The sequence below is a fragment of the Syzygium oleosum genome, unplaced genomic scaffold, assembly GCF_021117445.2.
Source record: "Syzygium oleosum isolate NSW1041296 unplaced genomic scaffold, Sole_v2.1 Sole_v2.01, whole genome shotgun sequence".
Lineage (NCBI taxonomy): Eukaryota > Viridiplantae > Streptophyta > Magnoliopsida > Myrtales > Myrtaceae > Syzygium > Syzygium oleosum.
This window is the reverse complement of record NW_026607485.1, coordinates 30,722,894-30,828,649: the sequence shown is the minus strand read 5'-3', so window position 1 is coordinate 30,828,649 and position 105,756 is coordinate 30,722,894. Positions and strand designations below refer to the sequence as shown.

The 105,756-nt window shown below is 40.8% G+C and overlaps 7 protein-coding genes across 7 annotated transcripts; 3 read left to right on the top strand and 4 right to left on the bottom strand.

The window, feature by feature from the left end:
- Positions 1 to 10,683: 10,683 nt before the first annotated feature.
- On the bottom strand, positions 10,684 to 11,161 carry LOC115692815 (uncharacterized). Its single transcript, XM_030619780.2, has one exon. It carries the CDS (start codon positions 11,074 to 11,076, stop codon positions 10,798 to 10,800), a length of 279 nt encoding a protein of 92 aa, XP_030475640.1. The 5' UTR covers positions 11,077 to 11,161; the 3' UTR covers positions 10,684 to 10,797.
- A 3,607-nt stretch (positions 11,162 to 14,768) lies between these two features.
- LOC115692830 (subtilisin-like protease SBT1.7) lies at positions 14,769 to 34,285 on the bottom strand. The gene is made up of 5 exons (XM_056308770.1): positions 34,091 to 34,285; positions 32,471 to 32,539; positions 31,930 to 32,002; positions 31,612 to 31,739; positions 14,769 to 17,141 (listed from the first exon to the last, which is right to left on the bottom strand). Exons 1-5 carry the CDS (start codon positions 34,283 to 34,285, stop codon positions 14,835 to 14,837), a joined length of 2,772 nt encoding a protein of 923 aa, XP_056164745.1. The 3' UTR covers positions 14,769 to 14,834.
- A 299-nt stretch (positions 34,286 to 34,584) lies between these two features.
- On the bottom strand, positions 34,585 to 38,051 carry LOC115692810 (protein CONSERVED IN THE GREEN LINEAGE AND DIATOMS 27, chloroplastic). The gene is made up of 7 exons (XM_030619771.2): positions 37,665 to 38,051; positions 36,857 to 37,009; positions 36,599 to 36,676; positions 36,130 to 36,225; positions 35,377 to 35,412; positions 34,978 to 35,162; positions 34,585 to 34,878 (listed from the first exon to the last, which is right to left on the bottom strand). The coding sequence occupies exons 1-7, from the start codon at positions 37,914 to 37,916 to the stop codon at positions 34,716 to 34,718; spliced, it is 963 nt and encodes a 320-aa protein (XP_030475631.1). The 5' UTR covers positions 37,917 to 38,051; the 3' UTR covers positions 34,585 to 34,715.
- Positions 38,052 to 45,119: 7,068 nt separating this feature from the next.
- LOC115692821 (uncharacterized protein At2g23090-like) lies at positions 45,120 to 47,360 on the top strand. The gene is made up of 3 exons (XM_030619789.2): positions 45,120 to 45,326; positions 45,647 to 45,687; positions 46,979 to 47,360. Exons 1-3 carry the CDS (start codon positions 45,254 to 45,256, stop codon positions 47,096 to 47,098), a joined length of 234 nt encoding a protein of 77 aa, XP_030475649.1. The 5' UTR covers positions 45,120 to 45,253; the 3' UTR covers positions 47,099 to 47,360.
- A 3,649-nt stretch (positions 47,361 to 51,009) lies between these two features.
- Positions 51,010 to 58,755, bottom strand: LOC115692831 (casein kinase II subunit alpha-2-like). The gene is made up of 10 exons (XM_030619800.2): positions 58,409 to 58,755; positions 57,242 to 57,371; positions 56,815 to 57,009; positions 55,616 to 55,773; positions 54,824 to 54,914; positions 54,631 to 54,696; positions 54,066 to 54,148; positions 51,946 to 52,009; positions 51,791 to 51,859; positions 51,010 to 51,496 (listed from the first exon to the last, which is right to left on the bottom strand). Exons 1-10 carry the CDS (start codon positions 58,708 to 58,710, stop codon positions 51,437 to 51,439), a joined length of 1,218 nt encoding a protein of 405 aa, XP_030475660.2. The 5' UTR covers positions 58,711 to 58,755; the 3' UTR covers positions 51,010 to 51,436.
- A 17,950-nt stretch (positions 58,756 to 76,705) lies between these two features.
- Positions 76,706 to 80,226, top strand: LOC130139952 (putative disease resistance RPP13-like protein 2). The gene is made up of 2 exons (XM_056317970.1): positions 76,706 to 79,766; positions 80,007 to 80,226. The coding sequence occupies exons 1-2, from the start codon at positions 76,992 to 76,994 to the stop codon at positions 80,022 to 80,024; spliced, it is 2,793 nt and encodes a 930-aa protein (XP_056173945.1). The 5' UTR covers positions 76,706 to 76,991; the 3' UTR covers positions 80,025 to 80,226.
- A 2,832-nt stretch (positions 80,227 to 83,058) lies between these two features.
- Positions 83,059 to 86,699, top strand: LOC130139953 (uncharacterized). The gene is made up of 2 exons (XM_056317978.1): positions 83,059 to 83,077; positions 84,495 to 86,699. Exons 1-2 carry the CDS (start codon positions 83,059 to 83,061, stop codon positions 86,696 to 86,698), a joined length of 2,223 nt encoding a protein of 740 aa, XP_056173953.1. The 3' UTR covers position 86,699.
- The last annotated feature ends 19,057 nt before the right edge of the window (positions 86,700 to 105,756 follow it).

The window sequence follows — 105,756 nt, the reverse complement described above, 5'->3', positions numbered from 1 at the left end:
GGAACAAGTGTACTGAGGGCTGGTCATGGCTCGATCAAAAGATTGTTCATGGATTGATCAAAGGATCGACAATGGAATGACTCCCCAATCACGCAAGCCGATTAAAGTGATCTGACCATGGATTGACCTTTCGACCATAAAGGTTGTTAGTGAGACGATCCGGGACAACCATGGATTAGTGCCATGCGGGCATGTGTCGGTCGCGGTTGATTCCACTCGGCCATGCATCGATCGCAGATGACCATGGATTGATTTCGTAGTACTCAATTCCACATGGCTACATAACAACTGAGGGTCGATCATGGATTATTGATATTCGAACATGGACCGTTGCAAATCGGACATGAATCGTTGCGTTGAGTTGGGAAGGCCATGGATGAGCCATGTGCCAAGTCAAGAGCCTCGTGGCTTGGTCGCGGACCAAGCTTTGTGCCGGTCACGCAAGCCAAGCCTTGTGCCCATTAGCTAGGCCACGAACCGACCCTATGCTCGGTCGTGTGCCCGGTCGTGTGCCAGTCTTTGTGCCCGACCCTTGTGCCAGGCTTTGTGCCCATTAGATTCGGCTCCGGCCCAGTTCCATGCTAAACAGACTTGGCCACAAGCCATGCATTATGCCCGTCCGTGAGCCACTGCATGTGTTTGGTCCCTTAACTGGTCCCTCGCTTGTGTGGCCCAGCTTTGCGTTCAGTGCACCGTTCGTGCGGTCCAGCACCATGCTCGTGCACTCGGCTTTATGGCCGTGCAGCCGGCCCGACGCCTGTATGGCCTAGCAGTATGCCCAGCCCTGTGCCCGTGTAGCCCAACCGTATACCAGTTCTCGCGCTTGATCAGACCCAACCGAATAGGCCTCGTGCCTGGTCAGTTTGCCTGATCCGGCCTTGTGCCATTCAGCCCGGTCTTTGGCTCAGTTGTGTCCAATCACACTCAGACATATTTTTACGCCAAACCTTGGTTCCAAATGGGATGGTCAATCGTTGATGGCAATTGAAACCCCTAATTACCTTTGTTTCTTATTAAGTCAAGTTTAAGTGAAAATGGGGTGTTCAAAGGAAGATGTGCCATCAGAATTAGCAAGGACCCTAATTATTCAGTGTTAATGATAGGGCCACATAATTCACGCCTATAATGCTTCTTGGGAAAAGAAGACAAGTTGATTTAATCAAGTCAATGGCTTTTTTAGAAACTTACCTTGCAAGTTGGCTGACTTACCTTGTAAGTTGGCTTGAATAACTTACTTTGCAAGTTGGCTAACTTACCTTGCAAGTTGGCTTGGATAACTTACCTTGTAAATTGGCTAACTTCTCTAGCAAGTTAGCAAGAGGCCTATAAATAGAGGAGCCCTCTCTTGCATTTTCACCTCTTTAGCTCACTATTCCACCATCACCACTCTCTCTCTCTCTCTCTCTCTCTCTCTCTCTCTCTCTCTCTCTCTCTCTCTCTCTCTCTCTCTCTCTCTCTCTTTTTCAGCCGCACCCTTGCCCGCGCCCGTGCCCGTGCCGCGTCGTGTCTTTACTGTGACCTTGCCGCTCGGCTCACCCCTAGGCCATACTTGGTCATGACCTTGGAGAGTACTAAGTAGACTTACTAAACCTTGACTAGGGTATCGTGTTACGTTGTTGGGCGAGTCATGTTGTTGTTGTGCTTGCATAGATTCTGTTGCTTGTGAAATGCTTGATATAGCTTGCCATGCATGTTTATGCATTTTGTAAGGTTTGCTCATGTATTCGGTGTCATGTGTGAAAGCATGCCCAGGGCCATGAATGAATCTCGTTTGGTTCGGATAGGTGTCGAGGCGTGTCGGAACGAGCCTTGCTTGGAGGGTTGGTATTGAGGCGTATTGATCCAAGCCTTGCTTGGTGTAGGTCGACATCATGACCGGTCAGTTCGGGCCACGAGCTTGGTTTCGTGCCTGGCATGACTTAAGACTTTAGAGGCAACATGGTATGATACACACTTCGTGTGAAGTACTCAAGTTAGTATGACGCTTGTTGGCATGGTCGCACGAGGGAAAAGAATAGTCGTCGCCCTTGATTGGGGACGTTGCCCGATGGATTTCAGATGAATAGCCGTCGCGATTAGGGGACATTGCCCAATTAAGTTCAGATGAAAAGTCGTCACCCTTGGATTAGGGGACGTTGCCCGGAGAATTTCCGGAAGAACCGTACCAACTGTTGAGATAATGAATCCCTCGTATGCATGCTTTTGGTTGATATGTTGTTACTTGAATAGAAAGGCAAGTTAAGATCATCTTATGCACAAAAACGAGTGTGTTTGAAGCATCTTTGCTATTGATCTGCTATCAATTGATGTGGCCATGACATGTGCTTAGTTCGATGGCAAGGCGTCCTCCTATCCAAAATTTAGTGAGTTTTACTTACTGGGTCCTCGACTCACTCCATTGTTTTTCAGATTTATAGGCATGGAAGTCTCACACCAGTTTTGGGAGCTTTAGTCACGCTAGAAGAGATAGGAATTTCACCCAGCCTACGCGGATACGTGTAGTGTGTTGAAAAGGGAAAAAAGCCCGTAAAAAGAGGCTTGTAAAATACACTCATGTAATATAAGAAGTAGTGTATTGCAAAGTTATTTTTCCTGACTACTTGTTGTCGTATGGGTGTTGGTTGTATGCTTCCACGTGCTCTTAATAAGAAGATAAAATAAATGGGACGTCGACTCGCCTGGAACGTCTTATTAATAATCTCGAGGTGAGGATGTGATAACTTTGGCCAAAGTAACTTCACAAAGAGTTTTTTACAAAATGTTAGTTGCATTTCCCTAAATGGCTTTAAGTTAAAAGTATTTGCATTCCCCCAATACACATTTACAAAGGTGAACCAAACGGGGCCTAAAAACTCATTTGCTATGAGAGTCACGTAGATGTGCCCGTCTCCACTAAAAGGAGTATCTTCGAAGTGAAAAAGCAAGGGATTTAATTTAGCTTGAAATTGAAAATTACATATGTATATGCACGCAATCCCTCAATTACTGGAAAATACCAAACGGTTAAAAATGTCAAATCATATCTGTATTTCACAAACGAACGTTAATTAAAAAAACTTAAAACATTTCTTTCTTGCGATATTAAAAGTAAAACAATAAATCATTTATTTGAGATTTTAGATCGCACTTCGACCGCGTCATGAAATTAGCAGGAATTTTGTGGTATCGGAGTTTACCATCCAAGACGAGCTTTCTCATCAAGGAAAAGAAAAAAAGGGCCCATCGGTCGTTATTCAATTTTGTCATCCCGATTATTACTATTTCGAACGAGTTCATTTTTCGGGTTCGTATTTCGGACAGCATCATCTGCTGCTGACTCGACTCACACCAAATAAGTACAGACAATTGAACGTTAACTTTGAGTTTTCCAATACAAATCATGGACCCATCGCTGATGGGGAAAGTTTTGTTTCCACTTGAAAATAAAAGTCAATATACGGAGTCTTGGAAGACCAAGTTGAGCGCTCTCAGCCATAGATGTTTTCAGGCAAATCGGTGTTTACTAAGTGGCTTTGGGTTCGATGCCCTCTTCTGGCTTTTGCTCGACTCGATGTTGAAAACATTCTGCCATTGCGCATTAGTATTCTTTCTTCGCGGAAAACGAGTGAGTCCATTTAAATCTCCATTTGTTTCGCGAAAAATGAATGATTTGAAACATATTTTCCTAAAAATGGCTTGTATCGCTTGATATAATTAGCCAAGAAAAAAAAATTCATTATCGACAACAATTTATATCTAAACCTGATGACAATGTTTTCCGTTCGTTCATTTTTTATAACGATACGTGCGATTATTTTTAGTAAGATGTTTTCCAAATCATTCATTTTTTGCGAAACAAATATACTTTAAGGCTTTGTTCCTTTCCCGAAAAATGTGACGTTTCTGGAAAATGCTGTCCAAGAAGCCATTTTCCAGAAAAATAACCATATTTTCTGGTGTTCTACTACAACTTGAAAATGAACAGCGGAAAATATTTTCCGCTGTTCGGTATATAAAATATTTTTCTTCATGCACTACTTTTAATAAATTTTTTATTTTGTACTTTTTCTTTTATTTTTTATTTTTAAAAAATCTAATTTTTAATTATTTTATTTTTTAATTTTTGAATGATTTTTAATATTTCTTTTCTTTCCTTTTTCCATTTCTTTCTTCCTCTACTGGTCGCCGGCCAACGACTGGTCGCGGGTGAGGCTCGACCTCGCTCGTCAAAGACCAGTGAGGCTCCAGCGAGGCCCGGCCTTGAGTGAGGCCTCGCCTTGCTAGTCTCGAGCGAGACCGAGCATCGTCGGATCTGGTGAGGTGAGACTAGGCTCGCCAAATTTGGCGAGGCAATTGGCCATGCTCGCCGTTGACTCACGAGCTCACTAGATTTGGGGAACTACTTCTCCGTGGGACAAGAGGACATGCGAGGCAGCAGCAAAGGAGGAGCGGCTCTAGAGATGAAAACCCTAGGTTGCGTGAGAACAATGGGGAAAAGGAGCAACTCTTGAGAGAGTACGGGAGGACGCGTGAGAAAGAGGGGAGATTGGAAAATGTTTTTCTTCCTTTCAGGAAAGGAAATCATTTTCCCCAGTTTTAGAAGGATATTTTCCATTGATCGGAAAATATTTTCTTTGACCACTTGTTTTCCGCCCCCTGAACATTAGAAATTATGGAAAATATTTTTCCGAAAAACATTTTTCGCGAAATAAACGGAGCCTAAGTAAGTATAGCTTTTCATACATGAATCGTACCATGGAATGGTGGCAAATGGAGAGAGATTGGCCATTTAGGAAAATTTTCATTTCACATGAAAGAGATGCATGTAACTTCAAGATAAATATACAAATTCCACAAAGGAAGTAGCTCTGAAAGATAAATCAACTTGGTACAGCATGTAGAGACTCGCTCATTCCACAACAACAATTCTGTCATAGTATCAAAGCACAACCGGCGGCAATCACTGAATCTCGCATCATCATCAGTGATAAGCACACGCCAATATGTCCTTCCCCAGTAGCTACGGCTTTACCAAAAGGCGGTGCATGCCTAGGTTTAGCATCCCCAGCACCATCACCATAAAAAGAAGACCTACAAAAAAAGATACCAGTTCATCACAAAATCACTTTTAGATAAGCCGACTGCTAAAGGTAGCAACAGATAAGTCTCGAAGACTTGCGAAGCGCTCAACTATATGGAGCAAGGGCCGGAGCCGGAGCCGGAGTGAGCAAGCATATTCTTCCTAGGCACTCATGCTTCCATCTTCTGAGCTCACAAGACAAAACTCTCCACTTCCGTGGAGGATGTCCAATAGCATTGTCAGCAAAATCAACGAAGAAGTCCTGAAAATGAGGAGATAGGGACAGGGAGAGGGAGAGGGAGAGGGAGATGGAGATGGAGGTCCCACAGGGACGTCGCTATAGAAAGAGGGCTGGGCGACGGCTGAAAGAGGAGAGGAAAACCTAAGGCAGAGAAATCCTTTGCCTTCTGTTTCCCTCTACTTCCGTGGAAAATGCTCGGCTTGGTTAGCTATGTAAGCGAAGTAAATTATTTACCGTATGCATAAAATAATTTTCCTTTGCTTGGAAAATTTGTAATTAAGGTCATTAGAAACCTTAAATTATTTAAAGGTTTGAAGTTTGGGATGGAGACTTACTTACACAAAAAGAAAAAGAAGAAAAAAATGGAAAGTGAAAATCCATAGTCAGCTTTGATACATGCCTAATCACTTTACATCCTCTATTTTTAAAATTAGAAAAACTACAGTAAGTTTTCTAGTAACACCCTCACCTACACCTTATTGTAACTTCACACACAAAATTGCACTTGTTCCCCCAAATGCCTCTTACCATTCAAAGACCCTAGTTTCTCTCTCTCTCTCTTTCAAGAAAACTCCATCCACAACCGCTACTACACCTATCGCTAAATCATGGTCACCATCGGGGTCACGGGGAAATTATCCAATTAACCCCAAATTTATTATAAGGATACCAATTCAGTCTTAAAATTTTTAATGTTGCTAATATAGTCATAAATTTTTACGCGAAGTTCTAATATAATCATTTCGGTCAATTTTCGTTGAAAATTGTTGACTCGAATTGATGATATACGAACAATAGGTCATCGGCAAACCTTGCCATGACCGGAGAGCAATAAAATTTTACGCGAAATTTTAATGTAATCATTAGGGTTACGTCCGAAAGAGATTTCTTGACTCAATTGTTACAATGATCGAAAACGAAAAAATATATATGACTCGCAAACCTAAATTGATGATACACGTACAATAGGTCATCGGCAAACCTCGCCATGACCGGAGAGCAATGAGTGAGAGAGAGATGGTGAGGGGTGCTGGTGACCGGGGGTTGGATATGATGGCACTCTCAAAATAGATTTTGACTTTTGACTGCTAATCCGTCGTGGGGAGCCAAGTTGAAATAATAGGGTTCAGAAGCGGTCTTTGTCTAGTGCATGATGCTATCTGTCAGTGTTCATGATGCAGCACTGACTTTTCTCTCGCACTTCCTTTTCCTCCTTTCTCACCACCTTCCGATGTCTTAGTCGATGATTATAACAATCCTTGACTTTATCGTCGTAATCAAAATGAGAACCAATTGAACCCCAATGGAATCGATTGACCGTATGAAAGACTTAATTTGGAATGCGAAAAGTTCAATACTTGAACAGAAAACGCGGTCGACTTCGATCTAAAAGAGAACTATTTAATCCCGACGGAATCGATCGAGTATTTCAAGGACTTAATCTGGACGCGGCAAATTCTGTATTTTGAACATAAACATTGTCAGATTCAATCGATGCAAGTGAACGGAGATACTTATAAGTAGGGGCGTGCAAAATGGATTGTCCAAATTGAGAAATGTCCGGACCGGACCGAACTGGCCGGTTTGGTCCAGTTCTTAAGAGTATCGATTTGGTTTCCGGTTCATAAAAGTTTCAGTTCTCGGTTCCAACGGAAACCAGACCAACCGGACCGGACCGCTACTTATACTTTTTTTTATTTTTTTCTTCACAAAAATAGTAAAATGTAAACTAAATCCTAGGTGAACTTCATTGCTATAAATTAATTGGCAAAAATTAGTAAAATGTGAACTAAACCCTAAGTGAAGTTCATTAACATAAATTTATTGACAAAAATTAACAAAATATGAACTAAATCCTAAGTGACCGATTCTATTACATCGGATCGGGAACCGATCACCTCCGCGCTTGCAAGCACCTGTAGAGATTTGTGGTATCGGATTATTGGACTCTCGATATTTTATTATTCACTAAGAAAAAGCACTCCCGTGACAATAATAGCCAAGTAGGAAGTATAAGGATGTGTGGTTCTAAGGTTTTTACCGTGGTCAGAAAAGTGATCTTTGGGTAACCTCAGCTAACACCAGTCCATACGGTGCACCAACATTTTGATAAATGGAGAAAAATAAAGAATTATTTCACCTAATTAAGTAATCAAAGTATTCAGCCAAGGGTCGCGTTTTTTCCACTCCTACCACAACTAAAACACTTCCTATCACGACGTTTTGACAATATTAACTTTTGTGCGTCTTACCTTGTTTTAAGGATATCTTTTGTTTAGTTGTGGTATCCCGATTGTTTTCTTCTTTATCTTTTCTTGTTGGTCCCATTTTCCTCTTTCTTTTTAGTTCTCTCCTTTCCCTCGTTGTTCTGATCATGGTTCAAGTCTTGATAACATCTGTTAAAAAAAAAAAGAAGAACATGCTTTTGTGGTCTACCTCTGTGACTTGTCATCCAGGCCACGTTGCACTCACCAATTTTTGAATCTTTAACTTGAGTTTTTGATACCCAAAACACAATAGACCTAAAAGCTTTGGCATTGAACTTAATGGCAATCAGATTACAGATATTCAAACGATTTATGGGCAATGAGGCCGCCTCATCACATAAGGGCTTGGACTTGAGGGTCAAGTTCACAATCACCTCTCCAGCCCTCTTAATTGCTAGTGATGGGAGCTCGGCAACCAAGATCAGCGTAGACGTATGAGAGGCCGCGGGAGCGAGGAGGCGAAAATCCTTCCCTGTCTTGTGGATGGGATTGTCGTTCTTGAATGTGGCATTTTTAGTTTGTGTAAACAACTTAGTGAGAGAAGGGGGAATTCGAGCCATGGATCTGGAGGTTGGTAGGTGATGGCGAATTGGCTATGACGGTGACGATTAGAACCAAGAAGACGAAGATGGAGAAGCAAACATTGCTGATGAGCTTGATGAGGATATGGGCGAGGGCTTTAGCTCTTGGATTTGAATCTTTAATGGGGTTTTTCTTGTCTTTTTTATCGATCAATCGAAAAATTTGATGCCAAATGGGATAACAAATAGCACAAAGAGCGAAAGGGATGGAATGGGGGTGAAGAGTGAAGAGACATGAGATGGGTTTTTCACTTACAATTGAGCTTTGAGTTGAAGAAATAAAGATAGAAGAGGACTAATTGGGTGAGGAGGAGGCTTTTGTAAATTTGGGCTTCAACTCCGTGAGTTGCTTGTGTCGGTGACGAACGTTTTTTTTTACTTTTTTTTTATGCCGGTGACAAACATTAAGGTGCCAAAACTTGTCTATCATTAGCATGAGAGAGAGTGTTTCAGAAAGAGAGAGAGAATAGAGAAATAAATGAGAAGAGGAAAGTGGCACAACGAGAAAAGAGAATGAAAAAAAGCAACCAACGAATGCTTAAAAAAGGTGGGACCCACAATGGTTAATATTATTAAAACATTGTGATAGGGAGTGTTTCAGTCATAAAGGGAGTGGAAAAAGTGCGGCCCTAAGCAAATCACTTTTTATTTCTAATCTTGTATTAATCAGGCCCCCAAGTATGAAATATATGGCGAAAGAAAAGGCCCCCGTTAAGCAACTTAAGAGGCCGAATGAAACGAAGCTAAGCCCGAATGCTGAAGATGAAGAGAAGGCCCACTATCGAGTAATCACTTGGAAGGCCCAAAAAGTAACATGGTATGATTCAATAGGTTTCTTATCAACTATACTTTGGATGCAATCTATAAGGAAAAAATAAAAGGATTGAGATCGTCTAAACTTATATGGAAATTTATATTTCAAAAGTTGTTCCTTCTATATAATTGACACATCACTAATGAGATAGAAACCGCACCTGGAAATACTTTGGCTTTATTTAAGTACCTTCGGACTTCTATGACGACGGAAGTAGGATGAGTTTGGAGCCGCTTTACCTTTTTCCAAATCCTCTTGTCAACTTTCTGCTATTTTTCAAGTCCATCTCGAACCTATTACAATTTTGACATCAAATCCTGAAGTTGTAACGTTGAAGTAGTTGAATGACCGTGACCCATTGTAGATTTTTTCTAGCCCATAGATATCTTGCACTAAATCCATAATAAACCTCACCTAGTAACTGGATATCTGCGTTCTGACAAAAAAAAAAGGATATCTGTGCCTAGACCCCAAATTATCAAAACTAAATATATAAGTAAACCACATCAGTTCTACAAACACAACCCATATTCATAAGAAGAAGTGTCCAAAATGTCTTAGACCTATAACACGACGGCTACATCAGTCTTAAATTTTTTAATTTGGTCAATTTAGATTTAAACATTTTGACGATTTTCCGATATAGTACTTCAGGCCAACGCCAAAAATTGCTAACTTTTTAATAAATCATGCATTGTATGGCTCTGCTTTGAAATCCCATGGAGCTGCGATACCATAATTTGATAAGAACATTACGAATTTACCCATCTAATAAGTCTTCAAAAGACCCAAACCCCAACGAGACAAGAATACTTAATGCACATACACTATATTAACTTAGTACTATTGTGGAAATAGATGTATTTTTGATAATGAACAGATATTATATTCGTGTATTGGATTTACCAACCCTAAAACCTCGTTTCCATCCCAAACCACACAGGTTTGATAATCGAAGCTCCGAAGTCCATTCACGTCTCCCCACGTCTCGTTTAGATTTCGACGGATCGCCGATCATAACTCCCGAGGTTCCTTGCCTCTGCTGTAGAAGAAAACGATCCACCAGATGCGAAAATCTCTTTCTGCTCTTCTTGTTGTAGAGAGAGAGAGAGAGAGAGAGAGAGAGAGAGAGAGAGAGAGAGATGATCCTGATGGTGAAGCTGACTGACTGGTGGCGAATCTAGCGTTGGCTAGAGGAGGAGATGCTGGTTTTGGAAATAATCATTGTGGAAATGTCTGTAGTTCAAAGGGTCGATTGAATATGTGGTTATGTTCTCCTCCAACAACGATGCACTCAAATTAGACTTCTGATGATTGGTTCGCAAACATTCCTGTCCAATGTTTGACATTTCGTTGCACCACACGCCTCGCTCTCCATCTGCCTGCGCAACAGACCCAGTAGATCTGAGCTCGTCGCCCTCTACAACCCCACATTGACCTCGATTTGGGTCATCCGCGCCGTGCGACCTCCAATCTAACCTTTTCCGAGGTCAAGCAAAGAGAGAGAGAGAGAGTGGACAAACAAGATGACTGATGGTGAGCAACAATGGCGAAGGTGGAGCCTTACGGAGATGATAAAGCAATGGCGACGGCGACGGCGGCAGGTGGTCAAACTCTAGGAGGAAGAGGAGGGCGTTGCAAGTTTCATCTGCGGGTGTAGCACTTATCAACATGCAAAAGTTTCGACAGATCCGAACATAACCCAAACTAATATAACTCTCAAGAGAAAATGGCCAATGTCGAATGTTTTATTCATATCATCAGAAGTGTCACAAAAGAAACAAAACCACCAACGCTCTCTCTTTGACAGACACGTAAAGATCACAAGTTTCACACTACTTGAAGACTCCCTGACGATGGGCGGCCTCGGCCGTGGCGACCTCGGCCTCGGACGAGACGGCGCTGCCCGGCATGGTGGGGGCGTCGGTGGAGCCGGCGCCGCGGCCGGGCTTCGGCTCCAGGTGGCCCTGAGCGCCGTAGCCCCGGAGCTTGTAGTCCTCCAGGTCCTTGTACTGCAGGTAGGGGCTGCTCTTCAGCGGGAGCCCCTCCAGGTCCGGCTTCTTCTCTTCGGCCTGGCCTCTCTTTCCCTGTGGATGCACCTCTTGCCTCTCCATTTCGGTTCTTTTGCTCGTTTCGTTTTGAGTTCCGACCCGTTCTCGCTCGCGCTCTCGCTCTGTAATGGATAGGAAATCTGATGCAAACGATGCATTTGTAACGGAGGCTCTTGCGAATGGGATGGGGTTAGCTTTTTGTCCGTTTCTCTTGCTGGGCGGCTGCCACGTGTGGGACACGTGTGAGTCAGCGGGGCGATGCGGGGGATCCACGTGTCACTCCACGATTTGATCTGCTTAGTATAACTTGTACTGTTTTCTTTTAATTTTATCCTGCTCTAAGGTAAATACTTTCCATCTTTTTCTCCTTTTTTTTTTTAATTGTATATTAGTAGGTATAGAGGAGTCCTCGGACATTTGATTAGATCCTGTCGGACGTGGCAGTTCCTGTGCCAGTATATAAGTTTGCGCTCATAGGAGGCGATTTCAAGAGAATGCACAAATATAATTACTCAAATTCAGATCTCGAGTAAAGAGTACAACCATATTTATCACTTCGAAAGAAAAAAAAGTCCCGCTATCTTATCTCACGTTATAACCGGTCTCATGCTATGACCAGCGCTTTTCACTTTCCAACTAATAATAGGTAGATGTACTATGGTATAAGATAAGATATTTCATCATTTCGTTTACTCGCGCTTGTTCGGATGCTTGTTTGGATTTTGCAAAAGAAAAGGAGTAACTCATTTACTTTTCCTGTCAAAATCTAAAACACAATTAATTATAGAAAATTATGAAAAATTATATATGAAGAGACGTGTCAACATTCATATTTCGTGAAAATACTAAATACTCAAAACTGAACGGAGTCCCGATTTTTTCCCCGGCATAATTTAGAAAAAAAAATAAGGAGCGAAACATAAAAATCACTCCCTCAGTTCGTAAGTGACCCTTTTTCCAGGTGTATCTTTTTCTTCCCCACCTGGAGGGAATACAGGAGAAGAACCTGAGTTTTCCTTTTCAGGAATTCCCAGGCCAGAGCCCCTTTAAGCCTTTTAAGGACATGGCCAGGTCCATAGCTACCCATCCCATGATGCAATTGCATTTTCCTTGATCACAAGCTACCTAGAGTCCCATCACAAGTTCAAACGCATTGAACAACCGCAGAGAAGAGGCCTAATTAAATAAAGAAATCATAACTTCACGTCCAATTTCGATTTTACTTTCGAATTTTTTTGTCTTAAAAAATTTCAATTTTAGGTTTGGTTCCAATTCTACCCCAAACATTTTTGCCTAAAAAAAAAAACCATAAACTTTAGGTCCAGTCCCAATTCTACTGTGAAATTTTTCGTCTAAAAAAAAATCAAAACTTTAACTTTAGTCCCAAACTTCAATTTTATCTCAAATCTGGTCGCGTTAGCCTTTGTCCAAAAATTGCCATTAGTTGTTTGGTGTAGCATTTCCATGTTGGTAATAAATCCACATCAATAAGGTGACGTGGAAAAATATCTTCAAAGTGAAACCGTTCTTTGATATGAAAATAGGAAAATAAGGGACGACTAACGATGATTTTTGGATGGAGGCTAACAGGAGTAGATTTGGGACTAGAGTTACAACTAGTGAATTTTTTTAGGAAAAAAACGAGCTTGGGATAGATTTGGGAGTGCATATAAAGTTGACGTTTTTTTTTTCAACCACAAAAAGTTTGGGGCAGATTTGGACTGAATCTAAATTTGGGGAGTTTCTTAGGGTGTTTCGAAGACGATACGGTCGACTTCCTTCACGGAAATGGGGAGTTTTGTTCTGTAAGCCTGGAAGTTCAAAGTGCGATCACCTCGGAAGAATCTACTCTTCCGAATTTGCTCGCTCGCTTCTGCTCCAGCTCCGGCTCCAGTGCTTGCTCCATATAGTCGAACGCTCCACGAGTCTCCAAGGCCGCTTTGCTGCTTTCCTTCGATGTCGCCTATCTCGAAAGACATTTTGTGATCGATTGGTATCTCTATTGCAAGTTTCTCTCTTGATTTAGAGCTAGATTTAGATTTATGTGCTCTTCTATTTCGAGCTAGTTATAGATCTAGGATTTACAAGGCGTTTTCAGTGCTCTTTTAACCTGTTGGTATTGTTGTTGTCCCTATATGGCGATGGTGATGAGGACATCAAACCTAGACCCAGCATCGCCTTTCGGCAAAACCATAGCTAATAGAGGGGGAAATCTCTGCATGTGTACGTCACTGATAAAGATGCGAGATTTAGTAATCATTCGCTGGTTGTGCTTTGATGCTATGACAGACCTGTCTTTGTGAAATCAGCAAGTCTTTGTAGGTTGTACCAAGTTGATTTATCTTCATATTTACTAGCTTTGTGGGGTTTGCATCTTTATTTTGAAGTTAGGTACCACCCTTTCATGTTAAATGAAAATTTTCCTTTCGATAGAAAAAAAAAGGTACAAAAACACTTCTAAATTCCTAAAAGCATAAACCATTGGGGCAAGCCCTAGTGGCCACCCTTCCTACTTGAGAAGGGGGAGATGGAGAGTTCGATTCCCCATCTTCTTGGGAGGGTTATGGATTGGGAACGTTTGGTTTCAGATGTGGGTTTTGACTCCCACGCTCTGCAAGGAGGTAGGATAAAAGTGTGATAGTGAGTTGAGAGTTAAAAGTAAGACGGACGAAAAAAAAGTTCTTAAAAGTGTCGACTTTTCTCGTTCCTTTACTAGTTGGACAACCCACCAAAAAAGATTGAACTCCTTCCGACCCACCCCATCGGTCTCGCATTATCAGATGGTCCCTTGGCCTTAGCCCTATTTATAGCATGGGCCGATGATCAATCCGACATTGATTCATTTAAGTTCTTAAAAGGGATATTAGCACAAATAGTCCATCAACCTTGGTCTAATATGCAATGTCGTTCCTGAATTTTTAATTTTGTACAATGTGATCCTTGAGTTTTGGCCCAACATGAAATATTATCCCTAAACTTTTAATTTGTACAATGTGTCCCTAAACTATTAACAATTATTCAATGTAGTCCCTTTAGGAACCGCACCGCATTGAACAAATTAAAAGTTCAAGATTGAATTTGCAAATTGAACCAAAGTTCAGGAACCGCATTGAACAATTAAAAATATCTAGGATGATATTGCACATCAAACCATAGTATAGAAATGTGTCAATTTTTTACTTCTTAAAAGCGTCAACTTTTCCCCTTCCTTTACTAGTTTGAGGACAAGCCACCAAATCGATTGGACTCCTATAGGCCCACCCCTATCGCTCTCGCAATTATCGGATGGGCCCTTGGCCTATGCCCTATTTATTGCACGGGGCCGATGATGATCGACCCGACCCCGATTCGTTCAAGCATTCCATCACTGACTGACTATCTGACTGTCATTGCTTTTGCAGATGTACCTGCTGCCCAAACGCCAAATTGCCATCATCTTCATATAAGCTTCTAGCATCGGTGTACCTATACACAGTCGCCAGCTCCAATAAATTTCAGTGCTTCAGATGTTTCCCCAGAGGGCTAAAGAACTCTCACAATCCCAATACATAATGCCGTCAAATTGACACACTATACACTGTTAAGCTTGATGAAAGAAAATGCAAAAAGAAAAAGACATCCCAATCTTTGCTAACATTTCATGTTTGGTTCCTCGGATAGGACAAGCAAAACATCAAACACCAGCTCCAGGTTTCGCATTATTTGCTGGAGAAAAGAACACAACCCCATGTCAATCCAATCTTTTCTTTCTTCGCTTTTTCCCTAGAAATCACACGCTCCTATTCGAGCGAGTGACCCAATTGAATTTCCTAAATCTCCTTCTAAGTCCAGCCGAATGCCATCGGGCTCCGGACGGTCGTCTTCCCGTCCGACCACTCCAGCCGCCCGAAGGCATTGGTGTCCGACGGCATCGTGCTCCCCGTCACGGTCACCGTGAACGACTTCTTCTCCCCGGCCTTGCTGAAGCTCAGGGTGTCCGGCTCGACCGCTATCTTCACCGCGCCGGCCGAGTCCGGCGACGCCTTGGCCTTGTACGTCCCCGCGGAGCCCACGTTGGTTAGCGTCCTCGTGTACTTGATGGTGGTGGATCCGCCGCTCATCGAGTCGAAGCTCGCCGCGAAGGACGGGTAGTTCAGGTCGTAAAGGCTGTAGCTCTTGCTGGAGTCGCATGTGTAGTTCCTCCTGGTGAGGAGATTGATCTGGTTCGACGTGTAGTTGAGCCCGCAGAGGAAGTCCAAGTAATCCTGCACCGTCAGATCGTAGACGAGACCGGGATTGAGGGCGGACACGGGGTCCACGTGTCCGGCCCCGTGGTCGTACGGCGTGGAGTCTTTGCCCGTCGCCACGTCCTGCAGCTTCCCGCCGTTCTTGGAGGTCACGTAGGCGGTGGTCATGAGCGCCGACTTGATGGCGGCGGGGCTCCAGTCGGCGTGGGCCGCCTTTAGGAGGGCGGCGAGGCCGCTCACGTGCGGGCACGACATGGACGTCCCGGAGATGATGTTGAACGCGACGCGGCGGTCGTCCACCGCGAGCCCCGTCGGGCCGACGGCCCCCGTCCAGCCGGCGAGGATGTTGACGCCCGGCGCGATCATGTCGGGCTTCAAGATCTGGGGCGTGATGACGTTTGGCCCCCTGGAGCTGAACGCCGCCACCACCGGCGACGGCTGGATCCCCACCTTGGTGCCCTCGAAGAGGATCGTGGCCGTCGGGTTGGGGTCCGAGAACAGGTAGCTCTTGATGGCGTCGCCGGACTTCTCCCCCACGCCGGTGGCGGGGAGGAGGTGGGCGTCCGCCACCAGCTCCTCGCCGTTCGCGGCGGTGTTGGCGAGGACCATCCCGGCGCCGCCGGCGAGCTTCACGACCCACCCCTTCTGGGCCCGGGCGTTCACCCCGCGGTCGCAGAGGACGATTTTGCCCTTGACCTTCTCGGGATCCAGGGTGCCCATCATGCAGAGGTTGCCGTTGGTGGCGTTGCTGACATTACCGGCGTAGACGAAGGGCAAAAGCGTCCCCTTGGAACTCCCGCTGTACAGCGACACCCCCGAGAAGTTCTTCCCGTTGCCGAGGCTGACGTAAGCGGGGAAGTCCCGATCCAGCGTGCCCGCGCCCACGGTGGCGATCCAGGGCGCCACGTTGGAGAGGCTGGACGAGCTCGGGCCGGCGTTCCCGGCGGAGCAGGAGACGAAGATGCCCTTCTCCGCCGCCGCGAACGCGCCGATCGCGACGCTGTCCCGGTAGAAGTCCGACATCCCGCCGCCGAGGGAGAGCGAGAGGACGTTCACGCCGTCGCCGACGGCGGCCTCCATCGCCGCCAGTATGTCGGAGCTGAAGCAGCCGCCGGCCCAGCACACCTTGTAGGCGGCGACCCGGGCGCGCGCGGCCATCCCGCGCGCCGTCCCGGAGGCGTAACCGAAGAGGTTGGCGCCGTCCACAGGGGACCCGGCCGCCGTCGACGCCGTGTGGGTGCCGTGCCCGTCGTCGTCCCTCGGCGACTTCGACTCCTTGGAGACATCGACCGGGCCCATCGTCGCCTCGTAGCCCTTGGAGAAGAACCGCGCACCGATGAGCTTGGAGTTGCAGTTGGACGCCGTGAAGTTGGTGCCGGACTCGCACGCGCCGCGCCAGCCGCTCGGCACCGGCCCGAGGCCCGTGTCGTCGAAGCTCTTGCTCTCGGGCCAAACCCCAGTATCGAGCACCCCGACGACGACCTCGTTGGCCGGGTCCGAATCGGGGAACGAGGGGCTGCCCTTGTCGAGCCCCAGGAACTCGGGGGTCCGGGTGGTGTGGAGCTCGTACCGGAGCTCCGGGAGGACCGAGAGGATCCCGGGTCGGGACTCGAGGGACTCGGCCTCCCGCGCCGTCAGCCGGGCGGAGAAGCCGTGGACGACGGTGTCGTAGGAGTAGATGATCTGGGCGGAGCCGGAGACGGACTTGAGGGAGGAGTCGTACCAGTGGGCGTGGTGCTGGAACGTCGCCGGCATTTGGGATTTGGCCATGTGGACGATGTAAGTCCTCCTTCCTTGCTGTCCATGTCCACTGGCATCGTCACTGAAACAGGACACAGCCAGACCAAGAACAAGAACAAGAACAAGAATCTTCATCTTGTGAAGGTGGAGAAGTGGGGGGAACTATATATATATAGATAGAACGGCGGAATGCGAGGGAGTGATGGAGTGTGAAAGCTTGAACAGATTGGAGAGAGAGAGGAGGAGGGGGAGGGGGAGGAGGGGACGGTGGGTGGTTGTCTGGATCTGTGACTGATTGCTTTCGGACAAAAAAGGGGGTGATGGTGGAAACAGCTTAGAGGAGAGAGAAAGGGGGTTCGGCTCTACTACTACTGCTACTCGAGCTACAATGGCTTCGATCACGTGTGTTCAGGCTTTAAAGATCCATGGGAGAGTCTCTCTCTCTCTCTCTCTGTGCCTCTGCTGCAGCAACCATGTTCCTTCTTTTGTGCCAGGAGGTGAGGGAGGGGGAGAGAGAGAGAGAGAGACCAGAGGAGGTGGTGAACCAGCACCAAACTCTTTTAATCAACGGCACGCCAGAAAACTCTCAAACAGTAGTCTTTTTCTCTCTCTCTCTCTGCTTGCTTACGCATGGGGCCACCTCTGCCCGCCGACCGAGGTTCAGCATTACAAAGGGCGATCGCCCGGGACGGGTTGAATAAGATTTATTATGGGTACTCGGTTTCAGACCGGATAGGTTCTGGATTTGAAACTTGGGACCCATCATGGCTTTCCGATCCGGTTCCATGATCTACTGGAAAAATCTGTTCTTTCCTCCTCCTTTTTTTTTTCCTTTTTTTGGTTTCATTTTTTACCACACGATAATATGAGTTATAAAACAGTTCAGAGTCAAAGATGAACGAGGGCGAACGAGCAAAGACGAGTCGGGAACGAGCAAGGGTGAGGTTAGGACAAGCAAGGGCGAGTTCCGAGCGAGCGAGGAGGAGGGTGAATCATGAGCAAGAGAGAGAGTCGTGAAGTGTCCGAGTGGGGTCGGACAGAACAGAGAAAGAGAGAGATAGAAAAAAAGATGTCAAGAGAAAAATTAGGTTTTTAGGCTTTATAAAACCGATTCCAAACTCGGTTCGATCATTTCGGTTTGCAAGGCAGTTCGATCCGGTTCCCGGGTAGAACCGGTCTGTTTGCACAGACCTAAGGTTTACTCTCATTTCGATTGAAATATTATCAAAGTCAATAATTATTCGATTACCACTTTCCATTTCGAATGGATTAAGGAGAAAAGGCCTAACAAGGAAATATTTACATGAGAGAGAGATTGTTAAGATGTAATGACAACGATGTCCAATGTGATGAATTGTAACGTGAAGTGGTTACTATATTTCAATTAACTCAAAAGTCATATTGAGAGATTTGACAAACAAATTTGTATTATTCTCTAAGAAACATGAGGTCTTAGATTTATGACATTAATAACTAGAGTAACTTTTGGTGTCATATCATAGAGTAAATAATTCAGCACAGATTGCCTAAATTTTTCAATATGGATGATCTTACTTAACTGGATTTTTCCGAGGTATATTTGGGCCACGAAAAATGCGAACACACGGCAAAGAACAGGACCACGATAGTACGGCGCTAATTTAGTCACGACTCATCATGAATAAGAGACATTAAAGTATTTAAATATCGAACACGCCATCATCTACCAGATTAAGCTTTCCAGTGACACTCTTAACACGGTATTAGAATTAGTTTCCGTCCCCATATTCATTTCACATGCGAGGCCCCTTGTCAGGTAAATTTCACGCGTCATTTCCAATCCGGGCTCGTACACGAAATTGATAAAAGAGAGGCCGTGGCTTAAAGATTTAAATACTCAATAATCAAATACCAAATACTTTAAAGCAAGATCTTGACTTGCACCTCTTTCTAGATCACGGGTGTCTGTCCCTAGTTATTACACCCATTATTATCCTTACACGGTTGTTGGTGATATTTCGAATTTCTAACCTCCAACCAACTTTATCTTAACATTTACAAAAAACAAAAAAAAAAAAAAACAAAAAAGCCTCCATGAAGGTCACGAGTAACATTCCTGTTCATTTAAATTAAAATTATCGTATGACAACAAATAATTTGACTTATGTCGGGTCAAGGTTTTCCTCAATTGTTTCATGCCCTACAAGCACAAGGCGGTTGCTGGAGATTATTGCAACATAATTAATGTGATTATTGGGGCCCAAGCGCTCACATGAACAATTTAGGATGAATGATTAATCATAAGCGTCGAAATTTTGAGTGTTTTAACAACAAAAGGTATCGGTCCCTATCGAATGGGACCGGAGGAGCCTAGCAACGTCGCCATCTTCAACCGTCAAGTTTCACTAAGAAGAAAACAAAATGTTTGAGGAAAAGAAAGAGATAAAAATTAGATTCTAAGGCAAGGTATTTAAAATGTCCGACAGTCTCATTATCGTAAATTCTTTATAAAAATGGATAATGACACAAATGATCTCTGAACTTTGATCCAATATATAATGCGGCTCTTAAATTTCTAATTTGTTTAATGTGGTATCTAAACTTTTAGTACAAGTTTAATTTATTCAATTTAGTTGAAGGACTAAATTGAACATATGCAAAAAGTTCAAGGACTGTATTATTTAGGGATCTCATTATACATTCGGCTAAAATTTAGGAATCACATTGAATACATTAAAATTCCGAGGGACCACATTACATATTTGATTAAAATTTAAGGATTATATGTGTCATATTTTCTTACAAAAATAGCATGCAATTTAGGACTCAATTGCCGCCACGTGTCCGAGTTAACGCGTGAATGGTGAGGATCGGTGTCAATGCAGCTAAGCAAAAGAGGGCTGATGGAGGAGTTTCCATTCTGGCTGTAAAAGGGTCGAATCTGTCAAGTTTAGTATAGGGGTCAACACTCGCGGATGCGATGCGTGTTCTCATCTTTAGCTACACACAAGAAAGGGAAAAAGCACCCACTAGCCATTAGCGTCGTCTCTCTCTCTCTCTCGATTAAATTTCCCTTTCCGGGCTAAAATCTTAGGTCGAAATTAGCACTCCAGGTTCGGACCACGCCGCGAGTACGCGCGTAACTATGTGTAGTTAGGATGTGCTTCGCGATTGTTTCGTAGCAAGTGATGCTCGCACTCGATGCGATTACACGTGTATGGTCAATTAAATTACGCTACGAGTGATTGTTGTGGCGTACCCTCACTAGTCATCATCGATAAAAAGAACAACGAATTTCTTTTGTATACACAATTTTGGAAAGAAAAAGACAAGTGTTGCTTATATGGTCTAGTTTGGATACAAGTTATGCACGGATTTAAATCGAAGTGGCGAGATTATTACCAATTCAATCATAAACCTATTCACGCATAACAATTTAGTTATCAACTTTTCAATTTTGTCGATATAATTCTAAACATTTGCGAGAAATTTTAATGTGGTATATTCAGCTAATTGCCACAGGAAAACCGCTGACGTGACGGTCCATGCAAGATGTCATTTCGAGTAAAGTCGCTTCATGTTAGTATGCCGCGTAGGGCAGCTAGCGATGACCAGATGCCACGTTAGGAATTTTTCAACGGCAATTAGCTGGAATGACTACATTTGAATTTCGCGCAAAGATTTAAAATTACATTGGCAAAATTGATAGGACTGAATTGGCATCCGTACAATAGGTTTAAGACCAATTCGGTAATGGTCCCGACAAGCATCGAGAAGCCAAGAATCTCAAATCAAAATATATATATACATCCCATGCGGATAATCCAATGGTACTATTCTTATGTTTTTTTAACTTCAGCATGAAGATAGACTCCAGCAAAGAGAAGTTTCTTGTGTGGCTGACATTTGGAATATACTCCATATGGATTATCTGGATTCAAGGCCATTTTTATAAGTTACAATGGACTATAATCACAAAATCATAATGAAAATTTTTCCTACCATAAGCTTTCTCAGCTGCTTGTCACCAGTAGGTTGGACAAACATTAAGACACTCCACTGGGTTTGTACCCGCCGCATTTTCTTTAAATGGTTGCAAATTACAATGACCATCTCCCCCGCTTTCCTGCCTGCTTCTTACCTGCTGTGATAGCTAAGGGCTTCATTATTTATTAGCACTAAGAAACTGGTTGCCAATTCATAATTTTTCTTCCCTATTTTATCATGTATAATAATATTTTTTAAAATAAAGTGAGATAGGGTTTTTAAGAAGATTCTTGGAAGGAAGTACGTTTGAGGAAAACGACCCCCCAAAAAAAATAAAATAATTTGGTCATTATTTAGGTGAGATTAATGTTGTGTGAGGTGGACAGATCTAAGGGGGATGCACTTTCTTGTCCTTCTGGGTAGTCCTTAGCAGTGAGGCAAGATGATGTATAGATTCAGACTCGTTTCTATATTTTACCAAACAAAAAAAAAAGGTTTTTTCCATTGTCCCCCAACTAGAAGAAGAAAAGTAATAATTTACAATAAAAGGTGAATTCCGATGAAGAAAATTTGAAGACCATTTTATGACGGGAAAAAAATACCAAAAAAGTCCTAAATATATTGCACTTGTGCCAATTCTGTCGTAAATCATTCAATTGTACTAATTTAGTCATAAACCTTTTGAGATTTTGTCATTGTAATCTATCCAGCCACTTTTGACCACGTTGGTCGTCCTACATGGTATGGCCAGCACTAACGCGAATAATTTTTTTATTATATTATTATTTTTTTTTTCTTTTTTTCCTTCTTCCTTTGCCGGTTGTCCGGCCTCGGCAATAACCTACGACTAGCCACAGGCGATAATCGGCGAAAGTCACCCTCGCTGGACTCGGGCAAGGCTCCAGAGGCCGGAGAGGTCAAGTCTCGCCAAAGGCCCCGTGAGGCTTAACCTCACCGAATTTGGCGAAGTGAGAATCGCCCGAGGCTGGCGAGGCTAACCTTCGCTAGACTTTGTCAAAGTGCGACCTCATCAAATTTGGCGAGGGCAAGCGTCACCCATGGTCGGCAAGGTCACCCCTCGTCGTTGGCCATCTTCAAGGCCCAGCGAATGTCTGAGAAATAATGAAAAAAAAAGAATATAAAATATATAAAAAAAATTGTTAAAATTATCCATATCAGTGTTGGTCGTGCCACATAGGATAGCCGGCGTTCCTGTCGGTGATTTCAGGTCAAAATTGACCGGGTGGACTACATTGACAAAATGTCAAAAGGTTTGGGACTCGATTGGTACAATTAAAATATTTAGAATTAAATCGGCACAAGTACAATAAATTTATGACTTTTTTGGTACTTTTCTCTTTACTAATGAGTCCCCAAAGTCGTGACAAATGTGAATCGAGGTATCAAATTTGGGGGTAGCTCAGTAGTCGAGAAACGAATTTATGCGTGAATTAAGCACATGATGCATAATTCAATTCTCTACTTCATTCAAAGCAAACAATCTCATGTAAACAAACACATGTTCCAATAGTTTGAATATTGTACACATAAATTAAGGTAAAGTCATTAATTCACGTTCTTCCTATCCTCTAATATCCTTATGGGGAAACAATTGTCCTCTCGATTTAAGGAGATAGATAGACCGATACGCTATCTAAAAAGTCGCGACACACATTACTTGAAATAACACGTGGGTGATTGAAATGACATTTATAAGTGAAAGTTCGTGATAACGATTGGCAAATTGAATCAAACAAAATATGAGTATCTCTCCGTCTTTCATTTAATTTCACTTAACAAATCCATCCCTACTTGTCTTTGTGAGCAGCCCCACATTTGTTGATATTCATTTTCAATGCTTAAACGAAAGTTTTTGCAAGTTAGGGTCCCTCCCCTCCACTGAAGATGCACACAAAGATCACAGGAAGTAGCCCAAAGAAGAGAGCAAATGACACTGACTCTAAGAGCCCCCAAAAAGGGACCAAAACAGAGAGCATTCAATGGTTTTTTGGCGATGGCCCTTGCAAGTTGAAAAGCTCGAAACTTGAAACCTGCTCTGCTTTTGGGTTGCCCTGCAGCCAGTTGCATCAGCCGCAATTGTAGAGGAATCAGGCCACCACTGCTCTGCTCTGCTCGCAATTTTGAGCATGTTCGAACTGTTTAGTTGACTGGATTGATGATCCGGTGACACGAGACCATTGGGAGACTTTCCCTGCACTGGATTCTAGACCATCAGATCTGCCATATCACTCGAATACTGTTGGATCAGAACGGAAAAAAATTTCGACCGTCGAATGATTTTAGAAGTGTCTTACGGATACTTAAAGGAAATGATTAATTATAAGATTATTGATGTTACTGTTGATTAAGGAAAATAACGACATATGAAGATGATTAATAATCGATAGGGCTCTTTCAGTTTACGATTTGTTGAAGGAATGCCACGACCATGGAGGTGAGTTACTAACATTAGGAAAAAAAAATTATGATATATTAATGTTGCTTGTAATTTATATGTGATATCATGAAGGATGCTCAATGTTAGGGGACTTTGAGGTAAACTGCATGTGAATGATGTTAACTAACTTATAATTTATAAGGACTAACCTAAAATTATCATTGTTGACGAAAATTGCTAAGATATAGGTACCATCACTTACGATAGTTTGAAGGAATTTTTACTATGCCATTGGCTAATTAGTAAATGTTAGCATTTATATGTTATGAATTCTATAGTTAATTTACCATTTATAAAGGTAAAAATATTAGTTACATGTGCAAAGGAGTGATGACCACTAGAGGTAAATTACATTACATAAGATTAAATTACTACCTATAAATGAGATCAATCTCATTATAACTTCAAGTAAAATACGACAAATTCTGGAAAATATCGACTAGAAGGGGACCCCTCCTGTTTTTTTTTTTTTTTTGGCCCGCATAACCCTAGAAGCACATCTTTTTTGGTAAATCAACGAGAATACATTGCGACTTCTAATGTGTGATTTTTTTTCTCATATAGTGTCTAGTCAATTCCTTTCGATATTAGAGCTTTCTTTATCTAGCTCTCTTGTTCATACAAATGTCTCGGAGCACTCGTCCATGCAATCCTATTTTCGAATGCTTGGTTTCAAGAGATCCAGGACCAATACAGGTCTCGCTATGTCCCCATATTGATATTTTGCCAACTACCCCATGAAGTGGATCTCTTGGTCCAAACTCTCACATGCTTCACAACTAATTTTCTTTTCTTTTCTTTTTCTAGGCTTAAAAAAAATCCGTATCATTAAATTTTTTTTTCCACTATCTATTTGCATGTGGTTAGGTGCTACTAATATATGTAGTTTGTGATACAAACCCATATGTATTGTTGAGTTGTAGGATGCAATGCATGTGCATCTAGTAGCTAGGTCAAATGCGTGCATTGAGAGTATTGAATCGTCGACATCAATTAATTAGCAGAATCAACGGCATAATCTATAGCTCGAACACTTAAGTCAAATGCTAGTAATCTAGCTTGAACACTTCGCCAAATATGACAAATTTTTTTGATAATTAGGCAAATTTAATGCTTTAATTACGTGTACTTAGGTTCCAACTAAACAAAAGCTAAGACTGTCGAAGATGTAGGACTCTCGGAAACACATGCATCTTGGGCAACCAAGCATGCATCTTGGGCATAATCATATCCCTTTGATTATATGGTGATAACCCAGAAATAACAGCAATTATTGCAATGGCGAAAAATGATATTTAAGCAATTGCAAACAATAATGAGCTCCCTTGAGTGATCTTCAAGCTATATTTGATAAGCTTAGAAAAAAGGAAAAAGGAAAAAAGAAAAGGAAAAGGAAAATTTCCATCACAAGAGCCCTTAAAATCAATTGGCCATGACCAAATTTTCTCACATAGGATACTATCACCGTGATGACTTATAAAGGTCATTGTAATAATAGAACATCGTTTTGACTTTTACCATTATGTGGCACCATGGTGATAATTGAGTACTGCCCTTTTGCTTTTGTGAAACATGCTGCAAAAAATGCCAAGATAATTCCTCGTTTGAAGGTATCATTGAAATTCATCATAATAAAGTCGGAAATGGATATGCCCACTTCTGACTAATTTCTAGTGCACAACCTTTCCAACTTTCACTCAATGTAAAAGTCTATCCAAAATGATGGGATATCCATCGCTTGTTTAGAGATTCAATGTACCATTTCTGTAAACGTGATCTCCCTCCGCTAATTAACTTAAAATTTTGAATTGTACTCCAAATTATAGTTTGGTAGTTTGGATTGGATAACAAATTATGCTATCCGGTGTTTAGCGACCTCCTCCGGACCCGGATAAATCCGGATAAAGAAATCCGGGACATGAGGCGGGATAAACCTGAATAGGATTAAAAAATTTAAAAAGTAACTTAACAAATTCGATTATCTTCCAATGATGGAGTGATGTAGTGACGCATCCTGATATTGCTTCGCCGATCACCATGCGAGGACTACCATCACAATAGCCGATTGTTGTCACTTTTGATCACCGTGCGATCATCATCATTTCCGATCATCACCAATCATCATCACTTGCCAGCCGATCATGTTTCAATGACTAAGGGTGATTTTGAGGAATCATAATGCAACCTAATCACGCATTTGGATGTCCGAACTGACGAAAGGATTCTGGCCAAGGAATGTTTCGTTCAATAATTAAAAAATGATATGATTCAACCTCAAAGCCATTTGAATGTAGCGAATAACAGCGGGATCCGAGAATTAATGTGAATTAGAATCATAGGAGCTAGTAATCGCCAATGACATCGATATCTGAACTAACAAAACATCAACGCAATGTCTTCTGGTTTGATCTTTTGCAAAGATAATGAACATGGTAATTTTGTTTTCCTATAAACCAGAAGAGTACATAGATAGGGAAATCCTTCAGTATCGGCGAACAAATCCCAAATTCCCATTGAAACTGCATTTGGAATTGACTTCTGATAATAGCCTGAATTCAACAAAAAATTGTCCGAAAAGTCCTAGATCTATTGTATGGTGGCAAATTCAATCCTAAACCTTTCAATTATGCCAATTTAGTCTTAAAACTTTTAACGATTTGCTAATATAGTCCTTTAGTAATTTCTGGCCAAAATTATCTAACGGACTATATTGGCAAATCCTTAAAAGGTTTATGACTAAATTGACAAATCGTTAAAAGGTTTAAAACTAAATTTGCACAATTGAAAGGTTTATGACTTAATTGATTGCCATATAATAGGTTTATGACTTTTTGAACAATTATCCCTCTCAATTACCGGCATCGCAAGGGACTAGAGAAGTGTGATTAGGTTGCATCATGATTCCTCAAAATCACCACAGCCCTCACGCACTGAGGTTTGCATAGACAACAGCGATCACGAGGAAGCTAATCGAGAGGGGACGACATACTCGAGGCACTGCGGGGAGTGCCGAAAGTGGCGGGTGGAGGCCAACCATTGGACACAACGGAGGATTCTCTAAGATTTTTCAATCTCATCTTAGGTTGTACCAAATATATGATGGGATTTTCTACAATTCGGAGGATATACTCTAATCCCATCATAATCCATCCTATCCCAATCCGAATTATAGACGATCGCAATCGATGTGATTAGTTTTTATATTCTCTCTAAAATAAAGTAGCTTATGGCAATATACTACGCACATGACTTGTGGTATGCGCTAGTCTATCTTTTGCAAAGTCGTGCTTTCTTTGCATGCTTACGAAAGAAAATATTTATTTAAACCCCCAACCGCAATGAAAAGGAAAAAACAAAGAACAATTCTCACTGATGCTTCAAACCGAGTCCATTTTCGAGGTAGATCGATAGTTTCTTGTGCTCATAAAATATAGGAAGTCCTTTATCTTTGGCAAGTGTCATGCCCTGCTATTTCTAATGCTTATGCATAGATGAAGTTGCCGAGCCGGTCCGAAATTGCTTTTGTAATGCATTTGAATAAAGAAGAATGAGATAGGCTCGAAAGTGATGATGCACGGCTTTTGCTCTTGCTTCCGGTTCAACTACTTCCGAAGCTTCTCTCTAGTTTCTTCACTTTTAAGTTAGGTTGACAATTAAGCGGGTATAATTAATAGCCAGACTAATCATATCGCATCAAGCAAGTTTCAATATGACCCAAAAAAAGGGGGGAAATTCAAATGTGACTCTCTATGGAAATACATGTTCGAGCACTTTGTTTCGTCTCCGTGACTGATTCCATCTTCCACGAGACCCTCGAAGCATTTGTCTAAATAATGTCTAGTGGCAATTTGCTTGAGAGAGAGCATCGTGGGGATTTTCCATTGGCCCCTCACGCATGCGGAATTGCTTCGTTGGTCGTCTTAATTCTTCGAGACTTAGCTACCCTCAAAAACATTTTCTTAAATAGAGGTTTAGTGGGGACGTCATCACGGATTGCAGAGCGAATTAAATGATACACCTCCTACTTAGATAATCGTACGCACACCAACTAAGATCTACATTTATTTGTGAGCTAAATTTGTTGTGCGAACCGAGTCTAACAACATAATGTTAAGGTCATTTCTATGACGAATCGCGCCATAGTCCGATTTCAAGAATGTGAATCTTAGGGAAGCATTTTCATTGAGCAAAATAAGTACCATGAATGGAGTTACCTTCTCTAATGGATTGCAAAGGCTAGGAGTAGCATTTTCCCCTCTTTGGCGTGCCTTGAGCTGTATACACAACACCACTTTTTCTCAAGTCCGTGAACTTAGTTTCACAGATAATTTTCCATTTTATAACTAAGGTGCTTGCATGAAAACCATTACGTTACTGTCAACCTGGTTTTTTGTTCCCGAATCGTTTTGGACGAAACCCGTTTGAGCGCAATTTCATTTTTCTATTTCCGGGACAAGTTTGCTTCCAAAAGCGATTCAAAAATCGAAATGAGAACAAAAAAAAAAAGTTGGTTTTCATTTCTAGAACAAAAGTGAGAACCATTTACGAGGAATTCATTTTCTTCAACACACATATTCATATGGAAGTTACGATCTTTGAGGTGAGAAAAAAAGCAAAATTTCAAAATTTAACGAATAGTTTAGAATCGTGCTACCTGCATTTCGTTGAAATTTAAATTTTTTAGGTACCGAAAAAAATAAAAAAATAAATATAAATATAAATAAAAAATTTCAAAATTTCACAAAACTACTTATAAAACCATATGGCCACCTTTGACCAAAATTTAATTTTTTTAGTTGCCAAAAATAATAAAAAAATTCTAAAATTTAAAAACTTCACAGAATATCTTAGATCATACCGGCCACCCATTTGAAAAATTTTTATTTTTTAAAAAAAAAAAAAAAAAAAAAAAAATAAAAAATTTCAAAACTTGACGAATGGCTTAGAATACTTGTGGCCATTCACTTTGAGTGAAATTTAAATTTTTTAGTTACAGAAAAAAATAAAAAAATACAAAATTTTAAAACTTCACAGAATAGCCTTAAAATCTGCCAGTGCACTTTGAGTGAAATTTAAATTTTTTTATATGCCAAAAAAAATAAAAATAAGCAAAAAAGTAAAAATTTCAAAACTTTACGAATGGCTTAAAATACACTGGCCACCCACTTTGAGCGAAATTTTATTTTTTTAGTTGCGAAAAAAATAAAAAAAAAATTTCAAAACTTCACAAAATGGCTTAGAATACACTGTGGCCATCCACTTTAAACGAAATTTTAATTTTTAGGTGCCGAAAAAAAAAAAAAAAAAAACTTCACATAATTGCTTAGAATACTGTGGCCATCCACTTTGAGTGAAATTTAATTTTTTTAGGTATCGAAAAAAAAATAAAAATAAGCAAAAAGAAAATTTTTCAAAACTTCACGCAGTGGCTTAGAATACACGTGGCCATCCACTTTGAGTGAAATTTAATTTTCTTTAGGAACCAAAAAAAAATAAAATAAAAATAAAAATACCATTTGGGCATCTAAAAAAATTAAATTTTACTCAAAGTGGGTGGCTAGAGGTATTGTAAGTCATTCATGTGAAGTTTTGAAATTTTGATTTTTATGTTTTTTTTTCACCTAAAAAATTTAAATTTCACTCAAAGTGGATGGCACATGTATTCTAAGTCATTACTGTGAAGTTTTGAAATTTTGATTTTTTGCTTTTTGCACCTCCAAAAATTAAAATTTCACTCAAAGTGGGTGGCCACAGATATTCTAAGCCATTATGTGAAGTTTTGAAATTTTTAATTTTTTTGGGTATCTCAAAAAAATTAAAATTTACTCAAAAAGTGGGTGGCAGTATTCTAAGCCATTTTGTGAAATTTTGAAATTTTTTTTTTATTTTTTGGGCACCTCAAAAATTTAAATTTTACTCAAAGTGGGTGGCTACAAGTATTCTAAGTAATTCTGTGAAGTTTTGAAATTTTTGATTTCTTGATTTTTTTAAAATTCAACAAATTTCCTATTTTCCCAAATCTGAAATTTTTTTTTATTTTCTTGACATTTTGATGATTTTTTCTGGAATTTTTCAATTTTTTGGGATTTTCTGATTTTTTTTGAGATTTTTATGAATTTTTCGGATTTTTTAATTATTTTTATTCCATTTCTAAAAAATGGATTTATGTTCCTGAAATAGAATTTTCTGTTGTTTATCAAACGGGTTTATGTTTCGAAATAGAAATTTTGTCTTTGTTATCAAACGGGTTTTACATTTCTAGAAATAGAAATTTTGGTCGTTATCAAGCGGGTTTTTCTCGAAACTCATCCAGGAGCCAGAAATAGAAAAATCTATTTCGGTTGAACTCATTCCGAACAGAATGGTTATCATGCACACCCTAAGTGTATCAATAATTTTATTAAAAGAATACCACCAAGATGACTGCTTAGTGAAATTGATGGCATCTTTCCACCTTTAATCAGGCGATAATGATACAAATAGTCTCTGAATTTTGGCCCAATGTGCAATATGATTAAAAAGCAAAATATATTTTAAATATACCCACGACATCATACGGGGATAATTAGTGAGAAAGGAAATTACAGCCCATTAAATAATTGATCTACTTATCGTGCTTCCATGATAGTTACATTTTCAATTATGTAAAATAAAAGGTACAAGTTGATTAGATACTATGGAGAAATCATGAATCACCACCAAGCTTTAAAAATGCACGAGCCATAGAAGGAAAACTTTTTTGGGACCAATTTTCTTTCTAACAATTTCGAATTATAATTAGGGACATGAAATAGTACATCCATATCACGAAAAATCGCGAATTTCTATCTCGTCATAGTGGATTAATGTGGTCTTGAATTTAAATAAAAACAATCGTACCGATAATTGGGAGTCATCTTTCGAATTCCCTTTCTATGTATGGTTTCTTCTTTCTAGATGTATTATTCACGATACAACCTGTAGCCCTAATCAATACTTAATTACGAAACAACATGTTTACTATCCTCATCGTGTCCAAGGCACGGCCTCAACACTAGTTATTATAATTAGTGGGATGGACAAGCATTGGTTATGTGTGGGATAATCGTTGACAGGAGCATTACCTAGTCAAATTTCTCTTTTTAAGTCAAACAACACAACAACCCAAATGTTGACTAAATCTTGGATCTATATTAATTTTATATTTAAATATTCTAATCTATAAACTTTTCTTGTAGGTCATCACGAGTCTCTTTCCTATTATTTTTTTCATCTAAATTATTTTCTTCTGGTGTGCATTTTTGAAAGTGACCTCTCCGGGTTCACGCGAGAAAGGAAAAGTGTCCTTTTGCCCAAAAGAAAAACTGTGCCTATTGCCTAACTAAAGAGGCAAAGACCAAGAGGAATCCTAACGGGGCTTGAAGTCCACCTTCGAATTTACGAAATCAAATGAATAATAAAATGAAAAATAAAAAAAAAAACAAAAAACAAATACTTACGAGGATTTTTATCCTAAGTTTCCCTTTTTCGAGGAAGGTGGTGATTTGGTGTTAATCACATGGAGTTGTCTATTTCGAATGTGTTAAAAATCACGGGGTTCACGAGGTTAACATCCGTGGAATTAATGTGAAAGATGCTCTGCTAAGAGATAAGCCAATATTATAAATGAGAAGTTGGCTACGAGACAAGTCATAAGATCCGACCCAATTCGCTCGGATCGAGCCACAAAAATAAGGGTGAGCGATTTCGGGTTTCGAGTAGGTTCGCTTGGAACCGAAACCTATCCTCAGGTACAGGTTCCTCAAAATGAGGAACCGAAACTTACTTCGTCGGAATCACGGATTCCAGGTCGGTTTTAGGTTCTAACGGGTTCTTTTTTATTTTATTTTTAGTTAATCAAAACGAAAATGAACATTCATAAAAAGAATACAAAGACAAATTATAGAAAAGTCACATTTTTTCTTAAAAGAAAGGGATAGCACAATAAATAGTAATTATTGGGATGCAATACATATGACTTTAAATTCCAAGGTAAGATGCCACATTTTTCTCAATACATATCACCTTTCTCTCCATTGAAAGAAGCCCCATCACGATGCAGTATCCTTACTCTGTTCCAATTGAAAAAATGCCAGCAAAGCACAATCGCTCGTATGACGGTTCCAATTTGAATAAACTATGGCAAAGAATCGTTTCGAGACAGTTGAATCGTTAATAGATTTTCAATACCGGGGTTTTCTTCACTTTATTACTCAATATTCTGTGAAAGCTACTTCCTTGTCCATAAACTTTGATGAACCACGACGAGTAATTTTCCTGTAAACGCAATTCCTCACTGTATTGCACCATCCCCCACCCTACAACAATGTAAAACAACATCAAATGGCTTATAGAAAATGCGGACGACGAAAAAGAATCAAGAATTGGAGTGCCATGAAGAAGCGAGCAAGAAAACCATGCGATGAGAAGAAATAACATAAGTTTGCAAAATTAACTAGCTTAAGTATGCTCTTTTAAATCATATAACATAAAGTACATTCAACAAACCTCTAAATGGACCACCCAACTCTTTGCACCGATCCAGAGCCATTGTGAATATGATAACCGGGCAATGTACCATCTAAACAGGTGAACATTGTAGAACAAGATTAAATGAGAACCTCAAACATCAATTTTTCAGCTTGAACATTCTCAAAAAAACACCCAAAAAAAAAAAAAAACCTTGTCATTCTACCGTGAGCTCAAACGAAACGAGCAAAACAACCAATGGCACGAGGATGTTAGGAACGAAGCAGTGGATCAACCAAAAGAAAATCTCCAAGAAATAAGACGCAGGCCGTCTTAGTTACGTGCACAATAATCAATATCTGGAAAACGAGAGCAAAATTCTAACCAGGGACACAAAATAACGAGCAATAAACAAGAAAGACCAAAATCTTGTAAATCCATAAGTTGCCTACGAATGAAACGAACCCGGACACTACTACATACGAGAAACACCAACCTTCTTAACTATGGATCCCGCACCACTTACGAGCGAGAAAGTCATTAAAAAAATGGGGGCTTTAAGAAAAAAGTCGAAAAGTACCAACTCCTTTGGCGGCACACCCTCAATGAGAGTGAGGCCAACCATGAGCTCACTCATGGTTGTTTCCCCCTTTAAGCGGCAAACAAAAAGAGCAAATCTCGAAGGCCCTTAAGATACGATCGCAATCGACAATTAACCAATCAGTTAACTCCCCCCCCTTCCCTCTCCTCACATTCAATCGGGGACGGATCCACCGCATTTTCCCTCTCCTCACATTCACTAAGCGATGAATCCAGATGAATGTGCACGCAAGAGCATGATTTCACGCAACTCATGCACGATCGTCGTGACTTAATTCAATCGATCGATGCAAAAGATGAACGAAGCAACGGTGGGAATTCAAAGAGAGAAGGCGTGAATGGCGGGGTTGTTCGAAGGCGTTACGTACCGGAGCGACGGAGCTTGAGAGGAGGAAGACGGCGGCGAGCACGAATAATCGCAGCGAATCCGCGTGGGGATCACGAGACTGTGGCGAAGAAGGCGGAGCGAGGCGGAAGCGGGAGAGAACCGCGAAAGCGGGAGCGAGAGCAAGGCGAAAGCAAGAAGCGGGAGCGAGGAGCGAGCGAAGCGGGAGCGAGGCGAGAAGCGGGAGCGAGGCGGAAGTGGAAGCGGAGCGACCGAGCGAGAGCAAGGCAAAGCGAAAGCGGGAGCGAGGCGGAAGTGGAAGCGGGAGGGACAAGATGGAGAGACAAGATGAATTAGGGTTTCTAAATACCAAATGTGTAGTTTATGTTTTAATTTTTAGGGATCGATTCCCAGTCCCGGTTCTTGGTTCGGTTGGTTCAGGTTCCTATAGGCAAGGAACAGGCTGAAGCAGTATCCTAAAAATGGGGGCAGAACCGGACCCTCTGTCCATGGAACTTGGAACCGAACCGGACCCACCGGGTCCGGTTCTCCGGTTCCCGGTTCTACCCTGGAACCGCGCTCACCCCTAACAAAAAGAGTACTAGACAAGTGTACCCTCAAAGTGAGAATCCATTGGGGATGGGTCGTGTGCGGATATGTCGAAATGGGTCGTTAACGTATTTCTTAATCCACATTTAATGGACTGAGTTATTATATGAATTAATTATATCCAGTAAATGGATTATAAATGGATTTAGAATGGTAAAACCCAAAATAATATAGATATTGAATAGGTTCATAACTTACTTAGATCCAATCCACTTCTATGACTCTTTTTTCACTCTCTCTCGCCGATCTCATGCCTACTTACTCCGTGCTCTAACCTTAGTTGGGTTCGAGTTTTCCTAGGTTGGGTTAAGTATGTAAATGTTTTAATAATTTGGGTCGAGTTGGGTATAGGTCACTAGATTTGTATTGCATAGGAATTGATCAAAACAGGTTAAATTAGTCAATTTGAATAGGATCATTTTCGATCAGACCCAAACTGGACCCGACGCACCCGTTTGACGGATCCAGTTGCACGTACGAATAATGACAAATTTTCTCGCTTCGGATGCAGGACTTGAGAAGTCACGCAAATAAGGCGATTGGAAGGTTGCGTGTTACCCTGTATAAAGGTTTACAAAACATTTCCCTGTTTTCCTCCGGAAACTAGCTACTCAACTTTCGTGGTGGCACTGTGGATATATTTGATTGCTTGTTGCCTTAACGTACAAGCACAGCTGCCAATCGCAAGTTGTGCATATTGCTTGAGTCCATTACTTTCTCGGCCTTCTCGGCAACAGGAAGAGCCTCTCCTTCTGATCCCTCGAGAACTCGAATGTCGAATGGAGGCGCGACATAGAAACATGGGCCCGTCCGGTTCTCCAGCCTATGTCTATATGCGAAGGAGGAGTAGAAATTCACCATACCTAATCGAATTTGCAAATCAGTAGGTGCGCGTAAAGAATTCGAGTTCGGGTTAACAGAGGCAAAATAGCTAAAACGACCAAAGACTTCATCAACCATACATGCCCGTCTTGTGCAGCCATACTGGCGTTAGCTGTTCATATGGCATGCTTGAACCAAAGCAGTTATCATATGAGAGAATATTATTTATCATGGGAGGTATTCGAGCCTATTTTTATTGCATCGCATCTGCTTTCCGATAGCGTCATTGTTCTCCCCTTTTGCAGCTTGAATTCAAATTCTTGCTTGCTTTAAGTATCTATGTAAGATGAGGAAGTCAGAATTGCTGTCACGTTTATCGTGTTTCTGCAATGCGAGTACACCGAACTTAAGAAATGAACTTGAAAAATGAAAGTACACTACAAGTGCATAACCCTTCTTTTGGGCTACTCTACTTAATTAGATCCTCCCATTTGCAGTACTGTCCACCGGCCAACGCGCGGTAAAACCGATCCCTGCAATAGACCGGCCTACCGTCAGCAGCCTCGGCCGCAGCTGCTGCTAGATCATCGTCAGCCTTCACATCCAAGGGCAATCTTAGTAATTCCTCCTTGCTGCAATAAACAATTGGGGTTGTGTGAGAACTTCAAGAGATGAAAGAGTAAGATGAGAAGAAAATGAAGAATTGATAGGAGATGACTCCTTGTGTGTACTTGATGTTGAACTTTGAATTCATCTTTGAAGCAGGAACCACAGCTGATGGGCTCTCCTTCGGTGCGAATGTGCTTTTGAAGAAGTCCTCGACCGGAGTGGCGAAGATGAATAACATCACTGATGATACTAGCAACACCCCCGTTCCGACTAATGTTTGCTTCAGCAATTTGACGACCGGTTTAACCTGGAGGAACAAAATCATTCATGAATGTATGATAAAGCGACTAATAAGAGTACCGATCGTGGTTTAACCTGGAGTTTTGACCATGTAATGATAAGAGTAGGAAGTAACATGTACAAGTAATGATCCCAGTCCTTTGAATACACCAGACTCTCTCACCATGGAAAATCAAACTATAAATGAAGAACTGTATATTAAAAATTATGGTCTGTTATACCTTGTATGATCCCAGAAGCCTGTCACGAGCCAGGACCTTTAAAAAGAAGATTACAGAAATTAGCATAGATAGCACGAGCCTGTACTACATTTTCTGCTTTAAAATTTCATATACTTGGCTGTGCTCATTCACGTAGTCATCTACAGTTCGCGAGCACAATCACGACCAAAGAATACAGCTTTAGCGCTGAAAAGCACAGGACAAGCGAATCTCATGTCGAAATTTGTATAGCTGGTGGTAACCTCTTCAAATGCTAAGACAAAAGGTGTCCCTTGATTTGTTGAAATCAAACTTACGAGTCTTGTACTTTAGTTAGGACATTTGGCTAATCAAACATCCTGACGCCAGAATTCTGTTCACAAGGGGACATGAAAGATTCACTCGCGTTCTGGGCCAATTTAATTCCTTTACTTTGGCTTTACCGTTCATTTTAGAGCTGTTAAACCTTATAACACACAACAGAAGAAGTTCATAATTTGCTTATAACTGATCTGCAAAAACGCACGGTAATTCTATTAGTCTACTCACTCAACACATCATTCTAATATCTGCAATTTGGTAAGCTTCCATCTCCTTTTCTTTAGTTATCTACCCGGCTTTCAAATTAGAGGCAGCCCCGAGGATCTATCTGTCGAGGGCTACAATCTAATCGAAGTGTTCTGAAAATTAGCTTCCGGTATCTCCCTGAGTCCACCATTTTCTTCTGCAAAATTACATCATGAGGAAATACGCATGGTAGTCGAAGGCACTAACCTCGGGCGGTTTCACCCACATTTGCCCATCGTACCATCCACTCTCTTCGTATGGTATCACTGCTGACAAAAGCCTATCGCCAACATAACTCCATCCCTGCAGCAGAAGATGGCATTAACAACTTCAAGGCCCTTTGAGTTCCTTCGATTTGCAACTACTGACTCCAATCTACAATCTCTAAAATTGTTGCCAGGTAATGCATAGAAAGCTTCATCTGCTAATATACTTCAATCGGGCCGCATGGGAATTTTGTCAAGTCTTTTTTTCTCAAATTATCAGTGTGAAAGGATAAGAAAAGGGTTCAAAAGAGAGACAAATATCCATGTATTATCATTCAAAACGCACCTAGAACATCACACAGGGATGTTTAAAATTTGCTCATCTTCTGAGCAGTTCCACTAAGTTGTTTATCAGCTAGCTGAAGCTCCAAGAATACCAAATCATAACAGAAGTAACCGGAAAAACGTACCAAATAAATTCTTAAGATAATCAACGACACAAGGAAAAGAGTTCCTGTCCCCGCTGCAAGCACGAATCGTAAAGGTTCCTGCCAGAGGTCGAGATGAATGCCTCAGTACAAAGTCCTAAATTTAGAATTTGTAAATATGTAATGCAACAACGATGCTCACTCCATCATCAGATTGACTTTCTAATGGTAAACTGGAGGCATAGAAACAAAAGACACGAAAATGGAATGAACTGCAAAGGGACTTCAGCGATATGTTACCCTCGCAGGATTGAAGCTTGCAGCTGCAATCGGCACTCCGAGAACTGTGAAAGTCACAAACCAGAGACCCCCGAGCCTGAGGAAAAGTTCTCCTGGTCCCAGGTCACCCCACGAGTACAACGGTCCATCCTTCAGCGATGAGTATTCATTCACCTGATATTCAAAATCGATGTGATGACGACCTCCTACAAATTTTCATTCCACTTCGACATAATCGAGTGACAGAAGGTGCCTTTCGTAACTTTTTTTATGCTGTAACACATCCATGCCACTGGAACAGAGAATTATGTTTCTAGTACACGAGCAACCAGTAAATAACCAAATCCGATTAATCGAACCTAGTTCTTTTATCCTGTCCAAGTTAGAAGGGTTCATGTCAAAACACTAAAATCTTGTTGATTCATGCTATTCTCGTATTCGCATCTAAGCAAGCCTTTCTCAGGGCAAACTTCTTTGAACAAGCACAGCAGATCTGCACAATCAAACCACCACCACTTCAACTAGTAAGCAAATGCCATATGTATCATATTGCTACAACAGTCTCGACTATCTTCATATCATAACGCTCTTGCTGCATAAATCGGAACAATACTTGCTAAGATTTAAAACTCTTAAGTAACAAGGCGCAAGGTTCTCTAATAGCTTGAACTTTTACAGCAAAATTGATTGCTCCCATTACTTTCACTGGTACGAGAGCTAGGAAGTCTCGTGTTTGATTTGTCATATTTCTGCTGGTTAAACACTCGGTTTAACAATATATTTCCCAGCTTTTAACAAGCTAATCAAGTATCAAATAATCTAAACTCACCGGCCTTTGCTCGAATGGGACCTCGATCTCGAGCCCAGGTTCCCAGCTCCTCCCCGGCGGAACGCTGCCTCCGCCGCTGCCACCGTTTGTCTCGTCCTTCAAGGCCTTGAGAGAGATTTCTCCAAGCAGCCTCTTGGTTCTGCTAGGCTTATTAATGACCCACCAAGAACCATAGCTTCCACTGGCGAATTGAACTTGTCTTGCACAAGAAGGGGTCAGATTGAGAGAGCAGTGCACATACAGCCTCAGCATTTAGCTCCAGAACAGAAGCTGTTCAACTTCAAATCCTCAAGAGAGAATATATTTTTTTGGTTTTGGTTTTTTCAGTTCATGAGGATCCTCTCTGGTTCAGATATTGTCGGAATGGAGAGGAACTCGAGTGTAAGAATCAAATGTATGGCTACAGAAAAGTTCCAATTTCAATGGGGCCATGCATTATTTACGTGGACGAAAACAACGCAGACAAACTGATCTTGTTGCTTCTTGGGCCCATTTGGTAGCGATGGTTAGGTAATCTAACTATCTATCTAATTTTCTTTTATTGAGAAAATGTGATGTTTTTTTTTTTTTCGAAATATAATTTCACTCATTTATCATAGTAAAATATGAGAGGAAATGTTTTTTGATCGGAAAAAGATACCTTCATTGCTAGCGTAAAGTTTGCGATAAAGACATAGAAGACTCGGAACAAAGTAAATTCCAAAGAGGTTCGGGGGGGATTGGTAAGCCAATCACGGGACAAGCATTTGATCCGTTGGAAGAAAAATACTTGAAAAATCTAAAATGTAGTCTATCAAAAAAAAGGAGGAAAATAACTATTTTTTTTCATAACGATGATCCTATTTTTTTGAACTAAACTTTGACACGATGACGTGCCTAATTTTTTTCTTTATTTTCTTTATTAGACTAATTTTTAGAATTCAATTTACTCTTCTTTGTTTTCTTAATAATAAAGTAGCCACATAAAAAAACACGAAAGTTGCACTTGATTGGGCCAAATCAATTAACCTAGGGACACTTGATCTCTGCACAGAAAGATATTGAGGACCCAATTGCAAAAATTGCACAAGTTAGGGGACTAAATTTGGACTTATCCAACTGATAAATTAAAGCATCTTATCCTAGAAAAAGTGGATGACTTAATGAAGTCCACTTTGCCACAACATCAAGATGAAGAACTCTAAAGATCAAGAGGGTGGTATTGAATCTTGTAATAATTAACGGTCAAACTCATTTTCCAAGTACCCATCGATATGATTTGTGCTTTTAATGTCATCTTGGTAGAAGAAGCATTACCTAATTTGACGTGAAACGAGGGTTCATGTAGCACAATGTTTTACATGATGAAAACTTAGGGCGAGCATGGTCTGGTTCTGAAGTTGGAAACGGGAACCTTCCTCCACTTGTTACATTTTCAGATTAAATACCCATAAAGTTTTATTAAAAATTTCTAAACCGCCAGAAAAAAAATGAAGAAATAGAGGTAATAGTAATCAATTCACGCGGATTTGAAGATTCAAAGTAAGTCATTTGGCCGGAAAAAGAAAAGAAAATACAGCCTTTACTGAAAAGCTGGAAAAAGAAAAAAGTGAAAAAGAAAATGACGTATGGGTGTGATTGGGGGCCCTTTTTTTTCATTTGGAGATGTTAACTTTATTTATTTAAACAATATTTTCTTAAAAGAGTACCTTGACATATTTAGAGTTGGTTCAAAAATTCGGCTCGATTCTTGGATAGAACCGGCAAGTTGAAGGCTCGGTCAGGGACCGAACAGAACTTGATTGTTTCTCCAGGTTTTCAACCTGTGAACCTATCCAGTTCTCTTGGGAATTGGCTTGAAACTGATCATCAAGGCAAGGCCGACTCCAGCAGTTTCCAAGTTGAAAGTTGAAACTGGACCGACGCTTATCGCTAGAGAGAGCCACCTTTTAAATATGTTTGGGACAGAGTGTTATTCGTAAGAGACACCTCTTTAACTTGCCAGAATCTGTTTTATGTATTGCTCTAGTTGTCACAAACAGTACAGGAGTAGTACATCAACTGAAAAGTACGGGGCTTGTATATCCCACCGGCCAATTACAATGGTCTTGGACCTTATGGACTGGTTCGACACAAACTATGACCTGGTGCTTCAAGTCCTACATTAATTTTGGGATAAATTGTTCAATGGTACATAAGTGCAACTCATGAGATGATTATCTTGACTACTCCTTTTGAAGGCTCGATCGACACGAGTCGACGAATCATTACGCCTTCTTAACTGTTGTAGCATTTCTATTACTTTCAAAAGCAGGGATGCCATATGCATATGCTGTCAAAGGCAATGCTAGAGACCAAAACATTAGTACCAAAATGTATTCATTGAATAATGTGATGATAACACATGCAAAGTAAATATTTAAAGCGACGGGCTTACTGGAACATGCAAAGTAAATATTTAAATTCATTTAGCGAAAACATTTAAAATATAATTTTTTATGGACCGGGAAGGTAAATATAGTCCGATACATAAAAGTTGATACATAAAATTTAGTCCGATACATTTTCCAAAATAATAGAAAATAGATATCAATAGAGGTAGCCGAAAGCATCTAACAACTATTAGCAGCGATTCTTTGTAATGGTCGGCAAGAAAAAGATGATAAAGGCTCAAATGTGAAGACATCTTTCGACACCACCTTCTCTTTTCCACCTATTTGTTCACAATAGAAGACAATAGACTATGCATCTCCTTTATTAACATAATGTTTAAACGAATGATTGTCCGCTTGATCTTTAAGTTAATATTATAGCATATTCCAATCAAATCCTAATACAACTTTCATCTTTTATTTTGATTGTTATTTTTGCAATGCAATCGTCTCTCTTGTGATAATATGCTCATGCTTTTGGAGTTGGCATTTTAGCAGAAGGTTGTACACCCATCTTATGGAAAGTTATGCAGCACGTGACTTATCTATGGGAATGCCTAATATATTAATCGCGGGATAAGAAAACGTCACATAATTACCATGAGATTATCTCGTACGGACTTTTTTGGAACACTTTGTAAAGGCGTTTGGCATACTTCACAGCACAATCACATCACAACACGGTTATAGAAACAGGACCATACCGGATCGATACTGCGAATCTACAGCTTCAATATCCTAATTCACAACAAGACATGGGTCGTTCCATTTGCATGTCTCTTATGATTATCAATTTTTTTGGGGGATATATATGCATTGAACATGGACTGACTTTCCCGTGCCGAACCAACATCACTTTTCAAATTTAGTACCGCTTTGACCATCCATGTCAAAAATAAGTGATATGCCGGACGCTTTCCTATGACTTAAGTCTCGGGAGATTACATTTAGTGAGAATAAGAACTTTCGAGTCCGCTTTCCTAAGATAATGTTTTAGAGGTTCCTAATCAACCTCCTATAAATAATCCGTGAAATGTAAAAGTTGCAAAAATGAATTTATGAAATTGATTTATAAAATGCTTTAATTGGGTGATTAGGGTTACCTTATATGAATATACTCACTCATCGAAAATATACTAAATGAATTTATGAACGAGTTAATGAAATTAATTTTTTCTAGCTCCGGGCATTCCCTTTTATTTTCGTATAAAGTCTATGAGCCATTATTAGTCAACCAATTTCGGAAATTGTGGTTGCTATTGCAGTGAGATGGGGAGCTGCAAATTGGAGGGGGAGGTCGCGCCACGTGGCGCGCGATTCCTTCCACGCTCTCCTGTGCGCAACTCTCGTGGCTCCACGTGCCAAGACGCACCTGAGCACACGTGTCCCACGTGATCACTTCAATTGTTCGTGTCCAAGTTCTATGTATATGACAATGGACGGACAGGGATCATAAAAAATGGGTGATGTGATTTAGTCCATGAATTTTTTTTTATCTTTTTTATTTGATTTTTTATGTTATCATTTTGATGGAGAGTTGGTGCGTATGTTCCTTTCTTGTTAATTTTATCTGGAAAATTACCAAAACGGTTCTAAACCTATTATAATTGTGCAAATTCAGTTCTAAATCATTTTTTTGTGCCAATTCAGTCATAAACATTTTTTTTTGTGCCAATTCAGTCATAAACCTTTTGCATTTGTGCCAATTCAGTCCATCCGGGCAACGTTGGCGTGGTAATTTTTAATATTTTTTCTTTTTTCTTTTCTTTTCTTTTTCCTTTCCTTTTCTTTTTCCCTTTCTTTTTTTTTTCTTTTTCTCATCTTCATCTTCAACCTTTGGCCGGTTGCCGGCATCGACGATCGGCCAGAGGCGAGGGCCAGCGAGGTCAGCCCCGTTGGCGAGGTTCGACCTCGCCGTTGCTAGGCGAGGCCAACCTCCCTAGTTGTCGGCAAGGACGAGCCCTTGCCAGCAACGGCAAGGCCTCGCCGGGGGCGGACGAGGCCGACCTCACCGGGGGTGAGTGAGGCCGAACCTCGCCAGTTGTCGGCGAGGATGATGGTGAGGATCGTCCTCGTCGTTGGTGGGCGAGGCTGACCTCGGCGAGGTCGAACCTCAGCAGGGGCAAGCGAGGCTGACCCCTGGTGAGGTCGAACCTCAACAGGGGCAGGCGAGGCCAACCCCTGGCAAGGTCGAACCTCGCCGTCGTCGACCTCGCCGGCACTGGCGAGGTCAAGCCTCGCCAGCGGCCGGCGGGGCCGACCTCGCCGACCAAAGGTTAAAGATGAAGATGAGAAAAAAAAAAAAGAAAGGGAAAAAGAAAAGGAAAGGAAAAAGAAAAGAAAAAATAAAAAAAATCGAAAAAAAATAATATTAAAAAAATGCCACGTTAGCGTTGGCCGGCCGGCCAAAATTGGCCGGATGAATTGAATTAGCACAAATGCAAAATGTTTAGGACTGAATTGACATAAAAAAAGTTTAGAACTGAATTGACACAATTACAATAAGTTTAGGACTGTTTTGGCAATTTTCCCTAATTTTATTCTTTTTAGGGTTTGATATCCTTGATCAATATTAATTTTGCTAATGCCTTTTGTTTTTCGTCGGTTGGAAAACTAAAATTTGGAAGTTCGATTGTGTATTCGACCATTCGACAAAAGTCTCCTTGGGGATAATATGTCTTTGAATTTCGTCACACCCGAATTATGGAACGTTTGACGACGATTTGCTTTTCAAATAAACTTGAAAATGTTAATTACTCGGTACTCTTGACTCTCGAGCCTTAGGAAATAATTATATGTCATATCTTATAATTGACTCAACTAATTATAATCTACATAAGTTTTGTCGATCAAAAGAATCTTTCGTATGAAAAACAGGTTTTGTATTTAATCTAACAAACAAGAAATTAGTGTACTTTATTTTCAGAATTTTAGAATGCAATACCCTTGACGATGCTTATGACCAGCCAAAAAAAATAATCTAATATACCAACTTTTCTAGACATTTTTCAATCTTCTTTAATGAGATATTTATCATATAAGACCATCTTTTAATAATTTAACTCATGTATATGTATGATTTGTTATTTCTATCAAACCATTGGATCCTTTTAGAAGGAAAATCTGATCAATCGGTACCAAAGGCAATGCAAGCGCTATGAGCGCATTGAAGTAGAAAATGTGGGTATTTACCAAAACTATTATGATTAGTAGATAATATTCGCCGATGATTTCCTGAAAAATTTCTGTGAAAGCTTTCATAAATGCCAAATTTCTGTCGAGTAGACCTTGATGTCGTGGAAATTCTTAATTCATGAGTTGTAGGGAGGAGGGACTTCTATAGCCACAAATAGCGACTGCAGTAAGCATTGGATTCAAAGCTGGCATTAAAGCCTATAAACCGACTTGTGATATTCCCGACTATACGAAATCAAAGGTACCGACATCTTGGCAGCTTTCCGAGTCGCTCCTCGTAAGTAAGTTTGGCGGTTCTAAATCAAGCCTTTCCAGAATGATTTCAGGGTTTGAACGGGCAAGGGAACGTACCTGGTGGTTGAGAATTCATTCAAGAACCAGTAGTTTCTTCCATGAAATGAAAGTATTAAACCTGTTGGTCAAAGCTAGAGCACCGACAAAGCGGTGGTGCTTCATGGAGGAGCCGCCTTTGGAGACTAAGAAAAGGATCTAAAATTCAAAAAGGCAGCTTTCCTGAGAAATTGAGATAAATCTTTCTCAAGCTCTCTCACTTTTGTTAATAAAGTATAAGAGACGAAATGCATCGAGAGACATGCCCTAATAGTTTAGATTTTAAGATTAAATGGTTGCACGGACCGATTTGTTTGATTAAAAATCATTTTCGGGCTTCTCAACGTTTGGATGACGGAAAGCTAGTCGATCGACATGAAGCTTTTCTCATATACTGAAAATGACGGGCTTATATTGAAGAAAACGACTTCCCGTTCCGACAAAGAGAAAACTGTTTTCCCCGATTTATTGTCGACGTGTCCAAGTGAGGTCCCATGTATGTCGATTTCCTGTCTCTCATCAACCATCTCTTGACCATATTTCACTGATGCTTATGTTCTTCTACGTTCCCAATAACCCTCCATCAGAAATAATTTCTTACAAATACGATTTCATAATTAATTTTTAATTTTTTTCGTATACATGTTATTTTTAACGATACAAACTGCTTTAAGTGGATTGACGTATTATCTCAAGTACCATAAAAACAAAAAAAAGTTTCAACTTGTTTTAAGGCAAATAAACGTAAAAGAAAATGGAAATTGAACTCTCTGAAAGTATTTTCTTTCGGAATTCCAAGTGTTTCTCTTTTTTTTTTCCCCCTAATAAATACTCGGCCCACCGGCCGGAGACTCAGCCCCGCTGTCTGACTAGGCACGCGGCGGAGGAACCTTCTAGAGGGCGGTGGGCAAGGAACCTCATTGGACCGTGACCGCACCACTGGGTGACGCTATCGTTCTCCCCTTCAATTTCCCGGAAAATCACCTCGTGCTGAAGACACTATCACACTGTACGTAACGAAAATGAATAATATAAAAAAGTTTAATACAATGAAAAACTCCAAATCGTACGCAATAATAAATTTATCCATAATTAATTTTTAAAGTCCAAACCGATACACATATGAAAAATTTATTTTAAACCACCAAAATCCTAGACACGTATATTTATGATAAATTTATTTTTCGTTAGTTTTCATTAAATTGAATTAATACTGCGAAAAACCACAAACTGATATTCTCAAATTAGTATACCCGTCAATTGCCGTGTATCATTTAATTTATCAATTTGACGGTAAGATTTAACGGAAACTAATGGATGAGTAAAATTATCATAAATATACCGATTTGGAGTTTTTGTGGTAAAAAATAATAGTGCAGGGCAAATTATTCAGATGCGTGCTGGTTTGAAGATTTTTGTCGAATTAACTCTAATAAAGAAATACGAAAAAACAAACAAGAAATAAAATAAAATTAAAAAAAAAAACAAAATCGTCTTCTTAAATCACACCTGTCTCTCTCTCTCTCCTCTCTGTCCGTCTCTCGCCCACCATCGCCGCCGTCTCTCGCAGGTCTCTCAGGCGAGCAATTTAGGGTTTCGGCCGGTTTTGGGGAGGGGGAATCACCGTCGCTCGATCGCGCCGCCGGAGCGAGGATGGGCGGCGGCAACGGCCAGAAAGCCAAGATGGCCCGCGAGAAGAACCTGGAGAAGTCCAAAGCCACCAAAGGTATGTCCAGAAACCACACCACCCGTTTGTTCTCGTCGGCGATTAGTTCGATCCCCTCTTTTCGTTGTTGTCTCCGGGGGTTGCGAGTCGCGGTCGGGACGCGATCCAGCTCCCGAGGTCGAATTTCGGCCGGCGGCTCGGCCCGTGGGGTCCGATTTTTGTCGGGCGCGCTAGGTTTGGGCAAGCGACGGCGCGCCCGAAATTTAGTTCCTTTTCGGTGTGGGGATATTTTTGTTTGGCGATTCCGGTAGTTTTGTAGATTTTGTTGGGATGTTGATTCGTGGGTTTGATCGGTGTCTGTTGCGGTGTTGTTGTCGCAGGGAGCCAACTGGAGTCTAACAAGAAAGCTATGAATATCCAGGTACTCTTGAATTTTGTTCTGGTCCTTGTTTGCTTGCTTGTTTGTTTTGTTGTTTATTGATAATTTCTCTTCTGTGAAGGTTTGTTAATGATGTCCGAGGTCTTTTCCCTCGGTGTACTTGTGATGTTGGGGAGCTTGTTCGCGGAGGGTTATAAGTGAGTTTGAGATTTGCTGAACTAGCGAAGGCTGGGTTGTGTTGGTGTTGAATTAAAGATTGATTTTTTTCTTCTTTTTTAAAGTTAAATCATTGGCTGAGAGATTTGGGGCGATGGAAATCTTGTTGCGGACCTGTCTGATGCGTTAATGCGGTAAAATGACAGTAGATGGATCGTCTAGGCATGTGAACTGACAAGCCGTGTAGTTATCGGATCAAAAGCTGTTGAGTTTTGTGAAGTCATAGCTGACACATTTAGTTGAGCGACTGCCTTCTTCTATATATTTCATGGAATGAGAGTCGTGAGACATTTCTTTGCCTACTTTGAGCTGATTAGCCGTTCAAAGCGGGTTGTTTGTGGCCAAATTGGGAGATAGTATAGCCCTTTTCCGACTGGGGTAATGTGGTCTATCATGGTCATGGTGTCCCATTATGTGATGTCTATCATTCGTTACTGCTACCGTTACTTTTGGCTCACTATTTCATTCCTTCTTATTAACGAAGGACCACATGAACCCTGGCTGCTCTGAGATTATGTGATGATTGATGATTGCTATGGCTTTCACTTTAAAGAGTGGTTCATGGTGTGTATCACATGTACTGTATGGACATAACATGGCTATATTGGTCAGGCAAGTTTTAAAGATGAATTGTTGTGATAGTTATAATCCAGTTTATAATGCGATTGAAAGGACGATCAAAATGACATGACCTGTTTATTTTGTTGGGTGTAGCATGTCAGGACACGCTATCCGTACTTTATAGCCAGAGTCTCCTCCTCCTTATATAACCCATCATATATGCAACAGATCAGCTACTGTTAGGTGTTAGGGCCAGGGTCTCTCTATATTGCCTTGGTTATGGCCGTCGATGATTCTTTGGCATGATGGAAACTAAACTGAGTTGAATATGGTCATGACCTTAGAAGCTAATACAGGACTCATGGCCGTTCACTCTGTTTCTGCTGTGTTTTCTTCAGATGAGTTGGATATATAAGATATATGCATTTATATGTTCATCGCAATAGTCGCCTGTGCATCAGTCCAAATTTGTGGAGGGATCCCTTTATGGAACCGAGCTTTCGTGCATGTCACAGATTTTACTTCGCATTGATTATTTGTATGCTGTCTATTGCAGTGTAAGGTCTGTATGCAAACATTCATGTGCACCACATCAGAGGTGAAGTGCAGGGAACATGCTGAAGCCAAGCACCCAAAGAGTGACGTTTCTGCTTGTTTTCCGCATCTTAAAAAATGACGAGTCACATGTAAGTTTAAGCAGTTGGGGAAACGTTACACCGTTTATGTAAAGTGTCTACTATTGTGTTTAGGAATCCTTTTGGGACCGAAGCTGCTTGTTGGAAGTTGTGGATGTTCGTGTCAGTCAAAGTGAGGTCAGATGGAGGGGGAGGAGAGGTCGATTTCGTCCAGTTTAAGTGTTATCATTTTGTTGACTCTTATATCAGCACCTCACATGAGTAATTGGTTCTTTGAGCTATATACTGGGTTGGTTCTTTCTACTTTCTATGTTCTCGTGTTGGATGCTGTGTGTTGCGGTTCATCATTTCACTTGTCTTGACGAACACGTTCCTAACGTACAGTTCTTTGCAATTTGTTATGCTTCTGGATTGGGCGCGTTGCTCTGGGTGTCCAGTCATTGGTATAAATGTGGGATCATAGACAGACATTGTAATTACATGAAATCTAGTTACCACTGAAATATTTAGTCTCTTCATTCTCAAATAAACGAACTTGACCATACCTGTGTCACCTGTAGGGGTGTAAAAATGAACCGACCAAATCGAAATTTTGAGTGAATGTGGGTCGGGTCGTTTTTCAGTGTTTGGTATATGAGCAAAAGCAATTGTCTTCTAGCGGTTCGATTCGATTTTGGGTCATTAATACAAACCGACCTGAAGCACATTATCTAGCAAAAAACAGATGAGGCAACTGGAAAACAATCACAAACATATGTACAACAACTCGGCTGAATCCCATCATCTTGCTTGTCCAGTCATTTACGGTGGTCGTCATTGTTACGTCGTGGTGATTCGTCTCTCATTCTCTCTTAATCGACAACCAAAGCTTGTGTGTATTTCTAACAAAATCAAACGCGAGTTCAGGGGCTTTGGTTGTTAGGGGAGAGAGAGGGATATAGAGAGATGAACCTCCCAACAGAGAATACGACGATCAAGATTGTCGAGGATCGGACGAGCGAAATAAGAGAGTTTAGAGTTCCGGTTTGGTGTTGCTGTGTCTTGTTTTTCGGTCTGTCCTTTTCGGCCTGAAATATGAGCCAGGTCTGGTTTGGTTTGGTTTCGTTTGGTTTCGATTTGGGCGATTCTTCTTGACACCCCTTTTACTCTGGATGCCTCCCTGCAAAGGGAAGCTTCAAGGACAAATTGGCTGCCAAATCCTCGAAAACCTCGCCTGCCAGTTCGTTTAGCATGCTCGTTCGTGTATACTTTCATAAACAATTATCTATTTCCTCGCCAAAATTTAGAATTGCATTTAAATTTCGAAAAAATAAAATCAAAATTATACGTGAATTTACGTATCAACATTTGTATATTGTAATAGTTTAGGATGTTTCTGGCTAAAATAAAGAGAAAAAGTGTGTTTACCGTAAGATTTAGATTAAGAAAAAAGACAAAAGTATTTTTTTTTTTGTTTTCTTACCAAAATTTAAGAAATTATCCAAAATTCAAAGTACTATGAAATAATTATGTGAATTTACATGTTAATTTATATACTCATTTATATTATAAAATGGAAACTTTAGGTATTTATGATTAAAAAAAGGTTAGCATAACTGAATATATAGTAAGTGAAAGGTAAAAAAGTAAAAGTTTATCCAGATGCAAATTTTCTCTCAAGCTTGATCAATGGCGATGGAAAATAAGGGCAAAATTGTCCAAAAAGTCCTAAATCTATTGTACTTTTGTCAATTCAGTTTTAATCCTTTTAATTTTAATTGAATCCTAAACATTTTCACGTTTTGCCAATTGAGTCCATTAGGTCAATTTTAGGGAGAAATCGCCGACATGGATGTCGGTCGTCTTATATGGCATAGCCGGTGCTAATGTGAATAATTTTTTTGCTTTTTTTCTTTTCTTCTCTTTTCTTTTTTTTTCCCTTTTCCCTCTGCCGGGCCTTGTCAATGACCTCCACCGGCCTCAAGCGAGGGCCGCCCTCTTCGGTCTCGGGCAAGGGACACTTGGGCTTGAGCTAGCGAGGGACGGCAAGGACTGCCCTCACTTGGGCGAGGGTAGCCCTTGTCGGCCTAGCGAGGCCACCCTCGCTGGCCCCAAGCGAGGGTCACCCTCACTCGCCTAGGCTCAGGCGTCCCTTGCCCGAGGCCAGCTAGGGCGGCCCTCGCCTAAGGCCAACAACCTCCATCGGCCGTCGACGAGGCTCAGCGGAGGGAAAAAGAAAAGAAGGAAAAGAGAAGAAAAGAATAAAATTTAATAAAAAAATCAAAAAATTATTAAAAATTGTCCACGTTAGTACCAACCGTATCACATATGATGTTCGGTGTCCACGTCAGTGCCGACTGTGTCACGTATGATGTCTGGTGTCCACGTCAGCGATTTTAGGCCAAAATTGGCCGAATTGACTCAATTGGCAAAACGTGAAATATTTAGAACTGAATTTGCAAAATTGAACGATTTTAGACTAAATTGGAAAAAGTATAATATATTTAGGACTTTTTGGACAGTTTTTCCTAAAAACAAACCTAGTCCTCACATGCATAATTTTGTTCGTTCCTATGGGCGCTACATTTGCACACATGCTAGAATAAAGTATCTAAGATGGCAACCAAGGAAATTCTTCACTCAAAAATTCTCTAGCTCATATTTTCATCCTTCACGATATTAGTCCCGGTAGCCAACGCTTGAATTCTCACTATAAAATTTAACGTCCAACTTTCATGAATGAATATTCGTACTTACTACATTTAATTTGACGAAGGAAGATAATCCACGGTGCAAAACAAAAGCAGATTGAGGCTCTGTTAATTTCGTGGTAAATATTTTTTGGGAAATCATTGTCCTTATTTTACAGCATTTGGATCGTTTAGAAAAATAAGTCAACGGAAAATTTATGCTTAAATTCAAGAAAATAATTTTCTCTTTAAAAAATCGATAATCATTTTCCAAATATATGATTAGAAATCGGCGCTTGGCCCAAAACTTTGCGCTTGGGTACGAGAACTCCAATGTTCGTTCTTGGGCCATTCGTAGCAGACCGGAGCCTAGAGGTCAGGGCCAGGTCCATCGGGGTCCATTGAGGCCAAGCTTAGGTCCAAAGAGGCCGAGCCCAAAACCTCGGTGCCCAGGCTTGGGTCAACAAAGGTGGGGATCAAGACACCGGCGTCCATGCCTGGGATCTTCGTGCTCATGGTCCGGTTCTTGGCACCCAAGCCCAGGTCCATAGATGCCGGGCCTATTATTTCGGTACTATTGCTCGGCTCCCTAGCCCGAGTTCGTAGAGGCCGAGCTTGAGACCCCAATGCCTTATCCTTGGTCCATGGAGGTTGGCCCGAGGACTCCAAAACCCATGCCCAGATCCCCAGAGCCCGAGCCTAAGTTTGAGTCCATTGATGCCGAGCTTGGGACACTAGTGCCCATGTCCAGATCTCCTACGCTCAAGCATGTGTCCATCGAGGCCAAGGCCTAGGACCACGGTGTTCGTGCCCGGGTCCCCGATGCCTAGGCTCGGGTCCATCAAGATTGAAACTGTGACCCTGGTGCTTGTGCCTAGGTCCCCGACACCCAAGCTCGAGACCTCAATGCTTGTGCCTAGTTCCCTCGCGTCTAAGCCCGGGTCCATTAAGAACGGGCTTGGGATCTCAATATAGATGTTTTGCCCCAAGTATACAGATATAGATGTTGGAAAGCACGTATCTCAGCCCCAGGCCCAATGCAATGTCTCCTGTATCACGTGCAAGGACCATAGACAAACAGGACTTCCCTTCGTGGTCTTCAGAGGGCAATTCAAATCAAAGGTTCAGAGCTTTTCGTCTATAGAACGGATATCATGTTTGTCGTCAGTGTAGGCAGGATTTTTCATCGAAGTGAACTGGAACATTGCCGAAAAGATAAATTTCTACCGTGACACGACCAGACGAGTCTTGAAAAGCTAAAATAAAAGCTTGAGCTACTTCGATGATGAAAAACCACCCCGCAAACATTGCGGCGATGCCACTCCGGACCAATTTATGCTTTATGTTATTTGTACATATGTTATTGTTCCTATCAAAAGAGCCAACCACACCAATCCACAGGCGCACACATCAGTCTCCTTGGCTGTGAAAATGAACATTATTGCCTACCTGATGCAAATATACCATTGTGACTCCGGGTCCTCATCTGTTCATGTCTTGAAGATGTACACAACTTCCATGCTTGACTGAGTACTAGCCTAACACACAGTTCAATCGCTATATGTGCATATAATCCGTTGCCCTAACAAGAGCAACTTATAAGCTGCTCTGCTTCCACAACAATCTGCATGCTCAATCATTGCAACAGTTGAATCACACTGAACCCCATAAATATATCAAGTCAGTCGGGCATAGATTCCGATCGAAAAGTTATTGAGTCCGCATCCAGCTAATTTCTGCAGCCCTCACTTGAGAGAAGTATGGGTGGTCCTGCACAAAGAAATTAGCAGGGCATAATCAGTTATTTCTCACTAGAATAATGAGGACAGCGCAATAAAAGCATTAAAAAGGAAAAATTATCAAACAAGAACAAGTTCAAGAAGATGAACAGAAATCTTTGTGAAAGGTGGTTTATACATACACATGGAACTTGCGTGTACTGTAAACATAAGAAAAAATTTGGCGCATGTGGATATGCACTAAAAGTGGATAAAAGACCATGAACAAATTTGCATGTGCATGTGAACGAGGAGAAAGGGAGAGTCTAGATTAGCAGATACATACCATAGCTTCTTTGGCAGTTAATCTTTCTTGATGATCATACCGAAGTAGCTTATCAAGAAAATCAATGGCCTACATAGTGAATACACTCAAAGGATCAGCATAAAGAAACAAACTGCTAAGAGCACAGATCGTTAAATATCTGTGAAGAAATTGACCTCGGGAGAAACCAGATGCTGGTTGTCCGAATTTATGAATTTGGACCAGGGCTTCCTGCTATGCCTGTATTAATGCAAAGGGTAATATGGATCAAAGCTGTTCAGTAGCTGTTGGAAGAGTGCTAATACCCTTATATTTGGTTTTCTAAAGGAGTATATATCCTCAATCTGACTTTTTTTGGGTCGGTCAATCTGACTTTGAAACAATGTACATTTGACTGTCGGAGTCCACGAGGTACATAGGGATCCAAATGCAGGCATGATGGCAACTCTAAAGTACACAAGGATACAAACTTGAGCAGGAGCATAATGCTACTTCAGTAGTTTTAAATGTTTTTGCTTCTTTATTCAGTCTATTCTCATACTATTTCAGGGTTATAAGTGGTAATGTGATGGGTCATGTGAATAATTAAATAGGTTGAATGGTTGATATAAGAAGTTACTATTTTAGACCAATAGTTAAGATTGTCTTGTCTGTCCTAGTTTAAATAAGTCTGTTAAGTCTCTTTTGACATTGGTTTCTTCTTCATTCAATAAGAATTGTTTGTTTCTTATAAACCCTAGAATTCAACTCGATTCTACCCATGTTTATGTTCTTTTTGCGAATCTTTTACTCCAACTACATGGATTTGGTATGAAAGCGAAAAAGGGCCTCAACTCGCGATTAGGGTGTTTGTTTCAATGCGACGGTTGGACATGGAAGAGGTCGTGAAAGAAGCAATCAAAAGAGATGCTAAGATGAGACATATGATGGAAGACTTGTTGCAAGCTGTTCAAGCTTTGCAGCAACAGGAATCTTTAGAAACCCATATGGAGAATCCGAAAGGCAATGGTGATCCCATAGACATACCGAAAGATGGTCTCAAGGACGAAAGGTATGATGACGAACATCGCTCTCATGATGCCGGACCAATGAATAATAAGGTAGGAGGTGGATTGGAAGAGCGATTGTGTTGTGCCTTAGATCTTAATGAAGAAATATATCCATTTTGTGAAGATTTTGAAGATGAAACAACAAGAGTTAAGTGGGAAGATGAGGAAGTCATGAATATAGTTGTTTGGGATGACTATAATGATCAAGAAAAAGAATTCGAATATTTTCACTTAAGAGGGTGATGAATTGCAATTCATTGAGTACTCTTGAAGAGTGTCTTCATGAGACATCAACAAGCGTCATAGAAGAAGATGAGCAAACATGTGGAGGAGTTGCTAACCAATTTAAGGAAGAGAGTTTTCTTCATGCCGAAGATATATTTTGTTATTCTAAAACAATTTGTGGGTTCGATTGAAAGGTACCATTGGCAAGCTTTCATGAAGCAAAAAAGCCTCGATTGTTTGGATGATGTGATTCAAATCTTAATGATGATTGGATGGAAGTTGCTATATCTCACTATTCAATACTTCAAAATGCAAGATCAATTTTTCTCAAACCTGAGAAGGAGAGATGACAAGCATAGCAAGTTTGTATTGAAACAGTTGGATAATTCGCGTATAAAAGCTACATGGGTTTTTGGAGAGGAGATGCACAAGATCGATTCAAATTTATCTGCCGGAGAAGTTAAAAGTCTTCATATTTGAGCTTGATCCTTTCCAACCCGGGGAGAATGAGCACAATCCTATTTTAGTAGTTTTGAGTGTTTTTCCTCTTTACCTAGTCTTTTCCCATATTATTTTCGGGCTATAAGTGGTCATGTGATGATCATGTGAATGTTTAATTAGGTTGAAAGGTCGAGATTAGAAGTTGTTATTAGTATAGATAGGTTTTTAAGTCTCTTTTATCATTAGTTTTTTCTTCAATCAATAAACGTTTTCATAACCCTAGAATATCATTTCCCTGTTCAATATTCAATTTAACTTGATTCTAGCCCTGTTTCTTTTTTCTTTTTCTTTTTTTCCTTTTGGTATCTTTTACTTCTCCGACTATGTCAAAACTGCTACAATATCCAATCAATGTTCATACTTGCATATGTGTCCAATTTTCTTGTATTAGCAATAACAATAAAATTAACTGAAATCATCAAGAAGCCTTTCACTTGGATGTAAAGGTCAGTAAGTTGACATCTCCCAGCTTCAAGTTGACAATATACATAAGACAATGGACAATTCTTCATAATAAATACCTCCCAACAAGTGCGTCAAGTTGAGGATCAAGCTCCAAATGATACTTGTTCAGATATGCATTCAACTCATCTGTCCCAAGAACCTGAAATCAATTTACATTAGACTTATATTGCAGCTATAGTTGGTCAGATCAAAAAATTTACCATGAATAAAACCTTGTTATGGAACAAAGCTCTAATTTAACCTTCAGATCCACGAAGATGTTGACTTTAAGTGTGACATAAATTGATGAACTCCGAATTTAGATGTTTAAGCATTTTTGCGTTGTTTTAAAGTTTAAAAGGAGAAGGAACTACTCAAGTTACACCTTAAAGGAGCTTCAACCGCAAAGAACCACTTAGCAAGCAGGAACTCTACAATCAATGGCCTAGAATAATCCCCATACAAGCATCAAATGCCCGATTAAATATTTTCTGATCAATAGTTATTCAATTCCTATAACCAATATGCTAGTTATTAGCACATAACAGACTGTAGAAATGTCCCACGGCATAATGCTAAAAGAAAATTGTTTCCGTATGCATAAGCACAATTACTTTAGAGAAGCCCATAAGATGTCCTTACCCTGGCAATTTTAACGAGCTGATCTTGGTTGTCGTGGCCATAAAAAAATGGGTCCTTCCGAAAAATCTAAGAAGATTTTTCAAAGAAAAAGAAAACATTATATATAATATTCACAAAGGACAAGATGGGTAATTGCAAGTGACTTCACTTTAAGAGCAAAAAGATCATAAAGTAGACAAGCTAGAACTCTGACCATTCCTGCGAACATGCAACCGAGGCTCCACATATCCAAAGAATAGTCATAGTCTTGCAAATCAACAAGAAGTTCCGGTCCCTTATAGTGTCTGAGAAACAAGGAAAAAATTTCCAATCATTACAGTAATTCTGGATCATACTAGAAGATATGTAATGACTGCAATACTTGCACATATAATTAAGAGATACAATACCGATCCAGAAGTTTTAATATTAGCATGTTTGATCCCTTGTTGAGGTGGTAAGCAGCACGGGCTTCTTACTATTTTAATGTCTAAGAAAGATGAATCATCACACAGATAGGGTAATAAGGATGTGAAGTGCCACATTACATCATTATCAGAGACACTTTTTCTAAATAATTTTATATAGGTATCCATCTCCTGGTTCCATCAAGCTTTATATCGAGAAAGCCTAAAGAGTAAACAACTGTTCTTTAAGTTAAACGATCTCGCGTAAGAATACATCTCAACAGTTGATAGCAAGATTGTAAGCGAATTTCACCTTTTTTTTTTTTTGTATTTTCCACTTAAATATTGCTAAATATTTCTCTCTGTCAGTTCAGTCAATAGCAACTCGTCATGTCAAGTTTTCAGCATGATCAAAATGCTGATACCCGTATTCCATTGTTCAGTAAGCAAATACTTATTTATATCTCCAGACAACATACTCAAGAAACTTTTGAATCAGAGACATATGATCTATTAAGAAATAGACAGAACTTCAAAGACAACCAATAAGAGAAGGTAAAACATAGAGCGAAAATTTTTAAGGGGCTCTATATAGATACCTGGAAGCAACCCGCACATTGTATTCTTTGCCAGGATGATAAAATTCAGCTAGACCCCAATCTATCAAGCGGAGTTTGCGCAACTCATGATCTATCATGACATTGTGAGGCTTAACATCCCTATGCATTATTCCTTGTGAATGGCAGAAATCTAATGCCTGCAATTCAAAGCAAATAGCACTGTGCAATGATGCCCTTATCACGTTCATATGTTACTCTACAACTTGTCTGAAATAACATGTATATTATCACTACTAACACAATGTAGTAACAGTCAGATTCTGTAGAATCAGCATTGTTCACCAATTATAAAGTGGAAAACACTCCGCATGGAACAAAATATTAATCACCCATATTGTTGACTATACAGAGTAATCAGTTCCTAATAAAATTTTCTAGTTATACTAGCTCAAGAGGGTGAAATATTTTTAACCAAAGTCTAGTACCCGATTTTTCAAGAAAAAATCCATGTTAAGGGTTTCACAGGTTCAGAGGAAATTTTAACAAAAGGTACCAACAGGCACAGAAGTCAATTAAGCACATTGCAGAACCATTCTGAAAACAGGTGCAAAAAAAAATCAGCTATATTATACATCAATTTAAAGTCTTTAAAGAAGAAAGAAGATTTCAGTCTTGTATAAAAACTGAGAAGAGCACCCTTCGTTTTTTTAGCCAAGCCTGAGAAGAGTACTTAAACAATACTTTACATTTTCCCCTGATCAACACAATAGCCATCCTTGTAAAATTTGATGGTATATAATATACCAAAAATAAAAAGCTTTTCTATAAAGCCAAAAACCACAAAAAAACCAATATCCATAGGTGCCCAAATTGCTGCGATTTCGGTGGTATACATAAACTCATGCAGACCCGGCAGATGCCTTATGTGTATCTCTTCCGTAATTCAGCAAGACAGCTATTTAATGATGGTATTGATGCCTATAAGACATACAGAGCACCTGGTAGCAGATAGGTAGTCTATTTGTATCAATTCCACAACAATAATCACATCCACATCCATTTTTTGTTGTCGTGGAGCCTCAACATATTCACTTCTCACGGTTCACTTGGGGTAGTTCTTTTCATACAGCACAATCAACAAAAACGAACTCTGCAAATTAAGTGTACATACATTCACAATGAACAAATGAAACCCAAGCTTGACTTGTTTTAAGAATAGGAGGGATAAAGGGATATACCTTGAGGAGCTCATATATGTAGTAGCATATGTCGTAATCAGTCAATGTGGGGTACAACACTTTGAAATCTGTACTGTTGACATACTCAAATATCAAACTAGGAGTCTTTGAATGCTGATCCCTGACAACATCAAACAGTTTCACGACGTTTGGACCCCCACATAGGTTCTGGAGTATTTTTATCTCTCTTTTTATCTGCTCAAAGGCAATAGTGAGATCACAATTACTCCTAGAACTTACGAAAATCTTCTCAACAATCATCGAGAGACCATGCAAGAGATCAATTAACATGTATGAAACCTAACCAGCTCAACCATAAACGACAGAATCCAAAAAAAATAAAATAAAAACTGCACTCATCTTTTGGTTCCAAAGAATGAAGATACAGACTACATATACTCAAGTAGAAGGATCACCAGAAAATCACCTTCTTCTTCTTGACAGGTTTGAGTATCTTGATTACACATTTCTCATTGGTATTGACATTTATTCCTTCAAAGACCTCACTATATTTTCCCCTTCCGACTTTCCGAACTACTTCATAGTCATCCTGGTTACTGAATAGCAAAAAAAAAAATAAACGAAGAATAAGTTGAATATGCATAGGACAAAAGACACAAAGCATATGAAGTGAAGACACAAATACACAAGCTTATCAAACACAACTACCAGCCCTAAGATCTCATTAGAGAAAAAGAAAGAAATCTCGAGCTTTACTTCCATCATTGCCAGGTTAAGATAAATGGCCAGAAAAGGTGGTCAAATCAACTTAACACTTACTTGGAAATGATACTTTTCTAAATCTAACGAAGCAAAATGTTTGATTATCATCTACTTGGAGGAAAACAATTGCATGTTCCGACTATTAAGTTGGAAGAAGGTCATATTCCATTCCCTCAGCTGAGTTATAACCATCTAGATACACATTATACAAATGGCAACTGACAAGTCCAAAAACCTTGATTTTAATGATTTTTGTGCCAGTGATAATAACATAGAAAATCTCAAAATAATGTCAACTACAGCAAGTGTTGACCTGCAATTAATAAAGAATCGAACATGAAATCCCAAGATCACTATGGCATAGAACAGGTTCAAGGATCAAACAGATAGTAATTGAATATTTCATGTTACAAAAAGGCATTGTAATGTGATAACAATAAAAAACAATGTCAATTTCTCTTAACAGGGAAGTCCAGAACTTTGGAAAGAAGAAAACTTGATGCCAAAATTTCGATCTTTGAAAACACCTAACAACTGTTTCTAACACTACAATCTCTCTCTAGACAATTTCGTAATTCCGCATCATCACACCAGATTATCAAGTCGAACAACACCCTAACAAGATTTTACAACGTGAAATGCCAGTCTCAGTTAAGACAAACAGCAACATCTTAATTTCAGCATATCACAAAGATCACAAACAAATCATTCGGGATCCGAAACAAGACATCACTAGCAGCATTCTTGTGTCCTCACAAGAGAATTTCACAGACCCTATCCACAAGAACGCCTATCCATCGGCAAACACTGAATTAAGCTCAAACAATAAACCACGCGATAATTCAATCGATCTACTATCACCGCGATTTACCCCCATTGCACCGTGAGCGCCTCGTAATCCCAATACTCCTTGGGCCGGATCACGTTGACGTCCGCGTAAACCCGGGCCTTGGACATGCTTCCGACGTCGCCCGGGCGCGAGATCTCGCGATCGCGGCGGCCGACGCCGCCGTCGCGGCGGGAGGAGGCGGAGGCGGAGGCGAAACTGCCGCGGAGGGGGCGCGCGGCACCGGGGAGGTGCGCGACCGGCGCGCGCGAGGCGACGAGGGCGCACGCGAGCAGGAGACGGAGGCGGACGAGGGGCGGCGACGCGCGGCGGCGCGGTGCTCTCATGAGCCGCTGGACCACCGCCGGGAGGAGCCCATTTGACTTCGCGACCTCTCGCTCTTTTCCCTCCGCTTCGCGACGAGAGGCAGCACAAGATGGACCGGCCGACTCCCGTGGAGACTACTAGGATTCCATTTACCATAAAAAAATTGCAAAATTCAAAAATTACCTCTTTCGATTTTATATCAATTTTGTCCAAAATGAAAATTTTCTAGGTAAAAAAAAAAATCAGATCTCTCTCGACCTAAAAAAAAAAGAATAGATAAAAATCTTGCGGATTTTCCTTTTGTCTGACCGAATATTGTATTTTCTAATATGCCCACGACGCGAAAACGGGCATTTATTCTGTTTTCGCGATGGAAATGATTATTCGATTCTTTTTTCGCTTTTTCGTCGTAATTCGATAAAAAATGTATTCTTTGATTCTTCGGTAGCCCAAAAGAAAAAGAAAAAGGAGAGGGAGGAAGAGAAAGAGATAGAAATGAAAAATACGAAAAGATTCGGGTGAGGGTGACGATGATTTTATTTACCTATTTCACCCTAGAAAGCCAATTTTTGGAATTGGCGTCCATCCCCGAAATGTCCATTCCCATTCCTATAAAGCCAAAAGTTTTTTTGCCAATTCTATTTCCTTAACGGAGGGAATGATTTCTTCTCGAATTTTGCAAACATTTTGTGACGTTCCATATTCATCGTTGTCGCTAAATAATCACCAAGGTTTTCACATGCGCATAGCGTGTGCAAAAACACTAATCGTTATGTAATAGCTTTTCCTTAGAAATGCCAATACCTTTACCGCAATAACTAGAAAAAAGTGCACTGCGGGTATGCCAAAAAATTACGATGGAAAGAATTGCAATATAAATTTATTAAGGAATTTTTAGATCGTTAGTCAAGAAGAAAGATATCATGAACTTTTTTGACAAGGTTATTTATAAGATATGAAAGATTCAAAATTTTAAATTATGATACATGAAAGAAAATATAAAAGTTATTAATTTACGCATTCATCCATTCGTCAATTAACTATAATTATAAGTAGTTAATTGAGGATATTTTGACAAGAAAAAAAATTGCATTTCTCTAAAAGTAGGCTGTCCTCTTTGCTTTATCTAATAGTGTAGATAATAATTTCTCTTACCACTATTTAAAACTTGAATGTTGGGGTGATGATGGTGAAAAAAAGTTATCATTGTTACGAGTATATAATCAATTTATGTGAATTCAAAGTATGGAAAAATAGAAAAGTGATCATAAAACAAAAAGGGAAATTATCAAATAAGGACTCAAAGTGGGTGCCTTTTTTCAAAAGAGGACCTCAAGTGGACAAGGTATCAATTAAGGACCCAAAGTGCCAAACTAGTATCAAATAAGGACCTGAGCTCGCCGGCCGGCCAAATGTTCTCCGGCCGGCGACCGGCCGACATTTCCGGCACCGGAATAGGGCCAGAGCTGAGGCCGGCGAGAGCTCGAGCTTGCCGGCCATTTGGGGGAGCTCGGCCGGCGAGCTCTGCCCAGATCTGGGCGAGCTCGCCGGCCATGGCGAGCTCCGCCCAGATCTGGACGAGCTCGAGGAGGCCGGCCTCGCCCGGATCGCGTAGTCGAGGGCCTTGGCGGGGCCGTCGCAGGAGGCGATGGTGTCGCGCGCGAGCTTGAGGAGGAAGGGCCCGAGATTCGGGTTGTCGAGGGCCGTATCGGGCGGGGCGGGGCTGGCGGCGGAGCCCGGGGACTCTGGCGGGGGCTTCCGTAGGGAGAACTTGGAGCGGGAAGGGGAGGGGGAGGGTGCCATGGCCGGCGAGCTCGAGCTCGCTGAGACCGGCGGGAGCTCGAGCTCGCCGGCCATCTGGGCGAGCTCGGCCGGCGAGCTCTGCCCAGATCTGGGCGAGCTCCGCCCTCGCCGGCCCGCACAGCCATGGCGAGGGCCGGCATGAGCTCGAGCTCGCCCAGATCTGGGCGAAGCTCGCCATGGTCGGCGAGCTCGAGCTCGCCCAGATCTGGGCAGAGCTCGGCGGCGCCCAGATGGCTGGCGAGCTTGAGCTCGCCCAGATCTGGGCAGAGCTCGCCGGCTGAGCTCACCCAGATGGCTGGCGAGCTCGCCCTCGCCCTCCACCGACGAGGGTCGCCCTCGCCCGCCCAGCCCAGTCGAGGGCGACCCTCGCCGACGTCGGGCGAGGGCAGCCTCCGCCTGAGGCCGGCGACCTCCACCGGCCCCGGCTATGGCCGGCGGAGGGAAGAGAAAAAAAAAGAAAAAGAAAAAAAAACAGAGATGAAATGTACTGTTCCGGCAACCGGAACAGTAACTGTGCTCGCCGGCCGGTGAGATTTGACCGGCCGGCGAACTCAGGCCCTTACCTGAGACAAATTGAGTACTTCGGGCCCCTATTTGAGACTGATTGGGCACTTCAGGTCCTTATTTGACACCATGTTCACTTTGGGTCCTCTTTTGAGAAAAGGACCCCACTTGGGGTCCTTAATTGGAATTTTCCCAAACAAAAATGGTATATGTGAAATGCCTGAATTTTTTAAAAGTGCTACGACATCACATTGGGCTTTCGGTAGCCTAATAATGTATCCTAGATGGATGGGACTCGTAATTTCTTCTGACCTAATTTGGACATTAGCTCCAACCTCTTTTGGTATGTTTGATTCATATGAATAATTATTCTACACTCAATCTATTTACGATGGAACAATTAAAGTATAATTTATAATAAACTAATAAATTACAAGGACTCTGAATATGTCAACAATATATGAAGTTGTAATTTGTCGCGACCTACCCTCGGGATGCACCCCCTAAGGGTTCGGTTAATGGATTATTAAGTCTATGCCTAACTCGGGCTCTGCCAAGTCCTTACCAATTTGCGACTTAAGGTTTAAGTTCTTAACATGCAAATCATTTCAATCAGGAGTCGCCACTAATCTATTTTTTGGCGGGTCGATTAGAAACCCAAGTAAAGTATCGGGAGAATTACTTTACTTCTACGAACCAGAAATTATGGATTCGGGGACTTGGTTACACTAGAATACTCTAATGCCATTTTAGTACCTTTTCTCTTTTATTTCAAAAAAAATATTTGCAGGCAGGTTAGATTGATTTTAAACCCATCTACTAACATGCAAGGTGATCAGGCGGGCGCGCAACCAATAATATAACACTCAATAATGCAAAGCAATAAATAAATTGCAAGATAGGGACTTATCTCAAAGCAACCAAAGCATCTGCAATGTTAGTTAGAAAATCACATTAACAACCCTAATATGATTTCTAATTAACATGCAATTCACACGATATTTTTTGGAGTTTTCGCTTATTTAATGAAAACTAAACTTTATGCAATGCATTCTACGTCTAGTATGACATGCGACATATGATTTATTTAAATGTCCAAGTTCTAACAACAATTAAATGCACTATCTCTAATATGGCATGCAAATGAACCTACACGTACGATTTCTAATGACACGCGAGCAATAATACATGGCAAGGTATGAATGACGTGGCAAGATGACATGCAAGCATGATGCAATTAATTTATATGACATGCATATGATATTTTTGTATTTTTCATGAAATTCGAAATTAATTAAATACTTTAATTTAAACCTACAATCTATCCTAGAAATGAAAATCTAAGTCATTCTAAAAATATATTTTTGGTATTTTATTAAATTCGAAATGAGAAAATTACTCTAAATATGCAATATTATATAAAAAATAGATTTCGAATTATTGACTAATCGTTTTTTGATTTTTTTTATGGAAACACAATCAATTCAAGTCAAACAACAATAAAAAAATGGAAATAAATAGCAATCGAATTAACACGACACCAAATCAATAGAAATATTATCCATATCCATTTAAATTTAGAAACAATAGATTGACAAATCATATCTCGGGCATGAGGATCGGATTCGTCAATCTTTCGTACAATCGCGAATTATATCTCGAGCGGGAGATCGGATTAACGATTTTCCGTGCGATCGCGAGTCATATTTCGGGCATGAAATTAGACTGTCGATCATATGCACGTTGTGAAATTAGAAAATAATTCCTAATTTAAAGGCTATTCAGAAACTTAATGGATACGATAATATCATTTAAAGATTCATACAAGATTGCAATATTTCAAACAAGGAAACAATATACTCGAAAATCCAATTATATGAGATATTTACCTAATTCGAATATTTGCTTTCCAAGTTTGAATGTCTTGGGATCTGCGGACCGCGACTCGGCCAGGCAGCGGGCAGCGTCTCGGTGCAAGCGGGTGTCGCGGTGTAGGAAGCCTCGCGACGTGGTCTCGGTGAACGGACAGCGATTGCGGCGGCTCGCCAAAGGAGATCGCAGTGAATTAGTTCTTGGTCTTTTAGTTTGATCAAATAATCCCCACCAACAGTCGGGACTTTTTGTTTCTTTCTCAAGAATTCACAAGCAATTCACCATGCAATAGAAGACAAGTTCCACCACTAGACCGACAGCAGCTGATCGCAACGGCTCGGTGGATGGTCGTCGAGGCGAAGATGCTCGTTGAAATTGCTTGAAGATTCGATAGAACATGTTGGATAGCCACCGGACCCTTGGTTCGCTAGTCTGGTGTTAAGATTGGAGGAGTGAGCTGGAGCGATTGTCCATCCAGCGCAACAATGGCTGGACGTCGTCAGATCAGCATAATGAAGGAGTTCGTTGAGACAGCAGGCTCAGCAGACTGGGGCAGTAGCGAGTCTCGGAGGCTTCGGCACAGGTCTGGCCGTGAGGGAGGGGAGTTCGGCCACAAAGGACTCAGCTGAACCCTCTCTCTCTTCTCTCAATTCCTCTCTGTGTTTTTCTCGTATGTCAAACTCTCCAAAAGAAAAGCGTCCCCCGGAAATTATCTTTGTCAACCCTTGTATATGCAAAGGCACAGAACCCACCAAGGAAAGAAGATAAAATATCTTTCCTCTTTTTCTTCGTTGACAGAATTCTTCTTCGTGAGGGGGCAAATATATCTTTTTATGCGTCTAATCTTTCTCTTTCTCTTTTATCTTCCTTCCCCTCGTATATTGCAAATCCACGTGCCCTCGGTGAAGGTATAATAAGATCAAGTACATATCACCACATGCAACCTTGTCCCTTATCGAATATTTCCACCCCATCCTGTCCAAATTCCAGCTTTGTCCCACTCTGTCACGTGAATATTGTTATCTTGCGCCCAAATCCTTCCTTCTTCATTTACTCGATCATGCCGCTGAAAAAAAAAAATCTCAAAGTCTACCAAACTTTCGGCCATAGCATAGGCTTTTGGCCCTATTCTTTGTTTAACTCACGCGGGCTTAGTTCAATTAATTAAAATAAGCGCAGAACTATTCATTTAAGTCCATTCGCCATCGGTCCGAAAAATATGCAATTAGTGTAATTAAACTATATGATAAATGCTCCTAAAACTAAATGCAGTTTAATTATTATTTTTGCTAGGTGTCAAGATCGACTCCTAATTTTCCTATGCAATATGTACCTAAATGGATCGCCAAAATTTAGGTAACATAATTAATCAATAAAACTAGAAATTATATCGAATACAAATACCATCGATATTTAAATGTATTCAATCACACGCGCCGCCAACTTTCAAAGTTGGTTCCACTTTCTAGAGGTGCATAATACTGGAGACTATCGTTTATTGTTCTTTTCAAGCAAGAAGTGGAATTACCTATGATACTTTTAATAGAAGAGAATAACAAAATAGCAATCTCTATTGCTTTGAGGGGAATAGGGGTGAATTTTATTTTACGGATTCGTTTGAATGGCCTAAAATCTCAAAGATAATTCTTTGATATTGCACACGTTTAATCAGTTTCCTTTCTTTTTTAAGTGACAAACTTTTGTGGAAGGACTTTTACATTTATGGGCCTTAGAAACCCAGCCCGCAAGCTTATTTCTCTATATAGGACAGTGGGCTAGCTTCAGATGTGGATATTGGGCCAGAAGGGTCTTGCAACTCGACCGGGTAGGAGTGTCAATTTGAATACTTAGGGCCTATTTGATTATCCAATTAAGGGATGAAAAGAATATTAAAAAAAAAAATCAGCACTCAATGAGATTAAGCTTATTTAATAACCACTACAAAAAAACACCGGATTAGGTACGAAATTTGCGAGGGAAAATGTGGAAAAATCCATCGCAAAGCGACGGAATTTTTCCGTCGCTACTAGGTCGTCGCAAAATTTTGCGACGGAAAATTAAAGTTCGCGCAAATTTGCGATCGTCGCAAATTTGCGACGGCACATAATCCGTCGCAAAATTGTCGCAAATATTACGCAAATTTGCGACGAAAACGTCCGTCGCAAAATTCGTCGCAAATATCCGTCAAATTCGCAAATTTGCACGAACTCGATCCGTCGCAAAATTCGTCGCAAAACCGCGCAAATTGTCGCAAATTTCGTCGCAAATTTGCGACGAACTCAATCCGTCGCAAAATTCGTCGCAAAAATCCGTCGCAATTTCGTCGCAAATTTGCCACAAACGTTTGTCCGTCGCAAAATTCGTCGCAAAAGTCCGTCGCAAATTCGTCGCAAATTTCGTCGCAAATTTGTCACGAACGTTTGTCCGTCACAAAATTCGTCGCAAAAATCCGTCGCAATTTCGTCGCAAATTTGTCGACGACTCTGTCCGTCGCAAAATTCGTCGCAATTTCGTCGTAAAATTTGTCGCGAATTTCGTCAGAAAATTCGTCGCGAATTTCGTCGCAAATTAGTGACAAACTTTAATGATAGCAAAATTCGGCTTAAAATATTCGCCGCTATTTTTATATCATTTCGGCCATAAATTCTTGTCCATATCAATCAAAGGAGACAATGATATATAATTGAAACAAAAAAACAAACAAACCATAAATTCTGACAAACCAGCTACAATGACATATAATTAAAATAAATAACAGAAGGAAAGTTGTTGAGTCTGACATGATACTAATTGATATTCAATATTACAATACAGTCAAAACATGAACTAAGAGACGGGACAACCATAGAAGACGTAAAAAAACCATACAGAAGAAGACGCGGCTTTTGTACGATGGCAGGACACCAAAAGTAGTCACTTTTGTCGAGACCTGAGGAAATGTCGATACATAAATCAGTTCAGAATATAAAAAAAGCGTTTATGCATGAATGTGGAACTAGGTGTAAAATAACAAAAGGGTTAACAAAAATACGTTTCGGGACAAACATAAATGTTCTTACATATGAATATGAGTGAAATTATAAAAAACCAAGATTATGAAGCAAGCTTACCCCCGATTTTGAGAATTTTAACTAGAAAGACCGGAGAAAATCATCATCATCATCATCATCATCAGCAGCATTCTCGGCATCAATGTGTTGGTCATCATTGTACCCATCACCTACTGGATTGGCTGGAGGTACACGAGGATCGGCATTGCGATTGATGTTAAGGTGTTACATAACGATTCTCATTTGTTCTTCCAAGTTATATATTCGTTCATCCTTCTTAACAAGTAAATTATTGAGACGATTCACTTCTTGGGTCAATTGATAGTCTCCTCGTGACCTCCTTCGACCAGTCCCAGTGGATGATGAACTTCCAAGACTATTCGGCATGTCCATCCTTGATAATGATCCCATCCCAAATATTTTCCCTTTTTTCGCCCCACCCGTTGCCTTCATCCATAATGCCATATTATCAACTGATGGCCGGGACTCAGGACAATCATCACTACCACTAGCACTGCTCATTAAAAGTTCATCATATTTTTCCTACATTAACAATGTAGATGAAAATAAAATCACTATATATATATCTACCAAAAATATTGAAAGCATTCACGATTTTCATTATAGTTTACATATAAGCCAAAGTATAACCTTACATACCTTAATAACTTTTGCTCGATCGCCAGTTTATGTCTTATCTTTCTTTTGAAATGTGCGTTCAAATATAGCTGCAAATGTCGGTTCCGTCCCCAACTGGGATGCCTACAAAATGTAAACATGAGTAATTGAATTAAATTAACTTATAACTCATTTAACAGACTTACCAGTCGTTTGCGATGCTCCGCAATGTTGATAGAGCACCCAGCATATGTGGCTGACCCATCACTAGAACTAGAAGATCGATTCTTCTTATTCCGCTCACGAGTTGCCGACTGTTCGGATGCCCAAAATGTGTTAATTGCCTCCCAATTGTCAGCTGTAAAGAAAGACGGCTTCGCTTGCTTGCTCTTCGCTCTATTCATGACATTTCGCATAAAATCACTTGTTTTCTTGTCGAAAATTCTTCTCACTTCATTGTCTTCCGCTTCCTCCCACTTGAACTTCCGTTGCAATGAATAAAAACACAAATTGAAAATTATTATGATGATTACATATCCATAACCATGCACCAGACAAATATAGATAGATTTTGTAAAGTTCATGCTGGGGAAAATATCTGGTCCTTTAGGTATCGAAAACTACAGAGTTGTTCTGGTCCCTTTACATCATTCTTGACCATCAATATACTACACCACACTTAATTGGTGAGAAAATGAAATATGTAAAACTTACCTTGAACTCATTCCACCACATTTCTTTCACTTCTTGTGGAACATTTCTGTAAGTAATATACTCTCTCATCCAAAAGTTTCTTACTATTTTGTTCAATTCCCTCACAACAGACGGAGCATCCGTGAATCTGCATTCATATGAATATTGTGCAACATGGACAATTCAATTGACATCAATATCTAAAGCCCTAAATATTACATATACTAAAATAAAAATGAAGTACTTACGAATCTCCAAATGGGCATATAAAGAATCAGTTATTTTCTTGACCTCTGTTTCCGTCAATATTCGATTGTTCTGCCGAATAATGGGGTGGAACGGAAGGAGATGGAGCTAAAGGAGATTGAACTGAAGAACGTTCAGTTCGCATGTGGCCAAGTCCCATAACATGTTGTTGAGTGTTGGAGGAAGGGCCAACGTGTCCATATTGTGATGGACCATACTCTGGTTGAGGGTTAGATGCCGGGACAGGGGAAGAGGAAAGGGACGGGGACGAGGACGAGGAAGAGCCTTGTCTTCTAGGCATGTGACCTCCACGTTTAAACTGACAAGTAGGAAGGTTATGCGAATATGTAAAAAACTATTGACACGTATTACGAACACATAATGATGTACATGACGAAGTTTACCATTTTGATGGAAAGACTGAGAAAATGTTTCCTTAAAATGAGCCAATGTCGAGTGTTTATGACGTGCAATTTCCTACAAACAAATATACTATGAATCCCATTCATTTTGATATGAAACATCAATGTATGAGCACGATTTGGGTGGCTACAGGTATTAAACATCACTATATGAATCACATTCATTTTGATTAAATTTTTTTTGACAACGTACAAAAATTTAAATTTCACTGAAAGTGGGTGGCTACAGGTATTCTAAGTCATTCTGTACAGTTTTGTAAGAAAAAAATTATTATTATTGCAAAAAATTTTTTTGGGCCCTAAAAAAAATTTCACTAAAAGTTAGTGGCCACCGATATTCTAAGACATTTTGTAAAGTTTTGAAATTTTAAAATTTTAAGCATTTTTTAATTATTATTTTTTAATATAAATTTTTTTCGTGAAATAAAAAAATTTGTCCATACTAAAATTGGGTGGCCACAGGTAGTCTAAGCTATTAAGTAAAGTTTCCAAAATTTTTGTCCTTATTTATTTTAATAATTTTTAGGGCACGTTAAAAAAATTAAATATAACTAAAAGTGGGTGGCCACAGGTATTATAAGTCATTTCGTGAAGTTTTGAAAATTTTTAAATTCTAATTTTTTTTTACCATCTAAAGAAATTTACATTTCACTGCAAGTTGATGGCCACATGTTTTCTAGGCAATTTTGTGCAGTATTGAAATTTTATATTTTTTTAATTTTTTTTCATCTAAAAAAAATAAAAATTTCCATCACAATGGGTGACCACATTTATGTTAAGCCATTTTATAAGGTTATGGAAAATTTTAATTTTTTAATATTTTTTTCCCCGGAACGTTAAAAAATCTAAATTTCATTGAAAATGGGTGGTCAATATTAATTTTTGCCATTTTGTGATATTATGAAATTTTTGTTTTTTAAAAAGTTTAAAAAACTTTTACAGTCAAATTTCATATTTGTTGCCAACATATACCGTTGTTTTAATTTTCCGTAATTTTCCTTGATTTTTTATAGAATTGTTCAATTTTCAAGCATTTTCTGTGAAAACGCTTAATCAATCACCTTATCGTCATTTAACGCTTAATCATCCACATAATAGACAAATTAACCAGTCGACCATCGATCAAAGCCACATGCAATCCTGAAATCGAACCGCAACTTAGCCAACGAAAAGTGATCCTAAATAATCCTTAAACAATTCCGACTAATTACCTAATTATACTAACTAGGGTTTAGAGAGTTGCTTACTTGGTTCAAGGATAATAAAAATTGGCCGATAGAACAGTGGCGGTCCCGGCGCAAGCGTGAGCTCAAATGGTGACTAGTTGGCCAGGTGCTCGGCCACGACCGGGCGAACGACGGCGGAGCTCGGCGACAACGGCGTCAGGGGCGGCGACGGTGTCGGCGGCGGCAATGGCGTGGGGCGGCGACGGCGGCGGGCGGGCGACAGCCTCGGCGGCGACGGGAGGCGGGTGGCGGGAGGCGGGTGGCGTCGGCGGCGGGCACGGCCGCCGGCGGCGACGATGGACGACGGCGTCGGGCTTGGGCCGGCTGGCGGGCCGGCTCTGGCGGCGGCGGGCGACGGCGGCGAGGCTAGGCGGCGCCGGCGGCCGGCCGCGGGACGCGACCGGCGGGGGGCGAGCGACGAGGCGAGCTAAGGGGCGACGGGCGGGGCGGGCGACGGGCCGGGGGGTGGCGGCGATGGGGGCGGGCGACGAGGCGGGGGCGAGGGCGCGACGAGGCGGGGGCGGTCGGCGAGGCGGAGGCGAGGCGCAACCGGCGGGGGGCGGCGACGGGCGGGGCTGGGGCGGCCGGGGCGACGGCGACGGGGGGGCTGCGCGGCGACCGGCGACGGCGGGCTGCGGCCGACCGGCGACGTTGGGCGGCGACGGCGACGGCTGCGACGGCGACGAGCGGGGGGGAATGCGCAGATCGGGCGGGGGGCGGCGTCGGGGAAGGGGGAGGGTAAATAACGATGCAAATTTGCGACGGAACGCTGACGTCCATCGCAAATTTGCGACGGATGTATTTGCGACGGATTAATTTTTCCGTCGCAAATTTGAACGGCAAATTTTCCCTCCTAAAATTTGCGACGGACTGTTGTTGTCCGTCGCAAATTTGCGACCGATTAATTTTCCCGTCGCAAATTTGCGACGGATTAATTTTTCCGTCGCAAATTTAAACGGCAAAATTTTGACGGCAAATTTGCAACGGACAGATTAGTCCGTCGCAAATTTTGCGACGGAAATCTTAGTCCGTCGCAAATTTGCGACGGACGGCTGAGTTCGTCGCAAATCTTGCGACGGAAATCTTAGTCCATCGCAAATTTACAATGGATTTTTTTTACGTCGAAAATTTCGAGCGGTAAAAATCTCATCGCAAAATCAACTTTCCGTCGCAAATTTACAACGGACTTTCTATATCGGTCGCAAATTTTGCGATCGACAAAAATTTTCCAGCAGAAATAAAAATCCGTCGCAAATTTGCGACGTAAAAAAAATTCCATTGCAAATTTGCTACGGATTAAATTATTCGTATACAATTTCGAACGGTACAAATTCTCTCGCAAAATTTGCGACGGACAGCTTGAGTCTGGCGCAAATATGCACATACTACATGAATGTTGTAAATTTGTGACTTTTTTTTTTCGGTCAAAAATTTAGCATCTCATTTATTTGGGTCCTAAATTTGCTACATCTTTTTTTCAATCCAAAATTTAGGCATCTCAAATGTTGCAATAGAAATTAGAATATCGGAAATGTTAGGGCACGTTAATAATATTAGACTTGTTGGCATTTAGGGACAAATTTTCGGACGGTCAATTAAAATAAAAAGAATAATCGACAATAACAATAATAAAAAAGCACAATAACAATAATAACAAGAATAATAATAATAACAACCAAAATAGCACTTGTAGCATTAATAATTACACATCTGTAGTGTTTTGTGACAAAAATTTTAATCTTCGTCTTCGTCTTCGTCTTCGTCTTCGTCCTTGTCCTCGTCCTCGTCTTCGTCATCTGTCTGAAAATCAGATTCTGAACATTCTTGTACATTTAACTCGCAAATTTCAGTTGGATCCAGATTTATCATTGCTCCACACGGATCTCGTAAAGTTGGTATGTTATATTCCTCAATTTCAACCGTGTTAGACACTTCCTCCTGTTGGTAGGCTCTATCCTTCAAGTGTTCCTCGATTTTCCTCCGTGCTTTGATTTTACATACAGCCCACCAATCAGCTTTGTCACGTTTCAAACTAGGATATGATGCATAACATACTTGAATTGCTTATTGTGCCAAGACAAATGGTTCATACTTCATATACCTTTTCTTGTGATTTATTTCAACCAAATTGAACTTCGTATGCACCTTCATTCCTTTGACGAGGTCGAACCACGTGCACTTAAATAACACAACCCGCATCATTAATGGTCCAGGGTACTCTATCTCTATGATTTCATCCAACAAGCCATAAAAATCATCTTTCGAACTGTCACCATTGGATGACCAAACAGACACACCACTATTCATTGTGGATTTTCCCATTCCATATTCTTGAGTATGAAAATTATATCCATTTATGAAATATGCTGGCCAACTTCGAACTCTTAACTGTGGACCCCATGACAGATAATGTAGCAATCCTTGCCCTCCAAAGTGTTCATAATTACTGTGAACCTAAGGTTACACATGCAAAGTTAATAATATATATTTAACTAAATGATGTATATAATTTTAATAACTTGGTTTTGATCCATAGGCAACTTACATATGTCTTGAACCATGCTGCAAATTGTTCATCGCACAAACGGTTAAACTCATTTGGTTGTAGTCCAAACATTGAAGTTTGGAAAATCCTAATATTAAAAACCATATCATTATTAGCAAATATTTGACACGCAAAGCATATATTTACAAATTTATACTTACTTGAAGTATGGCTCGACTTCTGGACAGTTCAGTAAAATATAAGTATGGGCTGCATGAAGTTCTTCGCCTGATAAGTAACGAAACTGACATGCGCCGCTTGGTCGACCCAGATAATTGAAAATAGAGAATGTTGTGCAATTGGGATCAATGGGGCCCTCATCATTTCTGCCTGCTCTCCGCCTCTTGCATTGAACGTGCGGCTCAAAATAGTATGATGCAAATGTCGTCACTTCTTCCACAATATATGCATTACAAATTGAAGCTTCAACATGTGCCTTATTCTTCACTTTTTTCTTCAAATGATATAAGAATCTAGTTGAAATAGAAAGAAGCTTATCGGGACATATTATATGATAAACTCATTTGAACTGTATTTTAAAGAAAACATTACCTCTCAAATGGATACATCCATCGAAATTGGACGGGACCTGCAACTTTGGCATCATAAGGCAAGTGAACTAAGAGATGCTCCATCGAATCAAAAAACGCTGGAGGAAATATCCTTTCTAAGTTGCAAAGAATAATTGGAATATCTCTTTCTAGTTTTTCCATGTGCGATGCTTTTAACACTGTCGAGCAAATATCATGAAGGAAATTGCTTAATTCTGTAATAGCGCCCCATACAAAGTTCGGTAAAACTTCCTTCAAAGCTATTGGAATTAGTCTTTCCATCAGGATGTGACAATCATGACTCTTCAAACCTGTCAACTTGCATTCCTTCAAATCAACACATCTCCCGAGGTTCGAAGCATATCCATCAGGAAACCGCACGTGATTTCAATCATTGACAAACAACTCGCCTCTGCTCCTTATCCAATGTATAAACTGCTTTCGGTTTTGGTCCCCTACTGCTTGCATCCACAGCTAGTATTGGCCGATCGCAAATATCTCTCATATCTTTTCTTGCGTTCAAGTTGTCTTTTGTTTTTTCGGCGACATCCATCACAGTATTTATGACATTGTCGAAAACATTCTTTTCTATGTGCATGACGTCAAGATTATGATGAATAAGATGGGCCTTCCAATATGGTAGATTCCAAAATATACTGCGTTTTGTCCACTTATGTGTACTTCCGTACGCAAAAGTCATGCCGTGCGGGTTTTCAACAACTGTTGGAAAGTCCTGCATACGCTCCCAAATTTGATTGCCAGTCAACCTCAATGGTGGACGCGTTCTTTCAGTCCTATTCTTGCTGAACTCTTTCTTATTCCTTCTGAAAGGATGACTTGGCGGTAAAAATTAGCTATGACAGTCAAAATAGCTAGGCTTCTTTCCATGTTTTAATCTAAATGACTTTGTCCTCTTCAAACATATCGGACATCCTAAGATCCCAGCTGTACTCCATCCAGATAACATTCTGTAAGCTGGAAAGTCATTTATCATCCAAAGAAGGGAAGCCTTCATAACAAATGTTTGATCGGTAGAAACGTCATACGTAGGGACACCTTCAACCTATAGCCGTTGTAACTTCTCAATCAATGGTTGCATATAAACATCTATCAACTTTTTCGGATTTTGCGGCCCTGTCACGATCAATGTCAAAAACATATAAGGTGTCTTCATGCACATACCAGGTGGAAGATTGTATGGCGTTAAGATAACTGGCCAGCATGAATAACTTTTTTCTGTTCTCCCAAATGGAGCAAATCCATCGGCACAGAGACATAACCTGATGTTCCGAGGCTCCATTGCAAACTCAGGGTATGTTCTATCAAAATATTGCCATGCCTCTGCATCTGAAGGATGACACATTAGATCCTCTTCTGTTTCATGATTTGCATGCCAAGGCATGTGTTCAACAGTGGCTTTAGACGCATAAAGCCTTTGCAATATGGCGATTAAGGGCAGATAAAACATTTGCTTGCATGGTTTACGCTTCTGATTATGACCCGGCCTCCTATTAATCTTGTACCTAGGTTGGCTACAGAATTTGCAAGATTCTGCATTTTCATCATCTCTCCAATATATCATACAAGCCCTACTACATACATCAATCCTTACAACCGGAAGACCTAAGTTATCCACTAGCTTTTTCATATCATAAAAATCACTTGGCATGTTGTTATCACGAGGCAATGATTCCCGCATTACTTCAATAAAAGAGTTGAAGCAATCCGCAGACACATTATGCTTTGCCTTGATATTTAATAGTCGGGTCATCACCGATAACCGAGTGTGGTCCTCACAACCTGCCCATAGAGGTTCATCTCGCTACTTTCAAGACATCCTTAACCGATTAGATTGAAAAGTTTCATTATACACATTCTCCTCAAAACCCGTTACTCCTATATCTTCCAATTGTGAAGCATGACTAGTACCCACTTGTTCACGTGTAGGAGTAAAACTAGTACTTGCATGATTTGATTCTGTGACAAAATTATAACTAGTTGCATTAATCACCATTCTCTCGTATGGGTTCAATTGCTCATAATAGCCACATTCTTCCCTAACTGAAAATTGGTCACTTCTTCCATATCCTTCATCAGATATAAATGGTTCACCATGGGAAGTCCAATTATAATAGTTCGGAGTAAACCCAAATCTAATAAGGTGTTCTCTAACTTGATCACACACAAGAAATTTACCATTACTGCACTTTTTACACGGACACCTTAACTTATTTCCATCCATCAACTCATATTTACTACTAGCAAAGTCTAAAAATAGTTCCAACCCAGTACGAAACTCATTTGTCAATCCTTGACGTCCAGGTAAGTTCTTATTATACATCCAAGCCCTTTCTCTTTTCATTGTGTCTGTATTAAAATAAAAAATTTTGGTAAAATATTTAAAATATCATATCTATTGTTCTTGATTAAAATCATAAAATTTTGGAAATTATAATTTTTGTTATTCACGCAACAATTAATATGAAATTGCAAAAATAGAAAAAATTACAATGTAAAGAAGACTTACCCAAATATTTGACTGAAATATCATAAAAAGTGATCAATTTGATGAGAATTGCAACGTCCACTTGGATTGCGAGACCTTCAATTAGGCACATACCCAAAAAAGAATAATCACTTAAGAATCATTTTTTAATAATTTTTAATGTGCGATGAAAACGGAATGTATCCGTCGCAAATTTGCGACGGAAAATAGTATCCGTCGCAAATTTTGCGACGGAATTTTCATTTATTCGTCGCAAATTTGCGACGGAATCAGGTATCCGTCGCAAATTTTGCGACGGAATTTTCATTTATTCGTCGCAAATTTGCGACGGAGTTCAGTATCCGTCGCAAATTTGCAACAGAATTATCATTTATTCGTCGCAAATTTGCGACGGAAACTATTTCCGTCACGAAACGGCGTGGCCGTTCAGCCTCATCCAAAGGCCGGTGAGGTGTCGCCGGTCGCCGGTCGTTAAACCGGTAATGCAGATACAAAAAAAAACAAACATAAATATATATTAAAAAAACAGAAATTACAATGCAACGACGAATAGTCACGAAGTTAGCTATGACACTTACCGGTACAAAAGCTTCACCGAGATTAATATGTCCGTGCGCGGATTTTGCTGATTTCAGACATATGAAAGAGGGAGAAAAACAAGAGAGAGCGAGAGAGAGCGAGAGAGAGATAGGGTTGGAATATCATGGGCTGATAAACTACGAATTTGCGACGGACGTTGTTTTCGTCGCAAATTTGCGACAGACTTACAATGCCGTCGCAAATTTGCGACGGTTTTATTTTCCGTCAGAAATTTGCGACGAACGTTTTTCCGTCGCAAATTTGCGACGGAATTTGCGACGGATTACATTTTCCGTCGCAAATTTCCGACGGAAAATTAATCCGTTGCAAATTCCATCACAAATTTGCGACGGAAAATGTAATCCGTCGTAAATTCCATCGCAAATTTGCGACTGAAAAACGTTCGTCGCAAATTTCCGTCGCAAATTTTGTGTTTTTTTGTAGTGAACTATAACAAACGCTGACTCAAAAGATTCAATTAAGTAAAAAGAAATCATCAAATGGGGTAAGTAAGGAAAGGGTCACTCAATTCATTAAGTAGAAATGGTAATTGATAGCAATTCGAATCGTATAAATTATATTGCTAAAACCTGCCAAAAATGATCACAATTTCTTGTATGCGATCAATTACTAATATTTAGTGATCAACTTTCAATTACTTATACAACATTCTAATTCTATTCAGCACTTTTTTTCTGGTCGGATTATTTAGCACTTAAAATTGCCAGCACTTGAACTTTTAGCATTTATTTTTCAGTTTTATCAACCGAGCCATGAGATTCCTATATTAAATAAGCTGAATTGGAAATTTTTTTGAACATTGAAGACCCTGATGGTGAGATATTTATTTTATTTGTTCAGAGCACGACATGGGCACCGAGCCTGAGGTTTACTCTATTCAAGGTGAAGGTCATTAGGTAATGGAAGCCAAGCTAGACTTATGAAAGAAAAATCTTTTTTAAAGACCTGCAGTTTACTTGATAAACTAATTAGTCCATTGAACGACCCTGATGGTGAGATATTTATTTTATTTGTTCAGAGCACGACATGGGCACCGAGCCTGAGGTCTAATCTATTCAAGGTGAAGGTCATTAGATAATGGAAGCCAAGCTAGACTTATGAAAGAAAAAACCTTTTTTAAAGACCTGCAGTTTACTCGATAAACTAATTAGTCCATTGAGCGGCAAAGCGTAGACTTCGAGCAAGAGGATTTCAATATGCAATTTGGCCTACGCACAAGAAAATATTTTAAATTGACTGCATACTGGCCAACATAATATCTTACAATTGAATTAGACATGAAGGGTTATGCCTTTAAACACCACATTATGGAGCAACCATGTGAGAACCGAATCCATATAAAAAAGCATTTTAATATTCACACAAAGTCAACTTTAGTCATCTAACTACCCTTGCGATAGCTGGTAGCAATCACGTTACAAACATTGCAATCCTTTGATGATTCTTTTTTGGGTCGACCAATCTTTTGGTGATATAGAGATCATCGATTTCAGTGTGAAAACTGAAACAGCTCTAACCATTTCTCTATTCGTGGTTGACATCTTCCTCCTCTTCTTCTTCTCTTCTCTGTATCTCTCACAAATACATGCACACAAATACAAACCTAAGTCCATAGCATAAAGCGAAGGCTGAGTTGAGTGCAAGTCCCGCCTGCATTCGACCGCGATGGCTGCTTCCGAGGTGGCCGTTTCACTTGTGATTGGCAATTCGCTACACATGCTCTCCGAGAGAGAAATTCTCTCCCCTGGATTACACGATCAAATCAATACGGCTATTAATCATCTCCAGAAAATCTTGATCGCCTCGAAGTTACCGGAATCTGGCACCGACAACGACCAGCAAAGCAGCGACCACAGATCTGGTCTCCTGTTTCGAGCTCGAGGTGCTGTGGACATGGCCGATAAGTTCCTCCTGGAAGCATCACAGCACCTGAAGTCCCACAAGGGCCGCCTTGCAAAAATTCGCGCATTAGTTCACTTGATCTCGCTCAGGATACGTGTATGCGCCACCAAAAAGATAGCGCTTGATTTCATCACCAGAGTCGAGGATTTGTCCTTTCATCTGTCCCAAATGCAAGATCTGCCTCCTTGTGATCTGCCTAACATTGATGACGATGCTTCATTGAGGAGTATGCGATGGAATGGGAAGGTTGAGTCAGACATTGTGGGCCGCGAAGATGAAGCGCAAAAGCTCCTAGCTCAGTTGATTGTGGAAGATGGCGACCACAACGCGCTTCGTGTTGTTTCAGTGGTGGGAGGAGAAGCCATCGGCAAGACAGCTCTTGTGAGGAGCGTGTACAATAGACTCGAGGTATACCATAGATTCCACTGTTGTGTCTGGGTTCATATTCCCGAAGATATCACCTGGAAAGATCTCTTGGTGAAGATACTGAAGCAAACACCTCTGCAAGAACTGAAGGATCTAGAGCACATAGAAGAAGAAAAACTCAATGAGATCCTTCACAAGTCCTTGATGGAATTGAGGTATCTCATCGTGTTTGACAATTTGTGTAAGCCCGAGGACATGGACGAGCTCATGATCCTCCTTGCAGACTCGAGGAATGGAAGTAGAGTCATTGTCACTACTCGGGATCCTGAAATTCCCGCACTTATAGACCCGTGGGCTTCTCCTCTCAAATTGAACGGATTAGATGCAGACCAGAGCAAGCGCTTACTGGGGGAATGCGGCTCTGTTGCTGAAGATCCGGGGCTCACAGCGAGGATTCTGAGCAAGAGCAGTGGCTCTCCTCCGAGGATTTTGCTGCTCGGAGGACTTGCGGCGAGCGATCATTCTTCTCCTGTCATGGTGGACCAGCTCGCTGAGAATCCTACGCTCCTTGATATCGTGTCCTTGAGCTACCACAAATTGCCTTTCCTGGTCAAACCCTGTTTGTTTTACTTGTGCCTCTTTCCCAAAGACTCGGAGATCTCGACAAGGAGGCTCTTCCGGCTATGGCTCGCCGAAGGATTGGTCCAACCCTTGGAACATCCTACAGCCACAGGTGGCGAAGAGCAAGTGCTCAGGCCCACAGCCATGGCGTGCTTCCAAGAATTGGCTTGTCGAAACTTGGTTCATGTGGTGAGGCGTAGGAAGCTCAGTGGAAAGCCTAAATCGTGCCGCGTGCCTAGTTTCCTACACGATTTCTTGTGCAAGATGGCAACGCAACTCAGACTTCTTCAGATCCATTCTGACACCAAGTGCACTTATCACAGCGAAGAATCTAAGGTTGTTAATGGCTGCTCATGGATTGTCAAGTATCAAGATAATAATTATCACCAAGAATCTCAGCAGCGTGCTGAGACAGAGGATCATCAGCAGGGCGACATCCAACTCCAACACCTCCGTTCCTACGTATCCTTCAAAACGCAGAAGCACGGGACTCGCTCGAGGGAAGTGGAAGAGTTGCTTCGGCCCTTGATTTCAAAGGGAGACCCTGGTCTGCTCAGGGTGCTCGATCTGGAGGGGGTTTACAAGCCGTTGCTCCCAGACGGACTTGGCAACGTACTGCTGAACTTGAGGTACTTGGGATTGCGCTGGACGGTCCTCGATTCGATCCCTGAATCGGTCGGGAACATGTCCCGCCTCGAGACATTGGATCTTAAGCACACTAACATTACGAATTTGCCGAGTTCGATTTGGAAAGTGAAGTCCCTCCAGCACCTGTACATGAACGAGGTATGCTTCGATAATTCCACCGGTGGTCGTAAACCGTCGCCAAAGTACTTGAGCAATCTCCAAACCTTGTGGGGGTTATACATTGGAGCTGCTAAGAGTCCCATGCTTGATGTGCTTAGTAAATTGACCAGGCTCAAGAAATTGGGGCTGACGTGCAATTCTCCAGTGGTGGGGAAAGCAACCGAGCGCATTTTGAAGCTCACGATGCTTGAATCCCTCAAGCTGAGATCCAGGGATCTCTTCGGTCAGCCCTCGGATCTCAACTTAAGCAACATGACAGGACTCAACTCGCTTTCGGAATTGTATTTGCTGGGGAGCTTGCCTAAGCAAGACTGCTTGAAGCTCCTTCCTCAGAACCTGAAAATCCTTACCTTGTCCAAGTCAGGACTAGCCGATGATCCGATGCAGGTCCTAGGAGAGCTCAAGAGCTTGGAAATTCTCAACTTATTTGCAGGCTCTTATACTGGGTCAGAATTGGATTGCGGCCCAGATTCATTCCCAAGGCTTCGCGTCCTCAAATTGTGGACGTTGGAGGAAGTGGAAGTAGCTTCTGTACATGAAACCGCTCTTTGTTGCCTGGAAGAGCTGGAGATTAAGAACTGCGGAGGCCTAATGTTTATTGAATCATTGGTTCATATTGGATCCCTGAAACAAATTAGTTTGATTAAAGTGAAGGAGGAATTGGCGACCAACATCAAAGAAGGATTGACCCAAAAAGTATACATCAAAGAGAAACAATTGCTGACCTTTTCTTCTTCCGCTCAGGTAATATTTCATCGTTTTTACGCGTTGTTTCCTGTGCATTTCCTCGTATACATGCTCTGTTTTTAGTACCTTGATTAAGTTTATCTAGAGGTATATTGCAAAATAGATGTGTAGGTGGTTTGACAAATAAGGGACGGGAGAGAAATGAGAGACAACGCTTATGAATTGTTGCATATTCAATATTCACGCGACGATTCTTTTTCTTCAATCTTAAAACGAATTTTCTATCCAAATATGCAGGCAACGCAGGATGATTGACGAAGAATGGACGTGGATTAGGATTGATCCTCTTTTCCAGCCATTGTTGTATTTACATCCTTGGTCTTTAGCAATGTGTCATCGTGTATTGCAAATCAAATTTGATATTTGAAGCGTTCCAAATTCTATAGTGGACACATTCTATGTAAATTTCATTTACGCAAGCTATTTTAGATGCATGCTATTTATGAATTTGAATTCACAGCTGATTCTGCTTTCAAAAGTATCCTAAGAATACACATGGCCTATATTGAAGGCAGCCTCTGCCAATCAAGTTGTACAGTAGCCATGCAAATGTGATTCATTTGAACGACTTAAAATGGCAATCCTTCATTGAAGCAATGCCTCTTCTTATCTTTAACATGAAGGTAACAAAATTTAGGAAAATTTTAGAAAATACTAAAAGAAGTTGTGAAAAAAAATGTTACCAAGTGGTTAAGGAGAGAAAACGAGTTCGTGAATTAGGCAAATGACAAAAGTTTTATTTCCTACATTCTCAAGTACAAGCAATTTCACATCTCTTATAGCTTTAACTCGTGTCCTGCTTAATCTATAATGTTAATGGGGAATTTCGTGGGTTCCATATTTGTTAACCTCGATGCCTTCATTGTTATTAAATAAAAAGAAAGAAAATAGATCGGCAGTCTAGCGAGTTGGGTTGAGTTCGTATAATATATGGGTCTTTTTGACCAGGTCAAAGAGTGGTAGTGGGACCCACTTTTAGTTAAAAAAGAGAAAAAGAAGCACAGAGTTAGCAATAAGAGGGCGGGAGGTTGCTTGCGACAGAAAGAAAAACGAAAGAAGAGAGGAGGAGAAAAGGAAAGGAAGAAAGAAAGTACAAGAGGAAGAAGGAAAGAAGAAGACGGTTTTGCGTCACGGAAATCTAGTCAAATCAATTTAACTAAGTATCGCAGTGCTCGGATCACGAGTTCAATGATTGAGTAATGTTTATTGTTTGGTTTTGGGTGTTCTCAAATAAGTGGTGTTAATATTTTCTTTGGTTTTGTAAAACTCATGTACTAAGCTAATAGTAATATATATAAGTAGGAAAAACACATTTGCTGCATAAAGTCGGATCAAGTGCTTACTACTTTTGGATTATGGGGATGGTTCAATAAACCTATCATCAAAGGTTATGCGTACTACTTTGTGCATTTAATTTGTGATATAACTCTTGAAATGTTATATGTTTTGGTTTGTGAAACTATTTGTGATATTGATTGTTAAAAGGGCTAAGTGCTACATGGTAACGTAAATACGTGGGAGCAACGTTAATGGTACCAATGAAGAGATTGTGGAATAAAAGTTAATACCATCGATCGCATCATCATCCTCATCTTGCTTTGATGCCATTGGATCATCCATGCCATCCCGTCCATCAAGAATAATGTCTCGAGGATCGGCATAAAAACTTGGGGGAGCCAAGTATTTCACATAATAGTTATATTTGCCACTCGGTTGCCCCAAAGTGTTAATCACTCCCTCCTCTTCGTGCATCATTTTTGCAAGGTTAGGGAATGCGGCCCGAATATTAGGCACTACGAGGAGATAATCTCTTCCATGACGGAGCCACGCACTAAGGGATGGGAACACATTGGCATCTAGCAGTTCTTGAACCTTTTTTTTTAGGATGAAGAAATCATCAGTGGAATGGTCCATTTCGCCCGAGTGATAGTCGCATGTTTTGGATGGATGATAACAAGGGAGACGTTCAGGATTAACGCCCCTTGGTTTCCTAGCGAGTAACCCCTTTTTCGAGAAAATGGGCATGATCCAAGACGGGCTTAGGGAGCGGTGTATGCTGCCGTACTTTCCGATTTCCTTGTTGATCAAGTGACGATTGTGCTTTGTTCGTTCGAAGGAGCGATGTTTGAACCATCATTTCAGGTCTGTCTCGCTCGCGTGATGTGGATTTCGAACGTGAGGCGACCAACTTCATTGACCCAGATGACTTCAGCAGGTTACCAGTCCGATCTGCTTCACTCTTTGGATAAACATGGTTCGCCTTCGTCGGAAGTCTTGCCCCCGGCTTGAGAAGAGGGAATGAAGCTATGGTGAGTCGATCCACACTGACAGATGCGATAGCATATCGCGCAGCTCATTAATTTGACATTGGAAGTGTAAAATCCATGCGTCCTTCCCATTGGCAGCCATTTTTGCTTTGGACCGCGGATAGGTGGACGACAATGATCCTTAATGTGAAGAGACTTCCTGGCTAGTAGCATATTGGTGAGGTTGCGGTGACGTGCTTGCCAACATTGAACTTTGGGATCGTGAGCGGTGTGACTAGCTAGGATTCAAAATTGGGACCCTTATTGTAACGTCCGGAGGGAGTACTTATAAAAAAGAAAAAGCATTGATTCTCAACCTCGCTTCGGGACCAAGCACGTGTGCTTGTTTAATCTCACTCCCACGTTGTAGCCTCCTTCAATTAAATTGTCTTGCCAACTCTGACGTCCTTTGTTAAAGACCAAGACTTCACTCCTTACCTTTTTAATCTCAATCTACAATTTAGTTAGTGGGTACAGCATTAGCAAAATGTTCGTCTAGGCGCAGTTTAGCCCATGCATTAAAGAACCCGCTCTTGATTCCGTGTTCGCTTTGTTTAGTATAAGCAAAATTCAAAAACAAAAAGATTTGTTAAAGGGTACAATTCAACATGCCTTAAAGTTGACGTTGTTGTACAACTACCTTACACTGTAGTAATCAATTTATGAACATCTATTATTACGACCCTACCCTCAGTCATTAAAAATCATTGACTTCATCAGAGTCCTTTTTTATTGTCCTTTAGATGAAGTTGTTATGTTTCCACTGGCCAACTAGAGAGAGAGACAGAGAGAACTTATTTATGTGCATAATTTATGCTTTCTCATGGAGCGTGCTTAGCTATAATATCTAACCTTAGTCACAGACCTCAATATCAGTCCCCTCTCTCTCTCTCTCTCTCTCTCTCTCAAACACCCTACAGATTCTTGTCCAACCGAAGACTGGTGTTTCTTTGAACCTTTGGAGCAAATTTTCACATCGAGTCATGATATTGCCAATTATCGGTAAGCAGTTTCATCTCTGCTTCAGTGAACTTTGAGCTACATATAGTTTGTGGGAAAAGTGTTAGAAAAGTTTTAAACCTATTACATTGATGCTAATTTAGTCTTAAATCTTTTTTTGTGTCAATCTAGTCCTAAACTTTTTGTCTTTGTACCAATTTAGTCCTTCTGGCTAATTTTGCCCAGATATTATTGACGTGCATGCCGGTCGGCCTACATGCACTGCCGGTGATGACGTGGGCAAATTTTAATAATATTTTAAAATTTTTTCCTTTTTTTTTCCCTTCCCTTCCCTTTCTTCTTCCTCCACTTGTCGCTGGTTCGGCGACTGGCTAGAGGCCATGGCTGGCAAGCCCCATTGGCCACTAGTGAGGCTCGCCAAGTGATGGCAAAGGCGAGTCTCGCCCAGCAGCTGGCGAGGGTTCGCCCATGCTAGAGGCTACGAGGCCACAGCCTTCGACCACGTTGGATGGCCGCGAGGGCGGCCTCTTGTTAGGTGGGCGAGGGTCAAGCCTCGCCGGCCATGTGTGAGGCTCGACCTCGCCAGATTCGGCGAGGTGGTGCCTCGCCCAGCCGATGGTGAGGCTTGAGCCCTCGCCAGAGGCTTCGAGGTTGAAGGCCGTGACCTCGCGGCCATTGGCAAGGGCGAGGCTCGCCTTTGCTGTCGCTTGTGAGGGCGAGCCACGCTAGTGACCGGCGAGGTCGACCTCGTTAGTCTTGACCGGCGATCGGCTAGAGGAAGAAGAAAGGGAAGGGAAAAAAAAGAAAAAGAAAAAGAAAAAGAAAATATTGTTAAAATTTATTCATGTCATTACCGGCGGTGCCATGTAGGCTAGCTGGCGTCTATGTCAGCAATATCAGATCAAATATTATCAAAATTAGCAAATAGTCTTGAATTGGCAGAAAGACAAAAGATTTAGGATTGAATTGACACCAAAAAAATGTTTAGGACTAAATTGACACGAATGTAATATGTTTAGGATTTTTCTGACACTTTTCCCGGTTGTCATCATTATGGATGTTCAATTTTTTCTTGGGCATGGTAGCGTTACCCTCAGCGAAAGAAAATAACATCAAACAGAAGGGGAAAAAACAAACAACTGAAAATAGACAGAATGCGAGAATTTCCTTTTGCCTCAAATGTATCAGCTTATGAAACCATATAATTAACTTGTAAGGAGGCGAATATTCTGAAGCAGAAAGGAAAGATGAAATCGTCTTACCTATGTTCATAAGGGTTACTTATATTTTAGTGCGCAACAGTTTTAATTTGGTCACACTGCAAAATATTTCTCTATGGCTTAACATTGTTGATTTTTTTTGCCAAATGCGCATACATTAATGTGATTCTCACATCATTATCTTTTTATGAGCAATGTACTTTCATCATTCTATTGCTAATACAAGTGCTGCATCTCAGCAGCTCTAAGCAGCGGTGTTGTTGTGAAGAAGATGAAGGTGACGCAGGTCTTCTCGTCGCGTTTCAATGACCTGTGGGAAGAATGGGAGCTCCGTGGTGTTGTCTTTGTCAGCCTCACCCTCCAAATCCTGCTCATTTGTCTGGGCAATCGCCGCAAATACATCCGCTTTGCCTCGTTCTGGGGGGTCATTTGGCTGTTCTACCTAATGGCTGATCCGGTCGCTATCTACGCGCTTGGCATAATCACGAACAAGCTCACGAAGTTAAACAGCCAAAGTGTGGATGCGACCACTGAGCTGCACGCGTTTTGGGCACCATTCCTCTTGTTACATTTAGGAGGCCCCGACACCATCACGGCATATGCCCTAGAAGACAATGAGCTCTGGTTGAGGCACTTCTTGTCACTAGTCACCCAAACAGTAGTAACATTTTATATCTTCCTGATGGCGTGGACCGGCCCTAATATATCCATCCTCACCATCGTGATGATTTTTGCTGGGCTCGTCAAGTATGGTGAAAGGGTTTATGTGCTCTGGGCCGCCAGCAGTGAGCAGTTCCGGGACTCTATCCCCGATCCGCCTCCTAATTATTCCAAGATATTGGACCAACAGAAGTTGATGGAGGCCGAGGGCTATGATGTCGTACCGCACGAAGTGATCGAGGTCCGCGACGTGATTGTGGAAAACAAAGTCGATGGTGCCGATCTTTCGTCCCAGGAGAAAAACCTCAATCGGGAGCAACTTTATAAGCGGAAGCAAGGAGAATTGCTTGCGGCCAGAGGCTTGGTCAACATATTCCAACGCCTTTTCGCGGATCTGCTGCTGAGTTTCGAGGATCACGACACAAGTAAGTCGGTGCTGAAGGGTAAGAATTTCCTCGCGGCCTTCAATATCATTGAGATTGAATTGGGAATCATGTACGATTTGCTCTACACGAAGGCCAAGGCAATCCATACTAAATGGGGCTTTGCCCGTCGCATAACTGGATTGGTTTTGATCTGCATCGTATTGGTACTCTTCATCCGGATCAAGGATCAGCATTACTCAGTAGCTGATCTTTATTTGACCTTTATACTGCTAGCAGTGGCCATAATCCTGGAGATTTATGCTTTGGCTGTTCTTCTTTTCTCCGATAAGACGGCTTGTTGGTTGATCAAGGAAAAGAAATTTGCGATAGTCTTGGATGTCATCAATTGGTTGCAACCGCTGACTAAACGGCGCCGATGGTCGGATCACATAGCTCAATACAGCCTATTGAGCTTTGCAATTAAAGAGAAGCACCTTCCTTGCCATCAGATCCTCGAATTTCTGCACATTGACGAGAAGGTCGAGAAGCTCTTTTACAAGCATCACAAAAAAGTAACCGATGATTTAAAAAAACTTATAATGTCACAGCTCACGGAAATGCAACCCCAGGGTACTACCAGAGGAAGCCGGGTGCTCGAAAAGTTCAACGAAATGGGGAAGAATTTAAAATGGAGCATCGAGCTGGAGTTTGACCAAAGCATCCTCATTTGGCATATCGCAACCGAATTGTGTTACCACTCTAAAAACAAATATTGTATTAAAAGTATGGAGATGAGTGAGTGCTTGTCTCAATACATGTTGTATATCCTTGTCATGTACCCCATGATGCTGCCGACTGGGATCGGTCGCATCAAGTTTCGAGAAACCTATATAGAGGCCATGAAACTCTTCGACGAGTTCAAGTCCAACAAAGCGAGTGAGGACACAGAGGACAAGGCTCCTTCCAACGACAGAGAAAACATTCGAGGTTATAAGAAATATGTGATGAAATGTGCAGGATTCTGTGCTGGTGCTTGGCGACATATCAATAATTGGAAGAAGCGTAAATTGGACATCACTAGTGCCTGCAACCAGCTGCGGAACCAGGTGAAGACAAAGGTGATTTTGACAGTCGCAAAGGGAGACCGGAGCAAGTACGTGCTGTTCCACGGGTGTCGGCTCGCGTCGCAGCTGGATGAGATCGAGAAACGAGAGGACAGGTGGAAGCTAATAAGTGAGGTGTGGGTTGAGATGTTGTGTTATGCGGCGAGCAATTGTAAAGGAAGTTATCATGCACAGCAACTGAGGAGAGGAGGAGAGCTTCTGACTCATGTCTGGCTCATGATGGCTCATTTTGGCTTGACCGATAACTTCCAGATCCCACATGCCCCTGCGATAGCTGAGCTGATCGTGCAGTAGGACAACACTTTTGGATATTTTCTGATACCAATTTTTAATGTTGAATTGTTTGTAATTGTTTCCCCCATGTATTTTTTAAGTTAATGAGGTTTATTACACCAATTCGATGTTATTGTGAAAAATAAGCAATGAAACAATAAAATAAACAAAATAACGTGGAAGCTACGTGGTTTGTTGAAATATAACATAGAAGCTAACTAGGATATTGTAATTTAAGCCAATGCGAAATCACCAGAGAAATAAGCGAGGAATAATAAATAACATAAAAAATTTACGTCATTCGGTCCGAGTATTAAAGATTTATGTAGTTCGGTTCGAGTATCAATACTTATATTCACTGGGAGCGCCAGCATCAAATAATCCACTTATCAATAAGAGAATTACAGAATTTCAATTGTTCATACGCTTGAGTGTTTCTCACACCTAAATTACACCAAAACCCAAAGTGTCTATAAATAAACAACTCAGATGTAAGACTCACAAGCACAAATCACCGTGTCCAAATGCGTGCACACGGCCAAAGAAACAGGAACTGCAGAACACGTCACTCTCTATTTCTGGTGTGTCCCCAAAGTGCTGACCCTTCAATTTTTCTTTCCTCTTGTGCGGCTGCTGTGCATGCGACTCCAAGGGTGCGTTTATTTTGGTGAAATTATTTTCTCGGAAAGTGTTTTTCGGACTTTCATCCATTTGGTTATTCGAAAATGATTTGATCAACCAAAAATACTTTCCAGTCAAGGAAACCATTCAAATATAAATTTAGGAAAGTGAATTTCCTACTTTAAGAATGTGAAAATACTTTTCAGAATTGATTATCTTAAATTTGTTAATATTTTATTTTTCTTTTATTTTTTTTCTTTTTTCTTTTACCTTCTTCCTCCCTCCGTCGGCGGCCGCCACCGACCACAAGTGTGGGCCAGCCCATGCGAGGCTGAGCTCGCTAGATCCTGGCAAGCTAGAGTCTTGCCAACCTCAATGTGGCGAGATTGAGCCTCGACGGGATTTGGCGAGCTTGAGCTTGCCGGCGACACATGAGGCTCGGCCTCGTTGCCTCCACCTCGCCTAGACCTCGCTGCCTCCACCTCGCCTCGATCTCGCCCAAGGCCAGCGAGCTCGAGGCTCGGTAGATCTAGGTGAGCTTGGGCTTACGGCTTGCCTAGTGTTGTCACTAGGGTGTTGACGGCCGGTTGTGGTGGAGGAAGGAGGAGAAAGAAAAGGAAAGAAAAGAAAAAAGAAGAGAAAAGAGAAGAAAAAAGAAAAAAGAAAAAAAAAGAAAAAAGAAAAAATTTGAATTTTTTTAAATAAAATAATTAAAATAAAAATAATTAAAAAATCAATTTTGTTTTGCCTAAGATAAAGTCATGAGATTGAAATTATTTTTCAATAAAATCCAAATGTTATAAAACGATTTCGATTACATATTACCAAACGAAGGCGTTTTCCTTGAAAATTCTTTCCGAAAAATCATTTTCCTTTATTACTGAGTTTTCCGTGAAATAAATGCACCCTAAGGCTCCGTTCATTTGGCGGAAAATATTCTCCTTTTGGAAAATATTTTTCCGAAAGTCATTTTCCTGAAAAATGTTTTCCCGGAACATAATTTTCCGGTGTTCGGCGACCAATATGAAAAAGTTTCGGAAAATATTTTTCGTCGGCGGCGGCGGCGGCGGCGGCGCGGCGGCGGCGGCGGCGGGCAGGCGGCGGCGGCGGCGGGCGATCGGCGGCCAACTTTCGACATCCGGCGGCGCGGCGATCGCACAGACGGGCGGCCGGCGCGGCACGGCCGACGGCCGGCAAGCACCTCCGCCGGCGACCGGCGCCTCCGGCGGCCCGCACACACGACACAGCCCCCGGCGGTGGAGGCCGGCGGCGATGCGGCGGCGGAGGCGGGGCGCGGCGGCGGCGGCGACCTTAGTGAAGAAGAAGAAGAAGAAGCTCGGAAAATGATTTCCGCTTTTGAAGAAGCGGAAATCATTTTCCATAGACTTAGGCTATTTTGTGAGGGGGAAGGAAAATATTTTCCCACGAAAACGTTTTCCGCCCCCCGAACACCGGAAAACCCGGAAAATATTTTCCGCCAAACGAACGGAGCCTAAGTGTCTATTCCTTTCGTAGAGCTCCTCTGTTATGACATACAGAACCAAGTCCTTGTGCAGCGAGAAATTGGAACTTATATTCACAAGTGATTCACTCCTTATCTTTTTTCCACCTATCAACGAGAGTCCCACAAAACTCAAATAAAGAAATTGGGCCCCAAAGAGATAAAGCTAATCAAACAAAGAAAAGAACAAAATCCTCATGTGATCTATATCTCTATAACTTCTGATTGACTTTGCCAAAATTAAACTGGCGACTTCCTTTGTTCTATATTAATCATGAAATTCCTAATTAACATCCGATCGGATTCTGGAACTAGCTCAAACTCGAGACATAAAATTAACAATCTCTATCTTGGCTTGACATTTGTAGCTAAGTTATAATGTAAATCAATTATGCTGCTCTCCCAATGTCTTGAATGGCACTCAACCATAACAGACGTCTATCAAGACCAAACTAAGCTTGAACTTGTCTAGAGGAATAAAGTTGGTCCACATGTCCGCGGGATCCTCCACCACAATAAGCTTTTCTCTTTCGACATAGCACAACTAATAGAAGCAAAGGTATAACTGCTCAGTAATCGACCATTTTTCAGGCTCCCTGCACGACTCGAGTTCACAATCCCAGTTACTGCCACACTACCCGAACTACATCCTCCAAAACATACCTCAACATTTGTTGTTCATAATAAAATTAGGAGGATCCACTTCACATCATCACAATGTATACCTAGATTAAGCATATGCATTTTTTGAACTGCATGTGATAGATCAGGCCTAATACTATCCATTGCGTTACTCAGACAACCAAGAGTACTAACATGTGAAGCATGGGACAATTGCTTCACCTCCATCGAAGTACACTGTGGCAAACTAGATAATTTATAATATGTAGCACGCAAGGTACTTATGCAATTTCTCAACTGCATGTCCAAGCGCTTCAACGCTTTCTCGGCATAATTGCTTCGAGTCACTCACAACATTTCAGTAATCTCTCTTTGCATCTCCATACCTGTGGTTGTCTTTCTTGCATCCAAATTATCTATTTCAATATTTGCATATAACCGTCGCTCTACCTCATTTACCTCCATTGACCACCTCGAAACTTCATGAACTGTGATCTCGAAATAACTATCAGCTGCAATGGAACCTAGCGACTCTGCAGGCGCTGTTACATCTACCGTACTCTGAATATCTCTAGGCTCTCCCTAAAGCTCCACCTGTTTCTAAACACCGTTCGGATCTTTCACCTCAATTGATCCGTCACTCCTCTTCTAAAACAGAGCATATTCGTCAAAGGTAATATCTCTACTGAACATAAAATTGAGTGAATCTTCCTCAGTGCACCACAGCCTGTAACCCTTCACTCCATATGCATAGCCTAGGAATAAGCACTTCTTTGCCCTTAGCTCTAGCACACCATCACTCACACTAGCATAAACAGGGTAACTAAATACTCTCGGTCCGGTGTAATCAGCAGACTTACCTGACCACGTTTTCTCAGAAGTTTTCCAATCAATTTCTCATGATGGTGATCTGTTCATTAACTAACAAGTGGTATTCACAAGTGCAGCCTAGAAATCTTCATCTAAGCCAGCATTGGAGAGTAAAGAGCGAGCTCTCTCCAATATACATCATTTTTGTGAGTCTGTTCAATTGTGGTGAATTGGCAATAGTGCGGTATGTCACTATGCCTTCCTCTATGCAAAACCAGCTAAACCCTTGAGAATAGAATTCTAACCCTTTGTCAATTCTTAGGCACATGATCTTTCTTTCTATCTGCTTTTCGATCATCGCCTTGCATGATTTGAACCGACCAAGCACCTTGCTCTTGTGCTTAAGAAGGAAAATCCATAATTTTTTTGAAATGTCATCAACAAGGGATAACACATACCTGGCACCACTCTTAGACGAAACTTGAGAAGGTCCCCATAAGTCTGAGTGTACACAGCCCACAATCTCCGAGGTTCGACAAACTGTTGTATTGAACTTCACTGTCCGCTAAGTATGCATGTTGCAATGATCACAAAAAATTAGCTTCTCAATTCGATGGCCTCCCAATAGACCTCTTTGACTTATTATAATCATCTCCCTCTCACTCATGTGTCCAAGTCTCATATGTCACAATCGTGTCATGTCCTCACCTGAAACCTGCAAGAACCCAGCATATGAGCTAATCATTGTTTTTCCTTGAAGGAGATACATCCGGCATATTATCTTCCCTAGCATCACAGTAAGCACACCTTGAAAGACCCTTTAAAACTCCACATTCAGCGGAAATCCGGTATAACCTATCAAGAGCACTCAGCGAGATAAGACTATTTCTTAATTCTGGTACATGCCTTATACTTGTCAACGTTTGCACCACACTATTGTGCTGAACTATTCCAATCCCTACCACTTCACAAGTAGCACCATTCCCCATAAGCACCTTACCACCCTCTGTGCATTGATAGATAGTAAATCAGTATCTATGAAGAGTCACATGATAAGAACATTCAGAGTTAAGCACCCAATCATCACCTAATGAACTCGTGGTGATTGTTAACACATCATCGGCATCGCTAGAACTATTTTGTGCTGTAGTAATAATATTACCACCATCTGCAGACTTCACCTTAACTCCCTTACCATTGTATTTAAGACAATCTCTCCTGTAGTGCCCTACCTCATTACAGTGATAACATCGACGGTTCCGAATGTTGGACATTGATTTAGAACAGCTCTTCCATCTTCTACCTTTAGAATCTCTGCGTTCTTCTCTACCTCAGATAATCAAATTTTGCATCGTGTTTTGTGCTAAGTTATCTCTTGTAACTTCTTTTGCCACTCCTTATAAAACAATGCGGATTTTACCTCTTTCTAGAAAATCGTAGTGCGCCCCCTATAGCAATGATACCATGAAGTGCTCAAAAAAATATGGTAGAGATGCCAACAGTGTCATACCGTGTTTGTCATCGAGCAAGGCCTCATTGACTATCTTCAAGTCCATCATGAGTTCGTTAAACTCATCTAAGTGGGCTCTAATGGATGTGCCTTCAACCATCCGGAACTGAAACATCCTTTTCAGCATATGCAAGCAATTGTTCAAACCCTTCATTAGATAAAGTGCCTCAAGTTTTGCCTACAACTCTGCGACGTCCTTCTCTTTGGCCACTTCAATCAATAACTCACCTGATAGATTCAATAGTATTATACTCTTTGCTCTCTCTCCATCAGGTCTACTTTATTAGCGACTTTTATTATAATCTGCAAATTATCTTCGCCATCAAATGCCTTAGCCAAACCTTGGATGGTCAATGGCGCACGCATCTTGACGCTCCATAACCCAAAGTTCCTAATGTTAAACTTCTTAATCTCAAATTTCGCTCCGGACATAATTGCAATAACAGAATTTCTAGACAGTGATCAGACAAGCAAAAGCCATAAATCAACTCTAGAAACCCTAACCTTAGCTCCGATACCAATTGTTGTGATATAACATGGAAATTAACGCTAACTCAGATCTTGCAATTTAAGTCAATGCGAAATTATGTGATTCGGTTTAAGTATTGGTACCTACATCCGCATGGAGAGCCAGTAGCAAATAATCCACTAATCAATCGGAGAATTATAAAGTTTTAATCGCTCATACACTCAAATGTTTTCTGTACCTAGATCACACCCAAACCCAAAGTGTTTACAAATAAACAACTTATTTGGATGTGAAAATCACAGCACAAATCACCGTGTCCTAACATGTGCGCACGACCAAAGAAACAGGAACTCCACAACACGTCCGTCTGCAGAACACGTTGGTCTCTATTTCTCGTGTGTCCTCGAAGTGCTGACCGTTCAATTTTTCTTTCCTCTTGTGCGGTTGCTGTGCATGCGACTCTAAGTGTGTGTTCCTTTCGAAGAGCACCTCTATTACGGCTTACAGAACCAAGCCCTTGGACAACGTGAAATTTGAACTTATATTCACGAGTGATTCACTCCTTATCTTTTTTTCACCAATCAACGAGAGTCCCAAGCGGGCCCCAAAGAGATAAAGCTAATCAAACATAGAAAAGAACAGAATCCTCAAATGATATATATCTATAGCTTCCGTCGATTGACTTCACCAAAATTAAAGTGGCGACTTCCTTATTACTGTAGTAATCGGGAAATTCCTAGTTAACATTCGATGGGGTTTTGTAATGGGCTCAAACTTAAGACATAATATTAACAATTCGATTAGTGTGACCTATGTTCACGAGAAGAGCAGTACATGATTCTATTATAGATCAAAATGGAATGGAGATTACAGCCATATTAGAGTCACTCAAATACTCTTTGTTTCCCGGTCTCCAGTTACATCCAACAACTCACATAGTGTGTAGCCCTTATAATTCATCGCAAAGGAATTATACAAAATCTTAACACAAGAATTTGTAGGCTTGAACACTTGTCTCTTTGATGCATTCATTAACACCAACAAGCCGCAAGCACCAAATTGGATGTTTAAATGTCACGCCAATTTGAACATTCACGTGCACATCAACATCGGCTTGGATTTTTTTTGTGCCCTCTTACTTCTCAACCAAGAAGCATATGTAACAAACCCTTGAGAATATAAATACTTATTCCACCGTCAAAAGAAATCCAATGTTAGATCAGTTAGAGAAGGCCACTCCGAATTGGGGAAGGAAACCATTCAACTATGACTTCCCTTTTCTGTTGTTTTCTTGACCAGACTTCACTACGGAAACAACTTCGTATTCTTCAACTTGGAACTTTCATGTACCGGACTTAATACAATTCAATTTAGGTTGGGGTCGTTCAACGGGCTCAAACTCGAGGCATATTTTAACAATACCCACCTTGGCTCAACATTTGAGTCTAGGCACAATCGCTTAGGTGGAATCTGATAGCTGCTATTCTCTCAAAACTCCTTATGGGCTAAATTGCCACAAACGCCTTCCAAGTCTAAGTTGTGCTTGAATTTCGCCATAAAAGCGGACCTCATCAAAACGCCAACACCACTTGCACCTTTAACTATTCCTCAAGTATTTTTAGGCACAATCTCATCAACCATAGATAAGACAAAACCACCAATGCATCCATACATGTAAGGAGATTGAATATGCACCTTGTCAAACTCAGCAGCTACGGCAACCGCTGGCTCTATTTGCTCCATCTCGCTATAAGCATCATCTATATTGATTACTTGCGTAAGTACCCACTACTTCAGGAGTTTATGGTTGTAATTCCAACTCGAGTTGAACACCATCCAAATCCGTATAAACATCGGCACAATCACTCCTACAAAGAAGTATTGGGTATTTGTCGAATGTAACTTCTCTGTCTATAAAAGGTGAACTTAATTCTAAACACCATAACCATTAGCCTCGCCATCATGTGCATAGCCTAGGAATCTAAACTTTATTGCCTCAATTGAGCTTATCATTAAATATAAACTTGAATCATCACTCACTCGAGCATAACATGAGCATTCAAATATTCTAAGAATAGAATGATCAGCAACGTCACCTGACTACACTTTTTCGAGAGTTTGACATCCAATCATAGTTGATGTGGATCTAGTCACTAGGTAGTTCCTTATACTAAGTGCATCCGTCAGGAACCTCTTGGCCATGCAAACATTAAAGAGAATTTTATGAGCCGTCTTTTGCAATATTTTGCTCCTCAACTCTGCAAGTTGTTTTGGTTCACTAGCACTAGTACAATGTCTCACTATGCCTTCTGTCATGCATAATTCGTTTAACAACTCCGAGCAGAATTCCATACTACTGTCGATTGACACGTGCATGATTGTTTTGCCAATCTCCTTTTTTTATTTTCAAAGTTGTCAACTACCTGATCGTCACAACATCAAACTTATGTCTCAACACGAACACCCGAGTCTTCCTCGAGTAGTTGTCTATAGCGATTAGTAGAAATCTAGTACTCTTCCTCAAAGAAAATCACGATTGCCTAGGAACATCCAAGTAAGTCAACTCTGCAATCTTTGTGATTTCTCTGCTAGTCATACTAAATTGCACTTGCATTTTCTGCCATTTGCCTAAGTCACGCCATGTGCATATATTCGGTTTCTTATCCACATAACTGCATAACAGATTTCTTTCACTCAGAACCTTTAGGCTTCTCTTGCTAATGTGCTCTAAATGCAGACACCACAATTTAGACTCTTGAACAAATGCATCCTCTTGATGGCAAAATCTGTTACTATCTCACTTTGAAGCTCACACAAGCACTGTGCTCGATTCCTCTCATTATCGCCAACACACTTCTGACGACCTTCAGAACCAACCTTTTGAAGTATACCGAAACCTAGTTAAATCTAGAACACTCAAGGAAATCAAGTTCTTATTCAACTATAGAACATGCATTACTCTAGTCAATGTCCTCACAATATCGTCCTGTATTTGATTCCGACATCGCCAAGACCCATAATATCGCACTCGACGTTATTTCCCAATTGCACTTTACCACTATCAGTACATTGTTAAGTAGTAAATTAGTTCTTCTTTGGTGTAATGCGAAATGAACAATCAGAATATGACCCATCCTTTAAACATCAAATCCTAAATGACAGAAAAGACGTAATCCTCACTATCCGAGACACTATTGACAATTGTATCAAAATTATCGGTGACTCAACTCTAATTCCCTTACGCTTCTCGTTTTCTAGGTTAAAACAATTATTTTATAGATGCCCCTCTTGCCACAACTTTAACAAACAAAGCCACCAATCCTAGACTAACTTCGCTTATTCAGGTTCACACTACTCTTGCTAACATGAGTATAAGCTCTTGCTCCACCTTCACCTACTAAAAAAATAGGCACATCTTCACCAAGTTCTTTTTACAGATTTGTTTTGCCGGAATTTCTCCCCTGACAAAATAATTTTCACCAAAATTTGTTCTTTGATTTTTATTTGAAGGGGATAGGTTCTCCACCAATTCCAGACAGGAAATATCACGGGTAAAAAAAGAAATCAATCACTTCACTTCAGTTATAATTGATAGAACCATACAAACATAAACTATGCTGTAATTTAATCGATGACAAGGTTTGGGAAATACAAAATCTATAATAGAATTGAACACAAACAAACTGTGCTAGAATTTAATCGACGATAAAGTTTGAGAATGCAAAGATGTTATGATGGAATTTAATCGACGAAATGACACCTAGGATAAAGATACACGCCGTAATTCGATCAACGACACAGATGTGGAAGCTATAACTAAGAAACATGCCGGAATTTAATTGATGACGCAAGTCTAAAAGATAAAAGTACAATGTAGAAAAGTAAAGATAACTGAAAGATAGTAAATTTGTTTGATTTGTACTGGGGGGACCCTTCTATTAGATGATCGGTGGTGTTTATAATGGTTGTGCCATAATTGCTCTTGAGCAGTTTACCAACAGTTGCACACATGTTCCTCCATCTCTGAAAGTTTTGCCTCCATTCTCTCATGATGTCATGATCTATTCCTTGAATAGTTATTCCTTTGAAATCGTATACCAATCGCTCCATGATCTTTGCTTGATTCTCCATTGGTTTCAAACTCTATAACTGCATTTGAGGCTCTTTATGTGTCCAATTCTTTTGATGCCATGATCTTGCCTTTAGACAATTGTTCCTTTAAAACGCATGCTAGTTGCTCCAACATCTTAGTTACTTTGTTCTCCGGTAACTTCAAACTTGTCACTGCACCTTGATACCGCTTCAAGCGTTCAACCTTTTTTTTGATATTAATCATTGTTAACCATATCTCGCCGTATATCAACAACCAATCCATATCACTAATGTGCACCAATATTGATATCATCCTTGTAGTTGTTGATGATGGGTCCTGTGCTTGTCAATATTCAATGCTTTAATCATTTGTCTACTCATATCGATGATCACTTTTTGGTGCAAACATTTGCCCCATTTTAAAAGAATTAAAAGTAATTTTAATTTCTTTTAAAGATAAAGACATGTGGCGTATGGGTTTCCGTTTTGTGAATAGTACTAGGTTGCGCATTGCTTCTCTGACGCTTCGTACTCTATGCACGGTCGACTATCTCATAATGCGTTGATACATCGCTTCAATTGGCGCAATTCACGAATCACCATCATCACAAATTATATCTTTATAAATTGCCAACTCCCGAATCATCGTTTATATTAATAAAGTGTATATTCAACCAAGATTGGATTTTTATTTTCTTCGTCTTCAACCTTAAACCCTACTCTTTTTTGGGGCAAAAGTACACCACAAGTGCCATAACTTGTGTACGGCGATCACTTTGATGCCATAACTTTTTTTCGGATCACTTTGGTGCCAAGTCGGAGGAAAATAGATCACTTTGGTGCCAATTTGGCCGGAAATCCGACGTGGCATTTTTTATTCATTTTTTACGCCGACGTGGCTTGCCGGAGGCTGAGTCAGCGTGTACAGTCAACATTTTTTATTTTAAATAATTTTTTTTAGCGTGTACAGTCAGCATTTTTAATTTTAAATATTTTTTTTTTTTTTTTTTTTCTTTTCTTTTTCTCCCTCGCCGGCGGTTGCTTGGTGGCCGGCCGCACACGGCGAAGCCCGGGAAGGGCTGGGCGAGGGCGGCCTTGCCCATGGCCGGCGAGGGCGGGCGACCCTCGCCGGCGCGATAGGCAAGGCCGGCCCTCGCCGGATCTGCGAGGTGACCCTCGCCGGCGTCGGGCAAGGGTCATTCACGCCCGACTCGGGCGAGCGACCCTCGCCCGCCCGGGCGAGGGCTTCCCTCGCCCGGCGCCGGCGAGGTCGCCCTCGCCCGGATCCGGCGGCGAGGGCGACTCGCCGGCGTCGGGCGAGGGTGGGCCGCGCCCGCCGACTCGGCGGGGCGACCCTCGCCCGCCCGTGCGAGGGTCGCCCATGCCCGACCTCGGGTGAGGGTGACCCTCGCCGGCGCCCGGCGGGGTCGCCTCCGCCCGGATCGCCCTCGCTCGAGTCGGGCGTGGGCGACCCTCGCCCGGCGCCGGCGAGGCGACCTCGCCCACCTAGACGAGGGCTTCCCTCGCCCGACGCCGGCGAGGGCCGGCCTCGCCTATCGCCGGCGAGGGTCGGCTGCCCCTCACCGGCCATGGGCAAGGCCGCCCTCTCCCAGTCCTTCCCGGGCTTCGCCGGTGGCTGGCCGGCCACAGGCAACCGGCTGGCGAGGGGAGAAAAGAAAAAAAAGAAAAAGGAAAGAAAAAAAAGAAAAAAAAAAAAAATATTTAAAATTAAAAATGCTGACTGTACACGCTAAAAAAAATTATTTAAAATAAAAAATGCTGACTGTACACGCTGACTCAGCCTCCGGCGAGCCACGTCGGCGTAAAAAATGAATAAAAAATGCCACGTCGGATTTCCGGCCAAATTGGCACCAAAGTGATCTCTTTTCCTCCGACTTGGCACCAAAGTGATCCGAAAAAAAGTTATGGCACCAAAGTGATCGCCGTACACAAGTTATGGCACTTGTGGTGTACTTTTACCTCTTTTTTGGCCTATAACCCATAGCCTCTTTTGCCCGTCTTCAGCCTTACTGCTTTCCATGGCTCCTGAACCTCCCGCTTATTCTTCTGTAGACTATATTCTGAAGTTCGACAGCTTACAATAAGATGAGCATCACGAGAATTGCTCTCTTGACCATCTAAACGAAATTGATGAATATCATAATGAGACTGTCCTTGGCCCGTCTTAAAAATCATTTTAGGATAGCTTTATCCCTCCAATTTTGTTTCCCTGGAAGAAGTGGGGAACTGCTTCCTTTCCAAAAACCCTCCCTTAAAGTTGTCTGGACTTCCGAGTCTCAACGATTTAGGGATTTTCCCCCTTTTGATGTGGATTTCTACGAATGATACCCGAGGATGAAATCTGAGGACGAATATGTTCTATTTGGAAAAAGGCCAACATCGATACTGCCGTTCAGTTGAGTTGCTTCAATTGTGATTTAAGTTTAGGTCTTCTAGGTGCCGCCATCAGCGTTTAGTCTCCATCAACCTAACTGTTTCTTTTTTCTCTTGGGGACTTATGTTGATCACTCTTTTGGACATCTATGCCATAGCTGGTTTTCTTCCTTCCGGTATACTTGGAAGGGATAATGGTCCTCCTAGTCATCTCAATTTGTCGATAACAAAACTCTTCCCTATGGGAAATTTTTTTACACAAATTTCATCTGAAGTCTGGCCCAATTTTTGATTCCGAACATGTCGCCTTCTTGCTGTTTTTGCTCTCCAAGTATGTTTTCTTTCATCCCGCCCCTAAAGTATCAAGGGATCTTCTTGGTTGTTTCTAGTCTCTTCTAAGGTACATCGGTTGCTTTAGGCCCACTTATCCTTGCTGTCCTGTATAAGGGCTTTGCTCATGCCTCCTTGGCTATGCAGTCAAAAGGAAAAGGTACTTGTTGACACCAATAATTAATTAGGTCTCGAAAGTGAAAATAAAGGGGATACACAAAGTGATAAAATATATTTGGATTGTCGAAGGGTGACGTAAGCCCTAAAAGTTGATTGTCAAGATTATGGTAGTATACAGCTGGCGACCACTAAAATGTCCCAATGGGAAATTCAAGAATTTGTAATTGAAAAGACTGGCATCATAGAGGAAATGAGTGCCGCCCGGTTTTGCGTACTATGGATTGTCAATGAAAATTGTTATAAGAAGACCAAGGTATCCAAGCTATCGATAAGAAAGAAGCACGTGGTGATGGTTTGACACAAAAGGACAGATGCCAGAATAAAATGTGATCGATGACTGTTATCTCATGATGTAAGACAGGTGTCGAGATAAGGAAGGGATCGATAACGGTTACTATCCGCGGAAGGACAGATGTCAGAATAAAATGAGATCGATGATGATTATCTCATGAAGTAAGACATGTGTCAAGATAAGGAAGAGATCGATAACGATTACTACCCGCGGAAGGGCAGAAGTATGAATAAAATGATATCGATGACGGTTATCTTATGGGGAATGACAAGTGTCAAAGGAAGGACCAGCTCAAACAAACGGTTATTGACAGATGTCAGAAAAATAAAGGAAAAAAGATAAAATCGATGGCAGTTAATGGATAAATGTCATGCGAGGAACGGCGAAAATGAGATCAATGGTACACATTGGCTTATGGCATTAGAAAAACGGTTATCATGCTCACGATATAAATACCATCCGATAGCCAGAAAAAGCCCCCCCAAGAACACACAATAAAAAATATTATCTTTCAATTATCTTTACTTTCCTGTACTGTACTTTCAATTCCTTTCGCTATTGCTATTTTACATTTCTAGCATGGTGTTTCTGTAATTGATGGAATTCGAATGCTGCCAGTCAGTTGTTGGTCGGAGCCATTCGAATTGTTTATGAAGATTGAAGTTCTTGTTGACTGAACATCGTCCCGGTCTAAAATTTGTGTTGTTGATCGAAATAATAAAGTTCTTTGTTCACGGTTGGATATCTCCTGTCCGGAGTCGCCACAGAACCCGGTCTCCTCTCATTAAAAATCGAAGAACGACTTTCGGTGAATTATATTTCGTCGCGGAAACAATTCCGGCGAGACAGTACCTTTATCGACACATTCTAGCTTCTTCAAGCTTGGATTGCCCTATATTTTCCTTCCTTTTTCTCCGATCAAGTTCGCATCTTACCTCGAAATGACCAATTGAGTTTCCAGCCTCATTTTCCTAATGCTGTTGGTTGTCAATTGTTGAGCCTTTCTCCTTTGCCTGTTCCAAGAGATGTTTCCCCGTTTAAGCATTTTCTTTGACTGTTCTTCGAATTTGATTTGGACAAGTTTAACTTATGTCCTTATATCTCTCCCAATTTTACTCGTCTCTCTACTTTTATTTCTCGGAAAAGATTTGCCGATTTCTGGATCAGCACACTCACTCCGGTTGGCTTTCCCTTAAGCTTATCGATGAAAGGGAGATATGTAACCTTAAAATTTACACATTAATTGTTGATTTTTTAAAGTAAAAAATCATGGACCCTTCTACTTAGTTAATGTTAATAATCCCACCGTGATGATCAATAATTGCAGCGAAAAGTAAAATATATCGGTAATTTGTTGACAAACTTAAATAAATTAATTAAGTTGGGTAACTGTTATGAGGATGCTAATCAATGTGAAAAAGCAATTATTATTTGGTACATGTAGGAATATACAAATAAATGAGAGGACCATTGCGCTTAATGAGAATTATAATTAGGCAAGTGCTCGAAGAATTCCGTGAGTCCGATAATCATCCAAAGAAACAACCAATGAATAAATGACAATGCTTCTCTGCTGATGGCAATGGAACTCACACAACGGATGACGTACAACAACCACGAAGAACAACGTATGCATGGACACTTGCCAAGGTATTTTGCTTATAGATAATGTAGGAGACATGACTTGCACTTGGATGGATGAAATAAAAAGCTGAACAATGACCACCTGAGTGCATATAAATTTATAAGGGAAAAAGCCACAAAAAATTTTACACTATATCTACTCTGATACATTTACCCTAAACTTTTTTTAGCAATTCAAAAACTCCTAAATTTGTACCTGTGTGACACATTTACCCTCCGTCAAAATTCTGTCAATGAGAACTGTTAAAAATCTATTTACATGAACTCCAGAAAGCAAATAATGTTGACATGACACCTACGTAACTTAAGTGAAATAAAAAAGACATTATTTAGGCTGAAAAATCATCTAATAGAACTTTGACGGAGGGTATATTTGTCACATAGGTATAAGTTTTGGGTTTTTTATGTTATAGGAAAAAGATTAGGGCAAATGTATCATAGTGGGCATACTTTGAGGTTTTTTATATAAAAAAATTCAGGATAAATGTATCACAATATGCATAGTTTGGAGAGTTTTTGTGGCTTTTTCCCATCAATGATATTCAGATCCGTGTGAAGAGAATGCCTTAAAAAGTCTGTGTATAAGACAACGGTGTGATAGTTAAGTTATTTGAAATTGTAAAGTCTAGCTTCCCTACTTGTCAGGTTAGTCCTTCTGTGATGGACAACTATCGACGGTGTTAATATATAAAGACTTTGGGACAGACAAGGTATGAAATTGCCATGTGATTCTTGAGAAGTCATTATTCTATCAAAAACAGATGACGCGCTGATCAGACTACAACCTAACCTTTTGAGTTTGATGCCCTCCTCCAGAATTTGGGTCATAAAAACGAGAAAAAAAGTTGGATAGATTAGGGCCTATATATTTTTAGGTAGACCATCCATTAAGGTTGTGCCAAATGGCCTTATCTGCTCATATTACAAGAAATAAATAAAAATCAGTCTCTCTCTTTAATCATTTTGCATCAACAAATCAATGATTTTCAAATCCGTGTGTGGGGAATGCTTTAAAAATGTGTGCATACGACAACCGTGTGGTAGTTAATTCATTTGAAATTGTGAATCTAGCTTCGTGACTTGTTAGGTTAGCCTTTCTATGACAGACAATTAAAACAATATTAATATATAAAGACTTTGTGGGGGCAAAATGCATTAAATTGCCATGTGATCCTTGAGAAGTCACTATTCTATCAATAATAAATGACGTGCTGATCAGACTACAGCCCAACTTTTGGAGTTTAACGCTCTCCTCTAATAAAGAGAAAAATTTGGATTGATTAGGGCTATCTAATTTTAGGTAGACCATCTATTGAGATTGCCCCATATGACCGATCTATTGTTTGGCATTTTACAAGAAATATAAAAAAATCATACTATCTCTTGTCATTTTGCATCAACAAATCAATGCTATTTAAATCCGTATGAAGGGAATGCTTTAAAAACGTGTGCGCATGAGACAACTGTGCGGTAGTTAACTTATTTGAAATTGTGAAGTCAAGCTTTGGGACTTGTTAGATTAGTCCTTCTATGATGGACAATTAACAACGATGTTAATGTGTAAAGACCTTGCAGGAGAAATTTGACATCCCCAAATTAACTCATTTGATGTATTGTCTGCTTTGGTCCATCCCATACCGAATCTCATGACTTTGTCCTTTGGAGTACAGGCAGACACTTTCCCAAGATGTTACCTATCCTGGCAGTGTTTTAGTCTGAACTCGCTTAACTTTGGAGTGCTGTTACATCAAAAGGTGCTTACGTGAATTAATTCAAGTTGTATATATTCCAGAATCACTCTCTATTCGATGCATAGTTCAGTTTATTCCTACCTCCTTCGCCATCCTAGAAACTTGCTAGGAGCCATTTCTTGTCCAAGCCTTGTAGCCCTAGAGACCACTCTTCGCCCTCGTCGAACCTGGTCGTTATAGGCCTGCTAGCTTCCACCTGGTTCGTCTCCGAAACACACACCTACTTGAGGGGTCTCGCTTTGATACCATAATGTGACATCCTTGAATTAACACACTTGAGATATTGTCCACTTTGGTCCGTTCCATACCAAGCCTCATGATTTTATGCTTTGGTGTACAAGCATGCACTTTCCCAAAAGGTCATCTATTTTGGTAGTGCTCTAGCTTAGGCTTGCTTAAATTTGGAGTTTCAAAGTAAAGTTTGTCGTTACGTCAAAAGACGCCTTCGCGAGTTAATTCTAGTTTTCAAACACACACACCCATATATAAATCCCAGAATCGCTCTCCCCTTGTTCAGTACATAGTTCGGTTCATTCTTGTCCCCTTTGCTATCCTAGAAGCTTGCCATGAGCCGCTCCTTGTCCAAGCCTTCTGGCCTTGGGGACCACTCTCCGCCCTCGTTGGACCCGGTCGTTACAAGAAAATACATTAAATTGCCATATGATTCTTGAGAAGTGATTATTCTATCAATAACAAATGACGCGCTAATCAAACTACGTCTTAATCCCTTGAGTTCGATGCCCAACTCTAGAATTTGGGTGATAGAAAGAGAAAAAAGTTTGATTGATCAGGGCCTATATATTTTTTGGTAGACCATCCATTAAGATTGCCCCGTGTTGCCAGATCTACTGCTTGGCATTTTACAAGAAATATATAAAAGTCAGACTCACTCTCTTTCGTCATTTTGCATCAAGAAATCAATGCTATTTAAATCTGTATGAAGGGAATGCTTTAAAAAGTGTGTGCATGAGACAACCGCGTGGTAGTTAACTTATTTGAAATTGTGGAATACAGCTTCGCAACTTGTTAGATTAGGACGGACAATTAACAACAATGTTAATATATAAAGACTTTGCAGGAGAAGAGGCATTAAATAGCCACATGATTCTTCAGAAGTCATTAGTCTCTTGATAACGAATGACGCGCTAATCAGACTACAACCTAACATTTTGAGTTTGACGGCCTCCTCTAGAACTTGGGTGATGAAAGAGAAAAAAGTTGGATTGATTAAGGCCTATATCTTTTTAGGTAGACCATACATTAAAATTGCCCCAAATGGCCAGATCTACTACTTGGCATTTTACAAGAAATATATAAAAATCAGACTCTCTTTTGTCATTTTGCATCAACAAATCAATGCTATTTAAATCCGTATGAGGGTAATGGTTTTAAAAGTGTGCGCATGAGACAACCATGTGGTAGTTAACTTATTTGAATTTGTGGAATGTAGCTTCGCAACTTGTTAGATTAGTCCCTCTACGACGGACAATTAACAACGATGTTAATAAATAAAGACTTTGCAGGAAAAAAGGCATTAAACTGCCATGATTCTTGGGAAGTCATTATTCTATCAATAACAAATGATGCGCTAATGAGACTACAACCTAACCTTTTGACTTTGACGCCCTCCTCTAGAATTTGGGTGATAGAAGGAGAAAGAAGTTGAATTGATTAGGGCCTCTCTATATTTAGGTAGACCATCCATTAAGATTGTGCCATCTGCTAGGCATTTTACAAGAAATAAATAAAAATCAGACTCTCTTTCTTTTGTCATTTTGCATCAACAAATCAATGATATTCAAATTCGTGTGAAGGGAATGCTTTAAAAGGTGTGTGCAAGAGACAATCGTGTGGTAGTTAACTTATTTGATATTGTGAAGTCTAGCATCGCGACTTGTTTGGTTAGTCCTTCTATGACGGATAATTAACAACAATGTTAATATATAAAGACTTTTGCGAGAGAAAAGGCATTAAATAGCCATGTGATTCTTGAGAAGTCATTATTCTATCAAATAACAAATGATGCGCTGATCAGCTACAACCAAACCCCTTGAGTTTGATGCCCTCCTTTAGAATTTGGGTGACAGAAAGAGGAAAAAGTTGGATTGATTAGGGCCTATATATTTTTAGGTAGACCATAAGATTGTGCCATATGGCCAGATCTATTGCTTGGCATTTTACTAGAAATAAATAAAAATCAGACTCTTTCTCTTACCGTCCCTCCTTCTCCATTGCCTCGGCCTACGAGCTCCTCGAGCGCCACAGCCTAATTATGCTACTGACTTCGTATTCCTGGAAAAATTACCAATTCAGTCATAAACTTAGTGTAAATATGTCAATCCAATCCTTAAACCTTTAGTCCTAAAACCTTATGTAAAATTTCAATATAGTTATTTCAGTCAATTTTTGCCTGAAATTGCTGATATTTCGGTCTAGTTATCCTTGCATAAGGTGAACAAATTGAATTGAAATGATATTGTTTTACATAAAATTTAACGATGGCTGGACCACCACGTAAAAAATTTATGCGAAAATTGGTTGGAAAAAATTATATTGAAATTTCACACAAATATTTAGGCTTATTTTAACAAAATTAAAAAGTTTAGGATTTAATTAATATCCTTACAATATATTTAGGCTAAATTAGAAATTTTCCCCTGTATTCCGTACCAATGTCAAGCCACAGCCTCATCCACTTGTCTAAATTGATACATTGACAAACCATTGCCTCGTCCCCACCACCAATGCTTCATAGAGTCATCACTCTCGATCGAAATCACAGTTGTTGCCGCCTCCTCATTAATAGAGGTGACAAGCAGGTCCCGTCTTCTCCACTGTAGAGGAGAGGTGCAGATTAGTGTCCC

Excerpts from the sequence above, each read along its gene's own strand:
- LOC115692815 (XM_030619780.2), bottom strand. The coding sequence starts at position 11,076 with ATGGAGAGGCAAGAGGTGCATCCACAGGGAAAGAGAGGCCAGGCCGAA.
- LOC115692821 (XM_030619789.2), top strand. The coding sequence starts at position 45,254 with ATGGGCGGCGGCAACGGCCAGAAAGCCAAGATGGCCCGCGAGAAGAAC. Across the intron at positions 45,327-45,646 it reads GAAGTCCAAAGCCACCAAAG|GGAGCCAACTGGAGTCTAAC; the intron begins GTATGTCCAGAA and ends TTGTTGTCGCAG. Across the intron at positions 45,688-46,978 it reads AGAAAGCTATGAATATCCAG|TGTAAGGTCTGTATGCAAAC; the intron begins GTACTCTTGAAT and ends TGTCTATTGCAG.
- LOC115692810 (XM_030619771.2), bottom strand. The coding sequence starts at position 37,916 with ATGCTGAGGCTGTATGTGCACTGCTCTCTCAATCTGACCCCTTCTTGT. Across the intron at positions 35,163-35,376 it reads GGCTTCTGGGATCATACAAG|GTTAAACCGGTCGTCAAATT; the intron begins GTATAACAGACC and ends TTGTTCCTCCAG. Across the intron at positions 34,879-34,977 it reads AATTCAAAGTTCAACATCAA|CAAGGAGGAATTACTAAGAT; the intron begins GTACACACAAGG and ends TGTTTATTGCAG.
- LOC130139952 (XM_056317970.1), top strand. The coding sequence starts at position 76,992 with ATGGCTGCTTCCGAGGTGGCCGTTTCACTTGTGATTGGCAATTCGCTA.
- LOC115692831 (XM_030619800.2), bottom strand. The coding sequence starts at position 58,710 with ATGAGAGCACCGCGCCGCCGCGCGTCGCCGCCCCTCGTCCGCCTCCGT. Across the intron at positions 57,372-58,408 it reads GCGCTCACGGTGCAATGGGG|TAACCAGGATGACTATGAAG; the intron begins GTAAATCGCGGT and ends TTTGCTATTCAG. Across the intron at positions 51,860-51,945 it reads AGCATCTGGTTTCTCCCGAG|GCCATTGATTTTCTTGATAA; the intron begins GTCAATTTCTTC and ends TTCACTATGTAG.
- LOC115692830 (XM_056308770.1), bottom strand. The coding sequence starts at position 34,285 with ATGGTGAATTTCTACTCCTCCTTCGCATATAGACATAGGCTGGAGAAC. Across the intron at positions 32,003-32,470 it reads GTGTGCCGCCAAAGGAGTTG|ATGGTACATTGCCCGGTTAT; the intron begins GTACTTTTCGAC and ends TCACCTGTTTAG. Across the intron at positions 17,142-31,611 it reads ATAAAGTGAAGAAAACCCCG|TTCCCCCCACTTCTCCACCT; the intron begins GTATTGAAAATC and ends ATATATATATAG.